At 40.9% G+C, this 144,179-nt stretch overlaps 1 protein-coding gene and 1 pseudogene across 1 annotated transcript; one reads left to right on the top strand and one right to left on the bottom strand.

Moving 5' to 3' along the window:
- The first annotated feature begins 35,803 nt into the window (after positions 1 to 35,803).
- LOC127622799 (F-box only protein 40-like) lies at positions 35,804 to 96,224 on the top strand (annotated as a pseudogene).
- A 162-nt stretch (positions 96,225 to 96,386) lies between these two features.
- On the bottom strand, positions 96,387 to 99,296 carry LOC127623182 (tetratricopeptide repeat protein 36-like). Its single transcript, XM_052097499.1, has 3 exons — positions 99,140 to 99,296; positions 98,660 to 98,848; positions 96,387 to 96,838 (listed from the first exon to the last, which is right to left on the bottom strand). The coding sequence occupies exons 1-3, from the start codon at positions 99,243 to 99,245 to the stop codon at positions 96,579 to 96,581; spliced, it is 555 nt and encodes a 184-aa protein (XP_051953459.1). The 5' UTR covers positions 99,246 to 99,296; the 3' UTR covers positions 96,387 to 96,578.
- Positions 99,297 to 144,179: the final 44,883 nt, after the last annotated feature.

Below are 144,179 nucleotides of genomic sequence, written 5' to 3' on the forward strand. Positions count from 1 at the left end.
CAGATGCTGGTAGCGCCGACAAGGAAATGATCTGTGCTCTGAAAGGAGTACCGATCACCTTGGGGACATAGCCGTGTCTAGGCTTTAAAATGACCTTGGAGTCACTTGGTCCAAACTCCATACACGCAGCGCTAACAGACAGTGCGTGAAGATCTCCCACCCGTTTAACTGATGATAGGGCAGTTAGAAAAACGGTTTTAAGTGAGAGGTGTTTCACATCCACGGATTGAAGCGGTTCGAAGGGAGGGGCTTTCATAGCTTCGAGAACTATAGAAAGATCCCAGATAGGAACCGATGGGGGGCGCGGAGGGTTCATCCTTCTAGCTCCCCTGAGGAAGCGGATGACCAGCTCGTTTTTACCCTGTGAATGGCCGTGCAGGGGTTCAGCGAACGCCGCGACGGCCGCCACGTACACTTTGAGCGTGGATGGGGATCTGCCCTTATCCAGCAGCTCTTGTAAAAACACGAGCAGCGGCGATACCCCACATGTCCGTGAGTCCAGGTCTCTGTCGGTGCACCATTTTGAAAACACAGACCATTTTGACGCATAGTCTTCTCGTGGAGGGGGCTCTAACGTGTATGATGGTGTTTAATACTCCTGGCAAAGCGACGGGTAGTCGTTGATCACCCACGCGTGTAGCGCCCAGCGCCCAGCGCTCTGGGTGGGGATGCCAGATCGTGCCGCGAGCTTGCGAGAGGAGATCTGCTCTCACTGGGATGGGCCACGGGGCTGTCAGTGACAGCTGCGTAAGCTCCGGGAACCATGTTTGATTCTCCCAGCGTGGGGCTATGAGGAGCACCGAGTGGCGCGTTTCCCTGATCCTCTGCATTACCTGTGGCAATAGCGAGACGGGAGGGAAGGCGTAAAGCGGGCGGTTGGGCCAGTCCTGGGCCAGTGCGTCCTCGCTTTTCGAGAAAAATATTGGGCAGTGAGAGTTCTCTTCTGACGCAAAGAGGTCTATCTCTGCTCTGCCGAATATGCGCCATAACGTCTGGACTGTTTGAGCGTGCAGGGACCATTCCCCTGGGGGAATATTGTCTCTGGACAGTCTGTCTGGGCCGTCGTTCAGGTGGCCTGGCACGTGTGTCGCCCTCAGCGAGCGCAGGTGGCACTGGGACCAACTCAGTATGCGTTTCATCAGATGGAAGAGGTTCCTGGATCTGACACCGCCCTGACGGTTTAGATAGGATACCACAGATCTGTTGTCCGAACGGACCAGGACGTGGTGACCCTGAATGACCGGGAGGAAGCGCACAGGCGCGTACTCGACCGCTATCATTTCCAGACAATTTATGTGAAGGAGCTTTTCCTGAGCTGACCATAGGCCAAAAACCGGAGAGCCCTCGCAGACCGCGCCCCAACCCGTATTGGACGCGTCTGTCGAAATGACTTTTCGGCGAGATACAGCTCCCATCGTCACTCCCCGCTGGTACCATTCGGCCACTGTCCAGGGCTGCAGAGCTGAGATACAGGTCTGAGTCACTCTGATCGGCTGGCGGCCTGTGGCCCAAGCCCGGCGAGACACGCGGGTGTTTAGCCAATGCTGAAGCGGGCGCATGCACAGTAAATCCAGCTGAAGTACTGCTGCGGCTGAGGCCATGTAACCTAGCACTCTCTGAAATTTTTTCAGAGGCGTGAGGCTGTTCATCTGAAAGGACGCGGCTAGTCGCTGAACACGGCGCGCGCTGTGTAGATAAGCGAGCCGTCATTGCCACTGAGTCTAGTTCTATTCCAAGGAAGGAAATTGCCTGACTGGGCTGTAGTGAGCTCTTGGTCCAATTGACTGCAAGGCCCAAACTGTTCAGATGACTGAGGAGAACTGTCCTGTGAGACAGGAGCTCCGTATGTGATTGTGCCAAAATCAGCCAATCGTCCAAATAGTTCAGAATTCGCAAACCCTGACTCCGCAGGGGTGCGAGCGCCGCGTCCATGCACTTCGTGAAAGTACGGGGTGCTAAGGACAGGCCGAACGGAAGGACGGTGTATTGATAAACCTGGCCGTCGAAGGCGAATCTCAAGAATGGCCTGTGACGGGGATTTATCTGAATCTGAAAGTATGCATCTTTCAGACCGAGAGAAATAAACCAGTCCCCCTGGCGCACATGCGTGAGGAGTTTGCTGGTTGTAAGCATTTTGAACGGTCTTTTTGCAAGCGCTTTGTTCAAAACCCTGAGATCTAATATTGGTCTGAGGCCGCCGTCTTTCTTGGGGACAAGAAAATAACGGCTGTAAAACCCCGACTCGCTCAGTGAAGGCGGCACTCTCTCTATGGCCCTTTTGCACAGAAGGTTTGCTATTTCTGAACGAAGCATGCATGCTGCTTTCGTGTTCACAGTAGTTTTGAGCCGCGCTCTGAAGTGAGGAGGACGGCGATCGAACTGTAGCAAATAGCCCTGTTTTATTGTGCTTAACACCCATTCGGATATCCCTGGAATATCTTCCCACGCTTTGAAGCGTAATGTTAGAGGGTGAATGGCCAAATCGCCCTGATTGCCGCACACAGCGCGCTGAACAGAATGTGTGAGCGCGCTTAGTGTGTTTATGCATGACTCCTCGCAGACAGCAGAGACAGGCTGTTCTGTGAGTGACTTCCCGATTGGGGTAAATGGGAAAAAGTCACATCTGATAAGTGATGTGCGAGCATAGTCACGGGCACGGGACTTACATGCGGAGAGGTGTTTGCTGGCCGTGTGACAGAGCGGGCAGAGGAGGGGCACGCGCACGGGCTCTTGGGCGCGTTTATTAACTCTAACACTCGAGCGGTTCGTAACTGCTTTATGTGAGTGTGCTCTGATAGGGACACGGGATGTGTAATGCTTGTGTGTAGGGGTGAACACTGGGTTGTGGGCACATTTTCTACACATAGGGCATGTTTGCTCTTTACAAGATTTCTTTGGGTCGCCGTGAAAACGGCGTTTGAGCGCAGGCAAGCGGGTGTTAACACCGGCTTGTTGGCTGCTGAATCTACCACTGTAGTAGCCTGAGAGAAGGGGACTGACAGGGGGCGAAGCGTTGACGGTGGTCCGGCCGCAGCGGGACTGATCCGTCATTTTGTCAACAAAGCTAGGAGGACTTCGGTTGTTCAGGTTTCAGCGCGATTCTAGGCCGAGGCCCGTGGGGCGGTGGTCTGCGGCGGCTGTCTGAGCGCGATCGAGGGCGGCCGCCCTGTCGACGCTGAGAAGTCTGGCTTTGCTGAGCTGGGCGCTGTGAAGAGGCTCGTGCAGGAGGCTCACGTGGGCGGCCTGCAGAGGAGTTAGCGCGACGAGGCAGAAAGAGATTCATGGCTTGTGTGGCTTTTTGGACCTCTGAAAACCGGTCAATGATACCACTCACCGCGGAGCCGAAGAGACCGGATGGAGAGAGCGGTGCGTTGAGGAACGTAGAGCGCTCTGCTTCTCCCATGTTGGCTAGCGTTAGCCACAGATGTCCCTCGGTCACAGTCAGCGCGGCCATGCACTTCCCTATAGCTTGGGCTGCAGCTTTGGTAGCGCGGAGGGCGAGGTCCGTCGCACTTCTTATGTCTGCAACCGCCTCTGGATGCCTGCTTTCCTCATCCCACTCCCGTAGAAGGTCCGCTTGGAGGATCTGTAAAACGGCCATAGAGTGCAGAGCAGATGCAGCTTGGCCGGCGGCGGAATAGGCGCGGCCAACACAGGCGGAAGTTGTTCTGCAGGCCTTAGACGGGAGCACTGGTTTAGACCGGCATCTCGCGGAGGGCGGGCAAAAGTGTGCTGCTACCGCATTCTCGACCGGAGGGATGGAAGCGTAGCCCTTCTCGGTGGCGTCGTCCACCGATGGAGACGTGGGATCGGACCCTGGCCGAGAAAGGCGCGTTCCAAGATTTGGAAAGCTCGGCGTGGAGTTCCGGCAGGAAGGGAGCGGCCCGGGTAGCGGGTGCTGTGCGGCGGCGGCTCTGAAGAAAGCAGCCGTCGAGTCTGTAGGGTGCCTGCTCAGGGGGCGGTGACCACTCGAGCCCGAGGCGGTCGACGGCCTGTGTGAGGAGGCATGTTAGTTCCCCTTCGACTCCGGCGCTGGTCCTGCTGGATTCCTGGGCCGAGGAGGAGGCGTGTGAGCCTGACCACTCCTTGTTGTCCGAAGCCATGATGGAACACGCTTCTTCGTCCGAGATGGCAGCAGAGCAGCCGCTTGCCGGCAACTGCGCGTCCCGGGTGGGCGGGGAGGGTGAAGGCGATGCTCGAGGGATGGGCTCCAGCGAGGCAATCACTTCTACCACTGGTTCCGGCAGCCTTTGAGAACGGCGCTTTTTTCTGCGTGGCTGAATAGAAGGCGGCGCGGCGGCTTCGGTCCTGAGCGCTTCGAGTCGAGCCCGCAGGGTCGACATCGGCAGCTCCTCGCAGAGATCGCATCCGCCTTCAGCGAGGGCGAGCTCTGCATGCCCCAGTCCCAGGCAGAGAGCGCAGATGATGTGGCGGTCTCCGGTGCTGAGAGGGGCGCGGCATGAGGCGCAAGTGGAGCGAGGCATCTTTAAAAAGACGCTCGTACTCTTTTGTGAAGTTCTTAAGAACTAGCTTGCTTTAAAAAGGATACGTCGCCGGATGGCATAGCTCGCAGGACGGCTGAAGGTGGCGAAGACGGCCGGCTTCTTCGAGCGCTGTCCACGCTTGCTTGATGCCCCTCGAACGGCGACGCGGCTTCTGGTTCAGAGATGCGAAGAGCTTCACTGAAGAGATGAAAATCAGGGTTCCAGCCTACGAACTACGCTTATATGCACTCTAGTCACGCCCATTTTGGCGGGCTTTGATGCAGTGAGCACGCGGACGCCTCTCATTGGATGCGAGTTCGCCCAAGCTCATCTATAGGCTGCAGCAGTTGCTCGCTAGCTAGCCCGCTCAAGGTCTGCAGCTGCCGCACTGCGTTGACAATGGATACAAAATTAAGGATAATTTTTTGGCTTCAATATCTCAGAAAAGATTAATCTTTCCCGTAGCGTAAGCTAGCTTACGCAATACGAGAGAACCTCTCGTAAGAGAAATGCAATTTATATGTCATAAATAGCTGTTCACTACTGTGTTTTAGGATGGATTGCTTTCATTCCAACTGTGAACCATACTGCTGTTCACATGCATGAACCAAACCCAAAACCAACTTTTTAGCACACTCTGTATTGGTGTTCGCTGATGCACACCCAAGTTTGGAAAACCACTTTCAAAAAACCAGTTTTCGACCAACCAAAAAATCCAAACTCTACCGTCAAACAGACTATGGTCTGCACTCTAGTGTGTACGTGCGCTCAAATCACCATACATTTCCAGGAAATGTTTCAAGCCTTTGAAAGCAATAGTCCTTACACACACACACACACACACACACACACACACACACACACACACACACACACACACACATAGATCATTTAAGACAGTAATCAAGATAATATTGTGCTGGCCAGAGGTGACAGAATCCTCAAATGTCTAAGTTCTGTTATTAAACTATATATTTGGAGGCAAAATTAAGCATTATTTTACCACTTTAATGTAATGTTTGTTCCTCTGCCTGACAGAGGTACTCTATGGTTTATGTCAGCAAGTATCTCAGACTGGAAGCCACAATTGTTAAGCTGCCAGGACCTACCCTCATGATAACACTTTCTCAAAGCACAATCACAAAACACCATCAACTGCATTGGGTTTATAAAAATAAAAAAGAATAATTCCATATGCAAATGTATTTGTTGTCTGAAAGTCCTTAGAAATTGATGTTTTATAAGGTGTCACACAATTATGTAATGCTCCATTTGGAACTGAGTCAGACAACTCTATTTATTTAAATAAATAAATAGTTCACCTTAAAATCAATCTGTTAAAGACTGCACTGTGTAGAGGGCAAAACCTCCAGTCTATCTCAGCACGAGTTTGTTTTAATAAAACTAATTTATAACCAAAATGAACAATTACTCTAAAGTTTTGAATGTAATTTCATAAGTATCATCTAAACTTCTAATAGCACTTCACAAAGCATTTTTATGTGTATTTGCTCATAGCCAATTGCACTGCTTTAATTAACACTGAAAAGCTTCATGCCCAACTCTTGTTAGGCTGATCATACATTATCCCATTTGGAACTGTCATAAAACTCAGTTTTATAGTGAAGAACCTCTGAATTATTAATTTGCAACAATATATACATGGAAATGCACAAGCGCCCTCATAACTTATTTACATGGTAGCATCCTCCAGCCTTTTTCTGAAGAGAAAATGTGTACTAAAATGTCAATAAAATCATATAAAAAAATCAATGATTAATGTCCACCTTATTTGACAATAGTGAATGAAAGGTGGAAAATAATTATTCAGAGTTTAAACATACATAACCTGCTTTGACTGAAGTGCACCTTTTGAAGTGTAATAGGGAGTGGTTCACTGGTGCACATCCAAGCTAAGAAAAACAATTTTACACTAAACAAACCAAACTCAAATGGAGCTGCTTATTTCCACAGAGATAGTCTGGTGAGTGAATGTTTCAGATCCCATTTGCTGAATCTTCTTTATTGAAGATAAAATAATCCAGAGCAAAAGGAAACCACAAAAACAACAAGACTAAGACTCATCAAACGCAACTCAATACAATTAACAATGCAAGACAAAAGATAGGGAGAACACAAGGGCCATGTATATACAGAAATAAATGAAACCAACCAGAAACACTTGGAAAAAGAACTAAGACAAGGCAAGAATAGGGTAACCAATTTTCAAAATAGAAGTCCAGACACCTAGCAACCCCTGCAGGCCAATATGGGAAATTATGTGTGATGCTTGTATTCTAATGCTGCTTATTGGATTCACTGATTTGCACATTAAGTTTGCAACAAAAGCTCTAGTTTGAAAGGGTACTTAAAAAGTATGGTCAACAGAATCTCAGTGATGCTAGATAATGTGTATTCATCAATTAAACCATCCCACTATTCCTTCATCACGATGACTTCTCCCTTCAGGTGTACCTAATTTGTATCTACCTCATTCCTCGCCGTTCAAGACAGGCTACTCACACTCCGTGAGATCCTCTCACGCATCCCTGATTTACAACAGCATTCTCTCCAGTCAACCTGCTGCTGCAGCTAAGACCAAATCACACACCCTGATTTATTAGCTAATTCACAAAGAAACTGCAAGCGCAAAATTAATTGAGATACAAAAAGAGAGAAAAAAGTAAAGAAACGGAAGCATGAGATTGGTTGGCAAATTTGTGGTCCAGTCATTCATAACATCATTGAAATTGTTCATGCAAAACAAATGATATGCACTCATGACATTGTATAATGGTTTATCGAGAGCATCTAGACTGTTAGCGCAGTCTGATACTAATTAAGTTGTCTAGCTCACTGCCTTTTGCTGTCTCTGGATCTAGTCAAGTACTGAACCAAGTGTAAAGAGGAATTCACACTGACAGAGATTTGCAGTGGCAAAGCGACTGGAAGTCATTTGTTTTCAATGAGAGTTGCAGACTTGGGCAACATGATCAGTGGCGTTTTGTGGACTACTGAAATGAGGGGACAAAATCCCCTCTATATAAAAATAATGCAATAAACATAATAACACAATTAATCATGCCCTATGACCCTGCATAAATTCCACTATAAGGAAATGTCCAACGATTGGACCAATGCAAGCTTGAAGTACCACATTCATGTTTTTGCATTTTCCATTCAGAAGAAGGCAGTCAGCGCAGCATAAGCTGTAAAGGCAACACACCACACTTACAGAGAACAGTGATGTCTGATTCTTGAACGAATCATACTTTAGAGGCAATTCTCAGCAAGTAGCCTGTCGAACCGGTTCACAAAATCAAACAATAATCGAACTTTAGTTCCAGGTTGACAGGGCAAGATGCACAGCTGAAGTAATTGTACCAGCTATGCAGCACGTGGAACTGTCCAACTCAAATAGAATTGAATGAGCCCCACTAACTGTCGGAGTTTGCCAAAGATTAACAAGTACTTCTGTGTTTTGAGACGTTATTGGCAGTGTCCGAATAAAACATTTATGAACCTACAGATTTTTGTTTCTGTTATTTTATATTTAATAAAAAACAAAATGCAAATTAAGCTCTCCAGAATTAGGTAGGTTTTTCTTGTTACTAGTACACATTTTGGTAACACTACAATAAAGTGCCATTTTTTTTATATTAGTTAATGCATTAGGCATCATTAACTTACAATTAACTATATATTTATAACAGCATTTATTAAGCTTTGTTACTGTTAGCTAATAAAAAAAAACTGTGTTAATGTTAGTTTATATTGCACAACTAATGTTATCAAATACAACTTTAGATTTTAAAAATGTATTAGTAAATGTTGTAATTGACATAAAAATATAATATGAAATGCTGTGAAAGTGTTGTCCATTGTTAGTTCATGTTAACTAATGTTAACAAATGGCACTTTACTGTAAAGTTTTTAGATAACATTTTTATTAAAACATGCAAAAACATTTCAGTCGAGAGGTATAAATTATTCTTGTTTTATTGTGCATGAAGATTATACATTTTAAATTGTTATAAGTTGAATTATGGTTTCTTGTGGGTTATGTTGATTTATTCTCTTTAAATGCTTTTGACACATTTAGAAAATATGCACCAGTAGCTGCTTTCATTTACATGGACGTTAAAATGACGTACTATTGAAGTTATTACGTGATGACATAAAAGAACTGCTGAAATGTTTTTATTTTTTATTTTTAAACTGTTTTCAAACTGCAAAAGAACCAGTTTGTGAAAATGAATCGGATTTCCCATCACTAACTGTAACGAGGACTCAGGCTGGTTGGGATCCATATGCGGCTTTATTAGGTAAGTGCAAACACAGGTTGTACAGGCAGGGTCAGAAAACGGTCAAACAGGGTTAGAAGAGGACAGGCAGGCTCGAAACAAGAACAGGCAGAGGGTCAGGGCAGGCAGCAAACTATCGTGAACGGTAACCAGGCTGGGAGGGCTAAGGCAGGCGGCAAACTAACGTGGTCGAGGGAAAACAGACTAGGTCGGTACACTGGATAACTAGACTAAAGAATAAACACGCTCAGAAATGTGGCCTAGGCAAACAAGACTTCGCAAGGAGGACATAAGCTAGCACGGTTAAATAGACAGGGGTAATGGGCATCAGCTGGGGAACAATCAAGCCGGGGTGTGTGAGCTAATGGGGAAATGAGTAAGGGCGGTTAGTACTCGGGCGAGAGCGATCTCCAAAGACCGGGAGAGGAGGCGCCCTCGCCGGTGTTCGTGACACTAACAGAGAGCAAGCAATACTAAATGCAAACATGCTTATGTTCATAGTGCATAAACAGAATGCAAGTGCCTTGCAATTCAATTTTCATAGTTTTAAACTACGTTTAACTTGACAAATATACTAAAAACTTCATGTTGAAAACTTGTTGGCGAACTCAGTTGTAAAATGAACTGCTATGGACTGTAAGTCTATACATAATAGGCGTATGCTCAGTGATATGAAAAACAATATATTGACTTATAAAGCCACTTTTGATATTATCTAATCAATGCTTGACTCATCTGCAGCAACAGTACTATTACATTTATTAAATATCATTTAATATATTATAAATATTATAGCTATTATTTATTGAATTATCTTTATTTGGTGGTTCTTATTAATTTGATGAATTAATCAGCACATTATGTAATTCGTTTGATGAAAAATGTTAATCGATTGACAACCCTGAAATCCATGTTCCATTTGATGTTTACACAGTTTTTGAGTTCAAGGAGCACAAGTGTAAGTTTAGGAGGGGCTTAAATGGCACCAATTTGTACAGTAGGATTGACCCTTACACTATTTGATCTAATATAGTATGTTAATATTATATCAATTAGCAATATCTATATATTTTTATTTCTACAGTAATACTTTATTTTTGTACTATTGGTTATTTTCTCATCCATTTTTTCAAGGATGGCACTAGCCTCTCTTGCCCCGGTGACAGAAACAAAATTTGAGCAACCACCAATGAGAGTGCAAACAGCTACGCTAACATGATTTGTATCACGGCGTCGCCCCTTAAACAGTTGGATACCGCAGTTGAGTAGGAACAAGCAGCCAACAACAGCAACATGGCTATTTATGTGTTGTCAAAGTGAATGCTCCTTAATTAAAGTATTAATTATTGGAACAACCTGACCTGCAGAAACAGCCACACATGGCATCTCTGAAACTCAAGAATGCCATTTGTAATCTACAACAGTGTGATGCAGTCAAAAATACAGCTGCTAAATTTAGATATGGTAATATATTCTGCAAGACCCTGAAAGTTAAACGAAACCTGAGAATTTAGAAAAGGTAGCGCATGCACACACTCTCACACATACATACACACACACATACACACTCTCACTCTCACACGCACATGGACACACACACACACACACAGAAGAATAGTCATATACAGTCAGATACTAAGTGTTGACTTCCACTTCCGGTGTGAGAATGTTGTGCGTGTTTGGCTGCCACTTCACATTGGGACTATATGTTTTTGCGTGTTTGTTTCCATTTGTTTTTCTTTTCATTTATTAGACTGTGCATAAAGTTAAATACTGTTGGCTTCTGGATCTATTACATGTTTGGAATTGGTTCTATGTCTTACTTTCTTTCTGCTCACCAGAGAAAAATAGCATTTACCTGCCGTTGGAGACTGGACAGCTCACGCTCCATTTCACAGGTATGTCGCAAGCCCTCTCTTTGTCTGTCATTCACCTGTCTTGGCATGAGTATTGAGTGAGTCTCCAGACTCTTTATCACCTGTTGTTTGACCAGCTGGGTTGCCTTCCGCTCGATCAACTGTTAGGTGTAGACTAGGCAGGGTCTGGCTAACGCAATATCATTGATTTTGGATGTTGTAGCTTGTGTAGTAGTACTGTTTACTTCTGTCGGGGTTACTTAATGTGAGGGGGAGTGCCCTTTAATTGCATTCCTTCGGTGACATATAAGGGTGTCGCTACGGGTATGCGTTCTCTCTGCGTCATTGAGCGAGTTATCGCGTTTCCGGTGGGACGCGTGAATGTTTGTAAGGTAAGAGCTGATGGCAGTGACTGTAGCGTGGCTCGTTTGTTGGGTTGTCTCACAGGGATTCCATTGGTTTTGTTTGTCAAAGGGTGGACAGAGGAGCTTTGTGGGATGCCTTTAATTTGATCTGTTTCATGGATGGTGCTTAATGCGCAGCAGTTTGGTGCTGTTTGAATCGCACTACAGGTATGTTTTAACTGAGTTTGTAACCCTATGATCGCTACTAGCTAGGCTGGCCAAATTCATATTGTGTTATATTTTGTATTTAAGGTGCGGGCCAACGTGCAAGGGACGTTACAGTGGGCTCTGGGCTTCATTTAAATCTTTGTGCGGATGTTGTTGTCTGCTTTGTTTCTGCTACCTGTTTTGACGTCATCGGACTCGTCATCGTGATTCATATTCTAGTTCGAGGGAGACAGGACCATACGAGTTTGTCTGCTCTATGGAATCTACAAACGATCGCCATTAACTCTGGTTCGGCTCCCGTTGCGTGTAGACGCGCTGTGCCTGGTCCCTCTTCCATCGTTTGTGTTCATGGCATTCAAAACACTCAATCAGCTGGACCGTTGATTGTGGGTCATGAGTCATTTGAGTTAAAAGCCTTTAGTGGCGCCTAACTATTAGATCAGCCACCTAACTGTTATCATTCTGTTCTGCAAGTTTGTTTTCTTTAAATATTATTTTGATTTTCCTGTGAGTTGATTGTTGTGAAATTTTTATTCTTTTTGATGTGAATTATGCTGGGTATGTTATTCATGTATGTATTTTGTCTGTGATAAGTTTCCTTGTTTATTTCTTATGTGTGGTCTACCTAAGAGTGGCCCATTGAATGCGTTTCCATTGCCTCGTATTGAGGAAACATTGGATTCATTGGCAGGGGCCCACTGGTTTTCTACTTTAGATCTGGCCAGTGGGTACAACCAAGTCCCTGTCTCTGAATCCGATCGTCCTAAAACCGCTTTTTGCACGCCCTTTGGGCTATTCGAATGGAATCGGATGCCCTTTGGGTTGTGTAACGCGCCAAGCACGTTCCAACGCCTAATGGAGCGGCTCTTTGGGGACCAGCGGTACCAGTCTGTCTTGTTATACCTTGACGATATCATCGTCTTTTCCTCATCTGTGCAACAACATCTGCAGAGACTAAGGATGGTGCTGGATCGCTTAAGAGCCGAGGGCCTCAAAGTAAAGCTTGAGAAATGCACGTTTTTTCGTGAGAAGGTAAGGTTTTTGGGGCATGTAATTTCGGCCCAGGGAGTGGCGACGGACCCAAGTAAGGTTGAGGCCGTAGCTCAGTGGCCTTGTCCTGGGACCGTGTCAGAGTTGCGAACCTTCTTGGGCTTCGTCGGCTACTATAGGCGTTTTGTAGAGGGGTTTGCTAAGCTGGCGGCCCCATTACACCAAATAGTGGCCGAACTCACCCGAGGTAAGTCCGGTAAGCGTAGTCAGGAACTGACAGTTGTGTGGTCCGTACAGTGTGAGGAGGCGTTTCAGATTTTGAAACGTAAACTTAGAACTGCACCAGTCTTGGCGTATGCAGATTTCACGCAACCTTTCATATTGGAAATCGACGCTAGCTATGCAGGGCTTGGAGCGGTGTTGTCACAGGAGGTTAATGGGAAAGTTAGACCAGTTGCATATGCTAGCCGTAGCCTTCGGCCGGCTGAGCGAAACACCGCCACATATAGCTCTATGAGGCTTGAGTTTTTGGCCCTTAAGTGGGCCATGGCCGAAAAATATAGAGAATATCTGTTAGGGCATAAGTGCGTTGTACGTACAGACAACAACCCATTGAGTCATCTGGCCACGGCCAAGCTGGGTGCTACGGAGCAGAGGTGGGAAGCTGAATTGGCCGCATTTGACTTTGAAATCCAGTACCGGGCAGGTAGCACAAACCAGAACGCTGATGCACTGTCACGGCTGCCTTCTGCGAGGCAGACAATTGACAGTAGTGATTCGTCGGGGTTGGTTGTGCCAGAACTGTTGAGGCGAGCTGTGAGTATAGAACTAGTGCAGGCTACCACGTTGAATGCAATTCAGGTTTTGCCGAGTCATTCGGCACTTGACCTTATGGCCCTACAGGAGGCAGACCCAGTTATAGGGGAAGCCTTGAGGTGTTGGAGGAAAGGGCAATACCCAGGGCCGCAGGAGCGGAGACTTCTTCCTAAACCGGTGACTACGCTCCTTCGACAATGGGATCGGTTGGTACAGCAGGAGGGCCTATTGTACCGCAAGGCTTTCCGTCCTGACGGAGGGGAAGTGGTGCTACAGGTAGTAGTTCCAGAAATTCTGTGGTCAGAGGTTTTAACCTCATTACACCAGCACCATGGTCATCAAGGCGTTGAACGCACCCTCGAGCTGGCACGGCAGCGGTGCTACTGGCCGGGTATGTCAGCAGATGTGGCCCGCTGGATTCAGAGGTGTGAACGGTGTCAGCAAGCCAAAGATGTGGCACCAGTTGCCCGAAGCTACATGGGGCATTTATTGGCCTCCCGCCCGAACGAAATAGTGGCTATTGATTTTACTGTGTTGGAGCCATCTCAGGCCGGTCAGGAGAATGTGTTGGTAATGACTGACGTGTTTAGCAAATTTACTGTGGCGGTTCCTACTTGGGATCAGCAGGCCACAACTGTGGCCCGGGTCCTGGTGGAGGAGTGGTTTTTTAAGTTTGGGGTTCCTGGGCGGATTCATTCCGACCAGGACCGCAATTTTGAGTCCAACTTGATCCAGCAGTTGTGCAGTCTCTACAAGGTGGGTCGGTCTCGTACCAGTCCATACCATCCGGCCGGTAACGGCCAGTATGAAAGGTTTAATCGGACCCTACACAATTTGTTGCGAACCTTACCCACCGAGAGTAAAAGGGACTGGGCATCCTGCTTGGCGCAGGTGTTGTTTTGTTATAATACCACTCCCCACCAGGCCACTGGTGAATCTCCCCACTTTTTAATGTTTGGGCAAGAACCAAGGTTGCCTATAGATTTTTTGCTTGGCCAGATACGAGAACCTGTGGCAGGTCGAGTACACAGGTGGATTGAGGAGCACCAGGCACGGCTACATGTTGCCATTGAGGGTGCTCGAGAGCGGCTGCAGGTTGAGGCAAGCCGCCGTAAGGCAGGACACGATCAACGAGTGAAGGAACTACCAATGAGCGAGGGCCAGTTGGTCTACCTGCGAGACTATGGGGTTAGGGGTCGCCATAAGATCCACGATCTGTGGAGTTCCACTGTGTATCGGGTAGTCAGGGCCCCTCGGACTGGTGGTTCGGTGTATACAGTGGCCCCGGTAAAAGATCTGAGTCTGGTTCGGAATGTCCATCGTTCCGCATTGAAGCCTCGAGCCCAGGGGGAGGCACCGTTGGTTGATCTCCCAGAGAGTCCGGTTGAGTCACCGGTGCCCTTGGAGGCCGAGGTAGAACTGTACGACCGGGATATGGCCTACGTTGCATCTGGGGCCCTTTTGCTGGCTGGTGAAGGGACCGCCGTAAGTGTGCCTCCATCAGAAGAACTTTCCACTGCTTCCTATGTGACTGTTCTGGAGGTAGTGCCTATGTCGGCGGCCAGCATAGGCCCAGTGCCTGTGCTAAGGCCCTCTTCTCCAGGACGATCTGATCCTCCTGTGATGGTCCCACGCCGCACAGGACGATTAGGGGCGGGTCAACATTCCAATGTGCATCACTTACCACGAACTGTAGGGCCCGGAGAGGTGGGTGCTCCGGACCCTACGGTATGTGGCGTTAATACCGTCACTGTTTTGTTTAGGCCGTGGAATTAGGGTCTTGTGGGACATTACCCTTTAGAAGTTTCACCGTCGGGACGACGATGACAAGGGGGGGGGTAGACTGTAGTAGTACTGTTTACTTCTGTCGGGGTTATTTAATGTGAGGGGGAGTGCCCTTTAATTGCATTCCTTCAGTGACATATAAGGGTGTCGCTACGGGTATGCGTTCTCTCTGCGTCATTGAGCGAGTTATCGCGTTTCCGGCGGGACGCGTGAATGTTTGTAAGGTAAGAGCTGATGGCAGTGACTGTAGCGTGGCTCGTTTGTTGGGTTGTCTCACAGGGATTCCATTGGTTTTGTTTGTCAAAGGGTGGACAGAGGAGCTTTGTGGGATGCCTTTAATTTGATCTGTTTCATGGATGGTGCTTAATGCGCAGCAGTTTGGTGCCGTTTGAATCGCACTACAGGTATGTTTTAACTGAGTTTGTAACCCTATGATCGCTACTAGCTAGGCTGGCCAAATTCATATTGTGTTATATTTTGTATTTAAGGTGCGGGCCAACGTGCAAGGGACGTTACAGTGGGCTCTGGGCTTCATTTAAATCTTTGTGCGGATGTTGTTGTCTGCTTTGTTTCTGCTACCTGTTTTGACATCATCGGACTCGTCATCGTGATTCATATTCTAGTTCGAGGGAGACAGGACCATACGAGTTTGTCTGCTCTATGGAATCTACAAACGATCGCCATTAACTCTGGTTCGGCTCCCGTTGCGTGTAGACGCGCTGTGCCTGGTCCCTCTTCCATCGTTTGTGTTCATGGCGTTCAAAACACTCAATCAGCTGGACCGTTGATTGTGGGTCGTGAGTCATTTGAGTTAAAAGCCTTTAGTGGCGCCTAACTATTAGATCAGCCACCTAACTGTTATCATTCTGTTCTGCAAGTTTGTTTTCTTTAAATATTATTTTGATTTTCCTGTGAGTTGATTGTTGTGAAATTTTTATTCTTTTTGATGTGAATTATGCTGGGTATGTTATTCATGTATGTATTTTGTCTGTGATAAGTTTCCTTGTTTATTTCTTATGTGTGGTCAACCTAAGAGTGGCCCATTGAATGTGTTTCCTTTTTGTTTAATGCTGCTTTTTGCCCATTTCTGTCCATCATAGAAATAGTTATCGGGGTGACCGGACGCGGCACCTCGATCTGATGAGCCGAACTGATGTGGTGAACTCTTTTTTTAAAATTGTGTTTTGGATTTACTTGTCATTGTGGTTAATGTTTTTATATATAATTGGTTTAGTGTGTGTGTGTGTGTGTGTGTGTGTGTGTGTGTGTGTGTGTGTGTGTGTGTGTGTTCCGTGTTATTTTGTCCTATTTCTTTCTTCCTTCAGAATTGGGGCAGCCAGTGGCAGAAGGATAAGCGTCTCTTCCCGATTGTGGTGGTGGGTTCTTTTGCCTGAATGCTGTGCTGACAGTGAGGTGTGATGTGAGTGTGCACGTATGATTGCTGTGTCATTTCTGTCAAGGAGAGCCAGCACCCAATTCTGAAGTGAGTGTCCATGTGTTATTTTGTGTGGATTCTTTTAATCTATTGGTGGTGTTGTTAAATACAATTTAATACTTTGCATTGATGCGAAAATAAAGTTTTTATTGTTTTGTACTCAACCAAGTCTGATACCTGACTCTGTTATAGCGAACCTGTGAGCCTTGCTCTAGGGTGAAGGGCATTTCCCCGGGAAAGAGGCCCCGGGGTGGCGTAGTTGGTAATTTTATAACTGCCAACCTCACTGTGTGGCCTGGTTATCCATGCTAACGTGGAGGTTGAGCAGAACTTCCTAAATCTTTAGGGTACCTATATTGAGGTCGCCACACTTGCATCTCATGGCCGTTTTTGCTATATCCCTCATATGAACATGTCTTGGATGCCATTTATTAAAATTCTTATCTTTCTAGTCTGTCTATTGCTCATCTCCCATAGCAATTGCATCTATCTGGACAAAAACACGTTGCTGTAAAACTAATGTTGCATCGGCAAGGCACTCAAACTCACTTTCACTGAGGCATTTAACTAAAGACGATCACTACTCCACATCAACACACAATTTTCTGCCAAATGCATAAATGTAAATGTAATTAAGGTCACAGTTATAAAAACTTAGGACACTAAAGAGACCTTTCTACTGACTCTGAAAAACCCAGGGTCCCTGCTCATCTGTGTGAACATGCCTTAGGCATGCTGCATGGAGGCATGAGGACTGCAGATGTGGCCAGGGCAAAACATTTCAATGTCCGTACTGTGAGACGCCTAAGATAGCACAAAAGGGAGACAAGAAGGACAGCCAATCATCCTCACAGTAGCAGACCAAGTAAAGAAAACACCTGCACAGGATCGATACATCTGAATATCACACCTGTGGGACATGTACAGGATGGTAACAACAACTGTCTGAGATACACCAGGAATACACAATCCTTCCATCAGTGTTCAGACTGTCCGCGATAGGCTGAGAGAGGCTGGATTGAGGGCAGGTCCTTACCAGACAACACCGGCAACAACGCCTATGGGCATAAACCCACCTTCGCTGGACCAGACAAGACTGGCAAAAATTGCTCTTCGCTGACGAGTCATGGTTATGTCTCAACAGGGTTGATGATCGACTCGCCTTTATCGTCAAAGAAATGAGCATTACACCGAGGCCTTTTCTCTGGAGCAGGATCGATTTGAAGGTAGAAGGTCCATCGTGGTCTGGGGCGGTGTGTCATTGCATCATCGGACTGAGCTTGTTGTCATTGCAGGCAATCTCAATGCTGTGCGGTACAGGGAAGACATCCTCCTCCCTCATGTGGTACCCTTCCTGCAGGCTCATCCTGACATGACCCTCCAGCAGGATAATGCCACCAGCCATACTGCTCATTCTGTAAATGATTTCCTGCAAGACAGGAATGTCAGTGTTCTGCCATGGCCAGCGAAGAGCCCGGATCTCGATCCCAATGAGCATGTCTGGGACCTGTTGGATTGGAGGGTGAGGGCTAGGGCCATTCCCCCCAGAAATGTCCGGGATCTTGCAAGTGCCTTGGTGGAAGAGTGGGGTAACATCTCACAGCATGAACTGGCAAATCTGGTGCAGTCTATGAGGGGGAGATGCACTGCAGTACTTAATGCAGGTGGTGGCCACACCAGATACTGACTGTTACTTTTGATTTTGACTCCCCTTTTGTTCAGGGACACATTATTCCATTTCTGTTAGTCACATGTCTTTGAAACTTGTTCAGTTTATGTCTTAGTTGTTGAATATATTTATGTTCATACAAATATTTACACATGTTAAGTTTGTTGAAAATAAAAGCAGTGTAAAATGAGAGGATTTTACTTTTTTCTGAGTTAATGTGATCTGCTGCATTCATATAAACCAACATGCACTCTTCGTTCTTAGGATTCCAAATTGCTGTCAAACCCAGATTTCGTCTACTGACTTTTGGTGGGAGATCCTTCAGTGTATTTGCACCTAAACTGTGGAACTCTCTATCAGTGCCTCCATGACATGTCCTCTATTTCTATCTTTAAATTTCAGCTTAAAATTTCATGTATTTTCTCAGTGCATTATCAATCTATTACTGATTGATGTTTTATTTCCCCCTTTGTAATTGAGATTGTAACTTCTGTTGAAATGTATATTAATTTACTTCCTGTTAAATGTATATGGAGTGTAAAGTGTCCTTGAACTTGTGGAAGGCACTATATAAATAAAACGTATTATTATTATCATTATTATTATTATTATTATTATTATAATACAGCTATGCTGCATTCTGATTTTTTTTTTACATTCTGTTGAAGCTGATTATTCAATCGATAAAAAAAAATATTAAAAGAAAAGTGCAATGCAAATAACCTTTAGGTACACTAAGCATGCTTTGAAACCGTTTTAAAAGATGTCCCTTATGCTATTAATTAACAATAACTCATTAACACTCTTCACTAGCATAGCTCACTAGAATTGCACCTACTCTAGGCAGATCGTCATTCAATTTGCATTTTATAATTGCTTTTGTATTGTCTTGTCATTTTCTTTCAAATTATTACATACACAATCTTTTAGTTTGTGATTTCAATATGTCAGTGTAAAGGGATTTAGATGGGCAAGGAGGAGGCGAGAACCAGCTTGGTGATATAAACAATATTTCAATGGTTAACTTAAACAAAAGACAAACACACACACGACGGACATGTCCGTAAACGATCTTTCTCTCCTGCACTATCTTCCGCAGTCAGCCTTTATCCCTCTCAGAGGCTTCATTAGCCTGATAAGGGACCGGGTGCGCATAATCATATTATGATTTTGGAATGGGGCCTGCCCCGCCCTCCGCCCTGTCACATTCCTCCCTCGTTCTCTCAGGTAGGGGAGCCCAGGCATGACGTACACCCCCCCCCCTCTTTCCCTGAGGGAGGGCGTGCCCTAAGCCCCGTCTGCCGGCAGGTCATCCCCGTCTAACTGGATGAGGGAGGGGACAAGGGGAGGGAAACAGAAATATATTATAAAAAATGGGAGGGGTACTTCCTGTAACAGTGTAGTACCCCCCCAAAAAACACTGTAAAATTTCAATGAGCGGGAAAAGACCAACGCGGATCGGCTGTGAAAGAGAGAGGAGAGAGAGATGAAAAAAAAAACACTTACTCGCCAGTTATCCGATACACCGTAGCTTGTTCCTCGGCCACTCCTCCACCCTCTAACGGACGACAGCTGCGCCTCTCCGGGCGTATCGGAGGCAGTCCTCCAGCCCATGGCGGACGGAATGCCCCGCCACGTTCTCGGGGAACAGAAGGGGTCTCCCCCGCCCCTGGCAGCGGTTCTCCCACTCCAGGCGTTCAGCAGCGAGCCCCTCCCCGCTCGTGGTTGGCGGTCTCAGACCCCGCCACATTTCAGCGGCCGGAAGGGGACTTCTCCGCTCCTGGCAGCGGCGGCCGCAAGGGGTGAAGGGGCTCTTAACTGACCGCCTGGAGCGGTCAGGGCGCTCCAGGCGGTCAGTTAGGAGTCGTGTATAATCACGACCTGGCCCCGCCCTCCACCCTGCCACAGTCAGCAAGACTTAAACAATTAGTAAAGCTAGGGTGAGGAATAGAAAAACAACTTAGACAAACTAATTCTGCAAATATTATATTTCTATTTCAATGTATAGATCCAAATGAACCTTAAAATACAGCAACACAAGGCCAGTATCATGAAAAATTGCTGTCATTGTCATGACATTTTTTTTTGTCATTTTTACCACTGATTAATTACACTGATTAATTTCATATCTCATGCACAGAATCTTACCGAAACCAACGGCAATTCATTTACAGAACGGAAACGCAATATTCGCATGCAAGGGCTTAATAGTACTGCGGTTCCTTTCATGTTCAGCTTATTGATGTCTCTGCCTCAACCCATCCCTTTTTAAGAATCTGTGCCAAATGAAATCAAATAAACCAGCATTTCCTGTTTTAAGCCATGTACCAATTATGAGGCTTGATCAATAACACCCTCCCTCTAGATACCACTCAGACACAGGGCCGGAAAATCTTCTGTGGCCACTCTTAGAGGAGTGCTCTCCATAGTGAAACCCTAATGAGACACATTGATATGACATCTGAATCAATATCAATGTTAAATATAAATATGTACATTGTTTGGAAGCTCTTGCTCGCTGGAGACTGGTGGAAAACTGCAAATAAATCAATGGCACTGCCCGTAATGTAATGTAACACCCCTCTTTCACCCACATTTGCACTGGGATCTAAAGTAATGCAGAGCAAATGTAGTTTCTCTAAAAGATAATTCATATCTGATATGAATTGATCTAATATTGACTTACCTACTGTACGCAGGACATATGTGATACTGCCTTGGCCAAAATTAGGTATCTTAGAAGGCAGCATAATTATGATTCCTTAACATACTGCCTTCAAAGGCAGCCCACCAGGTTTTGGAAGAGAGCCAAAATAATGAGAAATACAAAGAGTTTGCTAAATGCAATGACAGTGTAAGTATTTCAAGAAGTGTGATCATTCCAATACTCCGGAAGATTTAAATGTCTAAAGGATAATATCAGTTGGAATACATTTTTATCTGGGATTGTTATAGCTAAATTTAGATCGCACAGATACTGCACTGTCCATCACATCCAGTATGACTTGAGGTGAGACTAGGATCAATACTGCAGGTGATGAGGATAAGCTTTAAACAGGCTTAATATGACTGCATCCAAACTGCAGCACTTTTCCATATGGCAACAAAACTCTGCAAACTGATTTTTGTATTGATTGTGAATATCTAAATGTCCATCTGTGTTGATCCTTTGCCTCTAGAGAGGGATATGAGATACTCAAGATATCTCATGCATCATCACAATCCAGAGAGTTGATGACTGGAGTATGTGACGTTACCTATTTTGCACTTTGCCAGCATTTGTACTTGGAGTGAACACAAATTCTGTGATAAACTGGCTAAGTATTTAAAAAAGAAAGACAAAAAAGAACTAAAATCACAGTGTAGACTTATGCTACATTCAAGACAACTTGGAACTCTGAATGTTCCCACCTCCTACTTCAAAATAAGGACTGGGATGTCGCATTTTGTTTCCCCATTCTGATGGTTGATGTGAATATTATGCTTCTGACTCTTATCTGCATGATTTTGGCATTGCAGTGCAGCCAGACAATTGGTTGATTAAATAATCACATAAATAAGTGTATGTAGGTGTACAGGTGTTCCTAATAAAGAGCTCACCCAGATAGCCAGATACAATGTAGATTTTTTTGTCTAAACCATCATTTTGTTTGAGACTGAAATTTCAGTGTTTAGAGGATGTTGGATCAACATTGACATTTTGATTTAAGCCAACAGCACACATGGGTGGTGACACCATATCCAATGAAAATAGGGAATCTCAGTGTAGAAATCAGTGGGTGTTTCCATACCAGGATGGGTGTTTTTATCTAACCAATGAAAGTAGGGACTCTCAGTGGTTTGAAAACACCCACTGATTGGGAAAAGCCCATTTTTACTCTGCAGAGATATCAGTCTCCTTTGTTTTCTTAGTTGTAAAATATTAGTAAATTTCAAGTTATTTTGGATTATAGGGGAATTATTGCAATGGGGTGTCAGTCTTAACATCACGAGACATGACCATTTGCATAATTTATTACATGACCATTGCCAATATACACTAAATCTTAATGCTCCAATTAATTATTTCAGACATCATAACAGATTGGTAGTATGGTTTGTGGCATCAATGTGGTTGTTGTGACGTTATTGTATAATTAATATACAAGACACTACTAAAGAAGGGCCCAAGCTGTAGCTACTGCCATGTGCATTAAAGTACACTGACTTATAAAGGCTACAGTCTCATTAGAGGCAGTGAGCTGCAGCTGTTGGTGATGTGCAGGGCTTCAATTAGAGCAGAGACAACATGATTTTCTATGTTTTCTTTTTTTGGGGGGGGGGGGGCTACATTGAAAACTAGTCCAAGCAACATTATGTCAGATCCTTTAAAGTAATAATTGGCATCACTCAGAATCTGACAATTGTGAGAGCGATGATATACCATTTTACACATACTACTTTGATTTCATTCTTTGATTCGGCACTTGCGTAGCATCTGTTGCAACTATTATGTCTAACTCTGCAGCAAATCTGGACTCATCAAATATTTTGCTATAATTACAGACATATCCAGCTGGAGCTGATTGGGGATTTATTTTACCTGTGCCTATAAATAGTTGGAGAATTTGGGTGCACTGGGATCTAAAGTAATGCAGAGCAAATGCAGTTTCTTTAAAAGATAATTAATATCTGATATGAATTGAACTAATATGGATAAGGTGTGATAAGGGAAATGCATTTGTATCAAAAGAAAAATCAATAATCTTCATAAGACAAAACACAGCTTAAACCAGCCTAAGGTGAAACGCCTCATGCTATTTTTTTAATCTAATAATCTTCTTCCTTAGAAATTTTCTTCATGTATTTAACCCTGTAAGATCCGTTGTTGTAAAATCACAACATCACTTTTAGCTCTCCAAAAACAAATTTACAATTTTTTTTTTTTTTTTTAAAGACCACATTTACATAGCCAATGGGTCCTATTGTCTTGCATCACAATGCCATTGGATAGTAAATAGGCCTGGCCATAAGGCCTTGAACTAATTTCACCTGCAAACTTTCCTGAAAGCGCATCTCCTTGTTTCATTCGACTGGATATATCAACATTGAAGTAAAATCTCAGAATAATTTTTTTTGTGATTGTTAGTATTTACATGAGCTACATTCAAAGTTATTGTGGAAGGCATGCATCAAATTAGATTTTCAGTTTGTTATGTCTTTGTTGTAACTTTACAACATTGGAAATTGTTGCATGTTTGGTTCCTTGTTCAGGGACATGTGTGAATGTTCTGGAAAGTTGGGATTTATGAGGTCTGGGGGTTTGTATATTCCTTTTAGATTGTTAAGTAGAGAGCTCATTAGGCTAGCCAGACAGTATTGTGTGACTTCAGTGGATTGTATTGCATAAATAGGACTCATTTGCATTGGAATTAGTTATATTTGAACATACTCTAACTATTATTTCCATTTCAGAATGACACCAGCAAAGAGAGTTGTGTACTGCACTGTGCAAGATGTCATTGATGCTATCAAAAACGGAGAGAGTGATGTTGACATTGAATCATACACCAGTGATTCAAGTGATGAGGAGCTGGTTGAAAATGTCGAGGAAGTGGACAAAGAGAATCAGAGACCCACTGATTGTCCAGCTGATGATGATGATGATGAGGACATCGAGCCAACCAAATTAAGCCAACCAACTATGCCCCGGGACCGGTATCACTGGCTGAAAAAGGATTTCATCAGTCCTAATATTGATTTCTCTGGTCCGGACGAGACCAGTGATGATGTTTCCCTCCACACACCACTGGAGTACTTCCAGATGTTTGTGTCAGAAGACATGATTAAGGCTTTTTTTTTTTTATAAATCCTTCATTACCTGCATCAGAGGACTCCTACAACAACGTCTGACTTTTTTTTCTTTTTTATGTTTTTATATATATTGGGGTCTTAATGGTTAAATTCTTAAAATCAAAGAAAAAATAATGATACATGTTAAAATAAATAATAAGCACCCCATGATGGAGTGATTTTAAACATACATTGATGTGTTGTTGACTATGTGATCATCTAGGATCTGGGAAGGACCAACCTGTGCCTCACATCTTTGGCGTTATCAGGTAAAGAAAGGACTGAATGTTACAGTGGATTGTGTCAAACATCTCCGGTTTCACATGTAACCTCGGTTCCCTGAAATGAAGGGAACTAGACATTGCTGTAAGCACTATGGGGAGTATCCGGTGTCTGAGCCTGTAGTGGGTGCTCAGTCATCATTTCTTCAGAATTTTCTGACTGAGGGACAAGAGTGAGTCACTTGTATTATGAAACTCTAAAGTAGTAGTACGGCCAGCATTTACAATGTCTCGTTCCTGTCATCTCAGGGAACCGAGGTTACATGTGAAAACGGAGATGTTTGTCACAATCCATTGTAACATTGTTACACAAATTCAGTCCTTTCCTTACCTGATAACTCCAAAGATGTGGAGTTCAACTTCAACCGGACACATTCCCTTTCAATTCAATTCACTCAACATTGCTGTAAGCACTATGGGGAACAATAACCCATCACGCCACACTACGTGACATTATACTCCCAGAGTTATTACACTAAATAGAGATATTCAAAAGTAATCCCAGGCCACAGGCCGATGACTTAAGTCATATTAAAGTGTACATACATAGTCCCAAGTGGTAGATGCCAGGTGGAAATAAATGTTGTCTGGGATCTATATGAACCATATAGATATACAGATTATGGTTTATAAATTCTCTTAGAACATGGTTTGAAAAGTTGGTTTTATTACTTATGGGAGTGCTTATGACTTTTAAAGGGGCAGTTCAACAGCATATAATTAGGTGGCTGTGTTGTAATTGTCCCACCTGTAATAAGGTCTTGGACTCACCTGCTTGAATGTAAGAAGTGCTCCATACAGAGAGGACTTGTGAGGAGATGGACACCACGTCCAGGTTATAAACAGAGGTGGGTAGAGTAGCCAAAAACTGTACTCAGGTTTACTACAATTACTTTAAAAAGAATATTACTCAAGTAAAAGTACTAACATAAATAATTGAGGAAGAGTAAGAAAGTAAATAAGTACTCAATTAATGAATAGATCGTTACTTTCACAAATGACATAATAGACGTTAACTCCCCTATATTCCATTACATAATAAATATTTAACATGTATATCAGAATTATTATTATTATTATTATTATTATTATTATTATTATTATTATTATTAATGGAATTTCTGTCATCATTCACCATCATGATGTTCCTGTCTCGATTCACTGTTGTCTGCCCTGTGTTTCACCCCTGTCATCTGTTCTCAGACTACACTTCCCATAATTCCCTACTCTCATCACTGCCAGCTGTCCCTCATTGTTCCTCACCTGTGTTTAATGTTCTCATTATTCTTTGTGTATTAAATGCCGTAATTTCTGTTCTGGTTTGTCAGTTGTTGAATGTATGTTCCTGAATGTGTTTCTGCCCATGCGCCTCGTGGATGTTTTCTCTTGTTTCTATTTTGGTTTCCCATCGTGGATGTTTTGTTAGTTCCCTGTGTTGTTTTTGTTATACACCGTCCCAGGGCCAGCGCCCGTAGCCTCGACTGTCCCCATAACCACGCCCCCTGCTGGTCGGAGAAGGAAGAGGGCACCTTCTCCCCAGTCTCTGCTAGTGCTCGCGACCACAAAGGTCATCTTCAAGTCTTCCAGGGCTCCACTTCCTGAGCCTTCCAGGGCTCCGCCTCCCGACACAAGCTTGTTTCAAGCCAAGCAGCCATGCATACCAGTCACCATCAGCAGCTGTGCAAGCTCACCTCAATCATGGAAGAACTCTTTAAATCCATGCAGCCAACCTGAAAGTATCTCCGAAGGGGATTTCCAGTAACAACTCAGCCTGCAGCACAGCCGTTGTAAATCCATGTAAGGTATGGCGGAGGATCAGTGGCCTTAACAGGTTCCGAACAAACAAGAACTTACTGTTGAAACTCCCCTAATTACTGAAATAGCGCCAACTAGTCTCCACAAGCACAATAAATGTATTGACAAAGAGACAATAAACTATTGACAGAGAACCACATGTGACATCCGCATGCTCACCACGTGCTTATCGTGTGGACAGGAAGGGGGAAACTTTGAACGTAAAAATGTGTGTGTGTGTGTTTTTCAGTTAAACACAGAACTGCATATTGCTAATGAAATACATGTAATCCCTGTATGTTGTGTATTTCTGAGGTATATCAAACTCGTTAGAACTGTTTCGTTGTGTGTTTTAAACTCTGAGGCCTCATATTTAATAGCCTCAGTGTATATTCCCTTTTAAGTGTACTAAACACACGTTTCTTGGTATCAAATTAAACCTTACGATTTGTCCGAGCTGAATTCGAATATAAGATCTCTGTAGAATGATATTACGTGATGTTTTACTATCTTTTGAGTCATTCAGCCCAAAATCTCTTACTGTCATAAACATGCAAATGAGCCTTGACAAAGGAATCATTCTCCTGTCCCAATGGAAGGAGAATTTTACGACCTCCAAAGGAATGTTCAGAGAAGTGCTGACCCTCACTTCATTCTCTTACTGAGAAAGAGAAATGAACCCTGTTAATCCTATATATATATTCTATATATCCATGTGATAAATATTGACATGTATCTAATGTGCCATCTCACATTTTCCTTAAATGTGCTTGATCTATGTTTTCTTGCAAACTAATGGGTTAATGTTTCAGACTTTGCATACTATGGTTAACCAAAATCATATGTGTGGCATATTTGGTCTCTATAACTTGGTATTTTGAAGATTGAAATGACTGTGTACATGATATGTCGATAACAACAACATATTAGCATTACAAGTGTATTTCCTATTTTCTTTCTTGCACATGCAATGGGCAATTTTACAACAAAGAGCAATAAACCAAATTCCCGCCTAGAACTCAAACCCTTCTTATTGGTCGAGCCAATGAGAGGTGGGACATGTTTTCTAAGGGTATAAAATTGCTGCGCCCACTTTCTCTTATTCTCTTAGCCCTCTCTTTTTCTCTTATCTCTTCGCTCTCTTATGCTCCTCTGGCTTCCTGCCTCTCTTGCCCTCTGAGCCTTGTGCTCTCTCACTCTCTCGCTGAATGATGCCAAACTAGAAGGCCCCAAGGACTCCCAAGCGTGCGCCAGGCTACGGCCTTGTCTCTGACTCCCACTGGTTCTCTCTCTCATCAAGACAACATCATCAAAGATCAACTGGAGCCTCAACAAATTGCATCAGGACAGTTTAATTCAAATGGGACATGCAAGTATCAAACTTAGTCTCACTATTTGATACATTAAGTATCCTCACCCCTTTCTAAAAAGGGCGTGTCAGAACTAATATGATGGTTTGCTCAGGCTGTTGATCTGCTGAACTTCAAACAATGCTATAACTTCTTGCCTTCCTGTATTCTGCTTCAGCCCTCTTTCCCTTGGTAAACTGTATGAATGTATGTATATGTATGTTAGAGTAGTTTAAATGTTTAGTCTAGTTAATAAAGTCTTGTTCATGTCACATGTAAAGTTGTCTGTGTCTCAAGCTCATATCTAAAGTCACTAATCATAGATTTTGACTACTTGCTCTTAATACTTAGTAAGAAAGACATTTCCCATGCCCCGGAAATGTACCTTTCTATTAATTAATTAATTAATAACCAGTGTTGAGTGTTCACGGGATGAACCGAGTATTTGGTTGTAATGTTAATGTAGCTACATCAAGTTAACCCGATTAACTGATCCAAATATTCATAATCGATTATAACAAGTTATGATTGATTATTAATATTTCATAGAGCTGATTCGCTACATAATGGTGGAGAATGATGCGGGCATGATTAAACAAAGGTTACGAGCTTGAACCACTGTCAACCTAAAAGTGTGCATTGAATAATTCCGGTCAGAATAGGACATGACATGCGAAACGGCATTTGCTTCACTAGTTGCTGGCTTGTTTGGATGCGGATAAAGTGATGGCTTGAATTGACATCTCTACTGTAATTGAAAGAGTCTTAACACATTTAAGCATATTTTCAAAAGGTATCAGTATACGAGTAATATGATTTTAGCGGAGAAACCCTAATTTCAGTATTAAAGTGTAAGTCTGTTTTGATGAAGGAATCTCAGCTCAGCGGCATGTAAACTGTACCAGAATTGATTGCTTAACCTGTTTCTGATGAAGAAATCTCAGTACAGTGTTATATAAATGTAGATTTGGGCGATGCTCCCCTTTTCACAGTATAAAGGCCTTACAAATTATAGTTAGATTGATGTTCTTCATCTAAACTTTATCTGTGCATCTAAAAGGCATAGCTTCCTGGTGATCAAAACTGTATTTCACTCACTGAAACTCTGAAGTGCATGGGTTCCCATGACAACAACTTGTCACAGGAAGTGCTCACTCCAGACAGCACATGTGTTTCCTTCCGACGCCATTTTGTAAACAAACCAGCCTAGGTGGCTAAGCTAACCCAACTTAGCAGCCCCTTAGCTTAGGCTAAGCTAACTAATAGCTTCAACAGTTAGCTGCTAGCATAATTTACATGAAGCCTTTATCTACAGCTTGTGTGCATGCAGAGTGAAGTGATCTAAACCATTTTCCTTTAACCCCATTTCTGGTTTCTGAATTCTCACTTTCTCTTTCCTTAACGTTAATTCTTCTCATCTAACTTCACCTGCACCTTTCAGGTGCATCCCTTACTGAATGCTGTTCAGCTAAATTTGCAGTTACTTTGTTAATTAAATCTAAAAACTTAATTACATGTAAACTGTTTAGATAGAGAATAATTTTTATAGTTATTGGGAACTTTCAATGGCACGTTGACTAAACTTTATAGAGGGACAAACACATTGTGTGGTCTTGAACACGCAACAGCTGTGACCAACTATAGAATGATGTCCGAAGCAAATCTAATTGTTGATCATAAGTGCTATTGATTATTCCCAATACAAGGTTATTCTGCTATTTTAATCACTTCTTCAAGTCTTTTTATTATTTTTACTAATAATAGAAGTCAGCTATTCATTTTCCCATTTAACCCTCTTGGTCTAGTGTAGTTTATTTCCCCATAAAACTGCAAAAGTAACTAGACATACTTTTCTTCTCGATTTTGTGTTTATTTGCAACAAGTTGCTTAAATTTTATGAGCCAGCTACACTAGTAAACTAGACGATTTCTATGGCATAATTTTGAGCACCACTAATAGACACAATCTAATAGGAAAGCTCTTTTCTTCCTCTTTCTTTCTCCTCTTCATGTGTTCAAAGATCAAGCCTGTTGTATGCTATCAGTAAGTGCTGATAAATAATTTGACCCAAAGAAACATCTTAAGTCATTTATTAAATCTAGGCTTATGCTCTCTTTTAGCAAAGCCACTCAGATCCACACAAATCTGAGCACCCTGCTATTTGCAGCTAAGATAGTAATAATCAGGAACACATTTCAATTGTTAACCACACCTAGCAAAACCTAGCTGTACATTATACACCTTGCTGTCTCACTTTGCCTTTAGCTCCAAATTCTGTTTGATCTTGCATTAGTCTCTTGCCCTTACTCTCACCAGAAGTGTGCCAAAAATGTTGCAGATGCTTAGCCTAACTGCCCAGATGGCAGGCCAAAAGGACTGGCTAGGTGTTTTGAGGAACACCCTTTTATCCATGGCTGCTGACGACCTTCAGCAACAGAACAAAAAGCAACTGGAAAACGAGGGAAAAGAACTAATGACAGACGACTCAAACCAGAGGTATGAGCACAAATATCTGACTGAGGTTATCGTCCTGGCCCACAACCTCACAGGTCTGAAACAGGAGGTAAACAACCTCCAACACCAGATCACTGAGTCCCAAACGGAGCTGACACATGCTAAAAACCGCATAGACCAGCTAGAGATGGAGGCTCAGGACAGACACAAGGACCCTGGCAGAAGGGAGTCACAGGAGGTAATCCACAGACTTCAAACGGCTCTGACAGCTGCTAAACAGCAAGAGCAGCTGGAAAAGACAGCCAGAGAGCACCTGGAAAAGGTACTCTTTCACAAAGATTCACTGTTAAAAACAGCAAATTCTGAACTCTTGGACAAAGATGCCAGAATCATGGCCTGTGAAGGTCAACTGAATGTGTCCAGAGCTGGAGTTAAAGTGCTGACTCAGCAGCTGGACAACACCAAAGATGAACTTGACATGGTCCAACGAGAACTGAGACACTCTTACCTGCTGCAAAAGGAACCACAGCAGGAGAGACATCTCACTCCCCCACTCGCAATCAGCAGAAAAACCTCCCCCAGCCAAGCACAGAGTTACAAAGGACAAACCCCTCTGCTTAACACGTCATCGGACAGTTTCCTTAAAGCTTCTGCAGCCGCGGAAGGAAAAGGATTGATTCAGACGAATCTTGAAACAACATGTGTAGCGACACTCAAAGACCTCAACCGAATGGCCAGACATATCCCTGCATTTACACCAGAGCTTGCAGGAGACCACGACGTCCACGCTTACCTGCGAGACATTGACTTTCACCTGCAGTCTTTGATGAGTGTGAACCATCAAGATAGACTCCATCTGATCTGGATCACGTCCAGCCCAGAGTTGCAACGCTTTCTGGCTCGACAGCCAGAAAACATCCAGTCTAACTACCAGCAGCTGAAACAAGCCATCATAAGGGAATTCTCAGAGTCTAAAAACGGACTGATCGCTGCCCTAGACACCAAACAGGGTCGGCATGAAACTCCCTATGTTTACTACCACAGACTCAGACGAGCTTACTTCGAGCTCGCAACATACCTGGGATGGAGGAGGACGCCAGCTTCAAGAGCCTTTTCCTCCGAAACCTCCATCCTATGGTAAGTCACCATTTAGGCATTATGGCCTGCCCCCACACAATGCCTATCCAACAACTGCGTGACCTGACACAGAAGGCCTTTAACAAACACAAGGCCTCCTCAAAAGAGTTTGTAAGACCCCAGTGATTCTGAACTGCAAAATCCAGAATCCAAAGCTGGTACCAGAAGGCACCCAGCATTGCCACAATGCAAGAGCCTTCAACTAAACGCTACTAGCCAGCAGAGGGCAGAACCGTCACCATGGCCATAGATCTAGACACAAGACCAACCGCTGGGAGAAGCCATGGAAAAGAACATCCTCACCCAGCAAACACCACAGGACGTCCCACAGCAGTCTACAACAACATCCTCCTGTACACCTTTCAAACAGGTGCCAAACAGAGGCTGCACAAAGACAGCTAGGAAAGCCTGTTTATGAGTTACAAGAGCTGCTAGCACTAGCAAAAGAGCTCCTGGAACAGAACTCCCCTGAGGAGTACTGGGAAGAACAAACCTCTGACTCTTGCCCAACACCACTCAGGCAAGCTCAAGTCAGCACTGCTGCCAGAGCAGAGTAACACTGCAGACTTCAGACACCTGGTGACTGGGTGCCGAACCAAGGGCGAACGGCCACCTGCTGCCCTTTTGCTACCAGTACTAGGTCAGTCTGAAACTCTCTCCACACTACACAATGCCCATAACCACTCCCTGCAGCCACAAAACAAGCACCTGCCTCAAACGAACTGACTTCATAATGACAGGTGACACACTGTCAAAGCACCTGCTGCCTCTGCACCTGCTGCAGAGACCTGGATTTGGCTACTGTCTACATCACCCACCGTGGAACAACCACCTGCTACAAAAGCCTCATGATTCACCTGCCATCCGCCATTGTGATGATTGTCGTCCGATGATGTCTCCAACAGGGACACCACCTGACGAAATAGGGGGACTGTAAGGTATGGCGGAGGATCAGTGGCCTTAACAGGTTCCGAACAAACAAGAACTTACTGTTGAAACTCCCCTAATTACTGAAATAGCGCCAACTAGTCTCCACAAGCACAATAAATGTATTGACAAAGAGACAATGAACTATTGACAGAGAACCACATGTGACATCCGCATGCTCACCACGTGCTTATCGTGTGGACAGGAAGGGGGAAACTTTGAACGTAAAAATGTGTGTGTGTGTGTTTTTCAGTTAAACACAGAACTGCATATTGCTAATGAAATACGTGTAATCCCTGTATGTTGTGTATTTCTGAGGTATATCAAACTCGTTAGAACTGTTTCGTTGTGTGTTTTAAACTCTGAGGCCTCATATTTAATAGCCTCAGTGTATATTCCCTATTTAAGTGTACTAAACACACGTTTCTTGGTATCAAATTAAACCTTACGATTTGTCCGAGCTGAATTCGAATATAAGATCTCTGTAGAATGATATTACGCGATGTTTTACTATCTTTTGAGTCATTCAGCCCAAAATCTCTTACTGTCATAAACATGCAAATGAGCCTTGACAAAGGAATCATTCTCCTGTCCCAATGGAAGGAGAATTTTACGACCTCCAAAGGAATGTTCAGAGAAGTGCTGACCCTCACTTCATTCTCTTACTGAGAAAGAGAAATGAACCCTGTTAATCCTATATATATATTCTATATATCCATGTGATAAATATTGACATGTATCTAATGTGCCATCTCACATTTTCCCTTAAATGTGCTTGATCTATGTTTTCTTGCAAACTAATGGGTTAATGTTTCAGACTTTGCATACTATGGTTAACCAAAATCATATGTGTGGCATATTTGGTCTCTATAACTTGGTATTTTGAAGATTGAAATGACTGTGTACATGATATGTCGATAACAACAACATATTAGTATTACAAGTATATTTCCTATTTTCTTTCTTGCACATGCAATGGGCAATTTTACAACAAAGAGCAATAAACCAAATTCCCGCCTAGAACTCAAACCCTTCTTATTGGTCGAGCCAATGAGAGGTGGGACATGTTTTCTAAGGGTATAAAATTGCTGCGCCCACTTTCTCTTATTCTCTTAGCCCTCTCTTTTTCTCTTATCTCTTCGCTCTCTTATGCTCCTCTGGCTTCCTGCCTCTCTTGCCCTCTGAGCCTTGTGCTCTCTCACTCTCTCGCTGAATGATGCCAAACTAGAAGGCCCCAAGGACTCCCAAGCGTGCGCCAGGCTACGGCCTTGTCTCTGACTCCCACTGGTTCTCTCTCTCATCAAGACAACATCATCAAAGATCAACTGGAGCCTCAACAAATTGCATCAGGACAGTTTAATTCAAATGGGACATGCAAGTATCAAACTTAGTCTCACTATTTGATACATTAAGTATCCTCACCCCTTTCTAAAAAGGGCGTGTCAGAACTAATATGATGGTTTGCTCAGGCTGTTGATTTGCTGAACTTCAAACAATGCTATAACTTCTTGCCTTCCTGTATTCTGCTTCAGCCCTCTTTCCCTTGGTAAACTGTATGAATGTATGTATATGTATGTTAGAGTAGTTTAAATGTTTAGTCTAGTTAATAAAGTCTTGTTCATGTCACATGTAAAGTTGTCTGTGTCTCAAGCTCATATCTAAAGTCACTAATCATAGATTTTGACTACTTGCTCTTAATACTTAGTAAGAAAGACATTTCCCATGCCCCGAAATGTACCTTTCTATTAATTAATTAATTAATAACCAGTGTTGAGTGTTCACGGGATGAACCGAGTATTTGGTTGTAATGTTAATGTAGCTACATCAAGTTAACCCGATTAACTGATCCAAATATTCATAATCGATTATAACAAGTTATGATTGATTATTAATATTTCATAGAGCTGATTCGCTACATCCTTGACTCTTGCTTCCAGAGAAGTGACGGTTCACCCCTTTGTATGTATCAAGGATTTCTCTTACAATGTGAGCTTTTTCTGTCTCAGCTACCTCTAATGTATCCCAATGATGAAGCTCATGTTCCCTTCATTGTATCACTGCTGTCAGGAAAAGTACTAGACTGGGTTATAGCAGTTTGGAGTCGTGAGAACTTTTAAAGGGTTCCTTGTCTCACTTCCTCACTCATTATGGGAGGTTTTTGAGCACTCTGAGGGTGGGAAGAACCCGGGAGAAATTCTATTGAGTTTAAAACGGAGGAAGAAGTATGCTGCTGAATTCGCCTTATCCTTCCGCATGCTAGCAGTGCAAACTGTGTGGGTGGAAGATACGTTGAAGCTGTTGTTCAGACTGAACTAGCATGTCGTGATGAGGAGAGATCTCTTGATGAATTCATCAAACTAGCCATTCAGCTGGATAACCTGATCAGAGCCCATCATCCAGTCAGTTCTCTACAGTCACTTAAATCTGACATCGCTGCAACCAGTCATGACGAGCCCATGCAAGTGGGTCTTTCTTCTCTCTCCTCTGGGGAACGATGACGCCATCTCAGAGAGAAATTATGTATCTACTGCAGACAGATGGGACATTTACTGGCTGCCTACCCAACCCCTTCCTAGGGGAAAGTGGTGGTGAGTTTAGAACATTCAAACTTAATTATTTTTGAACAGTTTGAACTTTGTCACATTCCATGTTCTAAATAGTGAAAATCAATTGTCTGCCTTTATAGATTTAGGAGCTGCAGGTGACTTTATTGATCCAGCTCTCGCCACAAATCTAAATCTGTCTTTTGTCCCTTTTATCCCTCCTTTACGTGTCTCAGCACTAGACAGATGAACCCTGGGCTCTGGAAAGATTCAACAAATCACCCAACCTATTCGTCTTCAAGTTGGACTCTTTCATCCTGAGGAAATTCATTTCCTAGTCACTCACTCTCCTATGAACCCGATTGTTCCCGTCCTGCCATGGCTGAGATTTCACAACCTAGAGATCTCCTGGAGAGATGGACAAATCACTCGTATGAGTGCTTCCTGTTTCCAGTCTTGCCTCAACCTTCCTGAACCCATCTCTCTTCCCCCGGTAAGCACCACGCCGATCCTCCCTGAAAAGGAGATTTCGATCCTACCACATTGTTATTCAGATCTCCAGGAGGCCATTGACCTTTGACTGTGCCATTGACCTTCTGCCAGGCTCCTATCCTCCACAAGGACAGATGAGACTAAAGTCATGGAAGAGTATATTTCTGAGGATTCATTCGAACATCCATTTCTCCACTTCTGCTGCTTTCTTCTTTTTTAGGAAAGGACAGGTTCTTTGTTCATGCATTGACTATTGAGGTCTGAACACCGACACCATTAAGTATCGCTATCCCCTCCCTCTGGTACCAGTAGAGTTAGGGCAGTTACGATGCACCAATATCTACTCAAACTGGATCTCTGTAACGCCTACGATTTAATCTGCATCCGGAAGGTGGAAGAATGCAAGACAGCCTTTTCTACACACACTGGCCACTACGAATACCAGGTAATGCCTTTCGGACTTTCCAATAGTCCATCTGTCTTCCAAGCCTTTTAAATGACATGTTTCGTGATCTCATTGGTAAATGGGTTATTGTCTATATATAGATGACATTTTGATATACTCTTCCCTTGATGAGCATGTTCACCACATCAGAGAGGTGCTCAACCACCTCATCCATCATCAACTGTATGCCATCTCTTTCCTGGGGTATGTCATCTCCCCCAAGGGGGTCACCATGGACTCTTCCAAGGTCCAAGCCATGCTGCAATGGCCACTACCTGTGTCAGTAAAAGAACTACAGCACTTCCTTGGTTTTTTCAACTTCTACAGATGATTCATCTGAGGTTTCAAAACCAAATTGTTCAGTGGTAAAGCCCAGAAACTAAACTGGACTCCTCCTGCTCATCAAGCCTTCGATGACCTTAAACAGTGCTTCACTACTGCCCCCATTCTCCATCATCCAGAACACACTCCACCCTTTGTGCTGGATGTAGATGCCTCAGATTCAGGAGTTGGTGCAGTACTCTCCCTATGACAAGGATCTCCTGCCAAACTCCATCCCTGTGCCTTCTACTCATGCAATTTTATTTGCTGCTGAGAGAAACTACAATGTTGACAACTGAGATCTCTTAGCCATAAAGATGGCTTTCGAGGAGTGGAGACGTTGGCTAGAGGGAGATCGTCATCCTTTTCTGGTAATCAAGGATCATCACAACCTGGAATACATTCAGTCTGCTAAAAGCTTAAATCCTCATCAGGCTCGATGGTCCCTCTTCTCCAGGTTTGATTTCACCATCACCTTTCGACCTAGCTCCAAGAACACCAAATCTGACGACCTGTCCCGCATTTATGGGTCCACTACTGGCAACAACTCTGTGACTTCCATTATCCCACCTACTCTCATTGTCGCTCCCATACAATGGGACATAATGACAGACATCACCCAAGCTCAGAACCAAGAACCCATTCCCCCGACTGCTGTTAAACCTGCAAGGCCTGCTAACTCTCCTGTATGCCGCCAGAGGTCACCATCTCCAGAGTATTTACATTTCATGTACTACATTTTTCATAATCTTCTATTCTAACTGATTACTCCCCCACCTGTTCCATATTAACTATGTATATTTAAGTTCCCTGTTTACACGCATTCATTGCAAAGTCTTGTTTGCCTAGTCAATATTTATGAGCGTTATTCACCATTCCTGTTTTCCCTGTGTTTTGACTCCTGCCTGTTCTTCGTATATTCCCAGCCTGCTTGTGTGTTTTTTGAGGGGGATTTATTGCCTGTTTACTGGATTACCCCGCTGCCTCTCAGATTTACTTGGTTTGCCTTCCTGGACTGTTTGCCTGTGTACCGATCCCTTGCCTGCCTTTTGTTTTCTGTTATTAAACTGCACATGGATCTTATCACCACTGCCTCTTTGCTACAGAATGAGTGACCGAGTGAACGTGTAACCCAGATGTAAAATCAGAGTAAATTGCATTCTAAATTATAAGCTTCAACTAACTAAATGTGCATATTTAACAAAAATATGTGAAGAAAATAATGACAAGTAACTAGAAACGGAATGAAATCCAAAGAGTCAGAAAAATATTCAAAATTGTATATTTATTATTTATACTTGTAAATATATGTAAAATATATTGCAGATAAACTTGACCAATAAGAGTCTGGATCAGTGCTGCAAACATGATTGATCCAATCAGCCAATCTTGCTGTAGCCACTGACTCCACCCTAGAGTTAACGCAGACAGACACAGAACAGACGAAGAAGAGAAGAGCAACGAGATGCTGATCAACTGTGCTGTTACGAATTTATAGCAGCAAAAGTCTGAAAAATAGAAAGGATTTGTTTAATCTTAAACTAAAGGTCTAGAAAAAGAGAAAAATACTTATCTGAGGAGTGAATATTGATGTCTAATTGAGATTAAAGCTGAGTGAAGTAAAATCTATTATTTCACTGTTCATCCGGATAAAACCTGGAAAAAGAACAAGTTTAGTTAAATATCGAGGAAATCTGTAAGTTTAATCTTTTATTTTAAATATTAATGAGAATCAGAAACGTAAGCTTGTTTATTGAGTGAACTTAGTAGAGAAACTGTGTTGTGTAAATGAGATAAGAAAGTTAAAATAATTGTCTGAAATGTTACGAAAATGTATCTGAGAATGTTTTCCTGCTTTGAGCAGGCCAGTTTTGTATATATGTGTTTTGTTCGAGTTGGACCACCTTTTTCAATAAGGATAGTGGACTGTACTGTACAAACTGTATACTGTACAAACTTTCTGGAAAGGTTTAAAGGTTACCAAAGAGTTTTATTTGATAATAGAGTAGGAATCAAAATCGATAAACATTGGCTTCCACTAAACTAAATAGGCTTAATTAGATTAAATTAAAAGAGTTTGAGGAGAAAGTATAGTTAATTTAAATATCCAATTATGTTTATTGTATTTTATTTGAGATTTATTTGTTGTATTGTTTGTTTTACTGTGAAGTTTATTTTATTCAAGTTATTCAATATCAGTTATTTCACTAAAGGTAGTTGTTGAGTGTGTAGGTATACCTTTTGCCTCCTTCACGTACCCTAGCTATCTTCTGCTTGGCCAAACTCTTTGCCTCCCGGGTGCATCACACGTGCATCCCACACGCTACAAACGACTTCGGACACAGCCACTCTCTTCGCCATACGATCGCCTCACTCCAGCACATTTCTCACACATTTGCCTCGCACATCGCACAGAAATGCTGTCTGTTCAAGCTCCAGTTGTCAGTTATGTGAACGGCAAAGCAAAAGGCATTTACACTTAACTTGGATGTTTACATGGATTTACACAGTTAAACTGACCAAAGTAGCTGCAATAGTTTCCAGTATATGCGTAAATACTGCTCATGGCATGCGGGATGCGGGACAAAGTGCACTGATATATTGCTGCACTGATTTAAAAATGTACACTTAAAAACAGATGTCATAAGAGCCAAGTTACATTATCACCCTGAAAATTACCATCATATTACACAGAAAAGCCAGTGTTAGCATTAGAGTCAAAACTTACCTCGATGTTCTGCCTTATGTTGAAGCTGTGATTTTAATCTTGAAATATCAGTTTGTCTTGGTGTTAAATGAAGGCACTGCATGGCAAATCTATTATTTTTTTCACTGTGCAGAGTGAAGAAAATGTTTCATTTTGAAAAGTTTGATGCTGCAGGAGTGACAGTCTGTGTCAGCATGTGCAGCTGTGTGAATTTCCACTCTTGTAAAAGTTCCATTCAATAATCTCAATAAATTACACATGAACTAAAATTAAACCCAGTAATGTAATGACAGGAACACCGCCCACTGTAAATAAGTAAAAAAAAAATCCTTAGGAATTTACTTGAGAGTAAAAAGTACCCACTTTTAAACCTACTGTAAAAGTAAGTTGTTTTTTTCCAAAAAGTTACACAAGTAAATGTAACGGAGTAAATGTAGCACGTTACTACCCACATCTGGTTATAAAATCTCACAAACGTGTTTTGTGAGGACCATCCTGCAGCTAATTATATTTCATTGGGGCACACCACGCCCCAATCTGTGTTGGATGCATCAGTGGTCACCACTTTTCTTCTAAAAATGTAACGCAGTATGGAACAGTCACTATCACATTTTTTTATGAGGAGACGTATTTTTTATCTCCTCCGACGTATCCTGTGGTCGGACCACAGATTGCCAAATGCCGGTGGAGCGAGGTGGCTGGCATTCAAACTGAATTGTATAACCGTGCTCGATCGTTTTTAACACAGTCTGAAATGTCCGTGAGGGATCGCCATGCATTCACACAGTGGGAAATACATCAATGATACGTGAAGAGGAAATGGCCCTTTTTCTGAGAATGTGTAATTATTCGTATTCTTGATGGTAATTTTAGTATTGTTTTCCTGTAAAATTATTAAAAAAAAATATTTAAGCAAGATCAATTTGATTGAACTTGTTTCAGAAACAATACTGCATAAGATATTTAGGTTTTACAGAGAATGTATTTTTAACATGTGTATTTTGTCTTGCTGTACTGGCAGAGTTTTATAGTCAAAACAAGTGAAAAAAATCTACCAGTGCTGAAGAAGAAATCCAAAGAATCTAGAATATGTTACTGACCTTGAGTAATCTAACGGAATACGTTACAAATGACATTTTACAGGATGTATTCAGTTATCTGTAGTGGAATACATTTAAAAAGTAATCCTCCCAACCCTGTGTGTGTATATATATATATATATATATATATATATATATACATATATACACACAACAGTTAGTTCCGGTCCTCAAATCTGATTGGACGATAAGTACTGATGTCTCAGAATATCAGCACTCGGACACTTCACTGTTTGTATGTATGATTAGGGGCCGGGTGTGCGGAATCACAACCCGGCCCCGCCCCCTGCCCTGCCACAGGTCCTAAATCAGCACTGCTGTGATTACCTGCAGCACTTGGCCTACAGCCTCATGCCCGCAGCCAAATTACAGCAGTGCTGATCTAGGGCCATATTGCACTCTAGCTTGTGTGATATAGCTTAAATATAGTTTATTTTAATTATATTTATTTATTACTTATTTATTGATTCCTTGCTGTGGAGAATTCACAGGAATTTTGCCCAAATACAAGATTAAGATATATATAAACCATTTTCTCAATCTAAGACAAACTTGATTTATCCTAGAATTATTTTCAATGAAAAGTGAAAATAAGGAGTGAAAATTTGCACAGCATTCTTACATTAAAAAAATAAATAAAAATTGTTGGTGTATGTCTGATGTTATTGAGATTACATAAGAGATGAAGAGGAGGTTTGATTTTCCACATTTATATACACAATACCAATTAACACTTCAAAATTAGCACACTTAAGTGCTCACAGCATGGAGCTATGTGACTACACCATCAAAGCATCCGCGTGGGGTGACCTGGCATCGTGGATGACTATTTCTCCTTTTTAGTTCTGCCTTCTAAAGTTATTCAAAAGGCCTTTTTGATTATTATCATCCATTTGTTTTAATGCAATAACAAAAAAGGCTTGTTTGTACTTTCAAAGCTTTAATGAAGAGAGAAAAAACTAAAACAAAGCTGAATATATAATTCTGTTTAATTGAGATTTCTTGCTATGTGCCTCAAAAAACCTTTATTATCTTTCAAAGATTTGATGACACTAAAGGTCAAGATTGTGCTGTAGTAAAGACACCTCTGCTTAAATCTCCACACTCTTAAAGGCACTTCAACAAAAAAGGGCACCTTTACATTTGTGAAGGACACCTTTAGATTCCGTCCCTGTAGCCCCCGTTCTGTGCACGTCAGTGGCTTAGAGTATCGTTTCGCCTTAACATGGCAAACTTTTCAAATCCAGTGATTTGTTCTTCCTTAAAAGCAATTTGCAGAGATAACTAGAAGTAAGGTATTCATATGTTGACTCTACGGAGAGTGTAAACATTGTGGCTCTTCATTAGCTTTCTTACTCAAAGATTTACAAACCTGTATGACTTTATTTTTTTCTATGAGACATACAGTACACGGCTCCATTCCATGGGGAAGATCCTAGTGACCACAGTTGTCAAGCTTCAACAAGGTCAAAAAATGAATGAAGGTGAGTAAATAATTGTTAGATTTACATATTTGGGTGAACTTTTCCACATTTCCACAATTAAGTCAAATTTGCCTGTCCAGATAATCTGGAAGGAAAAAATAAATGATTGGCACAATACCACAATGAGACTTCCTTGCCCTTGTGTAAATAGTTTGTGTTCACATTGTGAAATTAATGAAAATATCCTCTTTATGCTGGCTTGTAAGGAATTACATGAATTACATGTTGAGTACATGAGGAAGAACAGATCATTGAGGGGGTTGAATACTGTACAATCTCACCCAACAGTGGCAAAATCTTCTTTAAATGAAGCTAACCTCTAGTCTCGCTCTTTTGGTCTAAACTATTGGAAACTACGGGTTCTCAATTCTTCTTAGCCCAATTGGAGGAAATAAAATTGCATCTTGGAAACACAGAACAATATGGACCACATCTGCTCGTTTAAGCCTCATTTGAAAAATCACAACCATATTTTTTTTTAAAGTATTTCCAGTTAACTGTAGCTTGAAACTTCCATGCAGTTTTTCAATGGGAATAAGTGTTTGTCTACCAGCAACCATAAAAAGAACCATTCTGACACATTTTACCTAAAATTTAATAAGGACTCTACCTTCCTGAAAGTTTATTGTTATATTATTATTATTATTATTATTATTATTATTATTATTCAAACTGTGCTGAGAAGTAATAGCAAATTAACAAATGGAGCGAGTAAAGACGCTGACTATCACCCCTGGAGATCGCAAGTTTGAATCCTCCACACGCACTATGTCTCTGCGGTAATGTGCTCAACAAGCCACGTGATTAAATGTGCAGATTGATGACTGTCTCAGACAAGTAGGCAACTGAGGTTCGTCCTCCGCCACATGGTTGAGGTGAGTCACTACGCCACCAGGAGGACTTACAGTGCATTGGGAATGGGGCATTCCAAATTGGGGAGGAAAAAAATAAAAAATAATAGCTTAAAAATTGTGTGATACCAAATGTAATAATATTACTAATTATACAAAAAAAAAGATTAAAAAAAACTTAAAAAAATACACGCATCAGTTTTAACTGTGGGAACCTTCTCATAAACTCCTGTTACTTAGAGTACTTTTGCACACTGATTAATCTATTCATTTTCACCTTTTCCCATGTTCTATACTTTACTCTTTGCCCATGTTATATCCACTTTCTGTATTTCTCTATAGTCTGCAGCTTAATCTAATGACACCATCATCTATTGTTAAGGGATGTGTCAGTTTCATCCCATTTTGTACATACTTTCACTCTCACTTATTACTTTACTGTGGGACTTTTAGATGAACCATTATTACTACAATAAGGCTGTTGGAGAAGTGCCATAGTCCACATGGACAGAAGGTCAATAGCCATTAGCACTCTGGACATTATAGTGATGGCATTTCATACTCTCTTCCTGTCACTTATTTGTCTCCCTGATTATTTCTACATACCGTTCTACTGCTAAAAGCAATGGATACTTTCAGGGTGTTGTAAAAAGCTTTTTTTTTTTTTTTTTTTTTATAAATTGATAATAAAGCTGAAGTTCAGATGCCCACCCATTTGGTTAATTTCTTAATTTAATTAGACATTTTCTAAATATGTATATCAAATATTTGAATAGACCATGGTATAAAAATCACAATGTTATTTCATTCAGATCAATCTGAATGAAAATTTTTAATAGATCATGGTATATATATATATATATATATATATATATATATATATATATATAGTGTTTTCCACAGGATTTTGTGAGACTATGGGGGTGGATCTCTAATCCTCTAGGGGGGGTCAAATATATATTTTAAAGGCTCATTATTATGGTTTAATATTTCTCTGTAATGTAGAACAGTGTTAGTAATGTTACTTATAACATTCTTTCTCATCCCTGGAACTCTTTTTCTGATGCCACACCCAAGCAGAGATGTTGTCAGCTTTCTGGAGATCAGCTTTCTCAGTGGAAAAATAGCCGTCCAAGTGGGGATATTTCTCCCTATTTTCGCGGTTCTTTCACTATAGAAACCGCAATGCCCTCCGCCATTTTAAACAGTACTTTTTCTCCAATGTGGAAACTCTAGTAAGAGGTAAGCGCCTTGAGTTTGTGTAATTAATCAGTCTGTTGTGTCTCTCAGCTGTGATAAGCCGTAATGCTGAAGTTGTTATTTTAAAGCTATTGCCTAGCTGTAGTCATGTAGTAGTAATACGAGTGATCACGGAGCGCTGTTGTATGTAAACAATGACTGATGGATTCACTTCACGTCACCAACTGCTCATTTTACACTCAAAAAATATATTTTGCCACCACCTACTGGCTAACATATGTAATGTCATAAAATAAAATAAAAAATAAATGTAAGAGACACTTATTAAGTAACTCTTAACACATCTGCACTACTCTTAAACTTTAGTTTCGAACAGCATGAACACAAGCGGAGTGATACACAGTGAAGCATCTGAGTGCTGATGTGTCAGACCATCAGTGCTCATGGAACATTTCCCGTCCAATCAGATTCGAGGACCGGAACTAACTGTTGTGTGTGTATATAAATTACTTAGCAAAAGAGTCAATTGGAAGAGAGCTTTTCATCTTTCATAGTGAAAAGGAGTAACCTATTTTCTGCAACAAATTACTTTCCACAAGATTGATGTCGATTAAACATACATGGTTGGTGACAACAGCAACATCAAAGCAAAGAACAACATCTTATTTAGTGCATATTGGAAACAGAGACTAAACTCTAAGCACAAAAGTTAATCATGACAACATGCAAATTGCATTTCAAACCACTGTGCTCCTTTTTATCTGACAGGGAAGAAACCGGAGTTAGAAACAGCCTATAATTCATCAAACCCAGGAGGCTAGCATAACATTGCCTGTGCATCAGAAATATTGGGGTAATTCAATACGAATATAATTTATAGCGATAAGGCATACACATGAAAGGCTGTTGGGACCACAGAGAAGATGAAAGGAAATGATATGCCCAGAAAATATCATATTTTTAAACAGCCAGTGAGAATATGTTGTCAAGATTATACAAACAGCCTATCTTTAGGGATTTTAGTGGTATTTGCAATTCACATTTAGCACATATTTGTAGAATTGGTAAGATGGGGATGTTTTGGTGGGTGATGTGTGTGTCAGGGCTATTATAGTTTTTAATTGTCAATTTTTTTTTTTTTTTTTTTTGCCTCTGTTATTTTCAAGCCATCAGACCACTGGACCATCCACCACTGATAATACAGTACAGTCAATTCAGCTTTCCAAGCCACGCTTACCGACAGGTGTTTTCACAAGATGCATTCTTGTGTACAAAACATCTAGATGGAAAGCAACAGAATGGACAGAATGCAGGACTATAAAGAGTATATTTCTTTAAGATTAACTTGATATTTTGCTATTAAATATACAAAACTAAAACATTTATATTTTAGTAATTTATTGATATTTATAAAATGCCACTAATCATTCTAAAACTCATAATATGTATCTTTAAATACACACTATTAGTATGATTTAAGTCGCTCAAGCACACATAACATAGCACCAGTGGGTTGTTCATTTTGAGTTCAGTTTTTAATTTACCAAGCAGATAAAGCTGGTATGAGCCATTCATTCTGAGGTAGCGATTTACAGTAAGTATTGCGGTGAAGATTCAAAAAGAACTGGCTCATAAGAGTGATTTGTTCAGGCAGGGACGGCTTAACCACCTGGCCGATTGGGCTGTTGCCTAGGGGCCTCTAAACCCAAAGGGCCCCAAGCTCTAAATCATTATTTATTTATTTTGATTGATCTAATATAAATCCATGTAAATGTCAGCCTTATGTGAAATATCATTTGTTTGGCTTAATGAGAGCTGGAAGACACGAATGCACACTCAGGGAATTTATTTGAAGGACTACAGAGAACAGTGTCTGATTTACAAAATGCTTTTAAACAGAAAAATAAGTTTACCCAGGCTGTGTACAAAGCTGATGTTTTCAATTCATATAAGTGACATAATTTCTGCAAAAGTATAGAGGACTTATTTAAATCCTACATGCATTTAATGTTTAATGATAAAGAGAAAGATGCCTTAATACCCTAAATATGTGCATGGTAAACTTTTGTGATATTTGGTTAACCACAAGAGTTCACGAACAGTTATACTTTTATTTGTCAGGAGTCGGGAATAAAGGATGTTTATTGCCATGGATGCGTCAATCACAATCTCATATTAGCAGGGAATAATGGGCACAGTGAGCTATGAGCCTAAATAGCACAATACATAGATCTTCAAATGATAAAATCACTCTAAACTATCATTATCAACTAAATCTCTGTCATGGAAAATGCATAATTCTGCCCGGGCAGGTTCACTTTCCATGAGGCAGCAGACACTATGGATTATAGGACTTCTTCAAGATGCTTTGATTTTAAAACTATTCAGCATTTAACTGTAATTATTGCACACAAGTGTTAAAAACGTTCACTGTTTATCAAGTGCTGAAACTGTAACAGTCACATTAAGTCCTCTTTGCAACCTGAACTTCATCATAATGTCGATTTGTAACACGAGAATTAAAAACCTTGATGCAGCGCAACAAATGGTGAAGCAGAACACAGGTGTCTTGAGATGTGTTAATACATATTGAAATTATTTTAAAGTTAACAGTGTCTATAAAAATGCGACGGTCCTGCACAACGAATTGTAAAACAGAATCCTGGTGTCTTGAGATGTGTTTATAAATAAGTTATTTTAAACTTAACATTGAGTTGTGGCACAACTATCAGATTTCTGTCCAGTGCGTATTTACATGGCCTCGACACATATGTGAATGGCCCGTAACTCACAATATATCCTACTTGAAAAACGGACCCGAACCTGGCCCAAAACCTGTAGGTTTGTCGTGTACCGTAGGACTCAGATCGGGTTGAAGACCTCTAAACATGTGCGCAATAACTGAATAGTGATTTTGGTATTTGAATACCATGCACATCCCTATTAATAACACATGATTTTGGATCGGTTCATAATTAAAAAGTACATATAATCGACACAATGATGTCTCTGAGACGTTTCAAGAAGTCTAAAAAGTTACATTTTCTGTTAATGCATGATTTTCTGTAAAGCTGCTTTGAAATTATGTGTGTTGTGAAAAGAGCTATACAAATAAAAATGACTTGACTTGATATGATTGGCCATGTAAGACATTGCTCTAAACTTTTCTTTAGTCAATTTGAAAAATACAACCAAATCTGGCAAACATTCTGTAGCGCATAAAGTGAACATAGTAACATGTCATCTCATGGGTTGGCTCTCAGTTCTTAATCCATCCTTGTGTTCCAGACTACACTGGTCACACTGTGTGTTTCAAGCTGTAGATACAAAAGAGCCGATTCAGGAATCGTGCTACACTGGCTGTGCTTAATGTTTTGCATTGCTGATTCAATAGCAATGTAGTAGTTCTGTGGAATGGTAGCACAGGAAACACTGTCATAGTATTTTAGCATGTTGCATCGTCAGTGGAGGAAGAATACATGTTTAAGAACTGTTCTCGTAACCAAAATGTATTAAAACAAAAAAAACTAAAAACCATTGTGTACACTGACAATAAAAAAACAATTAAACAGATAGAATGCATAATATTAAACAGATTTGCATTTTGTGTGAACAACCCCCAAGATATAAAGAGATAGAAAGGTAACTGTCACTGGAAAAGAAAAAAGCCAAGGAAATTTTGAGCAATTGAATATGGCCATCAGATTGCAACTCAAGACTGGGCTTTGATTCAACAGAGCCAGTTTCAGACATTCAAGGCCTTTTTATCGGGAAAGAAACATGAACTGCAGTGCTTTTGAAAGAACATTTTACGTGTATTCAATCTCAGCTGTTCTACAGTGTAACCTAAAAATGTATGCGTCTACCAATAACAAAGACTGGCCTTTTTACATATAATCAAGTCAAGTGGTTTTTATTGTCGTTCAACCATATACAGTTAGTACAGTACACAGTGAAACAAGACAACGTTCCTCCAGGACCATGGTGCTACATTAAAAACAACATTGGACAAACACAGAACCACATGAGACTACACAGACTAAATAACATACCTATACAAAGTGCACATGCAAACGTATGCAAAAAGTACGGGACAGTACAATAAATTACTAAAAATTAACAGGACAATAGGCACAGTGAGAGACCAGAACACAGTAGTGCAAAAATATAACAGTTTCTAAAAATGCCAAATGTAAACATAACATACTATGAGATGAGTGTTCTATGGACATAGCCGTTATTGAGGTAGCAGCCAGATATAAAGTGACAATAATTAAAGTGCAACTCAGGACACGTGTGTGTGTGTGTCAGTCCAGTATCTGAGTATTGAGGAGTCTGATGGCTTGGGGGAAGAAGCTGTTACACAGTCTGTCCGTGAGTGCCTGAATGCTTTGGTACCTCTTGCCAGATGGCAGGAGGGTGAAGAGTTTGTGTGAGGGGTGTGTGGGGTCGTCCACAATGCTGGTTGCTTTGCGGATACAGTGTTTTTTGGAAATGTCTTTGATGGAGGGAAGAGAGACCCCGATGATCTTCTCAGCTGTCCTCACTATCCTCTGCAGGGCTTTGTGGTCCCAAACCAGGCAGTGATGCAGCTGCTCAGGATGCTCTCAATAGTCCTTCTATAGAATGTAGTGAGGATGGGGGGTGGGAGATGTGCTTTCCTCAGCCTTCGAAGAAAGTAGATATGCTGCTGGGCTTTCTTGGTAAAAGAGCTGGTGTTGAGGGACCAGGTGAGGTTCTCCGCCAAGTGAACACCAAGGAATTTGGTGCTCTTGATGATCTCCACAGAGGAGCCGTCGATGTTCAGTGGAGAGCGGTCACTCTGTGCCCTCCTAAAGTCAACAACCATCTCTTTTGTTTTCTCCCCATTCAGAGACAGTTTGTTGGCTCTACACCAGTCCGTTAGGCGCTGCATCTCCTCTCTGTATGCTGACTCATCGTTCTTGCTGATGAGACCCACTACTTAATGATGTGGTTCAAGCTGTGCATTGCTGCACAGTCGTGAGTCAGCAGAGTGAACAGCAGTGGACTGAGCACAGAGTCCTAGGGTGCTCAGTGTGGTGGTGGTGGAGATGCTGTTACCGATCCTGACTGACTGAGGTCTCCCAGTCAGGAAGTCCAGGATCCAGTTGCAGAGGGAGGTGTCCAGGTTCAGCTTTACAATCAGGTGCTGAGGAATGATTGTGTTGAATGCTGAGCTGAAGTCTATGAACTGCATTCGAATGTATGAGTCCTTTTTATCTAGGTGGGTGAGGGCCAGATGGAGGGTGGTGGCGATGGCGTTGTCTGTTGAATGGTTTGGACGATACGTGAACTGCAGTGGGTCTAGTGAGGGGGGCAGCTGGGTCTTAATGTGCCTCATGACGAGCCTCTCGAAGCGCTTCATGATGATGGGTGTGAGTGCGACGGGACGTTAGTCGTTGAGGCAGGACACTGAAGACTTCTTCGTCATGGTGGTGGCCTTGAAGCACATTGGAACAAATCTTGAGTGTTATGAATGTTTAAGTTTTGATTTCTTCTGTAATGTAAGCATCTACTTGACTTAAAGGGATAGTTCAACCAAAAATACAAATTATTTCATTGTTTACTCACCCTCAGGATATCCCAGGTGTGTATGACTTTCTTTCTTCACCAGAACACATTTGAAGAAATATTGAAAAATATCTTAGTTCAGTAGATCCTTAAAAAGTGAATGGTGGTTTTGAATTTTGAAGCTCCAAAAATCACAGATAGCCAGCATAAACATCATCCATACAACTACAGCTGTTAAATTAATGTCTGCTAAAGTGACACGTACACTTTTGCTGCAAAAAAGTTTTTTAGGTAATTTTTTTACTCTAAATCATGCTGCCAATCTGCAGCGGTATGCGCGTGTGACGTAAATGCATTATCACTTGAAACACATGAAATGGCGCATATGCGTCACAGCTGGAAGAGCAGCGCTGTTTACAAGTGAGGAAGAGGAGGAGGAGGAGGAACACTGTACAGTAGCTGGTTGGTTTTGGTTTAGCAATGATTTAGAGTTAAAAAGTATTACATAAATATTGATTTTTTTTCACACCAAAAGCGATTATATTGCTCTAGAAGACATTGATTTCACACCCAGAGTCATATCGATGATATTTATGCCGACTGTCTGTGATTTATAGAGCTTTATAGGACAAATTGCCATTCACTTGAAATTTAAGGACCAACTGTGCATAAGATATATTTCAGATTTCCCCCTTAGAGTCAGAACTATCCATTTCATGAAGTGAACAAGCGTCAGCTGATTGACTGCCTAACGAACGGCTCGTGGTTAAGAGTGTTAACAGACTGTAAATCAACAGCTTTGGAGCATACACCCAATCGATTGATCAATAATAAAGACTACCACCTGCACAGTGGAGACCAAAGCATGTGCGTGTGTGTGTGTGCAGAGTGTGAGTGCGAAAATAAAAGAGGTAGGGAGTAAGAGTAAGATGAGAGAATTTTAATGATAAAAACAAGTTACTAGTGATGTGTGTGACAGCCGTCTGTGTTTTGTACGGACAATTTCAAGAGGGAAATGTGAATATTCAATCAAAAAGACAACAAGTGATTGACAGTAATATGGTAAACATTCATAATTCATATTCCCTTGGACTGATGTGTCACCCTTGAAAAATGGCTTTGGCTGTGCTCAAAAACAGCACAAACAGATAGTCCCACCCTAAACTCTCGCCTTCATTTAAGCCAGTGTTGCTGTATCAGGCTGGACGAGCTGCTCAAACAACAGTTGATAGCGCCAAAGAAGGTATGTTACACTTTTATGTGAAATCAACCTACAAATGGCATATCAAGCTGGGATATAAGAAGTAATTTTAACATAAAAAAATTGACACATCAGCTTTAAGAATAAACTTTCACTGATGCAATCTTAAAATTGTTCAATATTTTCTTGAATTATGCATTAATTATATTAATAGCTCTGGTGATGTGGGTTGGGTATGTCAGTACATGCTGAAATCTAGACTTGACTCTCTCTTCTCATGTCCTCTGGGGAGTCCTCTGCAGCCCAACACCACTCTCAAGGGCACATGAAGAGCATATGCCACCCATAGAATGTATAATGACCCCAATCAACTTAATCAATAACCATAATGGCCAAAAAGACAGTTATGTTACATTTACCAGAATGAAGAATGAGGCTTTTGAAGACCAGGACAGACTTTTACACACTTTTTTTCTTTTAAGGTGTGAACTGTGGCCAGAACATCATTTCACAGTGCCTTAAAGGGAGAGGACACCCAAAAATGAAAATTCAATCCCATTCCAAACCTGAATTACTTTCTTTCATGGCAGGAACAAAATCATGGCATTATATTCATCAAACAATTATCAAATGTTGGCAAAGAGCATTATAAATTCGCCCTTCTATGAAAGACTCCATACACCTCTCTGCTTCTCCATTTGCAGAACATTGTGGCTGCAAATTAGAAAAGTTGGGTTTGATGCAAGTTCCAAAGACCAAATAGAAATGTCCTGAAATTATTTATGACATATTTATTGTAATTATTATTTAAAGCATGTTTTTCCAAAAATAATTTGACTAGCTATATCAGTAAATAATATCCCAAAGATTTGTGTACTTAACTGGCTATGGGTGCACAGGTCCCATGGCACCCAATCAGTTTAATCTCATATCGTTTCAGTTTCATATCAAAATGAGGAAGGACTTGAGAATGCCCAGTCAATGTTGTCAACCGTGACCAGTGTCTTAGCTAAGATGTACTGTATATCATACAATTTGACATAAAACACCAATGATGCCAAATAACTGACAAGCAACAATCGTAAAGGACAGAAAAGCTTTGCACAGTGTATACCCAGCTTTGGGTAATATTTTTAATGTGGAAATATTTTTTTTATGTTTTGGAACTGATTGGCAGTTCACAGATTGATTATGTGAGAATATGTGCACTTACAGTAATTTGATTTAAACATTACTTTTAAAGATTAGTTTCTTAATTATAAGTAGCCTCCATAGAAACCCTCCCAGTGTCAATCTTGCTAGATATAAGAGTAGATACTGTATATTTAACAATCAATGTGACAGGTGTAGAAGTAACTATAATGAAAGGCTAATCCATTGCATACATTTTATAATTACACATCAGACCTCATTAGCCAGCCACTTAATTTATCCTGTTTCCAAGGAAACTGAACCAAACATTTCACTTGTTAAATAATACATTTCTTGCCTAAAATTTTCTGAAATACAACCTTTCTTTCTTTCTTTCTTTCTTTCTTTCTTTCTTTCTTTCCACACAAGGTGAAAATCCTTTTTTATCGGGCATGCATCACGGCTAAGAATACAATGGCAGATATTCCACACAGTTAAACAAAGGAGGAGTTGCATTAGTACTTTTACATATCTTGTTAGTTTATTAACATAAGTTGGCTGGTGACACTTGGCACTCCTCCCCATGCTTATGTCGGGCACATAACCTGAGCCCAGCATTACATCTTTTTCAGGGTAGTGTAGAAATCTCTGGTGCTCTGGAACCCGAAACCCAAAGCCTTGCTGTTTGATATGCACCCATTCAGTGAGAACGAGTCCTATTCTTCACCTTGCATGTTCCAGCAAAGTAACACCACTTCAAAAGCTCTTTCGGGTGTTTACATTACACTCCTAATAGAGTATATTGAAAAAAAACTAAAAGAGTCACTTGCTGAAACACGTCTTTCCACCTTATGAGCAGAACATCCCAATGCTTAAGAGACTGATTGTGCTTACTGTAAGTGTATGAAACTCAAGACTCTTGGCTCTAGCAGCTCGCTTTTGTTCTGAAAGCCAAAGCTGCTCCTCTCTCCTCCCGCTCTGCTGCTCCAGAGGGACCAAATGAGTCAGATGATTGAGCATGGGATATAGATCGCTGAGATCTTAGGAGGGTTTGTCACAGGCTAAAGCCTTGCGTGCCTCCTTTTTCTCTGTATTAAGCAGTTTGCTTGTTCAGTACGAGTGCTGTATATAGTTTGGGCTGACCTCTCGCTGACACAGCGCTCACTGAAAGTGATTGGGTTTATGCCAAACACATTAAACTCAACACGCTTTGCTCTTGGCTCACTTTTGTTCTGAAAGACGAAGACACACCTCCTGCTTGCTACACTGTGGCTCCTGAGGGACTGCATGAGTGAGACGTGAGAGGATGGGATATGGATTGTGGACATTTTAGGTGGGTTTTGTTGCCAGCTCAAGACTTACATACCTGACACAATCCCTGAGGATGAGAAACAGGACAAAGTTGCCTCTGAGTCAGTGTTGCTTAAAGTTCTTGCTTTAAAAGAAAAAATATTGTCAACTGGACAAAGAGTGTGTTGGTGCCCAGTCAGCAAGTTTCCTTTCTATGAAGAAACTTGACTCGGTTGCCATGTCGGCACACATGGCAGATGAATGTGTTCAGTTCATTCTCCTGCAACTCTGCAATTGGTGAGAAAAACATCATGGTTACTGATGTAACCTCCATTTCCTGATGGAGGGAACGAGACGTTGTGTCGATGAGTTGACACCAGGGGTTCAATTTTGTGAGCCCAAACATCTCTGATCTTTGAGAAAAGGCCAATAAGAATTGGTGTGTGGAATTTGCATGCCACTCCCCCAGAAATATGGGTATAAAAGGAGTGCCGCTTGCAAACACACCCTCAGGTTTCGCACTGAGGAGCCGAGCCAAAGACCCGGACTTTTCAGGGGTTAGTTCAGTGTTGTGACAAGAGGGACACAACGTTTCGTTCCCTCCATTAGGGAATGGAGGTTACATCAGTAACCATGATGTTCCCTATCTGTCATTCACTTGACGTTGTGTCGATGAATTGACACTAGGGGTCCCAATGGAAAACGCCACAAGAGCTGAACCAAGTTATGAAGACTGGTGGTGCGAGATGGGCAGAACTCTGTGTGCCTCATAGCCAACGCAGCAAGCCGTCGCATAACTACCCCCAACACACTGGCAGGCATGAATTGGTCCCCTACACCTTGGGGAGCAGCTAACTGCTCAGAAGTTTATGGACTGGCTGGCCCAGCCGTAGCCTTCTCTCTATTGTTCTCCCCAAAAAAGGTATGAAATTGTTCAGCTGGGGGCCATATAAAGTCCATGTTGGGGGGTGTCCCTCCAAAGAGGAGGACACCCCAGAGACCACACCCGCCATGAGAAGGGGGGGGGGGACTTTTAAGTGGAATACAACACACTGTCCTACCGGGTCGGAGCGGAAGCATGTCGTGCAGAGCGGCACCATGATAGGTCCTCTTTTTCCTGGGAAAAGAGCACAAGTCTTCAACTCAAGGGAGGTGTACCGCAAGCAGTAATCCTGGCCAGCTGACCCAAACTTACCTTTTTGTGTCACTTGATAACACACGCGATGATACTGGCTCAACCTTGAGGTTATAGAACCTTGCAAAGGTGTTAGGTGTTTCCCAGCCCACAGCTCTACAGATGTCTGCTAGAGAGGCACCATGGGACAACGCCCAATAAGCCACTACACCCCTGGCATAATGGGCTCGCAGGCCAGTAGGGGTTGACACATGCTGGGCATGGTATGCCATAGTAATGGCATCCATGACCCAGTGAGCGATCCTCTGTTTGGAGACAACACTTCATTACAGAGAGCATGCACCGGACACAGCAACGCCAAGTCTGGGTCTGCCTCCTGTTGGGGCAGCGCTTGCAGGTTCACCACCTGATCTCTAAAAAGGGGTTGTGGGAACCTTGGACACATAGCCCGGTCAGGGTCTCAGGATGACGTGAGAGTAAGCTGGACCGAAGCTCCCCGAAGGCACAGAAGGACCAAGGAAAGGTCCCATGAGGGAACGAGGCATGTCCTGGGGGGGTTTAACCCTCTCACTCCTCCCAGGAACCCAAGGATCAAGTCATGCTTCCCCAAATACTTACTTCTACTGCATCGTGATGTGCTGATATAGTGGCTACACACACATTCAAGGTGGAGGGGGACAGCTGTCCCTCCAACCTCTCCTACAGAAAGGAAAAGCACTGATCCGACAATTAATCTCTAGGGGTCTTCCCATTGGGACATACACCACTTAGCAAACAGATGCCACTTCAGTTCAACAGGCTCCTCGTTAATGGGGGCCTGGCCTGAGTTACCGTGTCTACCACCTTGTGTCCATGAGAAAGAAGGTCCTTCGACAGGGGAGCACAACTGACCACTTTCACAAAAATAAGCAATTATCCAGCTTAACTGACTCTGTTGCACTGATCAACCACCTCTCGATGGTGGGTGGTATCCAGCCACTGGTGGCTGCACATGAGTCTCTGGGGCCTTTGACCCTCTGCGCACATGCATGGCACAGTCTCCCAGGGGCCTGCAGCTAGAAACTGAGCAATAGCTCAATGACATTCTGTCCTCCATCGTACAGTGTGTGACGCACAAGCAAGATGGATATATGCAGATAACAGTGCTGGTCTGTGCATATTAAATCTAGGCCTTCAGTGCGATTCATGCCAGTAAGAAAACACTGTTTCACAATTAATAATACACTCTATGCCTATGGACATCATACATTATATCAGTCAACTAATAATACCAAGTGACATTTTAAAAAAACGAAAGCCAAAACCAAGGGAAAAAGCTATCTAATAAATACAATTTAAATGTTGCTTGATGTTGAGTCAGTACCAGCAAGCACTGGGTTTTAAGGACGGAGCTGCTACTGTCACCCTGTTAAGCTTGCTACGGATGAGACCTCTCCAGTGCTGGCTCAGTCCTAGGATCCCTCATTATGCTTTGTGACACATTTGTCATCGCCTCCTAGTGACTTGTCACTATTTATCTACGCTAAATTGTAGTGTAGACGAGTTTTAAATTTCAATTTAAAATTGATTCATAATTATAATTTTAATTATTAAAATCTTTAAAATAATATAATTAGTAACAGATGTTAATAAATAAATGTATGTAATGCAGTCAGTAAATTCCATCACAGTGTTCAGTCGATGAATGCACAGGTCTAGTGTTTGGATCTTTAGCCTAGGGCGGCTGTGGCTCAGGTGGTAGAGCGGGTCGGCTGCTAATCGCAGGGTTGGTGGTTTGAATCCCGGCCCACACAACTCCACATGCTGAAGTGTCCTTGGGCAAGACACTGAACCCCAAGTTGCTCCCAATGGTAGGTTAGCGCCTTGCATGGCAGCTCTGCCGCCATTGGTGTAAGAATGTGTGTGTGAATGGGTGATTGGGACACAGTGTAAAGCGCTTTGGTAACCTCTGAGGTTAGAAAAAAGCGCTATATAAGTGCAGACCATTTACCATCTTTCATTGGATCAAGCTGAGATATAAGTCTAGTAAGTTGTTTTAAAAATGTATTATTTAAGGTGTCACCAGCTTAACCTCATTTGAAAGGTACCCTTTCGACAGCAGTTTTGACCTTCTGTTTTCTGTCAATGAAATATTGATAATGATCTATAACTCTGAAAAACTTTAATGGCATTTATGCTAATATTATGCTGTTTGTTTCCATGTCTCAACCTTGGGACTGCAATCCCGAGGTCACCAGAACTGGCCAGATACAGCTCCATTCCTACTTGGTATCGAACTCCACTGCTATGTGTCCCTGAGTGATGGCGACAAAATGCAGCCAAAGCTTCAGTCTATTACGATGGACCTCAGAGTTTGAACTGATGCCAACTCCAACCATAAGACATGTGACTCTTCATATGCCATTGCCTGAACCTTGGATTAGGATAGACCTCACCAAAATTACCGGCCGGTTGAACTGCGAAGCACCTCACTGATCTCGGCCTGCATCATCTTGATCTAATGATGGACTACACTCAAAATGAAAATACAAATCACTCACTTAAAATGGAATACAAGAATATCAATAAATTGCCAACAAAAGCCTTCATCGGCCAACTAACAAAGGACAATGCATCTATGTGAACTCCTGCAGTTAATCCAGGATGAACATAAAATACATTAATCTTACAGTTCATAAAAAATCTTTGTTTAAACACTGGGCCTTAACACTTACTTTTTTTAGTTTACTAATTATAAACAATGACCTACACCGCACATAAATAACTAATGTTAGCATTATATTCATTCCATTTAGCCAGAGTGGAACTGGCCCCCACAGAGAGCCTGGTTTCTCCCAAGGCTATTTTTCTTCATTAACCAACATCTTATGGAGATTTGTGTTCCATGCCACAGTCGTCTTCGGCTGGCTCACTGGGTGTCATGTTTATTCTGTTGGTTCCTATTTTCCATGTCTTTTATTTTGAAAAGTTAAGTTCCTGTTTCCTAGTCAAGTGATGTCCTGTTTTCCCTCCATGTTCATGTGTCTTGTTTTCATTGGTTTATTGATTAATTATCTTATTTCTGTTTGTTCATTGGTTTATGTTCTCCCATGTCATGTATTTAATCCCTCATGTTTGCCATTGTCCTTTGTCGAGTATTGTTGATGTAACGTCGTTTCATGGTTATTTCAAGTCAAAGTGGTTTTCAAGTTTATGTTTTGTTTCACGTTTGGATTTATGGTTATTGGATATCACTCATCTTGTAAATAAACTGCTTGGGTTCACTTCATCATCGTCTTCTGCTCCTGTGTCCTGCCTGCCAGCAACAATACACTGGGTTTATAAATACAATTATGATGTATTATTTTGACATATTTTTATGCATACTTCATTATCGTATTTAATCAAATTCCACAATAATGACTCTAGATATTACAGATTAATTGTCTGTTAATACATGATTTTCTGTAAATCTGATTTGAAATGAGGGTTGTGAAAGGCGCTATACATATAAAAATGTATGTATGTATCTATCTATCTATCTATCTATCTATCTATCTATCTATCTATCTATCTATCTATCTCTGTTTCCATACGTGTGTGTGTGTTGTGAAGGGGATCATTGAGATCTGGGAGCAGGTGAGCAGCTCATGGCTGCCAGAAGGGCTTCTGGAGGAGTCGGGTGAGATCGGTCTTAACTCTGCCTGTTCGGGTGATGGATTTCACCAGACTAAGCTTTCATGCAGACATCCACACCTGCTGCCCAAGCACTGTTTATTGGGGCCATGAATCAATTTGACGAGTGATGGAAAGGTTCAGGACTTTAATAAACACCCAGTTGAATCCCCTCCAATACATGTCCCATAAACTGTGTTTGGGTGCAGACACTGCTGGGGCATATTACATCACTTCCTCTTTTGTAAACAGAACCCTGTCGCTCAGGCTATTGTCAACTTGCACCCTGTGTCCAACTATATTTAAGTCACTATGCTATAATCAAAGGCATTTTGTTTGTTAAAAAAGAAAAGTCCCTTTTTCAGGACACTGTATTTTAAAGAAAATTGTGTAAAAATAAAAATAACAATACAGATCTTTATTGTAAAGGGTTTAAACAATATTTTCCATGCTTGTTCAAAGAACCATAAACAATTAATGAACATGCACCTGTGGAACGGGCGTTAAGATATTAAAAGCTTACAGACTGAAAGCAATTAAGGGCACAGTTATAAAAACTTAGGACACTAAAGAGACTTTTCTACTGACTCTGAAAAACACCAAAATAAAGATGTCCAGGGTCCCTACTCATCTGCGTGCTGCATGGAGGCATGATCACTGCAGATGTGGCCAGGGCAATAAATTGCAATGTCTGTATTGTGAGACACCTAAGACAGCACTACAGGGAGACAGGAAGGACAGCTGATCATCCTCACGGTAGCAGACCACATGTAACAACACCTGCACATGATCGGAACATCTGAATATCACACCTGCGGGACTGGTACAGGATGGCAACAACTGCTGCCCTAGTTACACCAGGAACGCACAATCCCTCCATCAGTGTTCAGACTGCCTTTAATAGGCTGAGAGAGGCTGGACTGAGGGCTTGTAGGCCTGTTGTAAGGCAGGTCCTTCCAGACATCACCAGCAACAATGTCACCTATAGGCACAAACCCACCTGTCACTGGAGCAGACATGACTGGCAAAAAGTACTCTTCACTGACGAGTCTCGTTTTCTCACCAGGTGTGATGGTCGGACTCCCTTTTATCATTGAAGGAATGAGCATTACACTGAGGCCTGTACTCTGGAGCAGGATCGATTTGGAGGTGGAGGGTACAAAATGGTCTGGGGCGGTGTGTCACAGCATCATTGAACTGAGCTTGTTGTCATTGCAGGTAATCTCAACGCTATGCGTTACAGGGTAGACATCCTCCTCCTTCACGTGGTACCCTTCCTGCAGGCTCATCCTGACACGACCCTTCAGCATGATAATGCCACCAGCCATACTGCTCGTACTGTGCATGATTTCCTGCAAGACCGGAATGTCAGTGTTCTGCCATGGCCAGCCCGAATCTCAATCTCATTGAGCACAACTGACCTGTTGGATTGGAGGGTGAGGGCTAGGGCCACAGCAAGAACTGGCAAATCTGGTGCAGTCCATGAGGAGGCGATGCACTGCAGTACTTAATGCAGCTGGTGGCCATACCAGATACTAACTGTTACTTTTGATTTTTACCCTCCATTTGTTCAGGGACACATTATTCCATTTCTGTTGTCACATGTCTTTGAAACTTGATCAGTTTATGTCTTAGTTGTTTAATCTTTTTATGTTCATACATATATTTACACATGCTGAAAATAAAAGCAGTTGAAAGTGAGAGGACATTTCTTTTTTTGCTGAGTTTATATATATATAGATATATATATATATATATATATATATATTAATTGCACATTTATTTACCAGCATAACAGTTCGAGTGAAAGGTGAATCGAACATTTTTTCAAAAATGTTCAATTTTTTTTTTCAAATAAAATTTTTTTTTTGCTAATGACAGCATGTACTCGAGCTGGCAAGTTACCCAGCATTAAATTATAAATGTTTCAAAGAGGATCTTGAATATTTCCTCTTCATTTAAGACCATAACTTTCTTTATTTTATTTTTCTTTATCTATTTTTTATTTTTTATTTTATTTTAATCCTGAAACAATTTCCAGGTTTCAATGAAAAACAATTCCAAATTTTCATTGTATTCTCATACTGTGGGCCCACTGTAGGTCCAGAGTTTAAAAAAATTTAGTTATTGAATGAAAATATTTGTAATAAAAAAAATTATTGCATGCAAATGTGTTTCAGACTTTGAGTCCATGCATATACAGTGGGACATAAAATTGTGTAACACTGATTCTAAAAAGGCTGGCAATTACATGTCAGAGAGGTTGATTTTTATTCAAATGAACAGAAATCTACTTTTTTCCCCACTTTTTTTGTTTTTTTTTTATATGGAGGTCATATTAAAAATTACTTTGAAACAAATTATTACATGTATAAAACTATGATGTGTCTACCAAGAGCATAAATGTATGCAAATGTACAGAAGTGAAAGTTCTGTTAGGTAAGCATCACAAATTGTGCCAAAATCAGTTTTTACCTAGTGTCAGACAAAAACATTATTTATAGATCTCTCTCTCTCTCTCTCTCTCTCTCTCTCTCTCTCTCTCTCTCTCTCTCTCTCTCTCTCTCTCACTCTCTCTCACTCTCTCTCTAACATGTCTGTCAACTCTTGTGGTCAGATCCTTTCTCACTCATTCAGTGAATCTATTCATCTCTTAGTCATGATGCTGTTCTGCCTGACCGAGTGGAGACAAAGTAGAATTAACACCTGCACAAAACCTATAATTAGGAGTGGAAGGCATGACCAAAACCATATATCATGGTATTACAGAGAAATGTAAAGTCTAAAGTTTATATATGAAATAATCATGGGGTAATGCCTATTTTTAGATAATCAAATAAATACAATATATATATAAAATTAAATGCAATATTAATTGCAACAATTCATTGCCTCATTGGATCTCATCAGAGTATAATTTTTAATTTGATTATAATTTTTTTATAATTATTATTACTATTATTATCATTATTTGAACCTTGTTGTAGCAGGCCAAGCGGGGTGGAGTGAGGACGGAGAAGAGCGAGGCCGTGGTGTGCACCTGGGGTGAGTGATCTCGCCCAGCTGTGAGTGATGACGGCGTGAGTAGGTGGGGGATAAAGCTGGGAGCAGAGCTGTAGTCGGGAGACAGATGCAGAGAGAGAGAGACACCATGAAGCTGTGTGTGTTGTCATTATGTTTACAGTCTTATGTGGTGTTTGGAAGTTTTTTGAATGTATATCCGGCTCCAGATTCCTCCTTTGCTGACCGAACAGAGGTCTTTCACACTGGTGCCGAAACCTGCAAAAGGAGGAAGAGCACGCTGACCAAGAGAACTCAAGGAGCCGTTGCCGTCCGTCTGGGGGCGGATGAGCAGCTGAGGACCGGGTGGGCGGCGTGCCTGCGAATGTTGTCTCTCTCTCTCGCTTGCTCTCTCTCTCAGTCTCTCTTATTTTCAATTTTAAAATATGATTGTTTACATACAATATTTCCAAGGCATTACTACACAAAACAGATAATTACAAGACAAAAAAAAAATAATAAAACAGTAACAAATAACAATCAATATATTATAAAAATAAGGTGCCAGGTAATTAATAAAATCTCTCTCTCTCTCTCCCTCCTTCTATCTCCCTCCCTCTCGTGCTCTCGCCTTCTCTTGCTTCCTCACCATCCCTAGAGTGGTGCCTGAGTACTGGAGGTGAGGAAAACCATCTGGTGCTGGGTCAACTGGAAGGGCTGCGGTTCTTCTCCAGAGTGGGAGTGGAGTAAGTACAGGCCGGATAGGTCCCTGGCCTGAATCAGGTGATGGAGACGTGTGGCAGGCATGCGGAGCGGAGTGAGGCCAAGGTGTGGACCTTGGGTCAATGATCTCGCCCAGCTGTGAGTGATAACGGAGTGAGTGGGCAGGGGATAAAGCCAGGAGCAGAGCTGCATTCGGGAGAGTGACGCAGAGGGAGAGAGACACCTTGAAGCTGTGTGTGCTGTCATTATGTTTTCAGTCTAATGTGGTGTTTGGATTAAAGTTCGTCGAATATGCATCCAGCTCCAGCTCCAGCTTCCACCTTTCGTGACAAAACCCAAAAGATGCGATTAATAATTGAAAATGTCTGTACCAAAACAACTTCACTATACTGTATTTACTGTAACTCATGAGTTAAAACAAAAGACTGTTACATTTGCTTCTCTGATCAAAATACAACACATTTTAAGAACAAAAATTATTTTGTGGATAACTGACAGTGCAATATGCCTTTACTCCAAAGGATCTAATTCTGCTTGTTGTCAAAGCATGACTTAACAAGTGACACAAAACAAACATTTGTTCTCTTGTGCTTTTGATGCCTTGGCTGGTTTGTTTTTGTTTGTCTGCATATTTGTCTAAGAAAAAGTTATGGAGACAAACCAGGCTGAGGTGAGAGTGATGGAGAGAGTGTTTGCGAAAGTGTGAGCAGAAGAACGAGATAGAGGGTAAGACAGATAGCGGGGCTCCATAGGTAATCAATACCACAGCAGTGACCTAAGTGTTTGCTGCCTGGTTTATCTCATTTGGAGCTGAAGGTTCAGGCCATCTTACCGAGTAAACAAGAGCAGCCCTCCATAATTTAACCCTTCTGTTGAAACACCACTGCTAGAGGGATTGTCATGAAACCAGTGGTGGACGAAGTACACATACCATGTACTTGAGTTAAAGTAAAGATACTCAAGGTAAAATATTACTCAAGTAAAAGTAGAAGTGCTACCTTTAAACATTCACTTGAGTAAAAGTACAAAAGTATTTGCCTTCAAATGTACTTAAGTATCCAAGTACTATGATTTTTTATGGCCATAATGTCCTATTATAATTTGTCACAAGACTTTTGCTTAACTCAGTCTACATGAAGACTAATGTCACTCTTGGCACACCAATCTATTAATAAAATGACATTAATTAGTCAGATGTATATATATATATATATATATATATATATATATGTATGGCTCTGGGGTGCGTTTCCCGTACAACGACGTAACTTGCTGCTCCACTACCACAGTACGATGCACTGTTGAAGAAATCAACTTGCTAGTCACGACTGTTTCCCGAAACCGTATTGTCTCAAATTGGTTGTTCAACCACGTTGGTTAATGATGTCACACATGTGGTGGAGTAAAAACTACTTTTAATGAATCTGTTTGCGATCGAATTAATGCTAGATGTTTTGCTATAAATTACGGACATGTCATCTGAGGACTATCTCATATTTTTCTCAGTTATTTGCTTTATTTCCAGATTCAATCATAGGCTCGTTCTTACACACTAGAGCACGTTCACACATGCGCACTCTTCAAAAACGGTGCTTTAAATCTATTGACAAACTAAAAGACATAAAGGACATTTGTATGTCTTCTAAATAAAAGATACTGATTGTACTGAATGTCATCTTGCTTATTTGGCTCAAGATAATAATTTATTAAGCCCACATGTTATAATAACACGAAACTCTGCTTCTAACCACAGGTCGAGAGCTGTCGGTCCAACCACACAACTCTGCGATGCTGTTTGCGAATGTTCGTTGGAACGATGGTTTCGGCAAACACCGACTCGTTGAACTATGATGATAACGATGGAACTTGCGACCATAGTTGGCTAACGATGCTTTAGGGAAACGCACCCCTGGTTCGCGCTTAGTAGATGCCGCCAAGGCAAGTTCAAAACAAAGCGCGCGCGCTGTACTGTGATTGGTGGCTCGTTTGACCAGTTACGTTTTTATCCACTCATAAATAAAAAGGAAGGACTGATTTTGAAAATGTAGTAGAGTAAAAAGATATTTGACTTTGAAATGTAGTGGATTTAATGTAAAAGTCTCCCCAAATTTAAATACTTCAGTAAAGTACAGATACGCAAAAAAGCTACTTAAGTACAGTAACGAATTACATTTACTTCGTTACTGTCCACCACTGCATGAAACCACAATTGAACTGGTCAATACCAGTGACATTTCACTATTCTCAATTATGTAAAAAATGCCAAATGTAAAAAATAATATATATAAAAAAAAACCTTAAAATTTAAGCTCAATTGAAAGCATTTGTGGCATACTATTAGATTATTAGATGTAATACATTAGAAGTAGGCCTATTTTAAAGTTAGCTGTTTTTTCTTTTTCTTTTCTAGGCTTAACTTTATGTTGAAGTTCAAATACAGTGGTCTTATTTAAGAAACTACAGCTGTCCAGTATTGTTTTTTGATTCAACACTTGTGTTTTTTCACCTTTTATTAAAACAGTGTGTTTAATATCATATTAGTTTTTGCTGTGCCATCAGAATTGCTATTTTACCATTGACATGGTACTAATGTACCTGCATTTTTGACATCCCTGTATGGTAGTATTGCCTTCTCACAGTGTAACCCGGACATCCATAATGAAAAGCCATCATAGCCACCACAGTTTTCTATGAAGTATATATGTGCTTCACTCTTTTTGAGAATAAGTACCTCTCTTGGCTCTTGGAATTTGCTCTTTCTTATTTTCCGAGGCAGTTTAAGCTTTGGAACTGACTGTCTTTGTGGGCTTCACAGTCACTTTTCGCTAGTTTCCAACTTGAGATGACTTTGAAATAAGCTGAATTTGAAGCAAAATAACCTACAGCTGAGCCCTGAAGGGCTAGACAACTCACAGCAACTCAGAACAATTCTCTTTATCTATACTGACTCAATAGTTCCTATTTTAAAATGCATATAAATTCAAGGAAACCGATGCAAGGTGAAACACTGCTCATTTGAATTGTGGAGGCGTCACTTTCAATATGGCTCTCTAGGTCTGGTTTAGCTGTACTTTGTGGATAGATCAGCAACCCAGAAAACCATTCGTGTCTGCCTGATGAAGTGTCACAGGCACTTATGCTGAGGGTTGCTGATTTTGGCCATGTACTCGCTCATTATGGAGGCTTGTAGCCGGTGCCCTTGGATCGGAGGTCATTATAATTAAGTATGCCATCCAATAGAACACCAGGAAAAATCCATCTTCCAGAGAACCCCAAAGCTGTACAGTCTCAACCGGTAGATCCTATTCCAGTGTTGTTGTTAATAACAAACAAAAAAAATTAAACAAAATAATAATAATAATTTAAAGAAAAACAACAAAAAAAAAAAAAACAATGGTAGTTAACATGAATGAGCTAACAATGAACAATGCATTTATAGCATTTAGTAATCCTGGTTAATGTTTATTTTCTTTCTTGTGAAGGACACAAAAAAAGAATATCTCAGCTCTGTAGGTCCATACAATGCAAATTAAGAAATCCAAAACATTCCAGTAGTTAAAACCATCTTTTCTGAAGCCATGCGATAGGTGTGGGTGAGAAACAGATCAACATTTCAGTCCTTTATTACAGAAAATCTACACTTTAACATTCTGCCACACACTGGTCGGGGCTGGTCAAAGGTGGACATTTATAATAAAAAAGGACTTACATATTGATATGTTTCTCATCCTCACCTACCACATCGCTTATGAAGATGTGGATTAAACCACTGGAGTCTTGAGGATTACATTCATAATGGCTTCTGAGTGCTGGTCACTATTCACTTGCATTGTTTGAACAAACAGAGTTGAGTTATTCTTCTAAAAATCTGAGTAAATGATGAGATACATTTTATATTTGGGTGAACTATCCATTTAATGTTAACAAATAGAACCTTATTTTTAAGTACTACCAACATTTCACGTTATCTGAAACAGAAAGAATAGGAAAAAACAGAAACTAAAATAAAATAAAATTTTATGACACAAAACTAAGTTGCAAAATCTAAATGACCAAAAATGTGTTTTTGTTTTCATTTTTACACAATGTAACTAGTATATATACACTATTATAAAATTTGAAACCTTTACAGTGTACCTTCATTTAACAATCATTAAACATTACCTTCATTAGCCCTGACATATTTTAAATAATCTTAGTCAACGCATTCAATTTGGCAGCCCTAAAATGCTGAAAGTAAACTAAAACTCAATGTACTTAAAACCTTGAAAAAATAAACTAACGTTATCACTTGATGATCATGCGCTACACGGACGGTTGCTCAACCTCACTGTGTTTACACCAGCATCTCCCGCAGAACGTGTTTACATAGCTCCCTCCCGAGAACATGGACAGGAGATTAGTCTCAGAGAAATAAGGCGTTAATAAAACATTTTTGATTTCATATAGCACCTTAAGGAATCAAAATGCTAAAAATGATAAGGTAATGGAAAGTAATTGCTCTGAATAATAAAACCTGAATAATACTTCAGGTTCCTTAGAATGTTATTTTAATAACATAGTTTAAATCAAAATGTCATGCTATATTACCATCACTTCGCCATGGTACTGTGTTTTTTTTTAAGCCATAGTGAGAAACCTCTGCAGAGTTCATGTGAATATTTAATGTCTAGAGATGCATTGTTTCCATTATTTACATACAAGCTACACAAGAAAATGTAGAAATGCTGTTCCCAAACTCATTAAAATCACATGCTTTGGTGGTGTTCTTTAAAAAAATTTAAATATCACAGGGGTGCATGCCCTTGGACGCCACTACAAAATAAAAGAACACTTTTTGACAAGATAGATTAATCTTATGTGGAAAACAAAACATAGTGTTCATTCGCTAAGTCCCCTAAGCACTTCCCCTTGGTGGAAACTAACTGCCATGTTGGAAGTCCCTTATGCTTCGTTAAGTGAGTCAGATAAGTTTCTGTTGACAGACCCTCGACCCCTCGATTTTGACTGAGGGAGCAAGCCTACTCAGATGTAAGCTTCAGGCAGCTCCATGTCCCACAATACAACTCGATTGTGACATGACAGCAAATTGCACTTCATAAACCCCACCCCCACACAACTCTAATGTATGATGGAAGTGAAGTTAGGTCAATTAAGCAGTTTAGAAAAGTTATATTGAGATTTAACAGCATAAAACTGCTTATCAGACAGTTATAGAATAGGTATTCATTGATATGTTAACATTTTCGTTTTTGTGAGCTTGATTAATACTTTCTAACAATTCATTCTAATGATTATTTTAAAAAACACATAAGATTCATACATAAGCATCTGCAATTAAAACTAAACTTTAACTGAGCCTGTGGTTGAATCAGGTGTGAATATCACTAAATAATTTCACAAAGTGACATCAGCCTTCAACGAGCTCGACTCAAAATCAAATCACTTTATTGTCACTCAACCATATACACAATTGCAACAGTGGGTGAAAGTCTTGGGTGCAGTTCCGAGCAACATATCAGTGATGACATTGATGAGACATACACTGATTTACAATAAACGTCTTTACATAACACAATTTATATATTTAATATACACATAATTACACACAACACAATATACAAATAATAATATACAATGTACAGTATACAATACACACAATATAGAATACACATACACAATATAGAATACACGGTATACAATAAAAATAGTATATAAAATATACAGTAGGTTGTATTGTGCTGTATTGACATTCAGACTGCCGGTTGATAGTCAGTTGCCAGTGTGTTGTTAAGAGAGAATATAATTTATGACAGTCCAGTATGAGATTGAGCTGTAGTCTACAAACAGCATTATCACATATGTGTTCCCTTTTTCCAGGTGGGAGAGAGCAGTGTTTAGTGTAGATGCAATGGCATTATCAGTGGAGCAGTTGTTGCGGTATACAAACTGCATTGAGTCCAGTGAGGCAGGCAGCACAGAGCAGATGTAATCTATGATTAGTCTCTCAAAGTATTTGCTAATGATGGGGGTCAGAGCAACAGGATGCCAGTCATTTAAGCAAGTGATTTTGGACTGATTTGGTACAGGCACAATGTTGAACGTTTTAAAGCATGTGGGTACCACAGACAAGAAGAGGGAAAGGTGGAAAATGTCAACAGCCAGTTGGTTCACACATGCTTTGATGACGCAGCCGGAATACCATCTGGACCCGTGGCTTTACAGATTTATGGTTCCTCTGATCACACCAGGATTCGTTGATCATAAAACATACACCACCACCTCTGCTTTTACCTGATAGGTCTTTCACTCTGCCGCTCAGTGCACGGGGAGCCCCATGGGTTCGATGGCTGAGTCTGGAATCTCTGCAGATTATGTAGCAGTCCCTCGTCTCTCATTGGAAAGAGATCAGGGCTCTCACCTTGAAGAGCTTATTGTCCAGAGACTGAACATTTGACAGTAGAATACTGGGTAGCGGGGGTCAATTTGTGCAACGTCGTAGTCTGATGAGAACTCCTGCTCTCCTTCCCCTTTTCCAGCTGCATTTCTGCGGCCGGGCTGCCCAGACAAAGGGCTCCGCTGGCATGTTTGAAATTATTGGGTCGGTATTGAGGTATTGAAGTCAGGTTTTCGGGGTGCTATTACAGAACCAGTGTCCAAAAGTGTTTGTCTATCATAGACAATAAGGCAGACAACATCCAAGACAAAAAACATAAGAATTGTAGACAAAACAAACAAAAAACTGCAATATTGGGTTGGAGCAGCCATACTCTGCGCCATCTTGAGGTATTAACATTGGACTCTAATGGGGTCAACTGTGAACGTTAGCCAATCTCCAAGTGATCAAGGGTTTAAGGGTGTTCCAGTTAATCCCATTGTACGGGTTCCACCAATAGTGGGCACTCATGCAACGTAAGCAATGACGTACATCCGAGTCCATGAGATGGAGGGAAGATTGCGAAGGAAGGACATACAAATCTGAAGATGTACGCATAGTGTCCATAGTTTTTGTCCCCTTGTCCAAATATGGAAATCTTTATGTTGTTGGGATCACTTGTTGGGTGTGACACTCAGATTTTAATTTTTTTTACGGATTATATGATTATGATTAGTCCGATATTAGTCTTTCACCAATATCGGTATCACCGTATATGTTTACCAATATGTGCAGATATGAAAACTTTTTTCAGAACATATAATGCAGAAAACAATGCTTTAGAATTGGTGTCATAACATAGTTTGTCCAGCAGAGCATACTCCGTCGCCACTGTTTACAGAGCTGACTCTGAACTGACGGTGGCTCAGCAGACAGGGCGGAGTTAAGCTGTGCGGAGTTGAGCGGTGTCTTCTCGGTAGGTTGCAATCTAGTTTGTGAAATACATACTTGAATGTTAATATACAATGACCCCATCATTTTCCTTTTTTAATATAACTAATATAACATTAATCCTGTCCCTGAATACCATGCTACTCCTGTTTATCACAACTGTTTGCTGTGAGCCAGCTATAGTTTGTCATTGTAGTCAGTAATGTAGCAGATTGAAAGGTAAACATCAGAGAATATTTTTGCAACTCAGCAGACAACAGGGCAGTGGTGGATTGTGTCTGTTGAGTGTTGATTTCATGCTATGTTGTTACCTAATTGGTGAGACGCAATGCTGGTCCATCTTTTACTATCCGTGACAACGAGCTTATAGCTAACAAGCTTACCACATAGATACTTTCATTGCTTGTCAGCTGAGCTGAGTGGAAGCTAATGTGTAAACATGTATTCACCAAACTGTTTTGTTCAGGATTCACAGTTATGTGCCCCCTTCAACAGAAACATTCCAGGCATTGCATTTTTAAAATGTAATATTTAAAAGTCTGGTTTTCCACCATTGATAGTTTCACCTGAACTTGAATAGCAGAATATAGTGTTACACCACTGCCACTGTTTTTCGCTTGTCTTGGCAGGTGTAAATGCTTCTTGTTTTACAACCTGACACTAATTGACTGGCAGAATTCAAATAGTCAATATTTGACTGATACTAAACAGTACTGATGTTTATTTAGGTATTTATTTTATTTTATTTATTCTTTATTTTAATGGTCAGCATTAGACTGATACTAAACAGTACTGATGTTTATTTAGGTATTTATTTTACTTATTCTGTATTTCGATGGTTAGCAATTGACATACTAAATAGTACTGATGTTTATTTAGATATTTATTTTATTTTTATGTATTCTTTATTTTCTCAGTGTTCATTTATAGAATTTGTTGACAATGTATAATAATAATATCAAATATTCTATGAGAAAAATATTTGTTTAAGAAAGCAGCCTTCTGAGTACCTTTGCATAGTCATATCGGTGCAAAAACGGTGAACAATCCACATAGAAAAGGTCTGTTTTCATTCAAGCTCAAAAATTAACTATATCGGCCACCATATCTGTAATCGGTGAATTTTACCCCTCTAAAATCAGTATCGGTCTCAAAAATCCCATATCGGTCAGGCTCTAATTATGATAATCTAAATTTAATCCTACACGCTCAGGATGTTTTGTGTGTTTAGGATAGAGGAAACATCCAGTATGGTGGACTAGGTTAATAGGAGCATTTAATACAGGTCTTAAATTGACAGACACTTAAAACAGTCTAAAGAAGACAAATGCAATAAACTAAATAAAGAGACTTCCACTATTTAGAATAAATAGAACATATGGACCAGATAATCTTGTTTCTCACAGTCTGAGAGTCCTTTAGTTGCTTTTTTGCAAAATCCAAGAAGGCTTTCATGTGTCTTGCACTGAGGAGAGGCTTCCATCTGACCACTCTGCCATAAAGCCCAGATAGGTGTAGTGATGGTTGTCCTTCTGCAAGTTTCTCCCATCTCAAAATGTGATCTCTGGAGCTCTGGTCTATTATATAATATTTGTATTTTTATAAAATGTTATGATTTTGTAGTGACTGTAGTGCCACGTCCCATTTATAAATGTAATTGAAAGAAGTTGCATCACTTTGTATAAAAGCCCCACAAGTTAATATGAGCTAACACAAGTTTATTTTAGGCTGATTAAATTATGTTGACAACACACTCTATCAGCAATATACGGCTTGCAGAAATTAACATTGCACTTGTAGATATGGAGTGACTAAACGTCCCAATAACAGGGACAGTACTGATTTTAAACACCATGTCCCACATCCCGAGGGAACAGTCGGGATGCCTTGTGTCTGAATCTAGAATTTTATGTCCACTCCAATCCATGTTCATGATGCCTAAACTTTAATTTAGCATTCACTTTTATCCAAAGCAAACAGAACTCTTTTTTTTTTTTTTTTTAATAATTTATCAATGGCACACAGGTACTACAAAATCATGCACTGTTATTAAAAATAAAAATAACATATAATAAACCAACTCCCAGTCAGCATTTGGCCAAGTGATGTGGCTTGCAATCTCTCACGTGTCATCCATAAAGAGGCAACAACACCATGATGTGCCAACCAGCAAGATTCTAATGGCATGCATAGGTTACAGTTAGTGGAGGTTCAGGTCGGGACAATATTTAATGAAAATTGAGACAGATTTACAGAGCAATCCCAACTCTAATAATGGCTGATAGGATTAAGGCAGTACAGAATACGGGGTGGGTTGACAATCAGATAAAAGGGGTGTTTCATTGCCGCTCTCATGTGCATATCAAATTTCAGCCTCAATTAAATTTTTTAAAGAATGAAAGAAAACAAAAATCAAGCCATTTCCCGTTTCTCTTTATTCATTATTAAATAGAAAATGAAATAGAAATAGAAATAGAAAAATTTATTTAGTATGTTTCTTCTATTCATCAGTGTTAAAACCAAAAAAGAAGAAACCAAATTTTTAGTCTTTCATTTTTTGTTTTTAACATTTAAAAAGAATGGACACAAAAGTACACAGACCAGAAAAGTTGTTTGAATCTGCTAATTCTATTCATCAGTGTTAAAATAAAGAAGAAACTGTATTTTTAATTTTTGGGTTAAAAAAATAAAAAGTAATGGACACAAAAGTACACGGAACTACATGGATTTTCTCAATCAAACTGAGAGAGATAGTTCAAGGCTGAAGACAGCCACAGTCACATTGTGTCCTAAACTGATGGCAAATGACACACAATAAAAGGTCTCTTTCGTATGTTAATCAGAATTTTGGTCCTAACCAGCCGTGACGAGCGACAGTACATTCTGTCTATCGCTTGAATTCTATTTTCAACAATGCACTTGGTACCCTGTGAACTGCCACCATTCCAAAATCTTTCCCATAACAGTATATTGAAGCCAGCAACTCACTAGCTGGTAAAAAAACAACTTAATTTTGCCAGAGAATGTTACATCTTCCCAATGTTTATTGCTAAGGTCAGGGCTGGATTGGGAAGAGAAATCTGGTCAGGTGTTCGCTTTCCTTTTCTGCATATTGCAGCGCCATTTTGTGGTCTGTTCTGCATAACGTAGTATCTCATTTTAGCTTATTGTGGCCCATGCGGCCCACTGGCCTGCTTGGTTCTCCCAATAGCCAGTCTGCCCCGGATTGGCCCCAAAGTGCGTCAGCCCACCTGGAAAATGCCCGGTATGCCAGATTTCCAATCCATCCCTGGCTGAGGTCTCACTCTATTCAGGTGGAGGTCTGTCACAAATATTCACCAGTTCAGAATGGAGAAGGGGGTGAAAGACAATTCTCTCAGTTTGATAGAGTACTCTGTTTTAAAGAAATAAGGCTGGTCATTGAAATGCATCTATTCTATAACTGCAAACTGTGCTCGTGGTAAAACGCTTTGTGTACAGTTGTATCAAAAAAGTGCTATATAAATGTAACATTCTTAACATTCACACAAACTCATCAGCAGGCGCGGGACTAGAGGTTGGTTTACCGAGCTTAAGCCGCGGATGTTTCAGGGAAAGCCACATATGTTTTTATAACGTCTCACTGCGCATCAGACAGTGTCTTTTTTTGTGTTCAAATGCACCGGCTCCGCCTCTGAGACGGGTGACCCAGGGATCCGAGGATCCACTGCCTTGGAGCTGGCAAGCAAACCACTCCATCCCCCGGTGGAGGGCCAGGAGGAGAATCTTTTGTTCCCTTTTAATTTTGTTTTGCCGCACGCTCCAGTAGCTGCGGTGCCCAAAAACTCAACAAAAGAGCAGATTCCTCAGTCCCTGTCACCCGACCACTGGCGTTTATCTCTCTCTGGCATGTCCAATGACCAGCCGGCAGTTTCCCCCCCACAGTTTCGATTGACCGCGGGGAATAAACACCCTCCCCCCTCCTCGACCAATCCGCCGGTGAGTAATAGGAGTCAGGTAAGTGCTTCGATGTCTCTCGACTCAGCACCACCACAGGGCTCAAACCCCATCAATGTGGCCTCCCTGGCTCCGCCCACGAAGCCCCACCTGCCGATACGTCAGATGAAATTGTTCCCCTGGTCCCCCTCATCCGGAGTTTGGATGCATGGCTCGTGCTTTCCAACACATCGCAATGGCTGACCCGGACCGTCCGACTCAGCTACGCGATTCAGTTCCCCAGGCGCCAGCCCGGGTTTTCCAGCATCCACTTCACCACGGTGAAGGGTGAGAACGAAGGTCGCAGAGGTTGCCCTTGCCCCGTTAAAGGAAGTGGGCATCCGCATTCTCAACTACCTCGACGACTGGCTAATCCTAGCTCACTCTCGGGACGTGTTGTGTAATCACAGGGACCTGGTACTCACGCACCTCTGCTGGCTAGGCCTTCGGGTCATCTGGGAAAAGTGCAAGCTCCTCCTATTTCAGAGCATCTCTTTTCTTGGGTTTGGAGTTGGACTCAGTCTCGATGATGGCGTGCCTCACGAACGACCGCGCCCAGTCAGTGCTAACAGAAGACCGCGTTCCCAATGAAACTATTTCAGAGGCTCCTGGGGCATAAGGCATCCTCGGCTGTGGCCACACTGCTTGGGTAAATGCATATGAGACCGCTTCAGCACTGGCTCTGGACTCGAGTCCATGGGCATGGCGCCGCAGGACACATCGCATGCCCATCACGCCGATCTGTCACCGCCTTTTCGTAATTCTACTGACAGGGGTTCCTCTAGAACAAGTCTCCATGTGCGTCGTGGTCACAACCGACACCTTCAAGACATCCTGGGGCTCTGTATGCAATGGGCACGTGGCCACTGGCCAACTGCCTCGAGTTGTTGGCAATACTGCTCGACCTGTGGAGGTTCCATCCGGTGATCCAGGGTAAGTACGTGTTGGTTTGAACAGACAACATGGCGATGGTGGCATATATCAACTGCCAAGGTGGGTTATGCTCCCCTCGCATGTCACAACTCCCCCGCAGTCTCTTCTTCTGGAGTCAGAACCACCTCAAGTCGCTGCGAGTCACTAACATCTCGGGTGACTTCAACACCATGGCGGACGCGCTGTCACGACAAGTCACCTGCAAAGGAGAGTGGAGACTCTACCCTCAGGTGATTCAGCTAATCTGGAATTGATATGGGCAGGCACAGGTAGACCTGTTTGCCTCCCTGGAATCCTCCCATTGCCCGCTTTTTTACACCCTGACTGAGGCTCCCCTTGGTATAGATGCGTTGGTACACAGCTGGAAGCCTTGTCTATGCAAGTATTTATTCCCCCAGTGAGCCTGCTTGCACAGACCCACCTTGTGCAAGGTCAGGGAGGACGAGAAGCAGGTCACCCTAGTGGCTCCCTACTGGCCCACCCAGACTTGGTTCTCGGACCTCATGCTCCTTGCGTCAGCCCCAACCAGGAAAATTCCCCTGAGGAAGGACCTTCTTTCTCAGGGACGGGGCACCATCTGGCACCTGCAACCAGACCTCTGGAACATCAATGTCTGGCCCCTGGAGGCACTAGGAGTTTGAATCCCTCCAAATCACGCCTTGTTCCCTCATGGGACCTCTCCGTATTCCTGCAAGGCCTGTGAGGGGCTCCCTTCGAGCCCTTCGAGTCAGTAGAGCTTAAGGCACTCTCCTTGAAGACTGCTGTCATCCTTGATTCTCTGTCAGTGAAATGTGCCTGGAGTTTGGTCCGGGCTACTTTCACGTGATCCTGAGACCCCGACCGGGCTATGTGCCCAAGGTTGCCAGAACCCCATTCAGGGACCAAGGGGTGAACCTGCAAGGCCTGTCCCAGGAGGAGGCAGACCCAGCTTTAGCATTGCTTTGTCCGGTGCGCGCTTTACGCATCAATTTGGATCGCACGTAGAGCTTTAGGATCTCGGAGCAGCTCTTTCTCTGCTTTGGTGAACAGCGGAAATTAAGTGCTGGATCATCGATGCCATAGCTGCTGCCTACCAGCCTCAGCACGTGCCGCCCCCTGCAGGGCTACAAGCCCATTCCACCAGGAGTGTGGCGGCCTCCTGGGCTCTGACCAGCGGCGCCTCTCTAGCTGAAATTTGCAGAGCAGCGGGTTAGGCTACACCCAACACTTTTGTGAGATTCTACAATCTCCGGGTTGAGCCGGTCTTGTCCCGTGTCTTAGCAGGAACGAACGGGTAATTCCGGGTCAGCCGGATGGGTATATCACTTGATTGAATGCAAGATGTGCGTTGCTGATTCACAGTAGTGTTCACAAATGTGTTCCCTGGTTGATTTCTTCCTAGCCCTGCGGCAGGCGAGTTTGCGGTAGTCGACTCAAGGGCTGTTCGACACTCACACTAGCGTCAGGGGAGGTTACGGGCCTGCCCGGTGCGCTGGCTATGCTGACTATGCCTGGCAGTCTGCCCATCTCGCACCACCGATCCACATAACCCAGTTCAGCTAGTTGTGGCCTTTTCATAGGGGAACCTTAGTGTCACTACATAGACACAACGTTGAGTGAGTGACAGATAGGGAACATCCTGGTTACTTCCTTAACCTCCGTTCCATGATGGAGTGAATGAGACGTTGTTTCCCTCCTGCCACAATGCTGAACTACCCGCTGATTGACCTTATTGTTGGCTCCTCAGCACAAAACCTAATGAGTGGTATGCACGTCCCCTCCTTTATACCCTTATGTCCGGGGTAGGGGCATGCAAATACCTCTCGCCAATCCCCATTGGCCTTTTATCAACGATCAGTGGTGTCTCAGGCTCTCAAGAGTGACCCCTAGTGTCACATCGACACAACGTCTTGTTCCCTCCATTAGGGAACGGAGGTTGCGGAAGTAACCAGGAGGATTTCATCATTATAGTATTTTCATTTTTTTGTCCTTTAAAAAAAATTAATATGTTTCTCTGATTTCTATTTGCGAGGAAGGAAAGCTAGTGATGTTTCTGACTTGCACTTGCATAGCCGCAGTCTTCCCAGAACATGTTGGTGCGGCTATCCTTATGAGGACTCTCCATAGACATAATGATTTTTATACTGTACAAACTATAGATTATATCCCCTAACTCTACCCCTTAACCTAACCCTCACAAAAATGAGAATTGTTACAAAAACAAAAAAGTTTAGTATGTTTTTTAAGCGATTTGAATTATGTGGACACAAGAAATGTCCACATTTATAGTATAATACCCTTGTAATGACCAGTTTGTAACCTACAAAAATGTCCCAGTAAACTACCGAAACACAGCCACACACACACACAGTTAAATTAATGCTCCATTTCTTTTTCCGTGAATCCACATGTGGATCGTGTAGCCTGTAACAGGCTTTCACTTGATCTGATCCGGTGCATAATATTATTTGTGTAAGACTTTTCTGCATGTTTGATTCTAATTGGCTTGTGTGTGTGTGTGTGTGTGTGTGTGTGTGTGTGTGTGTGTGTGTGTGTGTGTGTGTGTGTGTGTGTGTGTGTGTGTGTGTGTGTGTGTTCTGCTTTGTGAAGACTCACCCCATCACTTCTGTGTGGGTGTGTTCCACATTGTGGCTGATTGAGTGACTTTATTTGATAAATAATAAATAAAAATGTATTAGTCTAAAAAAGGTTTCGTCTAACCCATTAATTTCCTATGGCAGGCCAACATTGACCCGGAACAGTATCAAATCAATCAATCGGAACACAATCAAATCAAGGCTTGTATTACTTGTAAAACTTGTATTGAACCTGGAACATTCCTTTTCTAAAAGTAAATGTTTATCATGTTTATCATTAACTCTATAGCCTGCATCTCCATATAACATAATACTATAATATAATACTTCTTATGTGATTTATATGTTGCTTCCAAAACATAATGGTAGATAGTATTTTTTGTCTAAATATGCAGGTACTTTTGAATGGTTGTCTATGGAGAAAGGTACATTATGTCCTCATATTAGTGCAATTAAAGCATCTAATAGCAGGGGTAAACTACCAAAGCTAAACAGACAAACCCTGACCCCAGGGAGTGCACCACTGTTAAAATCCTCAAGTTTAAGACGTGTTTTAAATCTGCAGTTTCCCATCAAACTCAAAGTTTTCATTGACTTGTCACAGAGAGCTCTGAGACTCAGTGTAGCCTGACCATATTGATAGATGTTTAAGATCAAGGATAGGGAACCCTGCTCCTGGAGGGCCACTGTCCTGCAGAGTTTAGCTCCAACCCTAATCAGACAAACCTGAGGAAACTAATCATGGTCTTGATTCCTGGAAAAAGTTAAGGGCAGGTGTGTTTGATTAGGGTTGGAGCTAAACTCTGCAGGACAGTGGCCCTCCAGGAGCTGTGTTCCCCACCCCTGTTTTAGTCATTTTTGCATTTGATGTGCTGACCTGCAGTCTTGTCTTCTGCTTGTGGTTGTAGCTGCTGATATATTCTGTTATTAGCCATCTGCTTGAAAGATTAGCAGTATAATGCCTGATTTAAAATTTCACAAATTTCTGGCCTGCTTCACCGTGTTCTTCATTAATAGCAAAATTAAACAAAGATTCATGTCCCAGGGGAACCTATAAAATGTATTTCGTAATTAAGTAGTAATAGCAGTTAAGACATCATCGCAAGATGGCTTTTATTATTTTTTTATATAGATAGTGCAAGACGGCAAGCAGGTTGTTCATTGAAATTTACATGATCATAAACACCTGTATACGTGGGCAGTTTTATATTTTTTATTTATAATTTTTTTTCTACCTTCAGGTTGAATGGGAGAAACACATTGACAAAAAAATTTAAATAGTCATTGCGAGACATCAGTAGTTTTCATTTTATTGATTGGCATCAGTCTTATTTGTGTTTATAATCCAGGGATGCTAACAAGGTCATTGTTGTGTCATAAACTAAACTGTGAGTGCACATTTTTATTTATTTATTTATCATGGTATAGCGTATTTAAATAAAGCAGAAATTTATATTTCTAAACTTCTCAGTAAACTTCAAATATCTACAGTTCAAATTTGCATATGCTGTGGCCAGTTAAAGAAATAAATGATGATGAAATGATAGCTGAATATGTTTCTTCTTTACCCAGTAGAGCTGGCAATCATAACTACTTCCAGATTATTTTTGGATGAGTTCATATGCATGTCCATAAAATAATTCTGACTATCTACTGAAGTCTGCACATTATATACCAAAAACGTGTGGGGGTAATATTTTGGATAATAAATGTGGTTATATTGCATTTTTATCCAATTTTGTATGAAATGTTCATAACTTTTGGTAGTCCAAAAAACCTCCAATTCATTTATCACACTGGAAATGAAAAGCACACTGCAATATGTGATTGCAAAGTATACCACTGAAAATGTACTATAATATACAGTATACTGGAGAAATAGTGATAGTAGTATGATACTATGCTACTCTGAACATAGCCAATATCTTCAGGCAGGCAAGTGCAATCTGTAATTCTCAACAATCTCACTGTGCATGAAAGGGCTCTACTGTCATCTGGTGGACAATATATGTAATATGATCATTTTTATATGCTTTATAATTTTCAATATATAGCCCAAAACCTATAATAAAGGGTAATTATAACAACACTGACTCTCCTGTTTCATTTAAGTATATCCCATGTTTATGGACCAGCATATTAGCATTTAATTATCTATTCACCCACCTTTACACACTGGTTCAAAACTCCATTGTTAATAAATGTCAATTGTCCTCATTATGAAGGTGGTAGTACAAAAGCTATTGATCAGTCTTGACAATCAATTAGCACTGTATACAAATGAATGTAATTGTGTTTGATGTAATGTAACCCTGTCTCTCAAAGGCTTAGTCACACTGGCCTGGCAAGCTCTGTTTCGTCTATTTATAACAGCTGAAACAGAGGAGATATTAACAACCACACAGACTCGTTGTGCTACCATTGTCAGGAGAGCAAAGGGTAAGTGAGACTGACAAAAGTATTGCCAAAACGACAACTCCTTTACTGGTTGAAATTTAAAGGTCATGTAATGCATTGTTTGCATGGTTTATACAGGAATAGCTTTCATGGGGCTTCTGGTTTTCTGAGTTGATCAAAACAAATGCATTTCAAATAATCAAGATACAATCAGAACAAAAGGTCAAAGAGGTTATCTATTCAAACAATTTGTGCTGTGTAAATTTTTCATCTTGCTCTTCAGTGAAACATTATTTGATACACAAATGTATATGCTAAAACATGTTATGCTTTATGTTGTGTCTAGTCTAGAAAGAAAGGCAATAATTTACCAGACTATAAAAACTCTGGAACTTAGACATGACTTGTTTTCTTTCAATGTCTATTCGCTTGTCTCATTTCAGTGTCTATTTTCATACACAAGAAATTTCTACAATCATGGTAAGCTTCTGCTTATTTCAAGTTGTCATGAGCACGTTAACATGTACAGTCTTACACTGATTATTCTTAATAATCTGACAAAGCATAAGGGAATATAAACCCCGTAAACTGTTTTCCGTTATAGAGGTAAGCTAAACTATGGAAGCACAGGAGTGAATGTGAATATATAAACCAATGTATTAATGGACAAATAAATAGCCACATTTAAGTGTGAATAAATAAACCAATTTATAAATGGAAAAATAAATAGAAACATTTAAATGTGTTTATTTAATTCATGTTTTAAATTGTACTTATTAAAGTGCTATTTCATCGCTAAATATAAGTCATTTTTAAATGAACCTTTTAAAATGTGTTTAAAAAAGCATTTGGCAATTGCTTATCTTCATCCATTTGCCAGTTTCTTTTCATCATCCATTTGGCAATTGCTATTCTTTATTGTTTTACTTCCTTTTCTTTTACAATTTGTAATGTTGCTGATGCTGGCAATGACAAAGACGATGATGAAGATGATGTGTGATGAACCCAAGTGCAGTTTATTATAAATCATGATATCCAGAAACCCTAACTACAAACATGAACAAAACATAAGCATGAACTCGACATGACTTGGACGACTATGAAACAAAACATAAACATAAACATAAACATGACTTAACTAGACTTGACTTGATCATAGAACCAACAACGATACATACACAAACAATACCTGACAAATGACAATGGCAAACATGAGGGCTTAAATACAAGGACATGGGTAATAGGTAAACAAGACAATAGCTGAAACTATAAACAAGATAACAAGTCTAAATGAACTTCAAACCAATGAAAAGACTAATAACAAAGCAATAAAACAATGAACCAATGAAAACTAACAGGGGAAACACATGACAAGATCACATGAGGGAAGAGGAAATAGCATGTCATGACACCACATGACCTGAACAGGTACTAAACTTTAAAATAAAAGACATGAAAACAAGTACACACTAGGGGCAGCTCCCGACGACCCTAAACAAAAGTTAACTGTGAGGGAGCTGGGACGTGGCCTGGAGCTGAATCTGGCATGGCGGTGACATGGCCTGGAGCAGACTCTGGCGTGGCTGTGACATGCCGTGGAGCGGACTCTAGTGTGGCTGTGACATGGCCTGGAGTGGATTCTGGCCTGGCTGTGACATGGCCTGGAACGGACTCTGCTGAGGCTGTGACATGGCTTGGAGCAGACTCTGTCGGGGCTGTGGCATGGCCTGGAGTGGACTCTGCTGTGACTGTGACATGGCATGGAGCACATTGAGGATCCGGGGAAGAAGGTGGCACAAGATCAGCGACCATGACATGGAGTCAGCGAGCATGTGCAGTCAGTGCTGAACTGCCTGAAGTTGTTCAGGCGGAAAACAGCGGTCCCAATGTTGCAATTTCAGAGGCTCCTGGGGCATATGCCGTCTTTGGCGGTGGTCACGCCTCTCGGTTTGATACATATGAGACTGCTTCAGAACTGCAGTGGCGCACCACAATGCAGTTGATGGTAAGTCTCTTGGGAAGCCCCATCACTTCTGTGTGGGTGTGTTCCACATTGTGGCTGATTGAGTGATTTTATTTGATAAATAATAAATCCAGACCATGGAGTTGAGCTAAAGGCGGTCTCTTTGAAGACTGGCCTCCTCATTGCGCTCATGTTCAGCAAGAGGGTAGGGGACCTGCAGGTGTTCTCTGTCAGCAAAATGTGCCTGGATTTTAGTCTGGAATACTCTCATGTGGTCCTGAGACCCTGACATGGCTATATGCCCAAGGTTCCCATGACCCCGTTTCGGTTCAGGTGGTGAACCTGCAAGTGCTGCCCCAGGAGCAGACAGACCCAGCCTTGCCATTACTGTGTCCGGTGTGTGCATTTCACATCTATTTGGATCACACACAGAGCTTTAGATGCTCTGAGCAGCTCTTTGTCAGCTTTGGTGGACAGCGCAATGGGAGCAATGTCTCCAAACAGAGGATCACTCACTGGGTCATTGATGCTATCATTTTGGCATATCACGGCCAGGACGTGCCGCGAACCGTGGGGCTATGAGCACACTCTACCAGGAGTGTGGCGGCCTCCTGGGCCCTGACCAATGGCCTCTTTAGCAGACATCTGTAGAGCAGCAGGCTGGGCAACCCCCAATACCTTTGCAAGGTTCTACAATCTCCAGGTTGAGCTGGTTTCGTCCCGTGTGTTTTCAGGTACGAACAGGTAAGTTTGCAGGACAACTGGCCAGGTGTACCGCTTGCGTAGCAATGTAGCGACTGGGGGAATCAATGAAGGAATCATTAACTCGGCAGGTTCCGAACAAACAAGAACTTACTGTTGAAACTCCCCTAATTACTGAAATAGCGCCAACTAGTCTCCACAAGCACAATAAATGTATTGACAAAGAGACAATGAACCATTGACAGAGAACCGCATGTGACATCCGCATGCTCACCACGTGCTTATCGTGTTGAAAGAAAGGGGGGACTTTTGAACGTAAAAATGTGTGTCTTTCTTATAAAGCCTAAAAGGGCTTAGTTTTAATGAAATATGTTGTAATCCCTGTGTGCTATGTATTTTGGTGTAGATCAAAATTAGTAGAATTGTTTAGTAGTGTAGGAGAACTCATTATATCTAATAAGAGGCTTTATATTTAATAGCCTGAGTGTAAGAATGTTAAACCCACTTTTAAAGGTACCAAATATACCTTTCTTGGTATCAAATTAAACCTTACGATTTGTCCGAGCTGAATTCGAATATAAGATCTCTGTAGAATGATATTACGCGATGTTTTACTATCTTTTGAGTCATTCAGCCCAAAATCTCTTACTGTCATAAACATGCAAATGAGCCTTGACAAAGGAATCATTCTCCTGTCCCAATGGAAGGAGAATTTTACGACCTCCAAAGGAATGTTCAGAGAAGTGCTGACCCTCACTTCATTCTCTTACTGAGAAAGAGAAATGAACCCTGTTAATCTATCTAATGTGCCATCTCACATTTTCCCTTAAATGTGCTTGATCTATGTTTTCTTGCAAACTAATGGGTTAATGTTTCAGACTTTGCATACTATGGTTAACCAAAATCATATGTGTGGCATATTTGGTCTCTATAACTTGGTATTTTGAAGATTGAAATGACTGTGTACATGATATGTCGATAACAACAACATATTAGTATTACAAGTATATTTCCTATTTTCTTTCTTGCACATGCAATGGGCAATTTTACAACAAAGAGCAATAAACCAAATTCCCGCCTAGAACTCAAACCCTTCTTATTGGTCGAGCCAATGAGAGGTGGGACATGTTTTCTAAGGGTATAAAATTGCTGCACCCACTTTCTCTTATTCTCTTAGCCCTCTCTTTTTCTCTTATCTCTTCGCTCTCTTATGCTCCTCTGGCTTCCTGCCTCTCTTGCCCTCTGAGCCTTGTGCTCTCTCACTCTCTCGCTGAATGATGCCAAACTAGAAGGCCCCAAGGACTCCCAAGCGTGCGCCAGGCTACGGCCTTGTCTCTGACTCCCACTGGTTCTCTCTCTCATCAAGACAACATCATCAAAGATCAACTGGAGCCTCAACAAATTGCATCAGGACAGTTTAATTCAAATGGGACATGCAAGTATCAAACTTAGTCTCATTATTTGATACATTAAGTATCCTCACCCCTTTCTAAAAAGGGCGTGTCAGAACTAATATGATGGTTTGCTCAGGCTGTTGATCTGCTGAACTTCAAACAATGCTATAACTTCTTGCCTTCCTGTATTCTGCTTCAGCCCTCTTTCCCTTGGTAAACTGTATGAATGTATGTATATATGTTAGAGTAGTTTAAATGTTTAGTCTAGTTAATAAAGTCTTGTTCATGTCACATGTAAAGTTGTCTGTGTCTCAAGCTCATATCTAAAGTCACTAATCATAGATTTTGACTACTTGCTCTTAATACTTAGTAAGAAAGACATTTCCCATGCCCCGAAATGTACCTTTCTATTAATTAATTAATTAATAACCAATATTGAGTGTTCACGGGATGAACCGAGTATTTGGTTGTAATGTTAATGTAGCTACATCAAGTTAACCCAATTAACTGATCCAAATATTCATAATCGATTATAACAAGTTATGATTGATTATTAATATTTCATAGAGCTGATTCGCTACCTAATGGTGGAAGAATGTAGAGCTGATTCGCTACAGCAATGTGTGCTTTTTATCCCCCCCAGCCGGGTTCACTAGGTCGTGGACCCTGGATGTCCTTCCTGCTTAGCCCTGTGGCAGGTGAGTTCATGGAGAAACTCGATGCCGGCCCAGTAGGTGTGCTTTTAGGCCCTGTACCGGTGGTAAACCTTCATCTTCCTTGGGCAGAGTTCCCCTCTGCCACCGGTCGGCGTGTTTGTAGAGCTCCATCCCTTCTGGGTAGGACCTACCACGAGGACTACTCCACATGTGACACTGCCGACAAGACCATGTGGTGTATTTCCACACAATTGTCCCCCCTCCGGGCAGGGTCTCCATGGTGTCTTCCCCTTGGATAAGGACACCCCCTGTCATGGACACTTATGGCCCCCAGCTGAAAGATTTCCACTCTTTTTTGTGGAGAAAACAACTACCACAACAACTACCCGCTGAAATGGTCGGGACCCTGTCTCGGCTCCTCAGCACAAAACCTGAATGAGTGGTTGCGAGCCAGCTCCTTTTATACCTGCAAGTCCGAGGGACTGTTTTGCAAATTCCACTCGCCAATTCCCGTTGGCATTTTCTCATACACATACAGTACATATTATATATTTACATTTTCATTTGAAAGAGACACTTTCATAATACACATAGGAAATACACAACATTAGTTTAAACACTACCACAAAAGTGTGCTTGCTTGCCTTCTCTGTATCCTCAGCTAACCGTCATTCAGAGAGTCTGCCTTTTCTCTATCCTACTGTACACAGGCAATAATTGAAAAAAGAAAAGCCATTGGCAAATGGATGAGGAAAAGCAATTGGCAAATACCTTTTTAAAATGCAATTTAAAAGGTGCTTTTAAAAATGTGCATTTAAAAGACTCATAAATGTACTCATTTATTGCTACATCTAATGACTATTAAAACATGACATTTTATTTATTAATGCACAATTCTATTGTTAAATATAATTACATTTTAAACATTAATTAAATAAACACATTTAAATGTGTATTTTTATTTGTCCATTTATAAATTGACTTATATATTCAAATTCAAATTAATGGATTGATAATTTATTACTTGCTAAAAACTGATCGGTACGTGTAAATTTTTCCCATTACCCCAATTTTATGGGCTGAAATATGTGCCACCAGAAACTGAATTTGAACCATTTATATTTGAATTTGAATGGCTAAACTTGAATAATTGCATTGAAAAACTGAATTTGAATCACATAATTTGAAATTGTATTGTTTAATTAAAATTGAATTTATTCAAAAACTGAATCTGAATTGTATCATTTGAAATTGAATTTATTCGTTTGGAACTGAAGTCCAATAAAATTTTATCCTCACTGAAAATTAAACTCTCTATATATCTTCACATTCACTTCTCACAATTCAGATTCAGTTCTCAAATTCAATTTCAAGTTACTGAGACAGACATCCGGGTAGTTGGAGGATGAAGGAAGAGCAATCGAGCGCAGATCGATAGATAGCGTTCATAGGTTGGTTTCACGTGACGTCACGCTGCTGCATCGCGAGAGCACGCAATTCAGATGGAGGGCAGGAAGTGAAATAGCTGAGGATCAGCCGTCTGGCAAAATGCCAATGTTTTGTGTAGTTTACGGCTGTTCCAATCGTTCTAATCGAGAAAAGGGAAAGGGTTTTTATAGAGTACCGAAGATTGTCACTCATAAAGGTGAGAAATGTAAAAAGCTCACAGAACAACGCCGTAAAAAGTTGATTTTTAACGTACGTCTGCGGTCGGGAGGAGCAGAGTCTGTAGCGACCACTTCGTCGGAGGTATGTTAGCTAGCCAACGTGTTTTTTGTGTCTGTGTTTATATAGCATTAGGTTGTCATTAAATGCTCATTTACTTAGTAATGCTTATTAAGTTACCGGTAGTCTAATATGGACTTGATTGGGGCTTTTTAGGTTGCCCTAGCGCTTGTCTAATCTTTCGGAGTCTATTGTCCCATTGGAGTAAGGAGGAGGGATAATAATCAGTCAGTCCAGTACCTGAGCCCTCACACATGTAGTGTCCAATACCTGATCCCTGCTTCTTGGCTCTGATGATGATAAGTAAGAGGACATGGAGTAGTAGTACCTGAGCCCCGACACATATCAGTCTGTTAATATGTTTTCAACAAGTGTAATACTTTTATCCACTAGTCCAATTGTACTGGCTATATGTATTATATGTAATGAAATGGATTCTAATCTGTTATTGCACACCATGTTCTTGTTATTATAACAATTGTTGAAAAATCTAATCTTGTAAATAAACCACCATGTATAATTCTGTCTTCTCAATGGCATTTAATGTTTTCATTTAAATTATACAACAGCCAGAACTCACAAAGACCACACTCATAACAATAGTCAAAATGTAATCTTGTCTCATACAACCGTATTGATATAACAGCAATATCACACAGCCCACTTTCAAGAGTGCCTGGATCCTTTCATTACATTACACATGTGAGTTTGTAACTTGCTGTCCCAGTATTTCTGGAAGTATGCCGTTTCTAAAAAAGCCTAACATCATCCTAAAGTTCAAGATCGGGCAAAATCCTTTCAACAAAAATGTCGTTGTGGTTCCACACAACAAAATCACAGTACTCAGCGTCTACAATGTGAAGCTGTCCCTGAACTTGGTAGTAGTAGTCATGAGTCCGGTCCACTAAAGTGTGTGGACACTAAAATCACAGAGAGAAGGACACGTGAACAATAGATTAACAAATATATTTTCTGCCTTTTTGCTCAGTTTAGGACTTGAGACACGACTCAGTCTCGAGATTTAGGGACTTTACTACAACAGAGACTGTAATATTACCTTAATCTTGCAGGTGCCAGTTCCGTGACAGTCACAAGCAACAATCCCATCAGGGGAGGACCCCATGTATGGCCACTTGGGGTTCAGCCAGAGACCACTGTCCATACAGGAGAAGCCTGCATGCTCCCGACCCATCAGCTTCTCATAGACTCCTCTGGCTTGTGCTTCATGTTTGCATCCATAACTGTACACAGTACACATGCAAAACATGAAAAGGAAATGATTACTTAGTATTGGATGTGTAGAGCCAGTTCAGTGATTTAAATGCCATTTCCCTAACCCCTATACTTAGTTCTACTCCTGCATAACCATAGTCTTATAACCCTATAACTAACGTGCACCAAAGCAATGTGTTACTATACATTTCATTTAATATTCCACCAGTAAGATACATTTACTTAATAGACAAGCTTCTTTTTTATCCAAATTATACCCTCTGTTGTCAGTGTTTCTTTTTCTGGACATACACACTGTTTACACGAGGCCTTACCTCTGCCTTACCCTAATTCAAACCCTAAATACCTTGTAGCGGCTGTGGTGAACCTATATGCTTCTGGGTAGCATATGGCCTTGGTCAAGCTCTTGGATGGTTGCTGTGGGTTGGTCTTAATAGCTTGTTTCAGCTTGGAAGCAGTTATGCGTCCAGCTCTTTGCCTAAACCAAATCCTGCTTGCACTCTGACTTCGAGTTGCCCTCTCTACAGCCTGGACCTGGGACATGATGAGCTCTTCTAGCTGGAATACCTGGCATAGCTCTCCAAGCTCTTTGGGGGTAGCTGCAGAGTCTCTGGTGTTCTGTATTCAAGAACAGTTTTAGGAAGCATACTAGATTTGGGGATGAATTCTTTGTAGTAAGGCTCCCTAGCCATCAGTGCTGCACTCCTTGGACAGTTTTTGCTTAAAGTCTCAAAAAACTAGCATATGTTTCTGACCCTCTCTTCACTCTTGGGCATGAAATTGATTTCCCAACCTGGTTTTCAGTTGTCCTGCCATCAATAGAACAGTCAAGCTTTTTTTTTTGGCTTTAGCAGAGAAGTCGATCAGAGCTACTGGAGCAGCAGGAATCTGAAAATAAGTTAACACAAAGAAGATCATTAAGTCCACATTTCTGTGGTCCATAACCATAACATATCTATATGCAGTATAAATCTGGCGTATATCCTATGGCTGTGAGCAAAACAGGTAAGGCTATCATCACAGGATTGAGATGCCAAACTGTGTTTATGTGGGTCTTTGCTGTCTTAGCTTCTCTTTGTCCAACAGGGAAATTGTGACTGACCACATTGTCACAAGCTACACATGTTAAGGCAGAATATAGAATAGAAATAATTTAATAAAACCCCAACATTAGGTATGATGGAATATAATGAAAATCCCCTAAAAGAAGATGAAATGTAGGCTAGATGAAGACAAGCAATCTGCCTGATTAAGTAACCAAAGGGGCACAATATAAACATTAATTTAACATCATAATTTAGCCTACAGTTACAGTGTCCAAAAAATACAGTGTCACCTTACCTTTTTACATGTGATGGCATCAGCCACTTGCACTGCTCTGTTGTGCAGGAAGCTGTATCGTTTTCTTTCGAAGTGTAAATGTGCTATTTTTGTGTTCTAGTCAAACGGAATTAACTAACTTATGCATTCAATTCAAATGAATAGGGCTAGTGCTATGGTGTAATTGCCCTGAAGTTTATGGCCTTACATTATGCTAGCACCTGCCAAACACAGCGACACATAACTTACACGCTTACTACTCTCTCTCTCTCTCCTCTCAGTAACGTTACTCTGACAATGACAAACACGAGGAGAAGTTATCGGAAAAAAATCACACTGAAGACATGACCAGTCTACTTGGCGGCGGCTAACACTAGCTACGTTTGCAACAACATTTTCACCGGAGGAAGAGGCAAACGCTTAGAAATAATAAACACCAGGCAAAAATGTTGTTACAAGAGCTAGTAGGCTACCATAAAACGTGGGATTATAGCTACTGTTTGCAACGTCGGGAGAAAGATTTAATTTCCCTGTTTCTACAAAATAGCTATAACATTAACAACAGTTAAACAAAAGATCGTTAGATCGTAAAAAAAAAAATTCATTACCGTATTTGTCCCAGCCGAATCCATGGTGGTGGTGGTGGTCACGCAAGTCAGGCAAGCACTTCTTCTTTGTTTCATGGCGGGTAACGTACTGTGCTCCAAAACATTGGTGCTGATTGGCCCAAGAGGAGTCCTGTGCGCCAATGAACGCTATCTATCGATCTGCGCTCGATTGCTCTTCCTTCATCCTCCAACTACCCGGATGTCTGTCTCAGTAACTTGAAATTGAATTTGAGAACTGAATCTGAATTGTGAGAAGTGAATGTGAAGATATATAAAGAGTTTAATTTTCAGTGAGGATCAAATTTTATTGGACTTCAGTTCCAAACGAATAAATTCAATTTCAAATGATACAATTCAGATTCAGTTTTTGAATAAATTCAATTTTAATTAAACAAAACAATTTCAAATTATGTGATTCAAATTCAGTTTTTCAATGCAATTATTCAAGTTTAGCCATTCAAATTCAAATATAAATGGTTCAAATTCAGTTTCTGGTGGCACATATTTCAGCCCATACAATTTCACCTCATGCAATTTATGCGTTGTGTGCATATCTGTTTACGTTTTGACATCAAAAGCAGAGAATAACACGATGACTTCAAATCTCATGTAAACATGGTTTTATTGGGGCTTTGGGTCAACTGGGAAAAGAGCAAGCTCGCCCCGGTTCAGAACATGTTGGTCCCACTGAAATCCATTCAGAGGCTCCTGGGCATATGGCATCCTTAGAGACAGTCACGCTGCTTGGGTTGATGCATATGAGACCACTTCAGTACTGGCTACAGGCCAGAGTCACGCAGGCTTGTCGCTGTCTATTCAGCCCCTGGTCAGACCTAGCTTTCCTACGGGAAGGAGCTCCCCTAGGCCAGGTCCCCATGCATGTCGTGGTTACGACAGATGCCTCAGGGCATCATGTGCAATGGGCACTCAGTAAAAAAGACTGCGTTGGCACGTCAACTACCTCGAGTTGCTGGCAGTACTACTTGCCCTGAGGAGGCTATTGCCATTGATCCGGGGCAAGCATGTGTTGATCCGGTCTGACAACACAGCGACAATTGCGTACTTCAGCTGCCAAGGCGACCTACACTCTCGTCGAATGTCACAACTCGTCCGTCGTCTCCTCCTTTGGAGTCCGCATCGGCTCAAGTCGTGTAGTATATTTTTATCAAGTTAATCAGGAATAATCAATGAAAAACATTGTTGATTTATACCACAGTTATGTCTGAGGGGCAGACATGCAGTTTACTGTGTGTAAAGGCCTGTGGACGTGATGAATGTGTGCTCACATATGTTTGACAATTTGACTGTGTGTGCAGAAACATAAATAGCATTACTTAGGGGGGAGAATTGATCTCTTCCGAAGGACATTCTGTTACTTCTTAACATGGTCAAGACCAGAGTCAATGAAGAGCATGATAGATAATGCATGTAACCCCACCTTGTTTGAGGAGGTGTATTTAAGTAAAACCAAACCAGAGATGGTTCAGTTGTTGTTGTTGTTGTTGGTGGTACTGTGGTTCCACCGTAGGCAACTCGGCTTTATTGTGTGATAATAAAGTCTATTCTTCTGAAATCAAAACCACAAAGATGCTGAGTGATTTTTTACAAAATTGGCATGAAAAACTACTACAGTCGCTGCGAGCCACCCACATCCCAGGCCACCTCAACAGCACAGCGGACACGCTGTTGTGACAGTTTATGCTGTCTAGAGCTGATCTAGAGTTGATTCGGCAAGCACAGGTAGATCTGTTCGCTTCCCCAGAATCCTCCCACTGCCCACTTTGGTACTCTCTGACCGAGGCTCCCTCGGCACAGATGCCCTGGCACACAGCTGGCCCCTGGGGCTGCGCAAGTATGTGTTCCCCCCCAGTGAGCCTACTTGCACAGATTTTGTGCAAGGTCAGGAAGGACGAGGAGCAGATCCTCATAGTGGCCCCTTATTGGCCCTCCCGGATTTGGATCTCTGACCTTAGGCACTATCTGGCACCCACGACCGAACCTCTGGAATCTCCATGTCTGGCCCTTGGATGTGATGTGGAAGACTTAAGTGGTAGACACGATCACTCAAGCCAGGGCCCCCTCAACAAGGCGCCCTTATGGCCTGAAGTGGCATCTGTTCGCTCAGTGGTGTTTTTCCCGAGGTGAAGACCCCCAGCGATGTGCAGTAGGGTCAGTGCTTTCCTTTCTGCAGGAAAAGTTGGAGGGACGGCTGTCCCCCTCCACCTTGAAAGTGTATGTAGCCGCTATATCAGCGCATCACGATGCAGTGGACGGTAAGAATTAGGGAAGCACAATTTGATCATCAGGTTCCTGAGAGGCGCGAGGAGGTTAAACCCCCCCAGGCCATGCCTTGTTTCGTCATGGGACCTCTCTGTGGTCCTTCAGGGAGCTCCCTTCGAGCCCCTTGAGTCAGCAGAGCTAAAGGCGCTCTCTCTTTCAGGGATCAGGTGGTGAACCTGCAAGCGCTGCCCCAGGAGAAGGCAGACCCAGCCTTGGTGTTGCTGTGTCCGGTTTGCTGCAAGTTTGCAGCAAATTTGCCATGAACTCTCAATTTTTGTAAGGGTAATTTTAGGTTATAAGTAGCATTTTGATGTGCATGTAAACACACTCAATGTGGTCATCCACTTCTGGTTTCAAACAAGAACATTTTATGAGCAAATACAATATATTAAAAGTAATGTGATTTCTTGTTGGACATGAATACTCTCAAAAATTTTTAGAATATGTTTTGGATTGTCACCCTCAGGGTAAGAACAGTAGCACCCGCTCTGACCTTCATCCACACTGTGAAAAATGTCATAACCAGCACTGCAAGCTTCCCGTAGATATCTCAACTTCCTGCGTCGTCATTTCCTGCTGCCTGCAGTGCGGAGCTGCCTTCCATCTTTGTAAAGAAACTGAGCATCGTCTTCTCTGCCCAAAGGAAATTGTACCCTGCCTCAACTCTGGCTATGGCTGTCCCATGACCATGACCCGTCAAAGGCTTGCTAAGCACCTGGAAGTCTGCCCTGCCAGTGTGGTCTCTTGTAGCCTTGAATGGAACCGATGGCCTGTAAGTGAGATGGATATGACCTTCTACAGGCATGCCCTGCAGGATCCAAACTGCACAACCCAGCTTGATATTGCTATGGCCCTTAGAGATCAGAAGCTTCTATTCTATTAAGATGAAGGCGCTCTTCCCAGAGCTGACAGAGAAGATGGAGGAGCCTGAAGCTCAAATGGATGGGGCTGTTGGAGGTGTTGATCAAGAGCAGTGGGAGTCTAAGACATTCAACCCACAGGATGTGTTAGACAATGGTCTCAACCCAAGAAGAGCGACTGTCTCTTGCAAAGAGCAGAGATGTGGCCTGCTTGGAGAACTACAGCATTTGGGAGAGAATGTTTGCGAAGGAGAAGGAAGGATGAAGTATTAGCTCTGAAGAATTTAGAGGATAAAAATATTCTGGAAAAGGACAAGGAAGACTCAAGAGTGACCCCTCCATCTCCCCATGATTCCCAAGATGCAGAGCTTTCAAGAACAGGTTTAGCCCCATGGCAGGATGGCGTTCTTGACAGACTTCATAAAGAGGTGAATGTGGCTGAATATAATATGTACATGGTGCATAACGGATACATGCTTATCGACTTTGGCCAGCTGGCTGCTTGCACTCCAAAAGAGAAAGATTTTGTTTATGGAAATTTAGAGCCCATTGAGGTTCAATCCTTACACTCGTTCAATGTGCCGACCAGTTACAGAGCCAAACGCAGCCACCTCAAGGATCCATCCCGAATGGTGAAGAAGACAGACCAGAATATTGACACTTCTGATTTAGGGATTGCAATAGAAGAGCTCCCAATTACAAATGAGGTACAGACAACATTGCTGTGCTCTCTCGAAAGAGAATTTAAAGGTCATCAGATAAGTGAGACTGTTGGAACCGATGGCTTGTATACTGACTTTGGCACCCAGACCTACGACTTCCCTTCTGCTCCGTTCCAAACAGACACTTCCTTGGCAGATGTTGTTGAGGATCAACCTCAAAACCTACATGTGCAGATTCAGACAGAATGTGTGACCAGAAGACACAACAAGTCATGTTCAGCCTTCACCTACATCTGCTGTCATACTTTCAGGTGAGACGAATATGCCTGGCACTTCAGAAATGTGCATGTAGATATCCAGTCTTGTCTTACTGGCTGGTTTACACAGCGATGTCCACTTGCTTACCTGGGCTGCACCTTCAGCCAAAGGCATTTTCGTCCATCTAAATGCAGAGCCACTGTCATCTATGATCTGGATCTTAGCGCTTTCATCCTTCAGCCTGAGGTAGCAGCATCACTTTACAAGGGAGTAAAAACCACTAGCAGAGAGCGGAAACGAGCAAGAAATTTAGACTCTCTGAGTAGACTTCCTTTTGAGATCTTACAACACATTGTGGGTTTCCTGGACAGTGTGTCTTTGGGTCATCTAGCTCAGGTCTCTAAGCTCATGAGGGAGTTGTGTTGTACTGTTCTACAGCAGAAGGGCATGGTGTCCCTCAAATGGGAGAGAAAGACCTACTCTCACGGTGGATTTACCTGGAGGGCCCGAAAAAAGGTAAATTCTGTACTCGTATTCTGTTAACTGATGCCAGGAAGAGTTTGAAGGACTGTTTCACCCCCCAAAAATTCTTTCATTATTTACTCATAATCCAAACCTGCATATTGTTGTTTTTTCCCAATTGTAAAATCAAAAGAAGATTTTTATTAAGAATATTAAGGCAGCTCTTTTTTATACAACAATAGTTAATTGTGACCTCTTCTGTCAAGCTCCAAAAAGGACAAAGAAAAACGACAACATGAAAGCACCATACAATTAGTCCATATGACCCTTTAATAATAATCAAAATCTCAGAAGTCATACAATAACTCTTTGTGAGAAACAGACTTTTATACTTTTAAATATAAGACCTTAGTTACTGCAGCTCTTAAAAATTATTCCCCATTCGGCATTGTAACAAGGTTACTAGCTTCATGGGAAAGGGGGAGGCGGGAACAGGCTGAACGGTCAAAATAATATTTAATGAAACAAAAAGACGTACAACACAAACGCACACACGGCAGCTGCGTGTGGCTCTCTTTCTCTCTTGAACTGCTGCATTCCGCTGCATCTATCCCTCTCCTCGGCTAATTAGCCTGATTGGGGGCCGGGCGTGCATAGTCATGGCCCCGCCCTCCTCCTTGTCACAGGCATATTTACTGCAAAAAAAAAAATATTCTTAGTGTTGGTCTCTTGTTTTCTGTGTCGGTTTTCTTTATCATTCTTAAAACAAGATGCATTATATTTAAACAGTAAGTACAGGACAAGAATACTTGTTTTGTTTTTTTGCTTGAATAGTATGCCTGCATTCATTCAACATGACGATAACACGGGAAGTCTTGTTTATGTGAGTTCTGGTACACAGAGTCGAGCGCCATCTCTTATCACACAATTTTGCATCATCTCCAGCATATTTACCTTCCTCTGTGGCACAAAAAGATGCTTGTTCCATCAGCTGTGTAGAATGCCCAGGTTCAGATTACCTGTTGAAGCCAGGAAGTAATTGCATGTGCATATTCAGTGACGCGCACATTTTGGATTTTCCACATAAAAGTTTTACTTCACTGATGGTTAGGTTCAGGTTTGGGGTTTGGAGGAACAGATTATAAAATATACATTCTTCATCACTGTATTGCAACCTGAACAGCTGAAAACAACTCGCTTCACAACTCCCTTTTGGCGCCCCTCTGTGGACATTACACCTGGAAAATGTAGCTCACACGTGCCCATAGATATAGAGTCGGCAAGTAAGCAAAGTGTTGTTATCATAGTTACTCATGCATTCCTATGAGGAAAACTGGGAGAAATAACCAATAGGTTTGGCTATTTTAACAATGAAAAATATGACTAAAAGCTGTTGTGCTGCTGCTCGGCCATAAAGTAGTTTCTTAACCAGGCCATCCCAAGACAAACATTTGTGTCACATTAATATTTTGTCATTCGATTGGTATCATAAAACATTTTTATTTATACCTTGCAATATGATTGATGATTAATGAAATGACTGCACACATACAATAGCTCAAATTTCACATTTCACAGCAACTACCAGAAACCCCGTTTACTAAACATTTTGCCAAACCAAACTTACGGAGAAATCCATCTCATTAGAAATGTTTGATTGATTAACGCATGAAATAAAGCACTGATCATGACAAGTTTTCTCATGCATCCTTTCTTGTTTTCTAGTGTTAACTCATTATTATTATGTCTCTGCTGGAACCACTGATGATATGATAATCGATTTAGTCTTAAATCCGCTCTGACATTAAAGCACGTATCACGCATATGTTCGACTGCAGCCACAGTGCTCTTCTTTGGGCTAATATATCTGTCAGTTTGCAGGCAATAATTTTTATTTTTTTTCCCCATTGTTTGGAGTTAAAAAAAAAACTAAAAAAAAAAAACAAACAAAAAAAACACATCAGCTTTGTCATATTTTTAGTTATTAAAATAGCCAAATTTGTCAGATATCTCTCCCCTTTTTACTAATAGGAATGTATGAGTAACTATGGTAACAAGGCTTTGCTTTCCTCACGGTGAACCATGCCCCCAGATATGATGCGTTGCTGACTGAATCTATATGCCCTATAGCTAAATGTCTATAGCTAAAAACTAAAATCAACCTATTGTTTCTGATTTCACTGTGTGATCAGTCTTTTTCATTTATGACACAAGAACCAATTTGTGAATAACAAGTCACTGGATTCTTTTATCGTGATTTTTGTCTTTTTTGGAGCTTGACAGCTATGGTCAATATGAAGTGTCATTGTATGTAAAAGAGCTGCATTAAATTCTTCAAACATTTTCCTTTTGTGTTCCACAGAAAGAAAAACAGCATACAAATTTGGATTATGACAGAATTAACATTTTTGGGAGAACTATTTCTTTAAGAAGACTTCACAGTCAGTCAACACAACCATGTGCACAGTCAAACATCGATATAGACATACCTTCAATGCTTTCGAGTCCTGTCTTGTTTTATTTCAGGAGCATTAGCAGTGTTGCAGTGCATGATACATATTTTAAGTACATATGAACACTGTTGTCTGATTTCTGAGGTATGTGGGTCAGATAGCAACAGAAATGACTTGCATGGGTCACATTGCCCTCCCTGGCTCAATGTCAGTCAGCAAACACTGCTGAAAACGTTTCTAGTGCATGACGGGTGGCCACACTTTGTTTGCCCATTGATCTTAGTGTTAAACCAGTAGGAGCGTAGTCTCACGTAGCCAGACATGTGACTAAAACTGCAAAGTTAAATTGGCCGAGAACCACCCACTTAGACTGGAAGAGCAATTGCACAAAAAACACTGGGAAAAATAGCAGTAAATGTCAATTAAGTGTCTAAGTACTGCACAGACAACTTAAATACAGACTATTTCACAGACATAGAGGAACTAAGTAAACAAAGCAGAATATGCCATATTTACCTGCTAATACATGCCTCAAACAAATCTCTGAATATCTTCACAAGATTTGATGTTACTAGACTGGAAATTCCAGTGATAATTTCATCCTCAAAAGTGCTTACTGTATTAAAGGGATAGTTCACCCCAAGATGAAAATTCTCTCATTATTTACTCACCTTCATGATATCCCAGGTGTGTATGACTTTCTTTCTTCACTAGAACACATTTGAAAAAAAAAAAAAAACTGAAAAATATCTCAGCTCAGTTGGTCCTATTAAGTGAATGATGATCCGATTTTTGAAGCTCCACATATCACAGACTGTCATCATAAATGTCATCCATATGCCGCTAGCTGATAAAATAATGGCTTCTAAAGTGACAAGATTGCTTTTGTTGCAAAAAAGACAAATATTTAATATAAATCATGCTTTTGGTCAGAAGCGGTACACGCGTGTGACTTAATCGCATTGGCATTTGAAACACACGAGAAGTGAGGCACTTGAGTCACAGCCAGAAGAGCAGCACTGTTTCCAAGTGAGTAAGAGGAACGCTGTACAGTATCTTGGTTGGTTTTGGTTTAGATCTGTATTTTTCTTTACTCACAATGGTGCATTTGTCTGCTTATCCTAGATGTCTGAACTGAAAATATGAGGAGAATGTGAGATTACTTCCGTATCATGGCAATAGTAATAAGTAACAAAAAACCCTGTGATCACCACCTTCTCATGAAGTTTACAGGAAGTGATGATTTAGAGTTAAAATGTACTTAAATATTTATCTTTTTTTCACACCAAAAGCATTTTTTTACTGTTTCAGTCATATCTATGTTGTTTTTGCGGACTGTCTGTGATTTTTGGAGCTTCAAAAATTTAATCACCATCCACTTTAATTTTAAGGACCTACTGAGCTACGATATTTTTCTAATTTTAGGCTTTATAATCTTTCAAAGATTTATGATCTTTGAACCTTCCTCATCTCCTTATAGGCATGGGAGTTTAGCACTTTGTTCTCTCCAGTGGATGAATGGGTATTTGAAGATGTCCCCACCATGGCAGAGCACCTGAAGATCTGCCCTTTCTACCAGACAGAGATCAGGAGTGAACCTGTGGCTTTACCCAATATGACTGACCTCCAAGTAAGAAAAGGAGAGTTCCAGACTTTGGTCAACAATTTCCTCACCACTGACAGCAGATAGGGATATTAACAGACTACTATGTAAAACAAACTATTGCACATTCATATACATTTACAGTTTGGATATGAATGAATATTAAGCATTTTTAGATGGATTAATACTTTCTCAAGATGCACCGCTTACTGTTGTTACTTTGTTGACATATCTTTGGTGATCTCTAGTGGCAGAAATAATAAACTGTATTAAACACTGTCATGTACTGTGGTCCCAAAAAGTATTTGGACATGTAAGTTACACTCAGAAATGTATGTGTTGCAAAAAAATCAATACAAAATCAATACATCAATCCATCCATCCATCCACAATTTTAACTAAAACTATTATAGTACAAGTGTTTCCCAGCGATGTCCTGGTTTTGGGTATTTCAAAGCCCAGAAATCTCCATAAATCAGTGATATTTTACACTGCACCTTTTTAATATTTTCTTTTAATGGATATTTGTGTCCTGCCCCCCACTCAACCAAATAAAAATGGGACATCATATAAAAAATATATATATATATATATTGACTTCAGTTAACAAGTACAAAGTTAACAAATGAATGCCTTCATTGCAGTACAGTGAATATATTTATGAGGGGTGATTTTATATAAGCCTTGTTCTTCATCTCTATTGCATCTCTGGGTTGCGTAGTTTGTTGATGACCTCTGACAGCATGCGGTTGCATAGGGCAGCGTAGGGGTTCAAGAGTACAGCCTGCTGCCTGGCAAACTCATTGCCAAGACCTGCTGCTCTCTGAAAGTCCACCCGAGCCTCCTCATCACGGCCCGCTAACCTAAGGAGGAGCCCATGCTGGACCAGAGCCTGGCAGGCAGATCGTCCAGCACCCCTGCTCAGAGATATGGCACTCTCCAGATCATCAACAGCACCTGGGATGTATTACAGAAGAGTTCGCTAAGATTAAATATTTTCATTAATTCTCCATTTTGTTTCTCCAACTCGCATTTTCTTTCTTCTGTGAATGACAAAAAGGAAATCTTAGGCAGAATGCCCTAGCTTCTGTCTTTCATGGAAGGAAAGTGGTGGATTAAGACTGTCAAGTTCCAAAATCAGCATGATCTCATGAACATTAAGTGACCATGGCAACATTTTTGCAAACCAAATTACTTGCTGTATTACACATTTGGCTGCAGGTTGGAACGGCATGAGGGTGAGTAAATTATGACATAATTTTCATCCTTGGGTGAACTATTCTTTTAACCCACATGAAAAATGGGATAATAATGCATACTATTGTATCTACTAATAAAATAATAATTTCCTCAACCATTTTCTGAATAATAACATAAATCAGTGCAACAGCTTAAATGCTTAAATTCTTTTAATAAAAAAAAAATTGTTTAAAAACATTTTTATTGTATAATTTTGCATAAAAAAAATCTGTGAAAAAGGTCTCTAAAATAAAAATTCTGTATTTATGCTAGGGCTCTTTAGCAACTAAAACCCTATTCAGATGGTGTGACATCTGTAAAAGTACATTTTCATGGCTCCTCCTTGATAAAAGTAATGCCTTCGGATGACAATTAATCATGGGGAATGAGCGAGACTTTTTGTCGATGACATGACAGTTGCGCTTGTTATATGGAAAATTAATCAATCCACAAACCTTGTCCTCTGTATTTGCATTTAAATATGTTTGGAATTACACTAAAGTAAAAATAAAAAATGTAACTCATGACGGAACCATGCTTCAAAGCGCTGCAGATATTTACAGCGTACATTTTCCATATACGGCACAAGCCAAAATCCTTGCGAAGAGCAATTAAACAAATCAAGAAACTGTAGGGACACGACTGTTTATCAACACAAGCCAAATAAATCTGTCAAAGCGGGCACGCATGTTTCGTTACCTGCATCACTTCGGTTGCGTGCTCTCTCCTAAGCGTACATATCAAGGATAGTAAAGATAGTTCAAATAAAATTTGAGGAGCTATGGTAAAAAAAAAATTACAATGTATATTTTATCTATCAAAATGATGGACATCATTATCTCTCAGTGTTTAAAAAGTGAATGTGGAAATCAACACGGCAACGTTTCTGGGACTACTCGACCATGACTGAGTAGTCATGTCCTATGTATGAATGTATTTAGAAAATGTTTCTACATTAAAATGTGAAGTTTTACAATTGTATTACATTGCTGTCATATTAATGGACTATTTAAAAAGTTTACGTGATTTGGCTCTCATTTTTTCTTTCCCTTCTACTTAAGCGTTCCCACTCACTGTGGTGGATCGTCAATGTAATTTTATTATTTTGAATTATTTCAAAAATGTCTGCTACATAATCCTCTAACATTCACAACTTTCCATTACCGCGAGAGCTGTTACCACGCACAGCGCAAATGTACGGCACTCAGCAGTGGTCAAAACAGATCTCCAAAAATGGCTTTTGGATTATAAACTCAGAGATATGGATTCAGACAGTAATTAAATTAACACACAACCTTGGTGTTTGTCAAAAAACAGTAGGTAATTTCTTCGCAGGAGGTGGGGGAAAAACACCCACCTTTCCGACAACAATAAAATCACTGACTGCCCCCTGTAAATGCTGGAATTACCTCATGTCCCCATGTAAAATTATTGCTGTCAGAATAGGGCTTAAGGGTTTACGGTAACTGAGGGTTAGATATATTTTAAAACTGCCAGCTGATCCTGACAGGTAAAGATTATGCTCATATGACTTCTAACCTTTAATGTCTCCCTGCAGACGTTTGGTCTGGGCTCGGTTGTTGTAGGCTGAAGCCCTCTGGGGCAGGACACTGATGGCTTGGTTAAAACGCTGCAGTGCAGCAGGCAGATCTCCAGACTCAGCGGCTAAAACCCCCTGTATTTCCAGATTTTTCACTTGTTTAATTAGCTCTGGGTCAAACTCACTATCTGGAGCAAAGAAAGAAACATGGTAGGTGTAGAGTCCACAATGAGAATACATTTTATAGTGTTATTCACTTTCATTACAGACAGACCAGATGTTAGTTATTTATCTCTCTCTCTCTCTCTCTCTCTCTCTCTCTCTCTCTCTCTCTCTCTCTCTCTCTCTCTCTCTCTCATATATATATATATATATATCTCCATCCATCCATCCATCCATCCTTTACACTGTTCCATAAAAGCAGCATGCACCATAACAGAGTATGAATACTGTAAATCTTAATGTAATCTTAATCTTACCATCATCGGTCAGCTCATCTTCTTGGTTTGACCCAGAAATATCTCCAAATGGGCTGGTAGGGTTAAAAATGGCATGTAAAACTGCTCTGTCATGTGCTGATGCCATTTTCCTCTGGACAGTGGACTAAAATAAACTAGCAATCCAAATGTATGCTTTTTCTAAAGTTCCTTGGTTTTATGTGGAAAAGAGGAGTTGCCTGCATAACTTCAGCACTCAGCACTAGCCAATCAGAGGAGGGGGTGGTATCAGGACTTTGATATGGTGCTGCACACCACACATCTGTGTTTGATTAAAACAGCTGTGCAGCTGTTAGATGTCAAGTAACTGCCCAGCTGTTTCTGAAAGCAAATGTTGAGATCTTGCTTTTCTAAGCTTTTTTAATCTTCAACCTTTTCTTTCTTTTCTCATCAAACTGACATGCCTTATATGCTACTATGGTCAACATCAAAAACACACTGTTTTAGAATTGATCAACCTGGTCTTACAGAATCACGGTACTATTCCTACATGTTTGCAAAATTATTTTTACGTGGCTCTTTGAATGTATCACTGCACTTTCCTGGTGAAATAAACACAAGAGATGGGTTACATGGTAGACATGTGCTACGGTAGTATCGCGATACTAAAGCTTCAAAATACTGGCGGTGCCACAGTATTTTTTAAACGGCAGTACCGTCAGTATGGTACAACCATAAGTTATGTTGTATGTGCTGTGGTAAATATTGTTTTTGCAAAAATCTTAGTGTCCTTGGTGTCCCCTTCATGCAGTGCCCTTTAAGAGTGCAAAATGCTGCCCCTTATATGGTATTGATATTTTTCAATGAGTGGTTTTCCCATGCTTCCAATCCCAGTGTGTTAATTTGGCAATTATGTCTCATAATGGGCTAATTTGGATTTAAGCAAAACTTTGGAGACTCTTCTGGAAGCTTTTTAAAAAACAAAATTCACATTTTGAATAATTTTGGGTTTCTCTGAAAAATCAAATGTGGCACTCGTTTATTTTTTTTGTACAAATGCATGGTGGCAGTAACTTTACAAAGTTTGCACTTATGATTAGATCACGTCCCTGAGACATGCGATCAAACCAACGTGTGTGTGTGTGTGTGTGTGTGTGTGTGTATAATCTGCACTCACACTGCTGTTTACCAGGAGAGAGGGGCTGAAGCACCTGCTCAAAACAGTCTTTTCAACATTACAATATCTTTATTTATATTTTACCAGCACTTAAATAATCACAGTAATAATGGAATAAAAGTTTAAAGTCGTTGCCTTTTGATCTGACTGTTTTGATGTGGCGAAGGTTGTTATATTTTATTTTTCTTTCCATCAAACAAAAAATTAATTAGGTAACAACAGGTATTTTCACCACTTCCGGAGCAAGAAGTGGAATGGCTAGTTTCTAAGAACCACCTTTGCTATGACAAACTGTGTTAAGAATTATCACACTGTCGTGTGGTATCGTGATACTTTAGCTGGTATTGTATCATAAGATATGAATATGGTATCATGACAACCCTAACAAGAGGTGCTAAAATAATAATTACTTTTATTCTTTTTGCTCTGTTCCTCACACAATGCTATCATTATGACATCAAAACACTTTTACTATAGCACATGAATTGTAAGGCGATTACTTTTAATGTTTGTGTTACATAGCCAATTACATTTTTTTACATTTCAGTACAAATTGCATAGCTCAACTGATAGAGTGTTGCACTTGTGATGCAAAGGAATGGGCTTTGAGTCCAAAAAAAACATGTGGGTCAACATGTTGAAGATATGCCAGTGTTTAAACAGATTTTGTATGAACTGTAAGATTAATGCTAATGTATTTTATGTTCATCCTGGTTTAACTGCAGAAGTTCACATAGATGCATTGTGCTTGTTAGTTGGCTGATGAAGGCTTTTGTTGGCAATGAATTGACTGTCTATGTATTCCATTTTAAGAGTGTTGTCCATCAATAGACAAAGGTGATGCAGACCGAGATCAATGAGGTGCATCGCAGTTCAACCGTCTGGCCATTTCGTTGAGGTCTATCCTAAATCCAAGGTTCAGGTAGAGGTATCCCATTTCTTATTTTTGGAGGTGGAATCAGTTCATCCTCTGAAGTCCATTGTAATAGACAATGTGTCTAAAAGTGTTGTCTGGCTGGCACAGGCTGCAGTAAGTTGTCATCACTACTTACAGTAGTCCGACTCCAAGCAGGAACAGAGGTGGATCTGGATGGCTTTGGGATATGAATCCGAAGGTTGAGACAGGAAATCAAACAGAATAATATTAGCGTAGATGCTTTTCTGTTTATTACAGAGTTAGAGATCACAAGAAGCGTTTCCAGTTCTGGCAGACCTAACTAAAGCAGCCTAATTGTTAGTTGATAGATAAATTATGTACATGTCTGGCTGAATAGATGCATCTTTAATCTAGACATAGGGCCAATCTCATTTCTCCCCCTTACCCCTCCCCCTTTGTCTGCATCTTCCCCTTGCCCCTCAATATCGAGTGAAGGGGGGTAGGGGTAAGAACGTACTCTAAGAAATGAGAAGCCACTCAATTACCGTTTGCGTCATCTTCCCTTGCCGCTAGCAGGCTGCTACGTCAACAGAGGCGACAAGCGATGACATAAACAAACGAAGATGCCGTCATCTTAGGTTGTGATATCGATTGCCTGGGCTCTCTTTATCTTTGCACGCTTGTGTGCCATCAGTCAAAGACACCGTAGAAGAAGATCGTTTCTCAGACGCATATGACTGCTTACGGATCAAGTCATGGTACATATGTTTCATTCTATTTAACGGCGGTGACACCATAGCTAATCTAAACATTAGTTAGCCTACTATTCATATGTTGTTGTAGCTACGATCTGAGGAAAAGTTAGGGAAAGTTGGTCTTATACACTCACCTAAAGGATTATTAGGAACACCATACTAATACTGTGTTTGACCCCCTTTCGCCTTCAGAACTGCCTTAATTCTATGTGGCATTGATTCAACAAGGTGCTGAAAGCATTCTTTAGAAATGTTGGCCAATATTGATAGGATAGCATCTTGCAGTTGATGGAGATTTGTGGGATGCACATCCAGGGCATGAAGCTCCCGTTCCACCACATCCCAAAGATGCTCTATTGGGTTGAGATCTGGTGACTGTGGGGGCCATTTTAGTACAGTGAACTCATTGTCATGTTCAAGAAACCAATTTGAAATGATTCGAGCTTTGTGACATGGTGCATTATCCTGCTGGAAGTAGCCATCAGAGGATGGGTACATGGTGGCCACAAAGGGATGGACATGGTCAGAAACAATGCTCAGGTAGGCCGTGACATTTAAATGATGCCCAATTGGCACTAAGGGGCATAAAGTGTGCCAAGAAAACATCCCCCACACCATTACACCACCACCACCTGCCTGCACAGTGGTAACAAGGTATGATGGATCCAAGTTCTCATTCTGTTTATGCCAAATTCTGACTCTACCATCTGAATGTCTCAACAGAAATCGAGACTCATCAGACCAGGCAACATTTTTCCAGTCTTCAACTGTCCAATTTTGTTGAGCTCTTGCAAATTGTAGCCTCTTTTTCCTATTTGTAGTGGAAATGAGTGGTACCCGGTGGGGTCTTCTGCTGTTGTAGCCCATCCGCCTCAAGGTTGTGCGTGTTGTGGCTTCACAAATGCTTTGCTGCATACCTCGGTTGTAACGAGTGGTTATTTCAGGCAAAGTTGCTCTTCTATCAGCTTGAATCAGTCGGCCCATTCTCCTCTGACCTCTAGCATCAACAAGGCATTTTCGCCCACAGGACTGCCGTATACTGGACGCTTTTCCCTTTTCACACCATTCTTTGTAAACCCTAGAAATGGTTGTGCGTGAAAATCCCAGTAACTGAGCAGATTGTGAAATACTCAGACCGGCCCGTCTGGCACCAACAACCATGCCATGCTCAAAATTGCTTAAATCACCTTTCTTTCCCATTCTGACATTCAGTTTGGAGTTCAGGAGATTGTCTTGACCAGGACCACACCCCTAAATGCATTGAAGCAACTGCCATGTGATTGGTTGATTAGATAATTGCATTAATGAGAAATTGAACAGGTGTTCCTAATAATCCTTTAGGTGAGTGTATTCACATGCAGACTTTTTTTTGCTTAAGAACTTTCTCAAAAATATGTGCAATAAAGCACATTTTTGCAAATATCATGCAGCTACATGATATTGACAACAAAGATGGTCAACTACTAATGTTAACTTACATTTTCCACAATCGATAAAAATGGGCAAGTATTGTTTTAATGGCATACTTGCGCATGTCCACTGAATGTCCAATGTAGAATGGTAAACAAGATAGGGACCGTCTAAAAAGTTTTAATTTTTTTTCATTGTGTGCAAACAGACAACTACATTTTAGCCAACTACAGATGTACCAGCAAATATCTCTCACATTATGTGTTCTAATGCTATTCATTGTCCTTTAGCAACAATAAAATTACAATATAATGATTGTGTTTAGGAAACCGGCCTCACTGTACACAAATATTTTTAGAATCAAATTACATTCATTCATCAAAGGGATTTTTTTTATTATCTAAAGTCTGTAGCATGTTCCTATTGACCAGACTGACTTACTACAGGTGAAATTTTGACAATACCTCCCTTACTGTACGTACAATTGTCAAATATGTTTATGAAAAAATGACTAATTCACCTAAAGTATTTTTTGACTATTAAAGGTTTGAACATGTTTTTTTTTTTGTTCCTCCAGGCCAATCGTCCACCTATGTACTGCAGAGTGGATGCGACTGTGCCCATCTTGCGCTTATGGTTTGACGAAGAGGCTGAAATAAAGCAGCACCTACGCCTGACCAGGAGAGCCATGAACAGCCTGCAGAGGCTTCTAGACAGGAATCTTTTCAATCATTCCTCCTCCTAGATGTTGTGGCACTTGTTGCTGCTGAGGTACTGGTTGGCATTCTACTGGGTCCTGTGTCAGGGGTCCAGGATGCTGCTGTGGTGGAGAGCTCTGAGGTGGAGGGCTCCACAATATCCTAAAGAAACAAGGCAAATCGTGTTACTGTTTAGACATTTTCAGCAAATATCTCCTCATGAAATTTAAAGAGAATGTTTGCGAATCTGATGTTAGTGGAATTCATGAAAGTACTGAATTACCTATTTTTTACAGTCTATGTGAATTACATGGTAAATGATTAGCCTCACCATGAGTATTGTGATGGGATCCTCTGCTCCTGGTTGGAATGATGCCACCACCACAGGGGGGTCCATCGCAGGCCGGGCACCCAAAACCTCGTGCATGTCTCCATAGTACTGCCATGTAGCAACAGTGACCTCACCCTGGTCTGTCCCTGAGCCGGTTTTTGGAGTCCTCAATTCCTGAGACACACACACACACAATAAACAACTGGCTTGTTGATACATTCATTATGCAATTGGAAATTATTTTAAACTGGACATCATATACCTTGTATTTTTGTTTTAAGTTCTCCCATTTTTTGGAAGCCTGCTGTCCAGTCACCTTGCCCTCTAAGCCAATCTCTTTCACAAATTTCCTGCATCACAACCGACAGCTCAAACATTTTGTATTTTAAGCACAACACAGAAATAAAAATTCAGAAAACAGACGCAAGAATATTGAACAATGAACTCACTCCTGTTGTTGTTTGGCCGTTGTTTTGGACTTCACTGAGTCTTTTTCATTATCTGCCCTGAAGCGGATGAGCCGCCGAGTCTCCTCAGGTGTCCCTGAGGGAAAAGGAAAATATACGTTCACGTTATGTTCCGTAACTTGCTAGGTGAATCACATAGCATAGGTAAGCTAGCTCTACCAATATCAAACCAGTCCACCGGTAAAATCAATCAAGTAAATGTAATGTCAAGCAAATTCACTTCACATTGATTTCAACTAAAAAACATAATATGAAGTGTCATGTCAAGGATTATCAGATAGCTCAGCTCGACAAATAGCGCATAACTGCTAGCTGGCAGTTAAATAGTGATTCAAAACAAAAACATTACAATTAAAACCGCTTGAACATTTTATTAAAAGTATCATAAAACACGAGTGTCATAATAATAATATCAATTAAACTGCTGAAAATACTTTGTCTGATGGTAGCAGTGAGAGGAGACCATGGGTCGGGTGGCTGGAGTCTCTGATGATCCTCTGAACTTTTTTTACACACCACCTGGTATAGATGTCCTGGAGGGTTGGAAGCTGATCTCTGATGATGTGTCTAGCAGTTTGCACCACCCTTTGCAGGGCTTTGCGGTTTAGGGCAGTGCTGTGGCCGTACTAGGCGGTGATGCAGCCAGCGCCACTGTAGAACCGTGTGAGGATGTGGTGGTTCATTCCAAACTTCCTCAGCTGTCTCAGGAAGTAAAGGCAATGGTGAGCCTTCTTCACTACGGCCTCAGTGTGGACGGACCATGTGAGTTCCTCAGTGATGTGGACACAAGGAACTTGAAGCTGCTGACTCTCTCCACCGGTGCTCCATTGATAGTGATGGGGATGTGATCTTTGTCTTTACTCCTGAAGTCCACCACAAGTTCCTTGGTCTTGCTGACAATTAGGGAATGGTTGTGCTCCTAATACCAGCATGTCAGAGTGTGCACCTCCTCTCCTTTGGCTGTTTCATCATTGTCAGTGATCAGCTTTAGTGTGTCAATAGGAAATATACATTTTAGACTCCCAAACTCCCCATTTTGCAAATAGAATAGAAGAATAGGGAGCCCTGCAACAGATGGCATGTCCCCTACAGAGTCCCCCACTGAATATTGAGTCAGTCTGGGAATATAAAAAGAGACAGAAGCAACCGAAACAACTAAAACCAAGATAAACTGTGTCCAGGTGTACCTAGGAGATTTGGTGCTGTTTTGAAGGCAACGGTGGTCATACCAAATATTGATTTAGCTTTTTTATGTTTACTGGACTTTGTATGACATTAAGTGATAAATCAAAACTATTTATGGCATTTTTTGAAGACATCCTCACTATGCAACATTTTTCCCAAGTGCCTAAAACTTTTGCACAGTACTGAATATATATATATATATATATATATATATATATATATATATATATATATATATATATATATATATACACTCCAGTTTTCAACAGTGGAAGTCTAATATGCTCAATAAAATGTTATGACAGCAATAATTTCTATACAGAACATTCAACTAATTATTAAAAATTAAACATACATTTCTATGGTGTCTAAAAGTCTGAAACGATGCAGACAAAATGGGAACATACTACACTCACCTAAAGGATTATTAGGAACACCTGTTCAATTTCTCATTAATGCAATTATCTAATCAACCAATCACATGGCAGTTGCTTCAATGCATTTAGGGGTGTGGTCCTGGTCAAGACAATCTCCTGAACTCCAAACTGAATGTCAGAATGGGAAAGAAAGGTGATTTAAGCAATTTTGAGCGTGGCATGGTTGTTGGTGCCAGACGGGCCGGTCTGAGTATTTCACAATCTGCTCAGTTACTGGGATTTTCACGCACAACCATTTCTAGGGTTTACAAAGAATGGTGTGAAAAGGAAAAACATCCAGTATGCGGCAGTCCTGTGGGCTGAAAATGCCTTGTTGATGCTAGAGGTCAGAGGAGAATGGGCCGACTGATTCAAAGTGATAGAAGAGCAAATTTGCCTGAAATAACCACTCGTTACAACCGAGGTATGCAGCAAAGAATTTGTGAAGCCACAACACGCACAACCTTGAGGTGGATGGGCTACAACAGCAGAAGACCCCACCGGGTACCACTCATCTCCACTACAAATAGGAAAAAGAGGCTACAATTTGCAAGAGCTCACCAAAATTGGACAGTTGAAGACTGGAAAAATGTTGCCTGGTCTGATGAGTCTCGATTTCTGTTGAGACATTCAGATGGTAGAGTCAGAATTTGGCATAAACAGAATGAGAACATGGATCCATCATGCCTTGTTACCACTGTGCAGGCTGGTGGTGGTGGTGTAATGGTGTGGGGGATGTTTTCTTGGCACAATTTAGGCCCCTTAGTGCCAATTGGGCATCGTTTAAATGCCACAGCCTACCTGAGCATTGTTTCTGACCATGTCCATCCCTTTATGGCCACCATGTACCCATCCTCTGATGGCTACTTCCAGCAGGATAATACACCATGTCATAAAGCTCGAATCATTTCAAATTGGTTTCTTGAACATGACAATGAGTTCACTGTACTAAAATGGCCCCCACAGTCACCAGATTTCAACCCAATAGAGCATCTTTGGGATGTGGTGGAACGGGAGCTTTGTGCCCTGGATGTGCATCCCACAAATCTCCATCAACTGCAAGATGCTATCCTATCAATATGGACCAACATTTCTAAAGAATGCTTTCAGCACCTTGTTGAATCAATGCCACGTAGAATTAAGGCAGTTCTGAAGGCGAAAGGGGGTCAAACACAGTATTAGTATGGTGTTCCTAATAATCCTTTAGGTGAGTGTATATAATTCTGAAATTCACATACTATTCATTTTATTATTAATCTTTACACTTAAATTGATAAACTGATAATATACAGAATGAAAAATTAATAATGAGAAATGTTGCATCAATCAGAAATAAAAGCACAAAAAAGGAAGCATTTTCATTATTGGTCTCAAGCTTTTTGACCCCATATAATATGCAATATACAGTGGGTACGGAAAGTATTCAGACCCCCTTAAATTTTTCACTCTTTGTTATATTGCAGCCATTTGCTAAAATCATTTAAGTTCATTTTTGTTCCTCATTATTGTACACACAGCACCCCATATTGACAGAAAAACACAGAATTGTTGTCATTTTTGCACATTTATTAAAAAAGAAAAACTGAAATATCACATGGTCCTAAGTATTCAGACCCTTTGTTCAGTATTTAGTAGAAGCACCCTTTTGATCTAATACAGCCATGAGTCTTTTTGGGAAAGATGCAACAAGTTATTCACATCTGGATTTGGGTATCCTCTGCCATTCCTCCTTGCAGATCCTCTCCAGTTCTGTCAGGTTGGATGGTAAACGTTGGTGGACAGCCATTTTCAGGTCTCTCCAGAGATGCTCAATTGGGTTTAAGTCAGGGCTCTGGCTGGGCCATTCAAGAACAGTCACGGAGTTGTTGTGAAGCCACTCCTTCGTTATTTTAGCGGTGTGCTTAGGGTCATTGTCTTGTTGGAAGGTGAACCTTCAGCCCAGTCTGAGGTCCAGAGCACTCTGGAGAAGGTTTTCATCCAGGATATCCCTGTACTTGGCCGCATTCATCTTTCCCTCGATTGCGACCAGTCGTCCTGTCCCTGCAGCTGAAAAACACCCCCACAGCATGATGCTGCCACCACCATGCTTCACTGTTGAGACTGTTTTGGACAGGTGATGAGCAGTGCCTGGTTTTCTCCACACATACTGCTTAGAATTAAGGCCAAAAAGTTCTGTCTTGGTCTCATCAGGCCAGAGAATGTTATTTATCACCATCTTGGAGTCCTTCAGGTGTTTTTTAGCAAACTCCATGTTGGCTTTCATGTGTCTTGCACTGAGGAGAGGCTTCCCCGACTTGTGGATGGCTGCAGTGATGGTTGACTTACTACAACTTTCTCCCATCTCCCGACTGCATCTCTGGAGTTCAGCCACAGTGATCTTTGGGTTCTTCTTTACCTCTCTCACCAAGGCTCTTCTCCCCCGATAGCTCAGTTTGGCCGGACGGCCAGCTCTAGGAAGGGTTCTGGTCGTCCCAAACATCTTCCATTTAAGGATTGTGGAGGCCACTGTGCTCTTATGAACCTTAATTGCAGCAGAAATATTTTTGTAACCTTTTGCCTTGCCACAATTCTGTCTCTGAGCTCTTCAGGCAGTTCCTTTGACCTCATGATACTCATTTGCACTGACATGCACTGTGAGCTGTAAGGTCTTATATAGACAGGTGTGTGGCTTTCCTAATCAAGTCCAATCAGTATAATCAAACACAGCTGGACTCAATTGAAGGTGTAGAACCATCTCAAGGATGATCAGAAGAAATGGACAGCACCTGAGTTAAATATATGAGTGTCACAGCAAAGGGTCTGAATACTTAGGACCATGTGATATTTCAGTTTTTCTTTTTTAATAAATGTGCAAAAATGTCAACAATTCTGTGTTTTTCTGTCAATATGGGGTGCTGTGTGTACAATAATGAGGAAAAAAAATGAACTTAAATTATTTTAGCAAATGGCTGCAATATAACAAAGAGTGAAAAATTTAAGGGGGTCTGAATACTTTCCGTACCCACTGTATATACTGCTTATACTGTATGTATATACATATATTTGTACTCTTTATTTACAATAATTAAAGATGTCAATCTGTAATCCCTGCATTGCCAAACCCAGCATGAGGAACTGAAAATACAAACGAGCTCCTGCTAAGGACAATGATGATTAATTTATACATTTACATAATATTAGTGGCACCAAAAAGGCAACACAGCTGGGGCCAGGACACAATCACATTAAAGCTGAGAGTAATTATGTGAAAGTGAGCGAGATACATAGTGTAGCCGGAGAAGTGTGCAACTGGAACGAACAGTAATCAAGGTGAAATTTATGTCAAATAGAGATCAATTAATTAAGCAGCTGTAATATACCTGTAATACCAATGAGTGCACTTGAAGGCATTGAGATGGTAAAATCTGCAGTTAATCTTTGATTAACAGTCCAGGAGTGTTCTTTGAATGGGCGGATGGCTTGCTAAAAATGAGGATGGCTTGACAAAGCAAAAGATTTGTCTGACAGGGAGAACTGTGTTTGCATACTGTTTCTTTATTTCCAACTGAAACATCTGCTCAGAGCCAAATGAGGGCGCTCTGGGATTGTGAATTTCCTCCTCTTGTAATATCATTCTTTATATACAGTATTTATACCATGATACTGAATGATTAGCATATTAACATTAACATTCATCATACCATGGTATTAATATGATATTCCACAGTACAGTACTTCAAAGAGTATAAGAAAAATAATAGAGAGAAGAAAAAAAACACCCATGGCATTATTATGGTAATATCTGCTGGAATGATCTGAATGAATACATAGTGACTGTAAATGTACAAACCACAATTAACGTCACAAATAATTTTAATCAAGTTTTAATAAAGTTTTAGGTTGCACTTTATTTTACTGTCCCGTTCAACATTTACTATATAATTACAATAATTACAGTAATTACTAGATACTAACCCTAAACCTTACCCCAACCCTAATCTTAACCCATTAAAAAAAATTAACATTCTTTTATTAATTACAATGAAAAAAAAAAGTGAAAGTATTTGTTTGTTTATTTGTTTTGTTTGTGTTTTTCTTTTTGGAGCTTGACAGCCATGGTCACTCTGAACAGATGTTGTATGGAAAAGATCTTCCATAGAATCTTATTCAGAAATCTCCTTTTGTGTTCCAAAATACAACTCTCTATTATGGGTGAACTTTTCCTTTAACAACTGAAGCTATTAAGCTGTCAACATAAGCAGGTTATGATGGTGGTCTCACAGATTCAAGATGATCAATATATATATATATATTGTGAAATATGCAGAAGTGACTATGGTTTTGCCAGAATACCACAACCAGCTAAATGCCTCAAAAATCAAAATTCAAGAGAGACACTGTGTTCGTGTGTGTGCATATAAGTGGATGTGTTTGAATATGTGTACTGTTATGTTAAGTTGTGTGGTGTGAATGTGACCATTAGCAGCAAGCTATTATTGCAAATGTCACTGCATCCGCACCACTTTTCCTGATTATGGCAATACCAGTTGACATCTGTTCATTCACAGACAATAAAGCCATGCCAGAAGAGATCGAACATGGCTGTAGGACAAGAGAAAAATGAAGTAGGAATAAAGGCAAGTCCACCTTAGAGATGGCAGCTTTAGAGATCATTCAAACCTGAGTCAAAGATAATATTTCTTGTTTATTTTTTAACAGGGGAGTGTGGAAAACACGCATATCTAATTAAATCCAGAATGAATTCACACACGTTGTGTCTAAATTGTCATAGAGAGAGCATGGCGAGAACAGTGTGAGCAGAGAAATCATGCGGCTGTCTGCCATGTTTGGAGCAGCTTTGGGTACACTTTATTCGATTTTGAAATTTTTTACCCTGTATACAGTATGTGATGCATTACAGTATAAAAGTTTTCTTAAAGTGTTAAAAGCCATTCATAATACACATTTTAATTTTGTATATTGTAACCACAGTTATAATACATTTACCTATCACTTGCCTGTTTATGGTTACAATGTAATACTTAGTGTTATGCACAATGGCATGGTAAAACATGTCATAATACGACATTTTACCATGCATACCTGCCTATCTACTTTTATTACTATTAAACTGCGTGCTTTACCGCACACATTTTTTTACATGGATCTTTGCATCATTCTCATATGACTGGTGATCAGGAACCGCCACAACAACAACAACAAACAATTGCGGCAAGTCGTGGCATTACCTCAATTTATCATTCATTTCACCACATTTCACATGTCTACTATAGCTTCTTCCATCAGCAGTGAGGAATTTAGATGTGATTAATGTAAAGAATTAGTCAATCTGATGGACAAGATAAATTAGTTGAGCTTCCAGATGATAGTGGAGGTCAGTGAGAAAGAGAAGCTGGTGGATACTATTTTGGATGCGGGTAGTACAGCAATTAACACAATTGTTTCTGGCTGTAGAGCTCCTACAGCAGGGTGTTTGGATAACATCTTTTTAGGTTTTTAGTCTGTCGAAGCATATCTATGACGCCTAAAAATGCTGTCTTGGTAGGCATTTCTCTAGTGCTTAGAACAGAGCCAATGTGTAGGTAGAACTGCCATGGTTTTCATCATTTAGACAACACTCTGCTTGAGTGGATGTCTTAAAAGCTATATTCTTCTTAGAAATGTGAGTGATGACATTTCTGCTGTGACTCAAGCCTTTCCACGACACTTAACACATGCAGAGAAACTTTGCATAAAAATGCTATTGATGTTTTTATTTATTTATTTATTTTAGTAATGTGATTGCATTGTAAGTGATGTGTCATTGCACAGCATGAGCAATTTATGATTCACTTAAAAAAATGCAGAATTTTAATGTGAAACTTTCAGAGGAAAACAGTCAAGCACACACATAGCATTTCTGCTCTCTCATTTCAAAGTAACACAAGCATTTGAGATGAAAGTGCAAATGAGTTGTTATTCAATCCGTCTTTAACCACCTTTTGCACCTTCAGCACCTGTGACAGGGCGGAGTCGCACCCGGTCCCTTGTCAGGCTAATCAAGCCTCCTAGAGGGATAAAGGCCGACTGCGGACGGTGGGCAGCTGTCCGTCCTATATGTGTGTTTGTGTCTTTTTGTTTCAGTGTTACATGAAACTATTATTTATATTTTCAAGCCGGTTCTCGCCTTCTCCTTTCTGGGTCTTTGGCACCAGTGTAAAGGGATTTAAACAGAAATATACAGCCTTTAAGTGAAATGTTACCGCAGCTTGTATTCATGACCTTCTGTCATTAATCGAGCATAAGTCACATGATAAAATACATTTCTCACACAACAAAAGATCACACCCCATGTTAACAAGTTCCTCTTCAACTCTCTCACTTCTAAGTGCTTCTGTTGCTTGTTATTTTCAGTTACAAAAATAATGTCATGGAGTAGATGTAATTTTAATCCTGAGGGGATTCTGCTGTGTATTGACTCTGTGGGAGAATGTGACATCAAAGTCTTCACTAGCTAATCCATGCCTGCCCCATGGAGTTAAACAGAGTTTGGGAAGTGTGGATACCTGGTGGTGGTGCTGTGCATACTATTGCGGTGCAGAGGGGTGGCCGTTGCTTGGCTAAGCAGGGGCATTTTGAGCAGGATTAGAGGGGAGTAATCTGTTCAAAGAAGACGCAGTGAGAAATATGTATACAAACACACACACATATAGGGGGCTTGAGCTTATAAACATACTGGCCCTATTCTAAACTGAGCTGTCTCGCTGACTACTGCCTTGGCAGCTACATTACAAGGGGCCATTCACACACCAATTCACAACCAGAAAAACAACAACTTTAAATCCAACCAAAAAACTAAACGATTGCATCGGTTATGCCCAAGTGATGAGCAGCAATCCAAGTGCTTGTTTACCAGCCTCTGCCTTTCAGCAAATCTGATTGAGATAATGTGCCAGTGTTTAATTAATTTTCATGATTTAAGTTGATCATTTTACAATGTGACTCCTCTTTTTAGTTTTTAAACTGTCACATCTATGATGCCTAAAAATGCTGTTTTGGTAGGCATCTGACTAGGGCTTAGAACAGAGCAAGTGTTTAGATTGAACTGCCATGGTTTTCAACATTCAGACAGAACTCTGCTTGAGTGAAGTCATAAAAGCTTTCACTATATTCTTCTTTGAAATGTGAGTGATGACCTTTCAGCTGTGATTCAGTCTCACATTAATTAAGGCATTGCACAAAAGTTGATGAAGATTGAAAGAAAATGAATACAGCCTCTCCACTTAAAGGTGCAGTATGAAAGATTCAGAAACCCTTGTTATTAATGACACCTGTGAACTGCAACCAGCTACCTTTTGCTCATTCTCTTGCTCGAGCACACACTTCATTGGGACATGAGCATCAGCCAAAACAATGACGTAACATACATAGAGACAACGTGATTCACTTGCAATCATGCTGACATTGAGACTGTATATTATATTCGACTCTCCATTGCTGGAACAGGGCTAAAACAAAGTGTGGCTATAGATCTGACTATGCGCGAATGTAGTTTGAAGTAATCACTTTCCTTTACATGATACATTGACTGCATTTATACGATAGTCTATGTCGGTGTTAGCTAGCTAGCCAGCTTTATCAATAGCTGTTAGCTAAATATGGTGGATGATGACAGTAGCTGTTTATAAAATTGACTGTACATTATAAATATGTTGACATAATTCAGTAATTCAGTATTCCATCACAACTGTCATTTTGATATATCGATGCTCTATTGTTTTATAATAATATGTATATATTTTATGTATACCCAAGTTATGTTACACTAATGAATGGGTCTTTTTGCATTATCTTGAACTTTGTCTATCACTAATTTCAAGTGTCATTGTAGTTTAGCTAAAATTACATGGATCAATCCTTATGGCACTATATTTCACATGCTTTGCAGTTATGTAAGCTTACCTGTTCAATAAGAAGAATGCCAATTCAGGCTCTGTTTTGATCCCCAAAACCAGTTTTGATCCCCAAAACTGAACAAATGTCCCTCCAGGATTCAAATATCCTGCCAATGTTCACTCTAGTTTTTGCTTGACCACGACCACGTTCCCGTTTAGCCAGACGGGATTCAGTAGATACATTTATTTTTCTTTGGCTCACTCTTGAGTTTGTGTAGGAGTCAGTGTTGTGCTGGGAGCTGGATGTTTTCTGGATTAAATCGCTGTTGAATAGCGGAAGAGAACCTATTACTGAGGCAAGGCTCTCAGGAGTGCGCATAAACGTCACATCATTTGGATTTTCCCGGCAAAATCAACCTGCTCCCTTCGTATGAAAATCAGTCTACAGCCATTAATAGGCAACCTAGGAATCCGGCAAGGGCTTAATTTTTAAGTTGCGTTACAAGCAAAAAGTGGCAAAAAAAAGGTGAATATTACGTGAAAATTGTTACATATTATAGCTTTAACACATGCAGAAAAACTTTGCATGAAAATGCGAATTATGTTTGTATTAATTTATTAATTTTAGTAATGTGATTGCATTGTAAGTGATGTGTCATTACACAGCATGAGCAATTTATGATTCACTTAAAAAATGCTGAATTTTAAAGTGGAACTATCAGAGGACAACTGTCAAACACACACTTGCTTTCATGCTCTCCCATTACAATGTAACATAAGCCTTTGTGATAAAAGTGCAAACGAGTTGTCATTTAATCTCTTGTTAAAAACTTTAGGGATTAAAAGGGAATTCAGCTTAAGTATTTCTGATACGGTAAATCCCTAAACATAAATTATTTAATTCTGAGGTAAAAGTTTTATATATCGCAGCAGGTTTTTCCCCTAGATAACATTGGATTTGGATTTAGAGCTTAATGTCTTTTTCAGACATCCTAACTACAAACCAGACTGATCACATTGTGAATTCGGCAAAAGATTTGTTTGTGAAATCAGTTTATGCCAAAATTTGAATCACTGCCCACAGTGGCCTAGGATGGAACAATTGTTTTGGGTAAAATGTCTACAGAGTGGCGCCAAAAGTACGTTTCAGGTAAGGTAATCAAAAGGAATGCATTTTTTATTAGCTCTACCCCCTGAGCCAAAACCCATCCCTACACCTCACTGTCAAAAAATGTAATTTTAGAGCGAAAATGCAACCTCACCATTGTTTATATGAATGTGATTACGTCCTGGTTTCCACAGGATTAGAACCCGTGCTTTAGAGGTTTAGTAGTGCTAGACGGAAATGTTTTCATGCTTTGAAAAATGTCTGATGAGTAAAGCCGCTTGTTAGTAATTTGCTGAATGTGGTTGATTTCAGGGAATATGAACTTTGTTGTGTGATCATGTTGTATGGACTGCCACTGTCCCTTCACTGACTGTCAAATGCTTTACAAAGTACTTAAAAGCACTTTCTTGATCTGGAAAGCTCTAATCTGATCGGCTGGCTATATACAACTTCCTAGAAGTAAGGCACACAAGTTTTTTTTATCAGTCTGCCTGGAAATCAAGTCATGTTTACATGGTAGCCTGTTGATAGAGCGCTTTTGAACATGAGTTACTCAACGGATTTTTCAATTTACCAGGTTAGTGGCATCAAATATTTGAAAAAAACTTGAGCTTTGTTTGAGGCACTTAGTTGCAATTTAAAGGAATAGGAATAAAGGAATAAAAACCTTTCCTTTCTTCTGCCGAACACAAAAGGATACATTTTAAAGAATGTAATGATTGCTGATTTCCAGACATAACTGAATAACTTTAAAAAGCCTCAAAAGCATCATAAATGTAGTCCATGCAATTTGTGCATCACATATAGCAAATATATAAGTCTTCTGAAGGCATACAATCAACTTCAATTATGAACAGAACAAAATTTAAGTAATCATTCACTCTCATGTATAAGGTCCAAATGAAATATGGTGACACATCAAAATGTGTCAATATAATGTCAATCCTCATTGGTTATTAGGTGTGTTCGACTTGATCTGCATCTTGATTTGCCGATAGATGAGATTTGTCAGTTGCGGTTGGGGGTAGGAATTGAAAATAGAGCCGTCAAGCCGGACACCTACTGAACCTACACCAGTCACGGACGATCACATGATGTTTGGTCTCTTTATTGCAGATGAAGTGGAGTTCAGATTACATAAAATTAAAATTAAAATAATTCATTTGAAAAGGTTATGTGCTGCTTAATACAGTGCCTGTTGTTTGTATGAGAAGAAAGTCCAATTAAAACCTGTATTATTTTTATTAATTATAATAATTTAGATTTTTTTTATCTTTATTTTAATGAATAAACATAATATTACTATTACAAACATAATATAACATGATATAAACATGATGTCCAGTTATAAAAACAAGGAGTTGTTAGTTTTCACCAAACTGAAGATGTCAGAATAAACACAATGGTAATGGCATACTACTCTTATTTCTGCAATAGACAGACATAGCAGAAGTAGTATGTGAAATATGAAATTGGGAACATAGCCCATGAAACACGTGTAAATGTTGTCACATTGTAAGTCTGACCAATCATGAACGAGCTGTGTTGTCATTCAGAGCTTGTGCAGCTCCTTTTGAGCAACTGCAGAGGCTGCATGAGCCGGCACCTCTCGAATCGCTTATGCGGTATTCTGATGGCATACGTAACGGCGATGCAGCGGTGCACCGGTTCAAGTCGGACAAAATTTCTAATTGCCATTCACTGCTTCAATTCCAGTGCTGATCGGTCTGCACATTCACACAACTGAATGCTCAGAATGTCTTTCCACTCTGGGATGTCTCTCAGTAGGGCACACCCATTCTGTGTACTTCAATGATCTGCTCCAATTTGGGAGGTAATTCAAGTATAAAATATTCTCTCTGCACAAAAGAAATCATCCAGGGCATCCAACTGCTTCTTAATGTCAGAGGGTAAGAATGAATCCTCCAGCCTGGTCTGCAAGACTTTTCTCTGGTCATGAATGTGCAAAGCCACTTCTGAGGCTGGTATGAGGTCTTGCTAGAGCACGGTTAAAAGTGGCAGTGGCGATATCGGTGTGGCCTCCATGGGTGATGGAAAAGTGAGCTCCACAAATCTCACACCTCACTTTACTAGGTTCTATCTGTGACTCCTTTTTTAGACATTTAAACTGTTTTAGAAGACCCTCATTAAATGTACATGCACGTTTTATTGACATTTTTTCCAACCTCAATTTCATCCGTGTGCTCTTTCAGACTGACTCTTTAATCAGTTCATTAACTGGACGTCTATTGACAGGGGATTGTGATTGGATAGTTTAATCCAATCATGTACATAAAAAAATAAAATAAAAAAAACTGTGATTGAATTGGTTTTACAAGCAGAATCCTTGGTTACACATAGGTGATCGAGAAATTTTAGGAGAGGGGAAATACGGGACAAAACATTATTATTATTTTTAATTTTAGAGAATAAGTCGGGACATAGAGAAAGTGCTAAAATACAGGACTGTACCATGAAAAACAGGACTTCTGGCCACCCCATGTCTTAACCAATCACAAGAGCTGGAATTATTGATACCGGACCAATCAAAACAGATCATAGTACCTACTCAATGACTATCTACTTTATGTAGAATTCAGTGTAAGTTATAACGAATCTATCTATTATCTGAAATAGAGATCAATAAATTTGCTTTTTGAGGTGTTTTTTGTTTTCGCGCAATTCCCTTATTTAGATGTAAATATGTGATTTAAATAAAAGTGCACATGACCATGGTAATCTCAAGTAATCATGATTAAAGGAAATCATCGTGGTCAGGCAATGGGAGAATTGTCATTTTTGAGTGAAGTATTCTGTATTTGCTACTACAGATATTCTGATCACAAAGTATGTTGTCCTTCAAAGACAAAATCCACTAAATACGCCAACACAGTAACTTATGTAAAATTATTATTTATGTATTTTTGTGTGTGTGTGTGGATATGTGGTGTTTGCAGTTACTGTTAAGTGTCAGCATTGTTGAGGCAAACCCACCTGTCACATGACAGATTATATTCTAAGAGACCTCAATCGCATTAGAACTCAATTTGATCAAATGTGTAGTTACTGCATTTGCCTTTGCATTTCAGAATGTGTTGGTGTTTTCAGTACAACAGTTGGTGAAAATTGCTGCACCATCTTTTGATTTACATTTCCCACACTAATCTATATTAGCAATCTATTTCAGATAAACCTGGCCTATCAGCATGTGAAAACAAAACAATGCATGTCGCTTAGATGTCTTTTCCTGTCTAACTGGGTGGCTCTTGGACAGAATAAGTCACAAAGTGGATTGAACGCATTGTATGCTATAAGTCAAAGGTCTGTCTATGTGAGAATTGAGAGAGCTTGCTTTGGTTAAAGAGGCTGTTTGATGTTCACATATTGCACAGTAATACATTTCAAGAGACTCAACAAGCAGTCGTTAAAAACTTGAACCCTGATTGAATATCTCACTCCTGGCCGCAGCTCCAGCTGCCAGCTGTGTAAATTCTCTCTTGCTATGGTTTAAGTGGCAATTGTGTCTAAGAGATGGATGGTGATTATGAATATTTCTCAATTATCATGGTCAGATAATCTGTTGACTCTTTTCACTATGCAGAATAAAAATCTGTCTGCATCCCTCTGTGAAATGTTACAGTCAATTCAGTTTTATAGACTACCAGGGTGTGTGTGTGTGTGTGTGTGTGTGTGTGTGTGTGTTTCTGGTCACCTGTGTCCTTCAATCTCTCCAGAGACTAATAGTTATTTTAGGTCAAAGGTTCACCGTACACAAGCACTGTAAATTAATTGTGCTCTGGAGATTCTTTTTATTAAATAATTAAATAAATTAAAAAAATGTCTCTCTTTGAGGTAACATTACTCTGTCTTTTCTCCCTAAGGGCAAAATCAAGCTGTTGAAATACACCGATCAGCCACAACATTAAAACCACCTGACTAATATTGTGTAGGTCCCCCTCGTGCCACCAAAACAGTGCCAACAAGCATCTTAGAATAACATTCTGAGATTATATTCTTCTCACCACAATTGTACAGAGTGGTTATCTGAGTGTTACGACCAGCTCGTTTCGGCCGTACATAAAGTAAACAAGTTCACCAAAATGACTTGCAAGATTTTATTTGTCCTCAACAATCACAATTAACTGAATATAACAAAGTCTAGGGTTTCAAATCAAAAGGGGAAAAATCATAATCCAGTTGGGGAGTAAAAGAAGGCTGGTATGGGCTGTAAATCAAAGGTTCGAATGACTTCGCCAGAGGCTGTCAATCCTCTGGACGAAGGTGAAGAGGAGATGTTCAATCCAAGGTTTTATCCTCTTCATAATTAAGGACAATGAAGAAGCAGGGGTGTGCGATCTCCCACGCTCTCTCTGAGCAAAACCGCCACCAGCAGGCGAGCAAGCGGAACACAGGGTCGTAACATGAGTTACTGTAGACTTTGTCAGTCTGGCCATTCTCTGATGACCTCTCTCATCAACAAGACATTTCCATCCACAGAACTGCCATTCACTGGATGTTTTATTTTTTGGCACCATTCTGAGTAAATTCTAGAGAATGTTGTGTGTAAAAATCCCAGGAGATCAGCAGTTACAGAAATACTCAAACCAGCCGTCTGGCACCAAAAACCGGTTGATTTATTTAAAGGAAAAAAGAGAAAGGGATGTTTGAAAAATTTGGTTATACTATGGTTAGTTTTATCACTCATGGACTTTTTATCATAAGTCATCAAACAGGCAAGCACAGATATCACTCAGCAAACAAATATCAATGATGATGACAATTAACACTGTAGGATGAGAGCAGGGCACAAACTAACTCTTTTTTGGTTTTCTCAAGTTTGTGTAAATGCACTTCAAATTCAAAGTAATTTTCTTTTTCACATACATTTTACACATGTTTGGTACAAATATGTGACTTATTTCATGATTACAGCTTATGCTTTTTCACTATCTCCCTGGAAATAAGGAAAGTGAAACGGGGCACATTGTAACAGGCGAGGGCCACATTGTAACATGGCAGTAATGACTGCTTAAAATCCTCTAACAACTGTATCTGATTGAATTCAAATAAATAGAAGATAAATAGTGTCAACATGTATTAATTTTTTCATGAATAATGTAGCAATAACTTAACTGACACATGACAATGACTACATAAAGCATTTCACGTTGTAAGTAAGTCAATCGGTCAAATATGGAATGTATTACAGAGTTGTAACAATGTAATAACAATGCTACAGTGGAAACTAAAAGTTGCACCCTATACTATCAGTCAATCTGTTAACATTCAAACTATGTGACTCACTTTTAACCTGCAAAAACCACAGTGACAGTTTTGAATATGGGAAATGTGTCATATTCTGTCATTAAAGTGTTTTCTTTTGTCCAGCTATCAGCCAGTTTGGAAACTTTCTGTTAGAAGTGCGAATTGCATTTGGATTAGAGCTCTCACCTTATCTGTAATTGTGAGATAAAAACTTTCAGGTTCAGAACTCATCAAAAGTCCTCACCTTGTCTCTGTCTACAGTCAGATAACATAATTTCAGACCTTCCTTAGTTCCCGTATCCTGAATAATCCTTTCACACGTTCTTCAGTTATCATCCATCAACAGCTCTCCGCCAAAAGCTTTCTGTTCCTCAGCAACAACTAGATTGTCTGCATGTGTCTAAACAGAGTTATAATTTATTCGGTTTATAGAGAAGTCTGATTTCTGATTACGTCTTTCTTTAGATTTTTTTTATAATTTTTACATTTATTATTAGCCAAATAAATCCCATCGTTTACAAATGTGACTGAAATTTAGTTTGACATTCGAAGGGTGTAAAAAGAGTTTTATGTATTTTGCACAGAATTGGTTATTATAAACACGACTATCTTGATTTCATGTGAAAATTTTTTACAACTTCCATATTTTGTACAGTACATAGAATACTTAAATGATCTATTTTTAATACATGATTGCTCCGCCTCAATTAAATCATGCTCACAGGACAAATGAACATGTAAGCGGACAAAACTGACAAGTGGAAAAACACTTTATAAACGCTTTATTTTCCAATATGAGACAGACACTCCCATTTTAAAATGATAAAACTGTTGTTTTAAGAAAAAAGCTTATGTTGTGATGAGTGATGGTTGAATTGTCCAATCAGACCTCTTTTCCACAACCTAAAAGAAGAACACCAAATAAGGTCGAAGAAGGTTCATGTCATAGGAGAACCTTTTAATGATCACCAAAAAAATTAATAATTTTTATTTTATTTTGAAGAGCATCTAAACTGGTGATTTAAAGAAACAAGACAATAGCAATACTACTGTATACCATAGTTAAACATCAATAACTTTGTTTTTTTTCTCCAACACTCCAACTTTTTAAGTTTATTTAGGTTTTGTATAGGTTTTTCAGCAACTCAAGAATATTAAGTGCATCTAGGGAAATAAAATCATAGAACAAAAAGTGCCACAAAAAAATACAATTGGAAAACTTTTATTATTAAAAGAGTACCGTGAGACATCATAACGAAATGAAAATAATAATAAAAAAAGTCAAAAATGTGCTCTTTTGATTGATCTTTCATTTATGAACAGAAGTCATTAAGTCTATTTGCATCCTATTCATACAGGTTTCATATTGTAACACATTTATGATAACATTTCAAAGCCATCGGTCAGGTTTCCAGATTCTAAAAGCCATTTATGGTTTTCCATGCTTAAAAAAATCAACCTTGACTTGAATGAAACAAAAAATCAAACAAGTGCTTTCATACATGGATGCATCAGATAGTCCTGAATGTGACGGCATGTATTCAAAGTCCGTATTATACTTGCATAAAGACTAGCCTTGCCTGTCGTTTAACTGCTCAGGCTGGCAAAACCGATTTTCATGGTGGGGCACACATTACATTGAAGCCCCAAAATAGAATGAATGGCTTGGGCTAGGAGCTTATTTAACACTTCATGTCATGCAGCTCGATCATTTGTGCAGGCGGGGTGACTCATTTGGAAAATTTTGAGTTTTGTTTTTATTTTTTACTGATGAAGTGCCTCTAATCATCTAGCGATGTGCATGAGCTTCATACTATATCTCTTGGATATTCAATGCAGTGCAAGAGTGCCATGCAGTGTCTTTGACTTGACTAACTGAAAGGTAAGCCAAGTGTATACAACATTTGCCTGAATCTCATGGTCAGCGGAGAATGTTTTATGCAAAGAGCCTCATAGAAAGGCTATATAATTCGGAACTACTCTTTTACATCAAGGCGACATGCAGGAAATGGAGGTATTCCATGTGCATCCATGCTAATCTTTGTCTCATAAAGATCCCTAATGTTTATGCCCCAGCCCTATTGTGTAAGGGCTGAGATTATGTAAAGGATCACTCAAAGGAAAAATACAGGCACGTATGTGTAGAAAGTGGAAACACTTTTCAAACAAAGCATTTAACAAACAGATATTTGCTAGGTATTAAATTATAAAACAAGATATTTATTCTAAACAATATGATCAAACAGGTAGTCAGCAGTGTTGGGCACAAATACATGAAAATGTATTTACAATAAAAATACAGAATACCTCAGTTTAAATGTATCAAAATAAATAGTACTGTGTGGGAAAAACAAAAATCAAAATAAAATACAGTATTTTGCATCTTGAAAATACACAAAATACTTGTAAAACTGGCCATTCAGTTAATAATCTATCTGGACCTATTCTGAATGCAAAGAACATTTTGGTGTACAACTGCTTAGAAACTTTTGTTTTCATTTCACCTACCTTTTCAATCGATTATTAAAGCCATAAACAGGTCCAGGATTACAAACTTACATATTGCAAAATGCCAAACAGCAGCCATTGCTATACTCATTTCTATCCAGGTTAAACTGCAGCCTGCTATTACTTGTGGGGACCCCTATTAAGCGAATAACGTGTAAAACACTGGGTACGTTTCTTGCTATCTAGCAAGGAGTAATGCTTTACACACTTGACTAGCAAGTAAATACACAAGCGGTCGCTAATACCCACAACCGATTAGCTAGCAAGACTGTGAGATCAGTCTGATTTTAAATGAAGACAAAGAATATTCAGACACTTTCTGGTTGTGAAACACGAAACATGTCCATATTAAATGTGATGAACTGCATGAACTACACGATGAACATATGACATTTTCAATAGTATTTCCACACCCTGGGTTGCCAGATTTGAAACAAGTTAGTGGGAAAACAGCCATGGAAGCCCACAATGCATCTAGCAAACATTGACAGAGTTATATAAATCCACATGCGCTGGTTTATAATTTGCAAACAATAAAAACATTGCAAACGTATGATCAACTTACAGTGTAAGGCTTGTTGCTTGCCATTGTCAGTTTGCTCGTTCCTGTTGCATGTCCTCAACCTGGCAACCCGATTGAGCTCCGAAGTCTGGGGAGGAGGGGGTGAGGGAAACAACTCTCTCCAGTATTTTGAATTTGGAATGCAGTACACACTTGATGTTAATGTTAATTATTGCTCCTTTAAAGGGGTACTATAATAACATTTATTCAACGCTAGTAACCTATGAAAATGTACCTTAATGTAAAGTAGACACATGTGTAGCATTCATCAAGGAGTTGCCAACATCAGAATCCTGTACATAAAAGTTCAGTTTAGTTTAATGATCATCAGGCTTTATTATATGATATAGAAAATTTGAAGGTAACTCGGTAAGTTGGGACATTGCTCTCAGTAGCATCTTTTTTTTTTTTTTACATCAATGTGACAAGGAAAGTGACAACACATATGATTCAAGACATTACAGTAATTACACAAAACAATTAAAAAAAACTTTTTATCTCATTATAAAAGTCTATTTTTGCTGCATTGTGACAGAAATCATGAAGCAAAGGCATTTCATGTTTTTTATTAATATATGTTTGAATAAGTGTATTTATTAAGCACTTCTAACATGAATGTTAAAATGTTCACTATTTTCTAAGTATTGGATGAACATTGCTCTTTTTATTAATGTTGTAATGCATATCAATTGTTAATAATGCACTTGAAAATGACTTTTTAGTCATTAATGATTCTTTATAAACCTTTAACAAAGGGAACAGTAATATAAAGTGTTACCCATTTGTTTGCAGAAGCTACTGTAGACATATGGTATTACATATCTACACCTTTTGGTGCCTCTGTACAGAATGTCATTACAAATTACTCTTATACACACTTACTGTGTGTTTATTTAAAAAGAATGTGTTTAAAATATTTTGAGGAAGCCATCTTCATCTATGAAATGGATGAGGCAGCCCAGCCCTATTGATTTCATCAGTGGGCAGCTGTGCAGTTGTGCACATGCACCAAGTGATGGTGCCAAAACACAAGGATAAGACGTGTAATACTTCGTTGTTCTAAGGCATGTTCTTGTGAGAACCATCATCAGAGGCACACCTAAAATGTTTGTGCTTATGTGTCACTGGTAAATCATGTTAACCTCAATAAATGGATCTCCTGCAGCAACATTGGCATTGAAATTCAAGCAGCAACCACAATGCAATACCACACAAATATATCAACACAATACCATCATTGGAGGAGTTTAGGAGGTGCATTGTACATTCAGGAGCACTAAAAAATAAGCTTGTTTATGGTGTTTCCTTCATAGTGCTCATGAATGTGCAACGAACGTTAAGAATCATTACAATTAGAATACCGATATTTCAGTTTATAGATAGTAAATATATTTATTCCAACTCAGTGAATTAAAATGTCTTTATAAACAAACCCTTTCATGAAATCTATGGCACTTCATACATGGCTTCCTCCAAGAGAATCCTGCCAAATATATTTTTACAAGATGTTTTTTATATGACCAGTCTGTATTGTCCAAATATCATGTACCAGTTTTCACCTCCTGAATCAACAGGCTGACACTGTTGACAGCCTCAATGCTGAGAGCTACACAATTTATGCTATTATAATTGTGGGACAGCTCAAAGAAAACCACTTACACCAACATCAAAATCCTATAATTACATAAACTCACACATCAGTGAGTATTAGATAGTTTGTTTTGAAATGCGTAATGGCTTTACCAATTAGTGAAAGTCACCTAAACACTACTGATTCCCACGGGAATCTGAATGATCTCTGGAGGGTGTTTTTTTTTCTTTTTGCTTGGTACATTCCCGGAACAAATCTGATATGGCATGCCTAAAATATACACAGTAAGATCACCAGGGTTGTGCAAAATTCTGAATTTGAGTTGGAAATTTAATTTAATTGGCCACGCCCCACAGGAAGTTGAATTGGAATTTTAATTGGAATGATAGGAAGTAGGATTTACTTAATTCAAATAAATTCAACACAATCACATTACGCAATTTAATTATAAAAATGTAATTTTCAAATACATTTTTAATTATGTTGCATTGCCTTTTAAGTAAATAAACTGGACTTATAATGTCAAACTGCCAAGACTTTAACATTAAATTAAAGACTTTAAGAATTAACTAGACAATTAAAGTTGAAACAGCCTGGTCTGAAAGTTTAAAAAAGTTTAATTAGTTTGTATTCAGTTAGTTCCAGACAGACAGACAGACAGACAGACAGAGACAGATAAATATATGAGTGAAATGAGCCTGCCCCCATGTTTCTATGACATTCTGATTGGAAGATATGATCCCACAAAATTCAGTGTCTTGTCATAGTAGGGAAAAAACTATGGAGCATTTTTTGGCCGGTTTTACCCCCTGGGGTACATCTTAACCCCAATCTCATGTAATGCTCCAAAACTGCCTGCTAGGCCATATGAAATTATCCACCCACATGTCTCTATGAAATACTGATCCGGAGATTTGATCCGTCAAAATTTGTTGCAATGTGAAGTCTATGGGATTGTTTTCCCCCCATGGGTGCACCGTAACCCCAACCCCTTAGAAAAGTCATAGCACAGATGTAGTAAATAGGCCGGTTGATTTGACACTTAGTTTGTGGGTCCATGCCAAATGGTGCAGGACGAGTTGGGTGCCGAAATTTTGTATGGAAGAAGAAGCAATTCCTGAAGAAAATGTGAGCGATGCTTTGTCAACTGCCCAAAGTTGGAAGAGACCACCCCAATGACAGTAGGATGTTCTAGTGCAAAGATCTTGGTGTTGTTCCTTGGTTGCTAAGGTGTTCCATTTGGTTTCTGGAAGTTTCCAAAATGTTTGGGTGCACAGATATGTGTTTTGTTATTTGGTTTCTTGGGTAAACCCATCTTGTTGCTAGGCAATCACCAGGTTGATACTCAAAAGGCTCCTTGCTAGACTGAGTCAAAAGAGCCTACCCAGAAGTCTCTACAATGTTCTAGTGCAGAGATATGTTTTGCTACTCGGTGTTACATCCTTTTCTGCAGGAGCATACGGCCTTGTCTCGTTCAGCGGTTCTGATGCTGGGGATGATGAGATGTCATGTCTGTCACTGCATCAGATGATTGGTCAGTGAATGATGCTACTGCCCCTGCCCCCAGTGATGGCGAGTAGCATGTACGCGCCACTGATAAGGAGATGCTTCGCGTCCTTTCAAGGGCGATCGAAGAGCTCAATATCGAGTGGTCTCCTCCAGAGGAACCTACACAGTCTCATCTTGATGAGTGGTTCCTGCAGTCCCAATGCCATCAAGTGTCTCGTAGATCTGGCCTGTTCTTCCCTGAAGTTCATAACAAACTATCAAAATTCTGGCATGCACCCTAATCAGCTCGCCCACGCAGTGATTACATCCTCTGTAATGTGGATCAGGGGGAAGAAAATGGTTATGCCCAATATCCCCCTGTGGAGGAAGCGGCACACCTCCGCCCAGCGAGTAGCAGGGAATGGAAATCACGCCCCATTCATCCTTCCAAGTCGCACTGGCTGGAAGTGCATACTAAGCAGCGGGCCAAGCTGGTTCAGTACTCCATGTGATGGTGGTGCTCCAGGTCTTTCAAGCCAAGCACCTCAAGCAAATGGACTAGCAATTCTATGATCCAGAGACATTCAAAAAGCTCCACACCCCTATGGATTTTGAGCTGCATACCACGAAAGTCACTGCGGAGGCCATTGGCAAGTCAACTCAGTCTGTTCTGAAGAAGACTCAATTGAAGACACACAACAATGTTCCTCATCTCCCCATATTGTTCAAAATGTTGTATTTGTGTCTTACATTTGAATAAATTAAATAGAAAAATGCAAAAAAGAATGCAGCGCTCGCTCACACATTCTCAATAAAGAGCACTTTTCCATTTCAAAGCCCAAACATTGTGTACAACCACTTGCCACTGGTGAACGGTGCATTGTGTCATACAAAGAACAAACCAAATTGCCCTCTGACCCGTTATGCAGACATGTGGCGAGCCCTTACGGTACTTTCAGATTGTGTGCTAAAAATTATCGAACATGGGTATGCTATCCCATTTTTATGCCAGCCACCTCATTTCAACGACATTCTGTTTTCCACGGTTCCTTCCGAAGATGTGCCAGTATTATGAGCCGAAATACACAATCTCCTCATGGAAAATGCAATAGAGGTTGTTCCAAATTGTCAAATCCAAAAAGGGTTTTACAGCCACTATTTTCTTGTCCCAAAGTAAATTGGCAGGCTTTTTCCAATTTAAGATCTGAGACATTTTAATCGTGCGCTTGCAAAGCGCACACAAGCGTGCATGTTCAGGCCATTCTACAGAGTCTGACTGTTCAAACTGGGGAGAATACTTCCACTGAAGTGTTTTCAAAAAGCATTGTGGTTTATGGTGGCAGCATCCACAGTCATTCCATGAAATCTTTTACACATGAGGACTCTTCAGTGCTGGCTCAAGCACCGTGTGCATGGCGGATGCGCATCACTATATCTCACAGCTGTATAGCTGGTGTAGTTCCTTGGACAGCTCCTGCCTTTTACCAGCAAGGTGTCACTCTGGGGCAGATTGTCGGCAAATTAGATTTTTCTGAAAAACATCCTTTTTCAAACTCGTCCTAGGCCATTTGTCCGATTTGCACGAACATTGGCCTGCATCATCTAGAGGCACTCACGACAAAAATTTATTCACAGAATTTTGATAAACCATACTGTTTTTGAATGGCGCTTCAACGAATTAGACGAAGAACACGCAAAATTAAACTTGAGGCTGTTTCTCCGCAACGCTTTGAGAGATTGGGATGAAACTTGGTTCGAATCATCACAATTAGGCCCTGAGTTTACAAGCAGCATTTTGGCGCACTGCCTTCTACTGGTCATGAGATAGGAAATTATTATTTTTTTGCTTATAACTTCTGAACAGTTTTCATAATATCATCAAATAGCGAGTCCAATGATATGAACGTCGGACATTTTGAATTTAGACATAAAATGCTGTATTTTACAAATTACTTGGCGTATCGTTATGAAACTCGGTATGTGTCTTTGGTACCATGCTCTGAAGGGGCTCAAAATGTTTCGGGACAGCGCCACCTTGTAGTCCAAAATTACAATGCTATTTCTAAAAATGCTAATAACTATTGACTCCTTTTGCCTACTGTCATGTGACTGGTCTTAATAGATTATTTGGTTCATGCTGAGAACAATGATACCATTTATGTCACGATCGAGCAAAATTCCTGTCTGCCATTTTTTTATGTTTTGAAAACCTACTTTTTCGAACTCCACCTAGACTGTTTGTCCGATTTGCATGAAAATTGGCCTGCATCACCTAGAGGCTCTCAAAATAAAATGATATTCACAGAATTTTAATAAACCATACCGTTTTCGACCGCTTCAACTAATTCGACAAAGAATGTGCAAAATTGAACATGAGGCTGCATCTCTGCAACGCTTTGAGGGATTGGGATGAAACTTGGTAGGCGTCATCGCCATTAGGCCTGGAGGTTACCAGAAGCATATTGGCACACTGCCCCTCACTGGTCATGAGATTAAAAAATGGCTATTTTGGCTTATAAATCTTGAATGCTTTCCTGCATGATAACCATCATGCCCAGATACTACCTGAGCAATTTCAGAACAGCGCTACATACTGGTAAAAAAAATCTAAGAACTAGCTATTTTTTTGTTATTTTAAAAATAAAAGTTTTATGATTGAAAAGTTACTTTTTCTAACTCCTCATACACTGTTCATCGGACTCTAGCCAAAAACATGTCACAAAGCTTCTTTTGCTTCTCATGGTGCCTATAATTGGCTTGACCCTGGAATCGCTGCTTGCAGCTATATTTGGAATTGAATTTGCATTCTTCATTCAGTTATGAAAGTTGCACAGCCCTGAAAATCATGGCTTCTGTCTGCTGGAAATCAAACATGCAGTTTTTGGTGAGCAATGACCTAATACTAGCCATTTTATTACTTTTAGCATTACATCTATTATTTATGGCAAAATAATGTTAAATAAATTCCACCTGCTGCAACTGTAAAGTAAAATTGGTTTATTTTTACATACAATTTGGGGTTTATCTGAAATAGTTGATACCTAAAACTAGCAGTAATTCATCAAACAATGGAAAATAGCATTACAATTTATACTGTATATTCAGCATACTCTATATCCAGATGTGCTGTGTAGTCAACCTCACTTTCTGCATTATAATATGAATTTGGTAAATGTTAAGAACAAGTTTGTTTTCCAATGGACAGATTAAAACCTGTGCACCTCAACTGCTGGACGCAGCATTGCATGCAAGCATTTTGTTTACAATTTGCATCAGATTGTCAATAACATTTTGTCAGGCCCGTGGCCCTGCCGTCAGAAACTGAGACTAAGGGTCACATGACTTGAGATTAAACCTACAACCTTTGCATAAGCAGCCTTGATCCCTAATTATAAGGCAGCATTATATTATATTTGTAACATTTTTGTTCTTCCAATGTTGATATCACATTGACACATAAAGGAAGAAGCTACATCACTCATAAGGATTTATTCATCAATGTTAGCACACATGAGCAGTAACCCATCATCGATTCACAGCTTACCCCCGATGAAAGGAGTCTGCTCTACATAAACCATATTTGCATGATGATAAGAACATGTATTACACCGACTCTGTGCTTCAGCGTTATCAGTGACACGACACAGATTACCTGTGTGTAGCAAATTCCTGGATTGGCTGTGATTAGAGCATCAGATGCAGATAAGGCTCGACTAAATTCAGGGATATCAGTCATCACATACCATTTATTACACATCCAGATCACCAATTAATTTCGGATTTGATTATGGAAAAGTTTGAATCAAAGCTACATGTTGAATCTTCACCTCTAATATGCAAAGGTTACTTTCCAAAAGAATATGCAATATGCAACACAATATGATCAGATGCACAGTCTTTATTACACTATTTGTTTTCAATAATGACATTTGAATCATTATTAAAATATTTGGATTCAATGAATAACAGTGTGATGAGGAGGGTGTGGGCGGGACGTAAGGGTACATGTCTGACGCTGAATCAACTGATCAGCAGGGAGATAAAGGGGATCTGGCGGCACCAGTTAAGAGAGAGAGAGAGAGAGAGAGAGAGAGAGATGCACGTGAATGTGCTGCATGTATGTCTGTATGTTTATGTTTTATGTTGTTTTAATCATTTATAACATTAAACTGTTATGTTGACTGATCAGCCGGTTCCCGCCTCCTCCTTGCCCGTCCATATACTGTTACAATGTTGAGTTTCTGATTAAACTTGACATTGACTGTTCAGTCGTTTCACACCTCTGGCTCCCCTTTATCTCGTTCTCCCATTGATCAGCCCGGCAATGCCCTCCTCCTTGTCACAAACATGATAAATTTTATTCGGTTTCTTACACAAAGCTATAAAATGTCATCAGACTTTGAATATTGTGTCACATGAAACACATTTATAATTATTTTACGGTGCTTTTGCACCCTTTTTTAAAGCTTGAAAGCTTCAGTCCACACCTCATTTTAACAAAGCACTACAGGCTGGTTCTTGAAGGAAAAAACATACTCATTTTCTACATAGAAGATCTGATTTGCAATTATAACTATAAACCTTTAAAGACAGGACTATCATGAGCTCAGAGGTTGTATATCAATGGTATATGCTTCTGTTAAAGTTAATAGTAAGAGTTATTCAGAGTTAAGATCACGTCTGTGTTCATGAAGTAATATGAAAGACTGGTTTTGGCCTACCTGAAGGACATCTGGAATACAGTTACTTATATTTTGTATTTCAAATACATAATTCCGTTACATATATTCCGTTACTCCCCAACCCTGTCTGTGGTGAAAGCATCATGGGACTGCATTATATCCTGCAACACCTCAACAGACCTGGTACTTATGCAAGGATCATATTTGTGGACTTCAGTTCAGCCTGCAATAACATCATGCCTGATCTTCTCTCAACCAAACTGACCCAGCTCTCCGTGTCAACCACAATCTGTCTGTGGATCAACAGCTTTCTGACAGATAGGCAGCAGCTAGTGAGAAAATCACATCCGTGTGTGTCTCCACAGTGTGGAATCATGCAGGTAGAATCACTCTGGACCCCACACACCCTGCCCACTCCCTTTTTGAAATTTTGCCCTCTGGCTGGTGCTACAGAGCACTCAGCGCCAGGACAAACAGGCACAAGAACAGTTTTTACCCTCAGGCCATTTACCACATGAGCAATTTAACTGCCTTCAGGACTCCCATAGTACATTAAAGTATAAATATGTCATGTACATATGTAAATTCACATATATTTAATTCAATAACTGTACATACACCTACCTTGCACTTATACTGATCAGCCACAACTTTAAAAACACCTGCCTAATATTGTGTAGGTCCCCCTCATGCCAAAACAGCGCCAACCCACATCTCAGAATAGCATTCTGAGATTATATTCTTCTCATCACAATTGTACAGAGCAGTTATCTGAGTTACCACAGACTTTGTCAGTTTGAACAAGTCTGGCCATTCTCTGTTGACCTCTCTCATCAACAATGCATTTCTGTCCACAGAACTGCCACTCACTGGATGTTTTTGTACCATTCGGAGTAAATTCTAGAGACTGTTTTGTGTGAAAATCACAGAAGATCAGCAGTTACAGAAATACTCAAACCATCCCGTCTGGCACCAACAATCATTCATGCAATTATCTAATCAGCAAATCGTGTGGCAGCAGTGCAGAGCATAAAATAACACAGACACAGGTCAGGAGCTTCAGTTAATGTTTACATCAACCATCAGAATGGGAGAAAAACTTTGATCTCAGTGAATTGGACCATGGCATGATTGTTGGTGCTAGATGGGCTAGTTTGAGTATTTCTGTAACATGACATAATTAAAGCTCATTCTGATTCTGATTCTATTTCAAATGATCTTGAAGAGAAACGCCCGAAATTTTTGACCTTGTGGGGACATTTTGTCGGTCCCCATGAGGAAAACAGCTTATAAATCATACTAAATGATGTTTTTTGAAAATGTAAAAATGCAGAAAGTTTTCTGTGAGGGTTAGGTTTAGGGGTAGGGTTAGGTTTAGGGGATAGAATATAAAGTTTGTACAGTATAAAAACCATTATGTCTATGGAAAGTCCCCATAAAACATGGAAACACAACTGTGTGTGTGTGTGTGTGTGATGTGCACAAAATGGCGGACGTGACTCTCATGGAGATACATCACACAATATTTCCGGCCAGAGAATATGGCCATGAATGTGGGTGGAGAGAAGCCGTTTAATTGAATCTGCCCGTTTACTGCGTGTCTCTGCTTGTACGATAACTTGGGGACAATGCAGAGCTTTATCACCAAGTTATCAAATAGCCAAATGTTTGAGGGGTTGCGTGTGTGTGTGGTTAGCACCGAGAGAGAAGGCAGCTGTTAATTTATCACTATATATTTAGTTTATATACTGTGTATGGGCTCGTTAATCGTAACGCGGTCTTTGATTCTTTAACGGATAAACTCAGTGTGCAGGTCTCATCTGCAATGGCGTAAATACACAAAAGTCTAACGTGGTTGGATTACAACACATCAAAATCTAATTCGTTATAACAGTACATTACATTAATAACTTGCGTATTAATAGCAACAATGAGCGGACTCAGCGGTCTGTAAAACTGTCTCTGCTCAGACGTAAACCTCTTACTTGGATCGCGTGAGGACGCATGTAGAATGTATGTTCATCCGTCCTTTAACTCCAAATCGGTTCATCGAGGCTCGGGTGATGACTGGAGGCCGTTTCCTCACTCTGTCGATTCTTGGAGGGCTGGCGGAGAAATCAGTGTTGTCGACTTGGTTAAAGATGGAAGAGAATTCTTCTTTCTTCACTTCTGCAGGCAAACGGATGAAGATGCGGATTGCTCGGCAGTCTCCTTCGGATCCGTTAAAGTGTTTGGTGGAACACAGAGTAATCTCAACTCATCCAGCGAGATTGTATGGCCACAGTTTTAAGTTGTACATTACTTCCTTGTGCAACGAGGCTACACCTGAGAGCAGCGATGAGCTGCATCTATCCATGAGCGATGCCCAGAAGGATCTCAGAGGTATTTCTACTCCTGATGACATCATGGTTGAGGGGCGTTCTGTTGAGCGCCTCATCCAATAGGTGTTGAGAGTTCGATCCTTTGGAATTTCACCCATAGGTGTAAAGTGTGCAAGGCTTTATGGAATTTGTAGTCTGTTTTGTACACCCTTTGTTTGATTTTGGTGCGGATTTCATCAGTAAGATTTATGACTGTGTGTTTGTAGGCCTCAGTCAGGCTTTACGACTGTTTTAGGCCTGCCTTTGTCTTGTATCTGAATACATGAGGCCCAACAGTACCAAGATATAAAGTTTACAGCTTGTATATGCACAGCAAACATCTAAACATGATCATCCCATGCACACAGCCACGTCTACTTATTAGGTGCAGATGCGGTTTTCATTTGCAATTTCCAGGCATATAATAAACAGTCTCAAATGTAGCACAGGTTAAAGAAGAGCAAGAAAAAAAGGCAAAGCAAGTTTCCGTTTCTTTGTTTTACATAAGCAGGAATATTCAGAATAGATGAATACTATATGGAGCATTTAAACCTTTATGGAGCATTTTAACTTTTTTCGGAATAAATTCTTAACCAGATAATTACCTAATTGCCGATGTGCATATAAATGTGGCCAACTTTAAGAGATGGCTAGCCGAGCTCCGACGTAAAAAAAAAAACATTTACAGGATAAATACATACGGAAACAATATGGCTGAATAGGTGGTGGGCACTGTTGAGCTCTACTGCATTGATAAGAACTTTCACAGAAGAAAGAAAGTCATAATGGTATGAAACGATAATAAGGGTGAGTTAATAATGCTTAATCCTGTTGTGCCTGGTCAGGATACAGTGTAATGGAACATCTCTTTCTACTAATATCTTTTTTATTTTTCTCACTTCACACTCTTTCTCTCAGGTTCTCTTGTGTTACAACTTCACACACATGCACATAGAGTTTGCAAATGTAAATACAGTTTATAATGGGAGCAGTTGTAAACCAAAAGTGGGAAACAGTGACCTCACCTCAACTGCAATTAATCACGCAAGCGGCACTGTGTCTGGCATCATTAAACTCAAGCCGTTGAGTACTTCATTAATTACATGGGCTCGAAATGGAAGAAACTGGGTGGTGATTTTAAAATCGTTTCCTCACATTGCATTATAATTTTAGATGTCTCTTCCCTTATTCAGCTGATCATCAGTTACTTCTGTTTTGCTGCATTCCACTGCCTATAATTGTCCGTAACAGTAAACACGTGGAGAAAAAAGATAAAAAAGATATGATGAAGCTTCTTTTCCACTGAGATGAAAATAGAGCTATTCTAAACACAGTGCACACAAAAGCAGTGCTCGAGGCCGTAATGACTAGCTATTATTCATGGTGAATATTGTAACAGAATATATTTAGTGGGTTTGAAGGAAGAAAACAGTGCATAGTGTATTCATATATTCATACCCACTACTATTATGCATGAATTCTAATCTGTGAGGCAGCTTGCCACTGATTGGCTTTGGCCTCATCAATCGCTATAATCGTTTTTCTCTCCTTATATGAGATGTAAGAAACATGCAACTAATCTTGCCAGACCTTCTACCATTGTTTAAGCCAATTGCACAAAGTATAAAGAATTCAATCAGATTTCACTAGAGGCTAAGTGAGGATATCACCGCTGATGCTTCTGCTTGACTATTTTAGTCAATTTTAATGAGGATCGATTTGTTTTCCCCCATTCCTCATCACATCATTCTTGATTTGACGGGCATAAGGAACTAATGCCCAATACAACCTTGGACTGTTTTAAAGGACAGCTGTGAACTCAAGGCATTGCCAAAGACACGTTGGATGAAAATTAATGAATGAATGAATGGATTTATCATGCACTGCAATAAGTGGTAACCTGAAATATAGGGTGACCATACGTCCTCTTTTTCCCAGACATGTCCTCTTTTTCGGACCTTAAAAAAGCATCCTGCCGGGATTCCTAATTTGCTAAATTGTTCGGGATTCAGCTTTAGTTGTATTATGATGTGCATCTGGTTGAATACTTAATTGTGTGTGCATGGATATTTGCATTGCTTTAACCCCTCTTTGAAAGTCCCGCCGTCTCGCAAACCAATTGGTCGATTATAAGAGGCCTGCAGCAACTATTGGCGAAATTCCTGCCTGTCAATCTCTCCTCAAACAGATGCTTGACAGTAGAAGCAAATGACTGCTGAGTGGAAACAATGCTCAAACAAAAGTGCAAATAAAAAAAAAAAGGTGTCCTCTTTTTGGAAAACCAGAATATGGTTACCCTACTGCAATAGTTAATTTGAGGAGCTACTATCTAACCCTTAAAATTCTTTTGTTGGTGTAACCTTATGTGGTAAGGTAATGCAGACATGTTAAAGAATATTTTGGACTTGAATCAAACCAGTTAATTTAAGGGCCCTTTACACAAGAAAGTTTTCAAATGAAAACAGAAAATGTATTATGCGTTTTGGCTGTTCGTTTACACGACAACGGCATTTTGGGGCCTTTGAAACTTTTGAAAACGATGCCGTTATCGTCTCAAAATCGTTTCACAAAATCACAAATTTGTGAAAATGGTGATGTCATGCACACACGTATTACTTGTTCAGTCTGTAGTCATGTGCACAAGTACCTCAAAACAACGCGTGAGACATTCAAAACTACAATAGCGGACTGCAGGACTGTGTTTGTGCTGCTCAAGGCTTGTAGTAATAAAGCAACCTCCTCCCAGATAAAATTGCTTGATGCTTTCACATCTTCATTATTTGTATTCACCACAAATGCGTACTGTTTCTTTACCACAAAATGCGTATGTGCGCAAATGCGTACTGTTTCTTTACAAAGTGCCATCACCAACTACTGGCCTGGCATGCATAATACAGCATGTTTAGTCGTTTTAGCAGATCCGTGTGAACGCGAAACTTTTCAGTTTTTATTACACCATTGTCGTGTAAACGTACCCTTAGATACTACCTGTCAGGCCTCTCATCATTCTCTGCTCCCTCTCTTCCCCGTCCCAACTCTCCCAAGTACTGATTACCCTCACCTTATTTTCTTCTTGAAGAATATCTCCTGTGTTTAAGTTAAGTTATTAGTTTGTTTGACTTCTGCTTTATTTTTGATATCCAGTTCTGTTCTACGTATGTACCCATGTTTTGTTTGTGTTCTTTAATAAATCTGCATTTGGGTTCATCACTTCTGTCATCCTCTTCTCTGAGCATAACACTACCACATTATACACAATTTATGATAACATTTAATGAAATGTATGGGAAATGTATTGGTAAAAAAAATGGGGGAACCCTAACTAACAATGGATGCAAATAAAAACATGCACTTAAAAAGTGTTGAATGTTCTTTTACCCTGAAATCGGTACAGTTCTGCTGAATTACAAACATGTGCCATCAACCATCAGACATTTTTCAATCAGATTCAAATGTTTTCACCTGTTCCTGGTGTGCTACTGATAGCATGTTACATCAGGAGCCTCAGAGACAGGTTTTGGTCCCATGAAAACCAAGAAGTAATCACGATCACATAATAAATATAATAGCTTCGGATATTGGGGGCAGTGATTCTAATTTTGGTAAGCATTTCAAATGTAGAACTTTTTTCCTACTCTCGCTGAATTCATAGTCTGAATCTTAAAATGATGATTTACAGCTTAAATATCAAACAAGTAAATGACTGATTGGCTTCTATCAAAAGCGTATCACTGTAAAATTGTAAACACAGACATTAAGTGGCATATAGCTCAGACTATGCCTTTAACAAGTCTTGAGATAGTAGTAGTGTTAAGCTTAGACATACCTAAAACACTATAGTGGGCCCAATCGAATCATCTGTCAGCACTGTGCGACATAATGCAAAACACAGGAGAAACAAAACATTAAAAAAAATGATGTCTCTATATTACCCAAGTCCCCCTCCTCTCTCTCATTGCATCTGTCTTTGCTCGTGAGGTGTGCTTCTGCCTTGATTTAAGTGGACAGGCAGGAGGGACGTTAGGATGAAATTATCACTAGCGGCTTTCCCAGGGATCCATGAGTGACAGAGTTCATCTACAAAGGGGATCAGTGTGCATTTGACAGCCACTGACAACCTGGAACTAATTTATTCAGCTCTTAAAGGAAATTCCTTCCTAAACTGTCTGTTGAACACACACCAACACACATCACACAGTTAGCACATTTTGCAACCCAGTATTCAGGGAAACTGACATGAAAAATGAACTGCTGCCCCTCCTCCCATTTTGCATCAACCTTGCGTTGTCAGATTGCAACAATTATTTTATTGTAATGAAATTCTTTGCCTAATTTTGCTAAACGGAGCTTGTGGTTAGTCAGCATCATGGGCTGTATCTCTGGAGAACTGCTACCAGGGCACTGATTGAGAAAACAAGTAAACAAAATGCATAAATGGGTGTCACTTTAATAAATGTATCAGACTATGAAATCAATTACAATTGATCCTTCATTTATGAAACTTGGCAGCACCATTTATTATGTCTCTAAAGGATTGAGGCCTGATTAAATAGCCAGTCTGTGAGACTGAGAACGAATGGCTTCCCTGTCAGCCAACAATTAGTTTTTTAAAAGTCCTTAAACAGTGTGTCAGGTGCCATTTATTTGTTTGGGTTATATTTTGTCAGGCACTTGCCCATCTGATGTTTTCTTGACAGTCGAATCAGCAGTTAGTTGAAGATGGCTGGTGCTCTTCCAAACCTCAGGAAAATGCAGTGTCCAATTGAGACATCCCCATTTTTCTTGGAAATATGACTTACCTTGGTCAAGACTGTGAATGATGAAGGAATGCATGAGTGCTCTCATTTTGATTCGTAGGTATTCATATGTAAAGTGAACATGCACATTTTTGTACCTTTGGATTGAAGCTGAAAGAGATAGTTAAGCATATGAACATATTGAAAGCATCCAAAGCATATATACCGCTTTGGAGACAAACATACATTACGGGTTCAGTACGTGCCATTCCATTGTGTGACTTTTGTTTTGTCAGTTGGAGAAACAATTTCTGTGGAAGACAGGGTTGTGCACCATTCAGAACTGAATGAGGAATGCCAATTCAATTCCTGAAACAAATACATTACTTTTTACAGTTTTAATAAATCAATAATAAATATAAAATGTAATAATGTTTGAAATGCCACCTAAAGAAATTTGTATTTAATTTATTTCTGTTTGTTTAATACATTTTTATTTTATGGACCATGGTGGAAGAACACTATTTTCCCAGAATGCTCCAATTTGCTCATTATATTAAACAATCAATAGATTCATATTTTGAATCAAGTTTCAAAGTTTTAAGTTATTTGCAAACTATTTGGTGGGCCATTTCTATTACTGTACGGATGAAACAAAATCTATTTTGATGGCTGTGTTAATTTTAGCTTTATTTTATTATTATTATTATTATTTTTGTTATGTCTAAAAAGTTTAAAAATGCAATTCTTCCTTCTAGGGAATAAATAGGCTTACTTGGTCAAACATAACGTAATTATTTGTCACAAAATGTGTCTTGGACTAATGAAGGTCCAATTAGTGACTGTTTTGACTGTAAATTCCACTTACTATCATTCCAATTTAAATTCCAATTCAACTTCCTTTTGGGCGTTGCCAATTCAATTCAAATTCCAACTCATGAATTAAAAGGGAGCTAATTCTGAAATTCTGAATTTTGCACAACCCTGGTGGAAGACCTTTTTTAAACGTGTGAGCTTCAGATTCCGGGTGAAATGTCTACAAGCTGGCACCAAAGGTGAGTTGTATTTTTAGTGGTAAATAATGTAATAAAAGTCAATGCAAAGGAATGCATATGTTGTGAGGTAAGTGAGGACCCAAAACGATATAACAGAAAGCAGTCTTTAATGAAGTTCAAAATTAGATCACTACAAAACACAAAGTCTTCTCCTTGAGAGGCGAAAAGGTTAACATAAACAATCACGGCCGTGACCAAGAATGAAGGGAGCAGTCCTCAGCGCTCCTTAGCGGGCCTCCCTTAGGCGGCTGCCGGGGCTTGCTGTGTGACGCCGACAGGCTGTGGATTCCCCTGGGGTTGGCAGGGATAGAGGGGAGAGCGTAGGCACCAGACCTCTAACAGCAAGGGGCGAACTGAATAGAACACAAATCCAGGTGTTTAACGGAGAGAGGGGTGCAGAGGAGCGGGAAAAAAAATACAGGACAGGACTGGACAGCGACAATTCTGACGGTAGACAGAAACAGCGTATAGCGTTCTCTAGTGAGACTCAGACAATGAAGGCAGAGAAAGCAGGGAAAGAAGTAGAGCTAATCAGCGGGAAAACGGAATCAGGTGGGGAAGAATTAGGCGAAGAATTAGGGGAGGCGAGAGACAGCTGGGGAGCGAGGGAAAAGGAGAGAAGTAACAAAAGAGGGCCAATAGATGGCATGAGAGTAGAAGGAAAGAACAAGAGCAAAACATACGATATGACAGGATAAGACATGACAGTACCCCCTCAGCGGCGTCTCCTGGCGCTCGAGGAGGAAACCTGGCGGTTCGGAGGAAATCATCAATCAGCGAAGCGGTCCAGAACGTCCGAGAGGAACCCAACTTCTCTCCTCGGGACCGTATCCCTCCCAATCGACCAGAAACTGATGACCACGGCCCGGGGACGCATGTCTAGAATCTTGCGGATCCCTGTAGATGGGGCGCCCTCAAGCGTGAGCGGGGGAAGAGGGACGAGTGGGAGCGCGGGCAGCGGGCTTGACACAGGAGGCGTGAAAAACCGGGTGAACACGGCGAAGATAGCGGGGAGAAGAAGTCGTACCGCAGCGGGATTAATGACCTGTGAAATACGGAGCGGACCGATGAAGCGTGGGGTCAGTTTATGAGGGGCGGACCTAAGGGGAAGGTTGAGGGTGAGCCACCCTTGACGGCAGTATCTGGACTCTTGGATCTCAGCAGCTTTAACTGTCTGGGTTCTAAAGCGGCGCAGGGCGAACTAACACTCCGCCAAGTGCGTTCGCAGCGTTGGACGAAAGCTTGAGCGGAGGAACGCTGGAGTCGGCGAGTTGCGGCGTGAACAGCGGAGGTTGATAACCAAGGCAACACTGAAAGGGGACAGACCGGTAGCGGACGGCGGAAGGGAGTTATGGGCGTATTCGGCCCAGGGAGGTGCTCAGCCCAGGGCGCGGGGTTGCGGAAGGAGAGGCTGCACAGAATGCGACCAACAGTCTGATTGGCCCGTTCGACTGACCGTTAGACTGAGGGTGGAAGCGGACGAGAGACTGACGGGCGCCCCAATCAGCGACAAAACTCTCTCCAAAATAGAGGCGTGAACTGCGGACCCCTGTCTGAGGCGATGTCGGACGGGAGACCGTGAATGCGAAAGACATTCTTGACAACAATTTGTGCCGTCTCCTTGGCGGAGGGAGTTTAGCGAGGGAATGAAATGGGCGCCTTGGAGAAACGATCAATAACTGTGAGAATAACAGTCTTACCAGCCGGCGAAGGAAGGCCAGTGATGAAGTCTAGGGCGATATGGGACCATGGTCACGAGGGATGGGAAGTGGTCTAAGGAGACCGCCCGGGGAGTTACGGACTTAGTCTGAGCGCCAGATGGGGCAAGCTGCTATGAAGCGCCGCGTATCACGTTCTCGAGTGGGCCACCAAAAGCTGGCGAATGGGCCTGGCGTGCCCGGACGCCGGGGTGGCCTGCCAACTTGGCGAGTGGGCCCACTGAAGAACGGCTAGGCGAGTGGAGGTAGGAACAAAAAGGAGATGCTTAGGACAGTTACGCGGAGAAGATGTGTTACCAAGCGCCCGTTTAACCCATCTTTCGATTCCCCATACCGCCGCCCGATGGCGCAACCCTTAGGGAGGATCTCCTTAGAGTCCGTAGGGACCGAGGAAGGAAAGAGGTGCGACAGGGCATCAGGCTTGATGTTTTTAGAGCCCGGACGGTAGGAGATAACAAACTCGAATCGAGTGAAAAATAGAGCCCAGCGAGCCTGGCGGCGTTAAAGCGTTTAGCGGAGCGAATGTACTCTAAATTTCTATGGTCCGTCCAAGCGATAAAAGGAACAGTCGCCCCTCCAACCATTGTCGCCATTACGCCTAAAGCGAGGCGGATGGCGAGCAACTCACGGTTCCCCACATCGTAATTACGTTCGGACGGGGACAGGCGATGGGAAAAGAACGCGCAAGGGTGGACCTTGTTGTCAGCAGCGGACGCTGGGAGAGAATGGCTCCCACGCCTACGTCGGACACGTCTACCTCAACGATGAACTGTCTAGACAAATCCGGGGTAAGAAGGATGGGCGCGGACGTAAAGCGGCTCTTAAGGAGGTCAAAAGCCCTCTGGGCCGAGGCGGACCAATTAAAGCGCGTCTTGGCCGGACGTGAGAGCGGTCAGGGAAGCCACCTGACTGAAATTACGGATAAAGCGTCGGTAAAAATTGGCAAAACCGAGAAACACTGCAGCTCGACGCGTGATTCAGGAGTGGGCCAGTCGAGCACGGCCTGGACCTTGGCGGAATCCATCTCAATACCCGCGGCGGAAATAACAGAGCCAAGAAAAACTACTGAAGGGGCATGGAAGGTGCACTTCTCAGCCTTAACGTGAGGCGATTCTCCAATAAGCGTTGAAGTCTGCGGCGAACATGCAGGACATGAATCTGGAGCGGCGGTGAAAAAATCAAAATATCCTCGAGATAAATGAAAACAAAAATGTTCAGCATGTCTCTTAGGGCGTCGTTGATGAGCGCCTGAAAGACAGCTGGAGCGTTGACAAGGCGAGCGGAAGGACCCGATATTCAAAATGCCCTAGCGAGGTGTTAAATGCGGTCTTCCACTCGTCCCCCTCCCTAATCGCACGAGATGGTAAGCGTTACGCAGATCCAATTTAGTAAAATATCTGGCTCCTGCAAGATCTCGAAGGCTGAAGACATCAGAGGGAGCGGGTAGCGATTCTTAACAGTAATGTCATTCAGCCCTCGATAATCAATGCATGGCCGAAGAGGCCGTCCTTCTTCTTAACAAAAAAACCCGCCCGGAGAGCGAGGAGGAACTATGGTACCGGCGTCGGCGGCGGATAAATAATCCTCAAGGGCTTGGCTCGGGAACCGATAGAGAGTAAAGTCTACAGCGGGAGTGGCTCCTGGGAGGAGCTCGATCTTACAATCATATGCTGCGGTCGTGAGGAGGAGAAGCGGCTCGAGAGCGACAGAACACCGCTCGCAAATCGTGATAGTCCTCCGGCACACCAGTCAGATCACCAGGCTCCTCCTGAGAGAGAGAGACAGAGGAGATGGGGGAATAGCAGGCGTTAAACACTTCACATAACACGAGACATTCCAAGAGAGGATGGTGTTCTTAGACCAATTAATGGAGGGGTTATGTTGAACTAGCCAAGGGTGGCCTAAGACAATAGGAGCAAATGGTGACTGAAAAATAAAAAGGAAATGGTCTCAGCTGTGATTACCAGAGACAGTGAGGGGTTAAGGGTAGCGTCTCACGCTGAATCCGGGGAGGGACTACCGTCCAGAGCGAACAGGGCCGAGGGCTCCCTTAAATCAGAAAGGGAATGCTGTGCTCTCGAGCCCAAGTCTAGATCCATAAAACAGCCCTCTGCCCCAGAGTCAATCAGAGCCTTGCAGGAAGCGGAAGAGCCGGTCCAGCAGGAGATGGACAGGGAATGTGGAACAGGACCTTGAAGGAGAGGCCAGGGTAGTTAAGCTCACCAGTGGCTCTCCGATCACTGGTGAACTCTGGCCTTTACCGGACAGGAAGTGGCGAGGTGCGTAGCAGCGCCGCAGTAAAGACAGAAGCGATGGTTAATTCTTCGCTCCTTCTCTGTAGCGAGATCGCGGATACCCCTAACTGCATGGGCTCAGGCAGCGCGGCCAAGGAGGAGGATGGTAGAGCAGTGAAGAAAGGGGCTGAGAGAGAAGCAGCATCAGCCTTACGGGTCGGCGGTGAAGGTCGATTCTCTTCTCGTCTGCGGATGGCGAGTTCAATCGCGGAATCCACTCGTGTGGGAACCTCACGGGAGAGGATCTCGATCCTTGACCTCCGCGCAGAGACCCTCCAGAAAGCGGGCGAGCAAGGCAGGCTCGTTCCAGTCGCAAGAGGCGGCAGAGTCGAACTTCGATGGAATAATCCGTGATGGACCGCTTACCCTGGCGTAGTGACGACAGGACTCGGGAGGCCTCCTCGCTGAACACGGAGCGATCAAAAGCCGGATCATCTCCCTCCTGAAGTCCTGATAGTGGTTAATGCAGTCAGCCTCCGCCTCCCAGATGGTGGGTGCCCCACTCACGAGCCCGTCCGGAGAGAG

This window comes from Xyrauchen texanus, chromosome 29, assembly GCF_025860055.1.
Source record: "Xyrauchen texanus isolate HMW12.3.18 chromosome 29, RBS_HiC_50CHRs, whole genome shotgun sequence".
Lineage (NCBI taxonomy): Eukaryota > Metazoa > Chordata > Actinopteri > Cypriniformes > Catostomidae > Xyrauchen > Xyrauchen texanus.

Coding starts and splice junctions, on each gene's coding strand:
- LOC127623182 (XM_052097499.1), bottom strand. CDS start 99,245: ATGGCATCAGCACATGACAGAGCAGTTTTACATGCCATTTTTAACCCT. Junction 98,849..99,139: donor AGATGAGCTGACCGATGATG/GTAAGATTAAGA, acceptor TCTTTGCTCCAG/ATAGTGAGTTTGACCCAGAG. Junction 96,839..98,659: donor TCTGCAGGGAGACATTAAAG/GTTAGAAGTCAT, acceptor AATACATCCCAG/GTGCTGTTGATGATCTGGAG.